Source organism: Rhipicephalus sanguineus, chromosome 1 (assembly GCF_013339695.2).
Source record: "Rhipicephalus sanguineus isolate Rsan-2018 chromosome 1, BIME_Rsan_1.4, whole genome shotgun sequence".
Lineage (NCBI taxonomy): Eukaryota > Metazoa > Arthropoda > Arachnida > Ixodida > Ixodidae > Rhipicephalus > Rhipicephalus sanguineus.
This window is the reverse complement of record NC_051176.1, coordinates 32,200,240-32,344,418: the sequence shown is the minus strand read 5'-3', so window position 1 is coordinate 32,344,418 and position 144,179 is coordinate 32,200,240. Positions and strand designations below refer to the sequence as shown.

At 46.1% G+C, this 144,179-nt stretch overlaps 1 protein-coding gene across 1 annotated transcript; it reads left to right on the top strand.

Annotated features, from left to right (window-relative positions):
- The first annotated feature begins 63,158 nt into the window (after positions 1 to 63,158).
- On the top strand, positions 63,159 to 142,941 carry LOC119390224 (lysyl oxidase homolog 3). Its single transcript, XM_037657794.2, has 9 exons — positions 63,159 to 63,310; positions 72,227 to 72,516; positions 74,790 to 74,974; positions 86,410 to 86,592; positions 98,311 to 98,473; positions 110,596 to 110,733; positions 129,633 to 129,750; positions 139,804 to 140,056; positions 141,389 to 142,941. The coding sequence occupies exons 1-9, from the start codon at positions 63,285 to 63,287 to the stop codon at positions 141,509 to 141,511; spliced, it is 1,479 nt and encodes a 492-aa protein (XP_037513722.1). The 5' UTR covers positions 63,159 to 63,284; the 3' UTR covers positions 141,512 to 142,941.
- The last annotated feature ends 1,238 nt before the right edge of the window (positions 142,942 to 144,179 follow it).

Below are 144,179 nucleotides of genomic sequence, written 5' to 3'. Positions count from 1 at the left end.
AGCGTTGACGTATACTAGGCATGATCTTCACATGGCGGATTGCAGAATTGAATATATTATGGTGGAGGTAATTTTAGGTCGGCAAGGCGCATGTCAGAGGAGCGTCTACCTGCTTAACTTGTACAGTAGCCCCGAAGACACGAAACAGAGTTTCATAGGCTCTCTTGAACAAGGCAGCCAGTCTAGCTAAGAATGCGCCATTGCTTATTGGAGGGGACTTTAATGCCCGCTATCATGTATGGAAGTATGTCTATAGCACTACTAAACGGGAGAGACTATGGCAGCAGGCACTAGGCTTGAATTTATCTATGATTACAGACCCTTCGTATGCCGCTCGATGCGGCACGTCGACATGTAGAGATTCGACACCGGATCTTGCTTTTGTTCGGGGGGTGGTGGATTCATCTTATTCAAATTCTAATATAGATTTTGGTAGCGATCAATACATACTTATGATTACTTTGGTAATGGCTAATAAAAAGGAGCGCACATTTAGGGTTGTTGACTGGGATGCATTAGGAAACGAAGAGCGCAGAGAAACGAAGATGAGGGTAGTGAGTTGACCTTAGAACAGTCGACTGGTCAGCTTAAAAGTGACGTTGATGCGACCACTAAAGAACTTAAAACAGATATTGACACAGAACAAATGGATAGTCGTCTGGCGCATTTGTTGGAAGCGAAGCAGTCAATGTTAGCGAGATGGAAGGGTCAGAGGTTGAACAGAAGGCCTAGAAAGCGTATAGCAATGATTAATCGGCAAATTGAAGACCATTGTCGGGTATTGTGCAAGCAGCAATGGGATGAAGTATGTAATTCGATTGATGGTGGCATTAAAAGGGAAGGCGCCTGGAATTTGCTGCGACATTGACTGGATGAGACAAACACTAAACAGAGGACGATAATAGGTAAGCTGGTCCATGAGGGGTGTCGGGACTCCACGGAGGAGGAGGTACTGAAGGATTTGGCTGACAGATACCTTCCGTTGGAGAACTTGCAGGACACGCCTGACGTTGTCCTGGAATATAGTGGGAATGAGAATAGAGTTATGGATGATGAATTTACTGAAAGTGATATAAGGGTGGCGTTGCAGGATCTTAATAGTCGATCGGCATCAGGGCCAGATGGCATTACAAATAAAATGTTACGGAATTTAGACGAGGGGTCTATTCAGTTCCTTACTCGGGAGATAAACAGCCGATGAAGGAAGGATCTTTCCCAGAAGAGTGGAAACTTGCAACTACAGTTCTCATCCCGAAACCGGGGAAGGCCATAGGGCTTGAATATCTCAGACCAATTTTGCTGACATCGTGTTTGGGGAAAGTCGCTGAGCATGTGATCTTAAATAGGCTGACACGTTATGTTGAGGACAATGGAGTCTTTTCGCACTCGATGATAGGATTCCGGCCCGGCCTCTCGACTCAGGATGCTATGATCAGGATTAAGCATCAGCTACTTGATCGGTGGACGAGGGATACTAAAGTACTACTTGGACTTGATGTGGAAAAAGCTTTTGATAATCTCCGACACTCTTTTATACTACGAGTGCTGTCGGACTCGAACCTGGGGCAACGGCTTTTCCATTTTGTTAAGGCTTTCCTTATGGATAGACGGACATGTCTTAGGTTAGGGGAGATCAAGTCGGAAGTCTTTAAATTGGGTTGTCGTGGTACGCCGCAGGGATTCGTACTCTCGCCTATGTTGTTCAATCTGGCGATGTGAAAGTTGGCTACTGTACTGGACACTGTCGAGGGTATTGGCTATACTATCTACGCGGATGATGTTACTGTATGGAGTGTTGGTGGTAGTGACGGAGAGCTTGAGGCTAGGCTGCAGGAGGTGGTAACGCTTACGGAAGAGTGTTTGGGTCTTATAGGGCTCTAGTGCTTCACTAAAAAGTCGGAGATGTTAATCTTCAAATCTAGGAAATTAGGTCGTAGGCCGAAGGATTGGGTACCGGAAGTTTAGACTTGCATTACACTCCATACTAGGGATGGGTTACTGATACCAAAAGTAGAGGCTATCAGAGTCCTGGGCTTGGTAGTTGAAGCAAATGGATCAAATAATATAACCATTCAGCGTATTACCAAGAGGACGCAGGAGGCCATAAGACTTATCAGAAGGATCTCTAATAGGCATAGGGGATTAGGAGAAGAAGGTGCGATACGGTTAGTTCACGCATTTATTTTGTGCCATTTCTCGTATGTGGCAGCTATGCTAAATACGTGGCAGCTATGCAGCTAAGCTAAATTCTCAAGGTAAACAGTGGTGGCAGCGAATACTGCACAGAGACGCGCTGGCGGACCAACTCAGGGCTGTCCCATGTCCAGGAATTCGGGACATCGACAACTAGCGCCATCTGTTGCGTTGGCTGCTGAGTGGCAGCGTCACTGAATGGGAAACGACATTTGAACATTTATTGTAGTGCAACGCTTCGATATACGCTTAAATCACTTCGTCCATATAATCTGGGAGTCATCATCGCACAGTGCCAGAAGTTTTGCTTTATTCCCATAAGCTTCCTGGGTTCGATAACCACTTTTATGTGCTATGTGAAACTCCATAGGAGAGAATTTAAAACGATATATAAAAACAATGCGCCCTCGCCTGCTTAATCACTAAAGTGATCCAATCTCGATGATTCAATCTTCGTACCTGTGCAGTTTGGCTGATGTTGGCGAAGTTTCTGAGGTTCGACGCGAACTTTTGTGAAAATGTGCATTGCAGCGAAACCAACTTATAGGGGTGCATGCGCTTCATAGTGTTTTGGGTGGCCCCAAAACACGTGAAAATGTCAGTGTTTTTATACAAGTTTGTTTTTCTTGAAGCTGCTCAAGATATGGAGGGTATGAATACTGCGGAGTTCTTCAGTTGATAAGTAGCAATGAGAAATCGTAGGTTAATTAGACCAGATGATCAAAAACGATAATAGCTCCTCGTAATTTAAAGCAAGTAAGAATTAACAAGAGACATTGATAGGCATCGAATCTTCCTTTATTGAGTATATGTAATCAAAGGTTACTACTGAATTTAACAATTTATTTAAAGCGGTCAGTATAGAAGGACAGGTATAATATATATATTTACAGATAGTACTGCAATGTACACCATTGATACTAGATAGCTATCGCATGTAACTAGCAGTAGCTACTCTTATGGCTAATTTCGAATCAAAGGTATAAAAGATATGGTAATCGTACTCTGGAATTATTAATACTTACACTTAGTGTAAAGTAGGAAAGGGGTAATCAAGAATCAACTAATCGGAGGATCGCGTTGTAATGTATCACATGGAGTGGAGGTGAAGAGGATGAAAGATATAAGAATTTTAAGTTCCTAGTTAGTGATTAGGAGTATTTTAGCTTAATTAAATGTAAGAATCTCAAGTTTCTAGTTCGTGATTAGGGGTCCATTAGCTTAATTATTATGGATAACTAATAAAATTGACAATGACGTACCCGGAAGTATGCACACTGACTGAGGTTTACTGAGCAACATTATGCACAATTTCACCCTGACGATATAAGTCATCACTTGTAACGATGAAATCGCCAATTTTAAGCTCATAATATAGAAGCATACGTACATGAAACGTATATGGTATTCAATGTATGAAATTACGATCAGAGATAGATAATAACACGCAATTATCTTTAGTGGTAGTGGTCGATGGTTAGTAGTCAGGGATGATTTTGGGGGAAAATCTATGGAACCGAGTGATTAAAGGTGACAAATGAAATTTTATGTAACAGAAACATATCTTATAGTTTATTAGTGATCGTTGTAGGCAATTGTCAAGTGTGGGTAGATGGTCAATAAATTAATAGGACGATATCATTGTAATGCATCAAATGATAGTACAGAGGGAGAGGCTGAATAAATTTAGAATGTTTTGCTAATTGGCTAAGGGCTCTGCAGCACAATTACAATATTTATTTTTACAGCAGAGCTGTTATGCCCACCCTTTGTCTGACTCGCGATACAATGATCATCATGTCGGCGTGTTCAGCATAACTGTGCCTAGTTGAACAGGGCAAAGCCTAATTAGCCAGGCATAATTAATTCAAAGGCTAATTAGCCATAATTAAGCCGAGTTGAGGTTCTTGTTGCAAGTCATGCCGATCTTGGCAAGATGTGCCGAGCAAATGCTAATTAAGACTAAATAATACTGAGCTAAATAGCGTTAATTAGCTAATTGGTTCATTACGCTTAGATTGACTTCGAATGGGAGCTAGTCGAGGCCGACACTCGAATGTGCGAGTTAGGCTAATTAAGCCTAATTAGCTTAATTAAGTCTAATTTTAGGCTTATCCTAATAATTAAGGCTAGTATGACTTGGGATGCAAGCTAATCGAGGCCAAGTCTCCAATGTGCCACTAAGACCTATTAAGCTATTGCATATCGGTGGGCTCGTTGGTTTGGTAGCACTGTAACGAAAAAGCAGCACATGAATACAGGGACGGAAGGGGTACACACACGAGCGTTGTGTGTGTGCCCCTTCCGTGCCTGTCTTCTCGCGCTGTTTTTCCGTTACAATGCTATTAAGCTAATTATTATAATTAATCTGCTTAAGCAGATTCATTTGGTGTTGTGACTTACTTGTGATTGGCACTTGTGATTAATTTGGTGTTGTGATTTAGTGGTGTTGTGACTTACTTCGTGAATTGTGATTGCCAAACGATACCCAAAAGAACCCTATCAACACCTAGTCTATACTCGTGATTTACAACGTGATCTCGTGAACACTTCGTGCATCGGCGTGTGAATGCATGTGTAGAAACTTGCCTGGTCAAGCCAGGACCAGCCAAGTATCGACCAGCTCCCCTCCAGCCCAGCTTTGCGCGACTCAGTGCAAGCTACGCGAATTTTTAAAATTAGGTTAGCCCAGAATTCACATTGACAATGACTTACTCTAATGTTAATCTACATTCGCACCTTGGCATGAAGTGCATTACTTATGAATAGCGACGATGAATTCAACATATTTTAAATGTAGGGGTGAAAGCTGTCAGTGTAGGACATAATTAAGATAGATAGCTAGTATATCAATCTATGCAGTTATAGTACCATGGCGGGAAATAATAGAATATCCTTAATTATTAGCAGCGATAAATATAATTATTTGTAATAAATTATAATTATTCGTTTATTATAGATGGCATTCATCACTGACATGTGCCACAAGAAACATTTACGAGAGATCACGAGTTAAAGGAGTACTGCGTTGAAAACAGCGCGAAAACTGGACTAAGGCTAAGGAAAAAAATTCGGCAGACCTCACGGGTTATGGGAATCGGTTTCATGCGAAGCAGTCATCGAGTACTTTTATGCTGTATTTTATGGCTTTGAGCCAAGCGTTACGAGGTGGATCGACGGGCTTTTGTAAGTGTAGTAGCTGTGTGCACATCGTGGGCTTACCAGGCACGTCGACAATATTGGCGTCTAAAGGGTAACTTATGGTGCGACGTAACGTCAGCCCTCACGTTAGAGCACATACGTCAGTATTATCGAAACCAAGTGCACTTTATGCTGCAATAATGTGAATATCATACGTAACTTTCATTAATGTGTTCCTCCGGGGTCGGAGAAATGCTTCAATATAGCTTGCTGAGTCATAGGAATACAAATGTAAGGTTTATTAGACTGCTATAAAAGCGGAGCCAACACTGGAACCACATACATTAAACTGATGTGACGCCTGTATCGTAGGGATACATATGTAATGTTTATTGCTTTCATGTAAAATCAGATAGCAAGCACCACAACCACAATGGATGTTGCACCGACATTACGCCTGCATAGTCCGTTTTTCCAAAGCAGTTTGTAGCCCTGGCGTGGCTCTGCGGTAGAATGCCTGACTGCCACGCAGAATTGTGCTTGGGTTCGATTCCTGCTGAGATCCTAATCTGTCTTCTGTCCATTTGTCAGGTCAGCGCTACCGATGTCGGTTTCTCTTAACGCTCTCGCATATAAATTACCAATGTCTGTTCTCGCCGTTCCTGGGCGGTTGTAAAATGTCTATCACCTGTGGCGCATACCCGTACACCGCGGCCCGTGATAAACGGGTATGTGCCACACGTGTCTGGAAGAGTGTTTGGCGATGTACGCCACAGGATCTTCGCGTTATTCACGTCAGGACCCGACAGGCACATTCGTCAAATCCTCTTACCCTCCCCTGCCAATTTTGGTCTACACCAAGTTAAGGAGGCGATCAAGAGAGCACCCAGACGTAGGCAGATAGATAGATAGATAGATAGATAGATAGATAGATAGATAGATAGATAGATAGATAGATAGATAGATAGATAGATAGATAGATAGATAGATAGATAGATAGATAGATAGATAGATAGATAGATAGATAGATAGATAGATAGATAGATAGAAACAGCGCGAAAACTGCCCGAATGCTAAGAAAACATAAGAACAGCGTTTGTGTCGTTTGTTACCCATTGTCCCGTTTTCGCGCTGTTTTCAGCGCAGTAACAGGTATACCAACTTGCCCTTCAAGAGACCCTTCTGCAATTTAAAGGAGTAATTTATTGAATTGATAGTCACAGTCACAAATAATTGAGGGATATGATTGCAAAGCATCAGATGATAGCCTAAAGAGAGAGGGTGAATGCAGTGGGAGATTCTTGCTGATAAACCTTTTTCAAGCAATCCCAGAACGCCCCGCGGGAGCGTGAAGCACTATGGGAAAAGTGTGTACATCGAGCGAGCCAGACGTTCGGACGCCCGCTGCTCGTTGGCGCCGTGGGAGCACGAAACGAAAAGAACACGCAGAATATTATTACGTCGTAAAACAATTCACTTATCCGAACGCATCTTTATGTATCTCTACGCATGAAATGTGAAAGGAATAACGCAGTCAGTGTAGGTATGGCCGAGCGTATGTATGTATATCGGACGTAGCACTTAAACGGCATGTGTGTTACCGCGTGCCGATCCCGTCAAGACGTTCTGTTGTCATCAATATGAGCCGAACACCGAAGTAATGTTTAGTGTACGAATACTTACAATGCACTAATGTAAATGTGACGTACTGAACCGCCATAGACACATTTCCGTTTGAGCATTTGGAGTCGTGAACACTATTGCGCTTGCTCGCTGCGTTTAGCCGCTATGGCCTAGTTATAAGGTAATTTCAGAGTTGCAGGTCATCTTGTTCGTGACTATAGATATCTGCGGCATACATTCACCTGCTAGCCAACAAGCGAAAGGACAACCAGCGGTTTCTAAAATGCAACAACTGCAGTTAGTATGAACGAAGTATCAGCTTATCGTTTGGTGCATATATGGTGCGAGCGACGCGCACGCGGTCTATCTATACTTTTTTTCAGTATACTTTATACTTCAATGCATACTTTTTTTTAGTAAACGCCGACTATACGCTCTCGAGTACTCTTTGAATATCACAACCTCACCTTGAGCTGGTCGACAGTGTCGATGGACGTTGATTCCAAATGAATCCGCGAATAGCATAGACCGCTCCTGAACTTCATCTAGGAAGCCGAATTGTATTGTTTTATTTATTTTTTGCTGTAGGAGCAGGGGACACGGCCCGGCTCGCACGTGACTAACTTCGTCCCATGTTTCTATCAGTAATCTCTAGAACGAACGAAGCCTCAAAGCGGTGAAGAGAAAACTGGGTACAGGCAGAAACCAGATGTATGCACTAAGGGACAAGGAAGACAAAGGCACTTACACTATGGGTAGGATATCTTAAATAGCTGAGGAGTTTTACGGAGATATGTACAGCAGCCGGGGCAACAAGGAAGGTAATGTAAGAATTAGTAGTAGCCCAGAGGAATCGGACATCTCACCGGTAACGACAGGGGAAATAAAGAAAGCCTTGGAGGGAAAAAAGAGGCAAATTTCCTGGTGAGTATCATGTAACATCAGATCTGTTGAAAGAGTGGGCAGACTACTGGCCACCCTGTATACGAAATGTCTCTTAACGGTGAGGGTACCCGAATCTTGGAAGACTACTAAGATCATCTTAATCCATAAGAAAGGGGACGTCAAGGACTTCAAAAATTGCAGACCGATCAGCCTACTGTCCGTTGTCTGCAAGCTGCTTACAAAGATAGTAGCTAATACAGTTAGGACAACGTTAGAATTCATTCAACCAAAGGACCAAGCCGGATTCCGTACAGGCTACTCGACATTAGACCACATTGACACTGTCAATCAGGCGATAGAGAAATCCGCGGAGTATAACCAACCCCCATATATAGCCTTCATAGATTACGAGAAGTCATTTGATTCGGCCCCATGGAATCAGGGCGTCGACGAACCATATTTAAAATACCGGAATAAATGTTAGGTTTAGGACAAAATGGCTAGGTGGGCTAGTTGGTAACGCATGATTAAAAACTTTCAGCGCGCAAAAGGACGTAGGACCAGAAGAAACACACACCACAGTTGCGAGTGAGCGCTTGTGGTGTGTGTTTCTTCTGGTCCTACGTCCTTTTGCGCGCTCAAAGTTTTTAATCTTAGGTTTAGGTGTACGTTAAAGAACCTCAGGTCGTCAATAGTTTCGGAGCCCTCCACGACGGCGTTCCTCATAATCATGTCGTGGTTTTGGGACGTTAAACCCCAACATTTATTATTATTATTATTATTATTATTATTAATATTATTATTATTATTATCATCATTATTATTATTATTAACAGTTCATACTGGTAGAGTGTTGGTTTATGTAAATTCAATTAAAAAAATAAAAGCTTGAAGCCTTTATATTTACCATGGTTGAATGTTTTCTCCGCAGTGCATTGGTTTAAACCGCACTCATCTTGAGCGTCTAGTCGTGTTTTGGATTTCTCAACTTGCTATATGACTGAAAAAAAATAATACAAAGACCAGGAGAAGCCATTTCTTGACTTGTACCCCGCGAAAGTACACACTGCGGTGTAGCTTTTCGCATGCGACAGCAGCGCCAGACGACGGCCTAGCGAGCAAAGCAAGCAAAACTAGAGCAATGTCATAACCTTCTCCCTTCATATATATATATATGTTCCGCAAGGCAGGACTTCAGCTCAACTCGTCGAAATGCCACTTCGGCCGCCGGCAACTTACTGTCCTCGGACACCTTGTCGATTCTTCTGGTGTTCGTCCCGATCCAGAAAAAGTTCGCGCAGTCAAGGATTTCCCTGTGCCGACCTGTGCGAACGATGTTCGCAGCTTTGTAGGCCTCTGTTCCTACTTTCGAAGATTTGTGCGCAATTTCGCTGACATTGAGCGCCCTCTCACGGACCTACTCAAAAAGGATGTGGCTTTTGCATGGGGTCCTGAACAAGCCAGCGCCTTCACAGAACTGACCATGCGCCTCACGTCGCCACCGATTCTCGGCCACTTTGATATGTCCGCTCCAACAGAAGTGCGTACCGACGCCAGCGGCCATGGCATTGGTGCTGTTCTGGCTCAACAACAGCATGGTAGCGACCGTGTCATTGCATACGCTAGCCGTCTTTTGTCACCCGCGGAGCGCAATTATTCGATCACCGAGCGCGAATGCCTCGCGCTCGTCTGGGCGGTGGGCAAATTTCGCCCATATTTGTATGGACGGCCGTTCACCGTTGTCACCGACCACCACGCCTTATGCTGGCTCTCATCGTTAAAGGATCCTACTGGACGGCTGGGTTGGTGGGCCTTACGGCTGCAAGAATATTCATTCACCGTTTTCTATAAGGCTGGCCGCCAACATGAGGACGCAGATTGCTTGTCGCGTCATCCAGTAGACCCGCCAGATCCTCCTGAGAGCGGCGATTCTACATTCGTGTTGGCACTTTCAGCGTTCGCCAATATCGGAGACGAGCAACGACGCGATCCTCACTTGAGAGACATCATTAGCCGGCTGAGTGGCCCCGCAACTCCTCGATCTCTCCGTCTGTTTGTGCTCCAAGATGGCATCTTATATCGTCACAACATGCATCCTGACGGACCTGACCTGCTGCTGGTTATACCCACACATATGCGTCAGACTGTACTCGCACAGTTGCATGACATTCCAACCGCTGGTCATCTGGGCGTCTCAAGGACCTATGACCGTGTTCGACGTCGCTTCTTTTGGCCCGGTATTTACCGCTCCGTTCGCCATTACGTCGCTTCGTGCAAGCCTTGTCAGCACCGCAAAACACCGCAAAACACAAAGAAGTCGACAAGATGCTTGCCCGGGACATCATCGAACCTTCTTCAAGCCCCTGGGCTTCCCCTGTCGTGCTCGTCAGGAAGAAAGACAACAGCTGGCGCTTCTGTGTCGATTACCGAAATCTCAACAAGGTAACAAAAAAAGACATGTACCCCCTACCGCGGATAGATGACGCCCTTGACTGTCTCAGTGGTGCGAAGTATTTCTCTTCGATTGACCTTCGTTCCGGGTACTGGCAGATTGCAGTTGACGACATGGACCGTGAAAAGACAGCATTTGTTACGCCTGATGGCCTTTATCACTTTAAAGTGATGCCGTTCGGGTTATGCAATGCCCCAGCTACCTTTGAACGAATGATGGACGCTCTCCTTCACGGTTTTAAGTGGTCAATCTGCTTATGTTACCTCGATGACGTCATTGTCTTTTCCCCGACTTTTCAGACACACCTCGAGCGTCTCTCGACAATTCTTTCTGTATGACTTGGCGCTCAGTATGGGAAACACGATAGGGTCGTCGGTGGATCGGGTTAGCATCGCCGGTGTTGATTCGATGCTTCACAACAGTTGTCTGGCCCAGTGGCCGGTCATTGAGGTCAAAGATGTCCTGGTACGACGCGAGAAGGGCACAAAGGGCGTTCGCATGTTCGGCCGGGAGGTCAGAGGCGATCATTTTCGTCATGCTTTCTGATGAAGGTGGATCTAAATCAAGACTGGTCGGCAATTGTGTATCCCCTGTTAAAGCGGAAATGTGGTAGTCGCAGGCCGGGGCAAGCGTTGCAAGGGAGATACCCTGGGGCAGCACCTGAGGGCATAGTCCAAAATTGACGATAGGGAGACATGCGGCATTGGCGCGAATACGGATGACGGTGTGCGGGAACGTGACATTTTGCGAGCAGAGGACGGTAGCGTTGGGTGACACGACGTAATCTCCGTCGGCCACGGGTGGATCGGGAGAGACGTCAATGTACGTAACGGCCAGAGAGGGGACGCGAACGAAATCGGCAGAGCACAGCTTGCTCGGCGCAGGATCAGAAGGCTCAACGGCACAGGGTAAGGCGAGTTGGACGACACCCGTGGCACAGTCAATAAGAGCTGAATGGGACGACAGAAAATCAAGTCCTAAGATAAGTTCATGCGGGCATTGCTCCAATACGTAGAACAAAACAGAAGTATGGCGCCCAGCAACAGTGACGCGTGCAGTACACATCCCAGTGACAACGGGAGTTGCACCATCGGCTACACGGACCACAGCGATCGGAGCAGGAGTGAGCACCTTCTTTAGGCGAGCACGGAGGTTCGAGTTCATAATCGATACGTGTGCGCCAGTGTCGACGAGTGCTATTACAGGTGCGCCGTCGACATCTACTTTGAGCAGGTTGTTGTGTCCAGGTAGTGTAAGCAGAGGAATTTCGGGTCGGGTCGTCAAGGCAGGCTCACCTCCAGGAGCTGCGCCCGTTAGTTTTCCGAGGAGCGGCGGGAGTAGAAGGGGGAAGGTGAGCGACGACGCAGAGGAGAGCGGGACAGGCGACTGGACGGCGAAGGGGAGCGGTGTGGTCTTGCGGGCGATGAGGGTGTAGCGGCGTCGTCTTCAAGGGGCGCAGGCATGCGGAAACTACCAGGTGAACGTCGGGTGTTAGAATCGGCCGGCCAAGGCTGTGAGTTCCAGGAACTGCGACAGTGGCGAGAAATATGGCCGACGCGTCCGCAGCAGAAGCAGATGGGCCTGTCATCGGAGGTTCGCCATTCGCAGTGACTATTCTGTGGTCCAGACCACAGAATAGAGTGCAGCTTTATTCTGTGGACCAGACCACAGAATAGAGTGCAGCTTTATTCTGTGGACCACACAATAAACTTGCGCGCTGTGGGCTGTGCAGAAATGTTCTGTAGCCCAAGCAGCCCACCTCTCTTGACGACGGTTTCTGCGCACCAGACCACAGAATAGAGCCCCAATCTATTCTGTGGACCAGACCACAGGGTAAACTGCAGCTTTGTTCTGTGAACTAGGCCACAAAATAAAGTGCAGCAGCAGCTTTTTGTGGACCACACCAAAGAGACGTGCTGTGGACCGCAGGGGCGTAGCCAAGGGGGGGTTGGGGGGGGTTCGAACCCCCCCCCCCCGAAATTTTTCAGTTTTGCTTGCGTATATATACACGCACACATACAAACGCACGCACGAACATACATAAAGTATGGTTGAACCCCCCCCCCCCCCCCGAAAAAAATTTCTAGCTACGCCCCTGGTGGACCGTGCGCACCAGACATCGCTGTAGCCCAAACAGCCCACCTCTCTTGACGACGGGCTTCTCTCACAAAATGGTCTAATTCACAGAATAAGCACTGCGCCCTCCTCTATTGACGACAGCTTATCTCGCGAATCGCAATATTCGCTCGCAGCTTTGTGAATAAGTCAGGACCAAGGAGGCCATTTCCGGGCATAGTACGCGAGATAGAAGACGCTTATGCGTGAAAGGTTCGAAATACGAACGCGAAGCCCACCTTTGGCATGCTTGCTGGTCTGACGCGCCAAAGCAGGTAAACTTGTCGTGAATTGAAGCAGCAAAAAGAAGGCGTATAATAACAAATGACAGCGGTTCTAAAAATTTGTGGACCTGGTCTATCGAGTGCGGAACACTTGTTACTTGTTACTTTCACCAAAGTACATTTGTGTCATGCAAAAAGAAAATGTGCACTATGATCTGCACGGGAGACTCAAATTTTGAGCGATCCTCCCGATTGTGCGAACACATCCACAGATCTCCTTAAGAACAGCGTCAACGCCTCGGCGAGAAGAGAATCATAACGACAAAGGGTTACACTGCTAAAATACTCTGGCCCTGATCTCTCGCGTCAGGACGTGGTCAGGACACACTTCAGTCACTTTCACCGCAGTGCATTAATGTCGTGCAAAAAAAGTGCACTGAGATTGGCAAGGGGCTACTTTAGCTGTTTCTGTAAAGTTTTCAGACGTTGATGATCATACAAGTACCCGTAAATATACGGCGCGTGCAAGTGTATCTAATTAAGTGACAAAGTGTGCTGTGTCCAGTGACAACTAGTAGGTTCTCGCCAATCTTATTGCGCTTTTTTTTTTCCTTGACACAGGTGTACTGCGGAGAAAGTGGCTTAAGCGTTGCGTACTCGATGGATCAAGGCCAGAAAATTTTATACACGCTGTCATTTGTCATTATTGTTTTCTTTTCGCGGTGGCGTTAGCGTTCTTTTACGGGTGATTTATGGCCGCGCCCATTCAGAAGGATTGCTCAGAATTCGAGTCTCCCGTGCAAATGTTAGTGCACTTTTTCACATGACACAAACGTACTGTGGTGAAAGTGACATTACCTGCATAAATCTGGCTTTTCTTTAACAAATCTATGTGCAGTTTGCAATGAACCAGAAACAATAGATCACTTTTTTCTATCATGCCGCAGTGCAATTATAACTGCGCTACACAAGTTCCTTCAAGCAACAGGCAGAGTACGCTGCTAGTGATACCGACCTCGGAAACCAACTTTTTTTTTCCTTTATATATATATATATATATATATATATATATATATATATATAGCCATAGCCATATATATAGCCATATATATATATATATATATGGCTATATATATGGCTATTTGCCCTTAGAGCTCACTCGGGCTCAGACTCACGAACATTTTCCTCATCTGGACTCAGACTCGCTGAAATTTTTCTCAGCCGGACTCACTCGGACTCAAACTCACCAAAATATCACTCACTCGGATTCACTCAGACTCAGACTCACGGCTCTATCTGAGTCTGAGTTAGTCCACTCATGAGTCCGTTAGCGTATAATTAGCTTTTTCGACCATGGTATCAACGACCAATGCCTCGCATAACTGGTGCTCCACTTGGCGCCTTTTGATCTCCTAACTTCAAATATGAGTTATCTGTGGTTGCAATCCAGTAACGACATCTTTATTGAAAGAGGTGACCAAGGTAGCACACATGGTCTAGAAAACGTTTTTTTTAGGGATAAATGGGATAAAACGGATTCTAAACCAATTTCGACGTTTTAAGAACGTCACAGAAAATCCGTATTATATCTGTTTTTGATAACGTCTAGTAAACGCATTTTTTAAGACCATTTCGGTCGGGAACGTGTATTTAAAGACGTTTATTCGATTCTAAACCAATTTCGACGTTCTAAAAGCGTCTTGTTTGTGACGTCTAGAAGACGCACTCTATAAGACGTTTTCTCACCCAGCAGCGGATCGCGCGCCACTTGGCCCATGCATGCATGGGCATGCATGAACCACCGCGAATTGAAATTTGAACTCGAGCCTGCGCACGCCATCTCTTATTGCGATAAAGAAAGTAACGCGCAAAAGGATAAAGGCGTGTGGTGTCTACATTGCATCAGCAATAATGAAGACTTCAAAGTTCGCTAACCAGTGAACTTTACGTAATTTAGTGTAATTTACTCGCAGCATTAACCGACTAACTTCCTCACGAAGGCCTTAGCGCTGACTGTATCCATCTACGCGGCTCTTGCTTCAATTAAGCTCGCCGATTTCGCACGGGTGGTCGAGCTCACCGGTCACGTACTCTTTTACTATATTTCGTGCTTGTGTCGTGATTCATGGAGGCTATAAACGTAGCTGTGAAGAAACTATACTTCGCTGCGTGTTAAACTTGTGGACCCGAATGCAAGTATGTGTTCGTGGAGCGACTGTTGCGCTGACTGACGGTTAGAGTCTCTGCGGAAAAATTCACTCATCAGCTTGCGCGCGGGACGCTCTCGCAACTTCCTTTCTTCTATGCTCGAGGGACGGGCGTGGTTACTTTGATGTGCGATTAGTTTTCTGTTGATTTGCGCATACTGTAAACCACGGGCTTCTGTCATTTTTGAAGGCAAGTTCATTTTTATTCCATTTCCGCTCAATATTTGAGAACTATGACAAATGAAAAAGCTTGTTCCATTGCATGACGGGCTGCATGTGCGACATGTTTCAGCAGTACGTGACTGCGGAATGTATTCAGCACACACGATAAAGCTGTCGAAACGTAAATGCAGGTCATGGTTTCCGTTCATGTTGAAATGAACATGAGCGAAAACCGTATTTATATTTGTTAACCTAATTTCAGTACAATGACTGTTGTTTTCTTGGCCGCTTGATGAGGTAGTTTCAAGACATACATTAGTTTAAGCTACGTGTGCCGCGTAATAAGCAATTTTAGAATAAGGTACGTAACGATAGCGTTCGTTGGGCGCAACGAACGCTATCGAATTTCCGCCACTTAACGTGAGTGCGCAAGAGGATGGCGTACGACGCATGGGCAGTAGCCAGTTTTACAATGGGATACACAAAGATAGCGTTTGTTGCGTACGTAGCGTATAACGCAGGCGCAATGGCGATGAACGCGAACGCAAAGCTTTGCGCACCCAATTTTAAAGGTAGTGTCTATTCTCCCGGTAGCCGGGAGAATTTCTGAAAAAAATTTCTTCCGGTAGTCACCTCCTATTGGCTTGCCAAAGTCACGTGACAACGCTGCCGGGAGAACGCCTTTTATATCACCATGCCGCCGGCTGTGAGGAATATTCGGCGTTCACGGTAGCTGAACGCGAACTGCCGCAAAACTGTAGCAAAAGCGTCGTTATTTTACTGGCCGCAGGATAGCCCATTCATTCCTTACGCAATATCTAATTTTGCCCCGCACCCCGCAATCTCCCTGTTAGAGGCTGGAAGTCGATGTCTTAGCGGCATTTTACTCAAAATCACTTGAACTGCTCTCATATTTTCTCGAAATTCTGAGAATTCCTGACGACCGCAGATCAAGCGAGACGGAGGACGTCGTCCCTCGAGATGGGGGACCATCACCCCGACGAGACCGCGGGCCCCAGCCGTCTGCCGACTGATAGACCGAAGATGGGTGACCGTGTCGTCGCAGCCGCTCGTTGCGATTCCAGCGACAGCTCATCCGTTGAAGAAATGGAGTCGGAAGCCGATTTCACGACATTGACCACCCGGCGGTTGAAAAGAAAGCTTCGAAGGACATCAAGTTCGAGGGACTTGCAACCAGCGACAGATCATGGCAAGCAGTCTTTCACAATTTCATACGTGCCTACCTCTACGACAGACAACTTGAACTCGCTTAACAGGCAGTCCTTAACGGAATATTTCGAGCGGGTCGCACCAGCGCAAGTGACTGAAATCCGCATCAATAGTAGGAAGAATATATTGTCAGTCGATGTGACAAACAAAACCATCCTCGAGAGACTGAAGGCCGTCACGTAGCTGGGAAGTATCTCAGTGCGCTCGTTCCTTGCTCACGGGAAAGGAACAACGATTCGAGTCATAAATGACGTGGAGATTGACATCACCGACGCTGATCTTCAGAGGCTTGTAACGTCAACAGTCAGAATCGCGACCGTCCGCCGCTTCGGGCAATCTCGATGCATTAAAATAGTCTTTGATTCTGAGTCTCTGCCTGCAAGCGTCAAGGCTGGATACGTCAGACATCCCGTGCGCCCTTTCGTGCCACGGCCCTTGCAGTGCCACAAGTGCTGCAAGTTAGGGCACGTCAGCGCCGTGTGCAAAAGTGTGATAACTTGCCAGCGGTGCGGAGGACCTCATAAGATTGACGACTGTGACGCTGCGGCTCCCTTCAAGTGCCCGAACTGCTCCGGTCCGCATGACGCGACATGGAAAGATTGCCCGAAGATAAAAGAAGAAATGCGCATACTGAGGAAGATGGTGAGGGACAACTCGACACACAGAGAGGCTGTCTCATCTATTCGTCGTCAGAGACGCCGTTCAAAACGCCAACGCGAACAGAACCACAGCGGCCACCGGAGTGATAGATCGACTGCAGCACAAGATAAACAAATGACGACGCAGTGTAAAGTCCGTCTGGAGTGCACCCCGACTGAGTGCTGCACAAAAGGGGGCCGAGCCAGCGATGCAGGAAGATGCTTCAGATGCAGAGTGGCCTTCACTACCGTCTGGAGCAATAACGACGACCACATCATGGGCTGCAACTCCAAAGGTGGCTGAAAAGGATAGGCAAAACTTTGACAAGACGCAGACTACACTGGAGAACCTGCTAAATTCCCTACGTGCCATTCTCTACGAGCTACAGACGCCGGGCGCGAAGGCAGCAGTGCAGATCCTCAACGTGTTGGAACAGCTCCTAGTAGCGCTTCCATAGAACAACATGGCGACTTCATTCGAAGAGAGAGTACATGCATCTGTTATAATGCAGTGGAACGCAAGAGGTTTGCGAAGTAGGCTGTCTGACTTTCGGCAATGGATGCTTAAATATCAGTTTTCTGTGGTTGTTATATGTGAGCCAAACATGGTATCACCTTTTCGGATATCCGGATACGTGATACTATGGTCTCGCGACGACCGAAGTAGGAGCAAAGTGATTATATGTGTACGTAGTGATTTGACGTACGTGAGGCATGACGTCGCTCCTCATGCTTCAAATGATTAGCCTGACTATGAAGCACAAGCGACGTTCGATATCTCTCATAGGTGGATATATTCCTCCCAGAAGCCGCGTTGACTGTTCTCACCTCTCGTCTGTATTCCAAGCTTGCCCAAGCCCGCACGTTCTAGTAGGAGATTTCAATGCGCACCATCCAATGTGGGGCTCTGCTTCGATGAACAGCCGCGGCAGGGACATGGCTGATTTTGTGCTAAATCGGGGCCTCATGACCATCAACAATGGATCCCCCACTTTCCTTCGCGGCACATCATACAGCAACTGCCTGGACGTTTGTTTTGTGACTAGAAATCTGCTGTCTACAACCTCTTGGTGTGTAGATGTAGAAACGCACGGAAGTGACCACCTCCCGACGTATATACAACTAAAAGGATTCCGCCGTTCATCTCCCCGTTTTGTACGAAGCGTAGACTGGCAAGGCTTCCAAGCATCTGTGGATATTCACTGTGGCAACATTCATTGTATTTCTGAAATAGAAGGCGTTATAGCGTCAGCCTTGACAGCAAATACCAGACTCGTCGAAACCCAGATCGCAGGTTGACGCACAATACGAGCACCAGCGTGCAATCCGTCGCCGCGCTTAAAGAGAGTACAGGAGGACGAGATCGCCATCAGGCCTGTCTACATCTCGACAAGCACAGCGACATGTACTCCGACACCTCGATAAAATCGACAGGCAACGGTGGAGAAAGTTTTGTGGTTCTCTGGATCCCAGGAAACCCCTATCACGAATATGGCAGGTTGTACGAAGCCTTCGAACACCTACGCCGCAGTTCGCTTTCCGAGGTGTAGCCCTAAAGCAAGGCCGGAGCGAAGTGGAAATAGCAGAAGAATATTGCCGATTGCTCGTAGGCTCGTCCTTCTCAACGGGATCGCCGTCATATTATGCCTCACCACCATCCTGTGACGAACGTCTCGACTTGCCGTTCACTTTGCACGAGCTCGACGCTGCGATCTCAGCCTCCCGACACTCCTCCGCGGCAGGACCTGATGGCATCACTTATTCGGCTCTCTCCCATCTGAGCCAAGAAGCACGGAAATCTCTTTTGTCGTTCTACAATGCTACGTGGGACACGGCGAGAGTGCCGGATAACTGGAAGTGCAGCCGCATAGTGGCCCTATTGAAACCAGGCAAGTGCTCCAACGAGCTCTCTTCCTACAGACCAATCGCCTTAGCCAGTTGCGTCGGCAAGGTAATGGAACGTATGGTGCTTACAAGACTGGAATGGCTCTTGGAGAATACTTTAACCTTGCCAGATTTTATGAATGGTTTCCGCAGGGGTCGTTCATCTATAGACGGAGTTATAGACCTAGTTTCCTCTGTGGAGCAGGAAAGACAACGTCGGAGAATAGTGGGCGCAATTTTTTTTGACATAAAAGGTGCCTACGATAACGTCCTTCATGAGGCCATTCTCGACGCGCTTGAAGACGTTGGCGTATGGGGTCGACTTCACGCATGTATTGTCAGCTATCTCAGCGAACGTACCATTTTCATGTCGACGGCTGATGGTGACACCGGCGGGCACTACGTCAACCGTGGTGTTCCACAAGGCGCGGTCCTCAGCCCCACATTGTTCAACATCAAGCTCATTGGTCTTGGAGCGGAGCTCCCTGACAATGTTAAAATCAGCGTATATACAGACGATATTTGCATATGGGCCTCTGGAGTAACGTGTCCACAAATGCGAGCAAGACTACAACAGGCTACGTCAATAACAGCCAAGTATTTGCGCCGTCAAGGCCTGCAACTTTCAACGGCAAAGTGTGCAGCATTGGCGTTCACAAGAAAGTCAATGACGCGGTATCCCATCTTCGCTGACGGAGCAGCGATTCCTGCTGTCACACATTACAGATATTTAGGTGTTGTTATCGACCGCAACCTATCTTGGTCGAAGCATATCACGGCGCTACGGAACAAACTGGTCAGCTTTATACACCAATTTCACAAGGAGGCTGCCATTTTTAAAGCACTCCACCGCCGCAGCGCCGTCTATCGTCTGCGACGTTTCGCCGCCCTTCCGGTGTGTGGGGTTCCGCGGCGGTGTATGCAGCGTATGCGCTCGGTTCACAAGGTATTGCTGTTCTTCGCGGTACACGGGCAAAACAGGGCAACGCTTTTCGAGTGTAAAGGCGCTGATAAATAATCGCTAAGCTTGCAGCTTCAAAATGGCTGAAACAGCAAGCAGCGGCGGCCCACGAGACGTTCCCGCTGCCAGCAGCGCCGACGATGAGAATAATGCCAATGCAGTTCTTAAGCAGCCTGTGTAAATTGGTAATTGCTTTGTATGTTTTGTTATAGCTGGCCGGGTGAGGTTCTTGGAATAATCACTATAAAAGAGCGTTAACATTTAGGACAACTGTCGAAGTATAATCGGAGAAACGTAAATGGAGACGAGCGAACACGTAGGCCATTGTCCGGCTGCGCGCTAGTTGCGCGCATTAGTGTTTAAGATGGCTCCCGGGTTTCCGTGCCGTGATTATTCAAGTTCAACGTAACTCTAATCCCTAACAGACCATTTTGGTTCCGCTTGGCACGTTGAAATACAATGTTCACGGAAAGACAGGAGCACAAACACCGATGCCTGTGTTTATTCGTGTCGCCGTCGTAGCTTGTGACCTCTGATCCTTGCACAGGATAAGGAACAGAAGTACGACGTGTGAGCTCAAAATTCGGCGTAGAAACAACACCGATGAAAAAATAAAAATAAGCCTGTTGCACATCTGGAAGCGTGGCATGGCGTAAGTTCGCTTCGGCGCGAGCCGCCGCCACTAGCCATACGCCGAAAGGGCGCTCGTTTTTGGTAACGTTATTGTCAATTTGTTTTCTGGCGAGTATTTCAGAAGCATTACGACGAGCGCACGTGTCCAGGTAACGACCTGGCTTTAACGAACGTGGGCCGATTATTCACGACACCCAGGCTGCCGCGCGAAAAAAAAAAGTGCGGTTGTCATAACGCTACCCCAGTTATCGTCACAAAATTGACAAGTCAAGAAAGAACGTGCTCTCGACGAAACGTTAGAAACGCGTACCTACGCCAAAGAACACATGTCATGCGGGCCTTTCTGTCATGTAGAATGAAAAGTGCTAATTCAATAATCTCGAAATTGCACGCACTAAGATGGAACATTTTCTAGCCGCAGGCATTGTAAATCATGTGCTGTAGCATAGAAATCAGAGAGGTTCATGAGAACAACTCTTGGCCAAACATTTTCTGTATTAATTGTCAGCCTTGACATTGGTTCTCTTTGGTGCAGATGATCAAGTGTACTAGCACCCAAGCACAATCACAAGCTGGTGTGGTGACTTGGAGAAATGGCCATAAGTGCAGACACCACATATAATAATATACTATTTGTCGGAGAAGAAGGCTTGCGACCTGAGAGAAGCGAAGTCATTTAAAAACATTGTGCATTTCGCATGCCTTGGCTGCCAGTCTTTCAGGCTTCCGTAGCTGTTGCCGCAGCCAAACACAGCGCAATGGTAGCTTGTCGACCTGTTCTCGTCCGACATTTCGATTTGCGGCAGCACAATTGCTTCAGCGCGTCGAAAAATGGAAACACGCTGACCTCTCACGCACCACGCAGTGCAAAACTCGGGAATCCGCACACACCAGCGGCAGCGGTCGGCCGAGGTGGAGAGAGAGAAAGCGGTGAAAATACACCGGTTCGAGGCTACGCTCCTCCTCTCCGTGAAAACGGTCTATAGACGTGCTTCGTGTTGTAGCGGGACTAAGATGGGGCCCCTCTGAGAAAAGCCTCCTGCAGCTATACCAGGCATTGTTTGTGGGATATCTACGCTACAGCTCACCTGTGCTTTCACGTATGCGTATAACGTGCATTCGTACGTTAAAGAGCCTTCAAGCGCGAGCACTCCGGACATGCCTAGGCCTCCTGCGATGTACTACAACATCAGGCACCATTGAAGAGTCACGCACCCACCCTATAGAGACTTACACGTCTTGTGAACCTCTTCGAGTTCACCTTCGGCTGCTGACCCGGCATGCGCACCACCACCTGTCTTCACTGCAGACAAACCGACTAGGCTGCGCCTACTCAGAATGCATCAATACTCACAGGAGTACCATTCCTGTAGGTTTTGCACCAACCGTCATCCCTGAAGTGCCACTGTGGACACTGCGTAAACCACTGGTGCACCTTCAAGTACCTCGGATTCCGAAGAAATCACGTGTTCCTTGTGTTGGCCTCAGGCAACTCACCTTGGCGTACTTGACTGAGCGATACAACGACACTATACACGTATACACTGATACGCCGCTTTTGTGATCCCTCAACTGGATATTTCCCGGCCGTACAGGTTAGACCATAAGCCCTCATCAACAGCAGCAGAATGGGTTGCTATACGAGAAGCTGTTCGAGTTGTATCCGACCAAGCTCCACGCAAATGGACAGTATACTCTCTGATGCGAAATCCGCATTACAAGCCCTTCATTCATGCTCAAGAAAAGTACAATATTACGTATTGGCTTCCGAAATCATACAAGCATTCGATATCACGCAACGGAATGGTCACTCTATCATCTTCCAATGGTTACCTGGACACTGTGGCTTGGCAGGCAACGTTCTAGCTGATGCTACAGCAAAAGCCGCTGCTGATAACAGCGTCGTTCTCGTAAAAATTCCGTATTCGCGAAGTGACGTGAACTCTTTGTTAAGATCGCTTATGCGAGAGTTCACGACAACTTACTGGTCTCACCCAGACCATCGGCATAGGCGTTTGCGCGAAACAGACCCTCACATGACCTTTCGACTCCCGGCTAAAATAAAGCGACGCCACGCCAGTCTGCTGCACCGGATTCGACTAGGCGTCGCCTTCACTCGACGCTACGCGCACCTTATCGGCCGTGCGGACAGCCCGAACTGTGAGCGCTGCCAAGTAGATGAAACTTTAGCCCATATATTGTGCGACTGCCCTTTGTACGTGTCCGAACGGAAGACGCTGGCTTTAACGTTGGCCGGCATCGGTGTGAACACTCTAAGTGAGACTAATCTGTTGTCCGCAATGTCCGACCAGACAGTATCACCGACTGCTACAAGAGCATTCATAGATTTTCTCAAGAGTACAGGACTTGACGATAGACTTTAAGAAGACCACTGTGCTACGTGGTTATTGTACATACGCATTACCTCTTCCTGTCCCCATCATCATCTTCATTACTCTTTTCCCCCTTCCCCTTTTCCCCTGTGCAGAGTAGCAGGCTAGAGCGCTCAAGCTCAGGCCGACCTCTCTGCCTTCTAATAAATTTTCTCTATCTATATACTTCTCACTCCAGGTAAACGAGCGATATCGTGGGCGAAAACGAGCTGTCGCGATCGCTCCATCGGACGATTGGCTCGAGCCAGTACCTGCTGGATAGCACAGTGGCTGCGACATGCGGCCGCGCGAAATTTAATATCTTGGTATTTGATAGAAGGTCCGAGCGAGGTCGGGGCAAAATTAGCTGCTTGAGAGGCCGCGTATTTTCTGAGAATTGTTTTCGGACTGGTAGTGCTTCAGTGCACCGAAAACCTTGCCGTCAAGGTTTCCCACGATGTTTCTTGGCGCCGAGTGGTTCTTGCATAATTTTCCCATAACCGAACTCAGTTTTCCGCGTTGTATCGCGATAGCTGCGCTTCCATTTCATCAAAAGTGATCACTGAGCGCAAGTTGCACTTTGCCAACACCAATCAGTCTCTTCTTGCTTGCATCGGTGAAGCATTCGATAGTCTTCACAGCCCGTGTCACGTAAAAGATAATAAAGGCAGCACTAAAATAGGTACTGAAACGAAGCAGCAAGCACTTGCTTCGTACACGTACGGACGCACGGGCTGGAAATGCACGCAGTACCAGTTCCTATGCTTAGAGCATTAACAAACAACCCGCGGGTACACTCGCAGGCAGTTTTCCCGGTAGCTTTGACACGTGACTTCGCAGAGCCAATGAGAGGCGACTGCCTGGAGAAAATTTTTTCAGAAATTCTCCCAGCTGCCGGAAGAATAGACACTGCCAATTTGGCAATTTTAAAACTGCATTGTTGGAAGTTACGGCATGTGTCAACTGTTTTATTGTGTTGCTGAAATTTGTGGATGAGAGAATCTTTGCAGCGACAGCGTACTGGTTCATGATTTCTTCCACAGTACTATCTGCATGCAACGAGAGGCTGGGCACGCTTTTCTGTTAGTTGCGAATTTCTGAGGGCATGAGAGTCAAAGACGCGTTTCATGGGGAGGAGTCGGGCATTTTTTCTCAGTGCTGTGAGTGATTTCTCAGTGCTGCCTTGATTATCTCGATGCGCTTTCAGACTTAATTGTGATTTAAGTTTCCCCTACTGTGTGAACCTCCTCCTTTCTCGGTAAAGCCGGCAGCTCTTAGCAGAACCAAAAGGTTCTCTTGCGCGTCTCTTGTGCCTGGTTAAATATAGCAGGCTCGCTCTCTGTCGCCGTACGGTGTTATCGAGTTTTCAACTTTTCACATCGTCCTATTTTAGGTACGGTACGAAGAACTATTAAAAGATCCGGAGAAGTGCCACTCCTTAGGGTGACACCGCGGGCCGCTCCCACGTGGGGACAGTTAGACCTAGCCTAACCGCCGCATCGCAGGCTCTCTGGACAGCCCAAAGTTGATGCTGATATTCCGAGCTCTTGAGGGCCGAGCTCCATTTATGCTCTGTGAGGTCCTTATCCCCACGTAACGAGGGGCACCGCCAAAGCATGTGCTCTAAATCGCACGTTCCCCCGCAGCCAGGGCATTGCGAGCTGAAGTCACTTGGGAATAGACAGTGCATGAAAGCAAGATTCGGATAAGAATTAGTTTGTAGCATCCTAAGGGTCATCGCCTGTGGTCTCGTGAGCTTTTTGTGTGGTGGAGGAAATACTCTTCTTTCCAGATAAAAATGCTTCGTGAATTCATTAAATGTGAATAAAGTGTCTCGGAACTCTTGAACCCTGCTCTGTGACAAGGCTTCTCCTCCCGCGCGGAGAGTTAGTACGCGCGCTTGGGAGTGGGCGATGTCGTTGAGGTTGGTGAGCGAGTCCAAAGTTTGACCTTGGTGTGCCGGGAACCAAATGATTGTGTGCATAGTTATGGTCCGGTTCTTAAGAACGTCATGTGCCTCTTTCGCTATGGAGCCCGAGGCAAACGCCCTGACTGCCGATCTAGAATCCGAGTAGATTTGCGTCCTCTTATCATCCAAGAGTGCCAAAGCAATAGCAACCTGCTCCGCTTTAGAAGAAGTGGTCCCAGTCAGGGAGGCCGACGAGATTATTTCACCTCTGTTATCTATTGCGACCACGGCATAGTGAGATGAGCGACCATATTGTGCCGCATCTACGAAGCAGACCGATTGAGGATCATCCTTGATCTTCTTCAGGATCGCAATCGCTCTTGCTCTACGCCTTCCCTCATTGTGCTGCGGATGCATATTGCGAGGGATCGGTGCGACAAGAATATTTTCTCTTTGCTCCTCGATGATTGGATGGCTTCTCTCCTCTGCCAGCACTGGATTGAGGCCCAGAATGGCTAAGATTCTTCTCCCTGCCAAAGAGCAGGATAGTCGAGCAAGCTGGGCTGATTCTTGTGCTTCGATGATTTCATCCAGCGTATTGTGCACGCCTAATTGAGAAAGGCGTTCTGTGCTAGCCGTCATAGGAATGCCTAGCACCCTTTTGATGCTTTTCCGAATGAGGGTGTTAAGCTTCTTTTTCTCGAAGTTGTGCCAGGTGTGCATGGCCGCTACGTAGATGATGTGGCTCATGAGGAAGGCATGGAAAATCCGGAGTAAATTGTCTTCTTTCAGGCCTCCTCTTCTATTAGACACCCTAGTAATGAGTCTGATGACCATTTCCGTTTTCTTTGTAATCCTATCTAACGTAAGCCTATTGGATCCATTGGATTCGATAACCATGCCCAACATGCGTATGGACTCGACTCTAAGAATGAGGTTTCCATCACGTGTGGTTAGCCTGATATCGACATCTGCGAGTGGCTTCCATCCCCTGGGCTTGGGACCTCGTCTGATTGGTCTATAAAGGAGTAACTCGGACTTACTGGGGGAACATTTTAGTCCCGTGTTTTCCAGGTATGATTCAACCTCATTGACTGCCGATTGGAGACTCGCCTCAACCTCTCCTTCACATCCCTTGGTGCACCATATAGTTATGTCATCTGCATAGATTGTATGACTAACACCGTCTATAGCAGAGAGCTTTTCCGAGAGACCTCTCATTGCTATGTTAAACAATAGCGGTGAAACGACCGCTCCCTGTGGTGTTCCTCTAGGGCCAAGCTCGAAAGCCTCTGTTGTTAGGTCTCCGATTTTAAGTGTCGCTTTCCGCCCCTTGAGAAAGGAGCTGATGTAACCGTGAAAGGATGCGCCCAAATTGAGGTCCGATATGGCATTCAGAATGTGTGCGTGAGACACGTTGTCAAAAGCTTTTTCCAAATCTAAACCCAGAATAGCCCGGACGTCTCTGGTTGGGTTGTCGATTATTTGACACTTGATGAGCTTCATCGCATCCTGCGTCGACAAAGCCGGACGGAAGCCAACCATGTTGTATGGAAATAAATTGCTCTTCTCTACATGGTCCGAAATGCGTTTGTGAATGACGTGCTCTGCAACCTTCCCCACGCATGACGTGAGGGAGATGGGTCGAAGGTTTGCGAGGCCTGGGGGTTTTCCCGGCTTCGGAATGAGTATCACCGATGCGGACTTCCAGGTCTCTGGAACCAAGCCCTGCTTCCAGACCCGATTTATCTCTTCAGTGAGATACTCGATGGAGTCGTCATCCAGGTTCCTGAGAGCCCTGTTGGAAATTCCGTCCGGACCAGAGGCAGACCTACCATTTAGGCTATGTAATACTGCCCTGATTTCGCTGGTGCTGAATGGTTCGTCAAGTGTTGGATTCGGCTCGCCCTTGTACGTAGGATAGTCCGTCGGACGCACGCTACCAACCGGAAGATATCTGTTTGCCAACTTATCCGCAATGACGCCCATGGGTTCCGACCGCTTCGCTTCATGAAGGACTTTTTCTATCGCGTGCCTCTGATTAGACTTAGAATTCGTGTCATCTAGGAGGTGTTTGAGCAAGTTCCATTTTCCTCCGACTCTCATCTGACCATCCACAGAGTTACAGAGTTCGTCCCATTGCTGCTTAGCTAGTACCTGACAATGCTCTTCAATGGTCCCGTTCAGTTCTGCAATCTTTTTTCGAAGCTTCCGATTGAGCCTCTGCCCTTTCCATCGGTCGAGGAGTGACTTTTTAGCCTCCAGAAGATGCGCCAACCGGCTGTCCATCCTGTCGACTTCGAGGTCGGTCTGGATTGACTTCGTGGCTGCCTTGACGTCCTCTTTTAATTGTTCAGACCATCGGTCCAAATCAGGAGGTGAGTGTTGGGACTGCGCACGCTTTTCTCGGAGTGTTCGAAACAGGTCCCAGTCTGTGACGGTAAAGCTTCTTAGTCTTTTCGTCTCCAGAAACATGCTAGTGGCTAAGATATGGTGATCGCTGCCAAGATCTGTCAATAAGTTTGACCAGGTCATCGAATCGACATTTTTGACAAATGTAAGATCCGGCACAGAGTCTCTAGAGCACGAATTGCCAATTCTAGTTGGGAAAGCCGGATCAGTGATTAAAGTGAGGTTATGATTGGCTGCACTTTGCCATAGGTCGATGCCTGTATAATAGCAAATAATGAAATGATTTTTTCTCCTATTTATTGCAGATGTTTAGAAACAAAGGCTACACCAACTAAATGATTACTTTCTTCTTTTTGATGGGCTGACTGACAGGTTTTAGTACGAAAAAAGACGGATGTCAAGAGATTGACATTTCTCTCTTTTCCTTGGAAACTGTCAAAAACAAAAGGTCACAGTTTGTAAAGCAGTTAACTTTTTTGAGCGTCTGTGTTTGTCGGCATCTTCAAGAAACCGCTAGGGTTATTGTGCTAAAATATATTTGACGTGGAACGCTGCCCCATGCTGCTAATGGCACAAGAACTTTCGCGTGTATGCCATTTGTAGTGTTCTTAGGAGACTTCTGGAAGTGCCTAGTGATTTCCATCGAAAACCTGCCATGAAGCCATTTGTTCATACTGACTTGCCACACATTTTAATATTTTGACACTGAGCAATGGGATGTACGAAGTGCAATACCCTGACCTGCCTCTTACAATCCTGAGTTTATAGCTGTGTGCTTATTGAGTAAAAAATGGGGAAGAGTCACAATTTCTTTAGCTGATGTGCCTTACCGTTATATTTGTTCTTTAACCTGACATTTTTTTAATACTGGGCATCATAAAAGAAAGTTGATTTTTTTTATCAGTCTGGTATTTTCATAATCCTAAATTTTATTCATTCATTTTAGTAAGTGGCCCATTCATTGTAATTTTTGTGGTCGTTTCCATTAGTTTTCTGTTCATACATTTTGTTTTCGCGCTACAGTTGGTTTAGTTGTACTTTTTGTTATATGTTGCTGTAATTTACAGTGTTCATATTTTCTGCTAGCCATGGCACATTTAAGGTTAAGTGTGTGGTCTCTAGGGATGTCAGACCATAATTCCTGTGATAAGTTTTGTACGCTGCGTTTAGAAGCCTGAAACCATTACTTCTTTAGTGGGCGCACTTTGAAACATGGATTCTGCATCTAAAAATATGTTTAGCTAACGTCTAAAATGGCGCCTTTTGTTCCGAACGTCTAGTCTTACTTCTGTAATGATGCCAGAGTTCTTTGCCAGTATTTTTTCAGTGAAAAATGTTCCAACAGAGGCATGTTGTAAGAGAGTTCCTAAAAGTTCCATTTTGTTAGCAATACACTTTAACAACAGTGATTTTGCAAACAATTTACGTTCTTTTTGTATTACGTATTCTTGGCTGGGTGGGCCAAATATTATTTTGCAGTTTTGTTTTGTTATTAGTGATTTCAACACATTGGAGTTCAAGGCCAACTTTCAAACCTTGCAGCGGCAAATGGAAATCCACATTGGACGATGCCGGCAGCCAGCCAACGGGGATACACAGCCGGCCAGTTGCCGCTTGCGCTGCAGTGCCAAACCTTTACCTCATTCCGCCATCCCCAGAAGCCCACCTACCACGTTATGTCACCCTTCAGAGGCGGATTCTGAACAAATTCCCGTTATTTCCGACGTTAAAACTTATGAGTGCACAAGGGTGCTAGCATAATCAGTGTCCATCATTGCATCACCAAATAGCACAAAATGAACGCTTTAGCAAACATCGGCAAATGCAACTTGTCACGCCTCACCGACTCCCAGTCACAGCACAACCCGGTGGTTGTAGCAATAATTTTTTAGTTTGGTTATTACAAGTGCAGTGACGATTGCTAAATACCTGTGTCGGCAAACACATGGAGTGAAATTCGGCAATCACATGGAGTGAACAAAACTTTCTTATATATAGTGACTGGTGGCTTTGCACATTGGATCCTAGGACATGATATACCATGAGGATGAATAAAAATTGACCACACATGTATAGAGGCTGTCAAACAGTTGGGACTTAAGTTCATAGTTAAACAAAACGCGAGAACAAAACCACAACACATAGAACTGAAGGGGACAGGACGACGCACTACTAAGAACTGAAGTTTAACACGTGTTTGGCTGTTTTAGTCACGTCCGTGCTCTTTCTGTGGATGTGTGATTATTTAATCTTGTAATTTTTTCGTACTGTGTGTTTACATCTTTCTGTGGTTTCGATTAAACTTCACTTGCTAGTAGCGCGTCGTCCTGTCCCATTCATTTCTCTGTGTTGTGATTTTTTTCGCACCTTCTTTAACGACGAGTATACACCAAGTCGCCCAACTGTCCTGTTAGGACTTAAGTTTGCTGAATAACGCTGGCTCCACTCATCCGCTTTTTAACACAATGTGAAATTTTAAAATGCACACGATATCGGAAAGGTTGCACACAGAATTGTGTATAACACTCAGCCTCAATCCCAGTGTTTGCTCAAATGTAGTAAGATGTACGAGATGTTCTATATAGTGTATAGTGAGGCACCGTAGAGTGTTCTCGCAATCGTGGGCGTTGGCAAGGGGTTCCAAATGAGGCACTTGCCCCCCCTAAAGACGCACCAGCACTTGGCCTCACCCAGGCTACACCAGTGCTCTCCCGCTTACCCGGCCGCTATGTTACACCAGCTTGCATCCCCCAAGACAAAATCCTGCCGACACTCATGCCCACAATAGACTGCCTTGAGCACAAACAGGTGGGCGAGCAAGTCTTGCTGCTTTGCCAGAAGTGTATTCCTGATAATGGCACAAAAAAGAAGTCCATAAAGCTTTCTGCGTCCATAAAAATGAATGTCTTAACCAAAGACTCGCACTTGATTATCCTCATTGCAGACTTCTTGACAAAACACGAAATAAATACAAAATTGAGACGCCGTTAATATTTCCTTGTGAGCTTTTTGAGTGTACACAGGGCGAAAAATACACGCTGGTAAAAAAAATACGAAACACCACAAGTGCAGTCTTGTCATGTTTACCATCATTCGGGTAGTTTTTGATGTAAGTAAAGTTATCATAATAAGTGCACTTTAAAACAGGTGTGAATGTTAGTAATGTCTTCTTGATCAACCGCAGCTACTCTGTTTAGGAGTGAAGACTGGGCAACTTGGTATTGATTCATGGCAAAAAAAAAACAAAAAAAAACAGCGCCCTTCTGATGAGGATAAAGTAAGGCCTGGACACAAGAACAGCATTTTCATCTTGTCAAATTGTGTCAACAGTCATAATACTGTGTATTGATCATAAAAACTATGACAACATAATGCAAAACAGCAAGTTAACGAGAGGGAATAAACAAGCTGATTCAACAACGTGGTTCAAAACAGATTCAACTGACCTGTATCAATGCGATTTAATTAGCCTTGGACATCTTCTAATGGCTAAGAATATGCACATGTAACCTTGTCAAGTTCCACTGCTGATATGTGACTAATGAAATTGCATTCCTTCCATGCCGTTCAACGGCCGTCAATTGTTTTCTGTTTTCACTGTTTTCTGGTTTTCATTGTTTTCACTAGCGCAAATGTTCGCCCTTTTTGATTTTGTCACTTTGCAGTTCACGTACGTGTTTTACCTTTGAATGTGCACATGTGTCTGCTGCTCTGTCTTATTCTTTTTGCTCTACACTACCTCGTGCAATTCTCAAGCTACCATTGTAGCTTTTTGCTCGAGGCGCATTTCTTGTATTTTGCTGGGATAAACGTTCATTCATTCATTCAATACCATAAAATGAATGCGCTTCACAATACACATTGTCACTTAGCAAATGTCTGTCACATAATATGGCCTTCATTATATCGCTTTAACATGATTTATCCTTTCTAGCTAAAAGAATCCAGATAATGATGTTTGTGTAGCCATATATTCTCTCTTACTGTACCTTGATACATATGTACAAGGTACAGTGCATATGTACCTTAATACGGTATTTCAGGAGACGGGCAGAGTGCGCAATCCAAACTGTTGTTGACAAGTCTTCTCACTTGCTGATAATCTGTGCTTCTGTGGGTTCCCACAGTTGCATGGCGGCAGAAGGATGTTCGTGGTAGTTCACTGTATCCAAGGTAGATTCTGCAAAACGAGAGCGCACGGATATGACACATGTCAATGCGCACAAATCGACACCGAGACGAAGGATCAAGAGAAACAAATGAAGTTTTAGAACAGAATAAATAGAAAACTAAGTTAGCGTTTATGCACATTTCATCACATGGTAACATGGTAATCGCGGCTTTCTTTTTGCTCTAGTGTATAGTCCCTGAAAGCATTCCGCTTCATTGCTTTCGAAAGCAAGAAAATTATATCCTGCAGACGACTTTTTCAGGGCGCACTCGTGCGTCGATTGACTGGTTGCGCGAAGCATGAGCTATATTTACGGGAATTTCAAAACACGCATCACCAATCTTCGCTATGTGAGCTTAATTACTTTTTTTTGCTTTTCACTGCACTTTTCACACGACGAATTGTGCTGAACGACACCTACAGGTGCCTGAGCGACGATAAGACGCGCAAACAGAGAGAACATAAGTATTACCATTTTTGTTTCTGACTGTGCCGAGCACGCAAGGTCCCTGCCGGCGGCAAGTTATCTTTTCGTCCACTTTGCTTTCTTCACATTTATATCATAATTACTGCAAATAATATCCCCTGTACTTTCCTTGGTATTATTGTCTGTTATTTCTCATTAATACATCATCTCGCTCGCTTGAGCCGACGCGCCGTCGCGACATTATCGCACTGGCAGTGCGGCATGTTGCACTGTAGTTAAACCACGCATTTCACACCCAGCGGCGGGAACCGAGTGAAGCTGCAGGCACAAAACGCGCGCACACGGCCGATACAGCTGAGCAGTTGAGAAGCGGCGTTCGCAAGGCCAAGGTACGACATGGCGAACATCACGACGGCTTCAATTCGGCGTCACGCCGCCGCGGGCAATTCGGAACTTCAAGACTCTCTCCTCGCGTTTCCTTCTTTTTGAAGACGATAGTCTTTCTTGGGATACTTAAACGGAGAAATTTTGGTCTGTCTTTCTATTTTGTCGGCACGTCACTCGATTCAGCCAATTCAGCCACACGGCCAAAGTTGAACCACTTGCCCAAGGGCCAGCCATCTTGAACTGGTACGGCTGTTCATACTTGTGAACGTTGTCGATCAAAAAGTAAATTTCACGCATATCTAAGGTGCAACATCACTAGGTAAGTATTAGGTGGTGTGTTCCTTTAATAGAAAATGCATACATACGTAATTCCAAAGACCCTACTTTCTTAAGCTGCGTTGAAAATGCGACTGCGCTGAAACTTGCCTTCCTCTGTGCCCTCTGCACGAGCTCATTGTTGTGTTTCGGTTTCGGTTCTGTATTGCACTGTACAAATGCTATGGGGCGCCGCTCTGGCATTCCTGCTTTACGCAGGCGACGTGTAAATAAAATAGTGTGTGGAGAGTACTCGTTGAGTGCGGACGTTTCTTCTGCTTCAGCGCATCGCGCCAAACCGCGTGTTCGGGCTGGTTGGCGTCCCCACCGGTCGCGTTGGTCACCGCCGGTCTTCGCCTGCTGCTGCGCCGGGACTACCAGCCCGCAACACAGAACTCATGTTTCCCGACGTATTGCCAGATGTCGTCCATATCTTACGCAGCGCCTCTTCTATCGTCTTTAGACGACATTTGCAGCGAAGCACGCAGATACGCGGCCAGTTTTTTTTCTTCCATTTTTCTTTCTTCGCGCGGGCATGCGTCGCAGAGCGTTGAAGCTTTCTCCCATTTCACTTCGGTAGCGCCTCGTCTGTCTTGCTTGTTCTCGAGCTGGCGGGCTGCAGTGGACCGCAGCCGGCAAGGTCAGAGGGCGCTCTCTCGCTTTCTCTCCAACGCATACAGCACCCGTTCAGAGTGGCCGTTCGAAGAGAGTCGCGTATTTCTTTTTCTTTTGCTCGCGACCGTGCACGGGATTTTACTCAGTGCGCTGAAGCACGCCGCCGACGCCGCCTCTAGCCAATTCGGGTTATACACAAGCGTATACTGAGTGTGTGCGGTTCCGATCGGCTACATCGAGGGTTCGCAGGCTTTTCCTCTTATTTTCTTTCTTTATTTCTTTCTTCCTTTTACTCCCCCCCCCCCCCCCGCAAAGCTGCATACATGCCCGGCAGCACTGAAGGCATTAAAGAAAGCTACGTCAAAAATAAAGCGAACACATGCTAAAGAAAGTGAAATAGGAGTTTTTGGTTCTTGAACTCCATTTGACGAATGGCGTCAGATAGTGAATTTACCTCCTTTCTCCCACATAATTTTGTAAAGAAGTAAAGCTCAGGACGCAGAACCTTATTACACCCACCTCATTACACCCTATGGGAGTACTGTCTAGATGCAGGTAGTATTAAGGGGGATTGTAGCCCTTAAAACGCCCAATCAGGCTAGTTTTCGTTTGCAGTTCAGCGTGATGGCTGATTATCCATTATATCCTGCACGCATATTTATTCTATGTTGTGATCAGCCGTATAGTTCAGGGAAAGATAGCCCAGCATTAGACAGTTCGAGATGTGGTTCAAGAACATGCGCATTTGTGCTGAACCCTGAAATTTATGTTGAGTGATGCTTACAAAAAGAGTGCCACCGCCTAAAGGGAGCGCTGCTGCTGCTGCTTATGCTTGCTGCTGCTAGTTATTATTATTATTATTATTATTATTATTATTATTATTATTATTATTATTATCAATGTTGCGCAGCTTGTTTTTTTCTTTGCTTTTAATTCCCTTCAACAGGATAATTTTGTCGCCATTCTCGGCGGTAGCGTTTTACACCTATGTATCTGGAATGATCAATTTGTAAAGTATCGCAAGCTAACATCTCTCTTGTTCGACCCGATAATTATCACCCATGCACTTGAGCTGACACCCTCTATCAGCCGCATAACCGAGATTTTCTAGTGACACCAACAAATTGCCTAGATTTGCTTTAAAGCGAGGTCATTGTGCTGTCTTACCATGGCCTCTCCACCAGTGACTGGTCGCTGGTTACCGACAAAACCAATGTTGACGACCAAGTTTACGCAGCTACTACTAGTACACTGTAACGCATCTTGACCAGTATGCCTAATGCACACCTAATCACCGTAAATATCCCCACTGGTTCTCATCTGAACTTACAAGCGCACGAAAGCATAGGGATCGCGCACGCAAGAAGTCTAAAAGTTCTCCCTATAGACTACTTTACGAACGGGTTTTGGTGCCGCCATGCTGGGCTGTTAAGTTTGCCGTGTTTTATCTTGAACAACTAAGCGAACAGTGTTACGATGGGCGCATACACATGAAAACTGTTGGGTTGGTGCATTCGGCGTTTCTTGACTTTATCAGTTCGAGTCAGGGGATACAAAAATAAGAAAACATTCGTTTAACAGCCTATGATGGCGGCGCCCATATGCCTTACGTAACATAGTCTATAGTCAGTGGAGAAAGAATTCCGTTTTTTTTTAACTCTCTTTAAACACCAATATTAGCGTACAGCTGATACATTTCATTCTTAGTAAAAAGCGCCTCCGGCCATCCAACTGACTATTGGAAGTGCATAGAATAGCAGAGATTTGAGCTAGTCGGTAGGTATTCATGTTAAAGAGACAGGCACGGCCACAAGAAAGAAGTCAAGACACCCCAAACAACTGAAAAAGGCGCACAGCGGAGGAAAAAAGAAAAGGTAGACACAAAAACTTATCTGCACGTGCCCAGGCAAGAAGCGATACCTATCAGTCTGGCAAGTGGAAGCCCAGACGCAAATGCTTTTAGCAAAAGAGGAGAGTCGGTTCTGCTTTTGGACTCAAGCGGGATTGAGGTTCGAGCTGTCGCTGACTGTTTCGCTACCCATTTTTTATCCGTTGATAAAGCCTCAGGTTCCAGTACATGTGTCAATGAACAACTCAAGACAGCTCCTGCATCTAGTCTTGTGTTGTTAGATGGAAATTTCACCCACGAATGCGTTTAGCGCTCGAATCCGTTCTTTTGCGAGACCCAGGAGGCATCCCCTCCGCTATTCTAGAAGCTTATGGCAGTACAAAGGGTGTTTTTTAGATAATACAGATTTTTAATAAAAATATTACAACAGTCAGGCCCCTGTCGTCTTCGTAAACGAAATCTACGCCGAGGCGGGAACACTTTGCCGCACCTAAAGTTGCATTGAATATAGCAATGAACAAAAACTCGTTAATGTAGTTTTCAATTACTAACTTGGGGGCAGTTGTATACATTGAAAAGTTGTAGGATGTGGCAATTTATGTAGTAAGGCATGTCGTTGGGCTTGTTGGTTCATTGAATAAGAAGACACGCTTAGACTGCGCAATGAAGACAACACGTTAGAAACATACAACACGCGCACTCACGTGTGTGCGCGTGTTCTATGTTTCAAACGTGTTGTCTTCATTGCGCACTCTAAGCGTGTCTTCTTATTCACTTTGCGGCACACGAATTTTTTTTCAAGATCCCAAAAACGTGATTCCAGGTATTAATCATGGTCCCCAATCCAGGCGATATCGAAACTGAGCGCAGGAAATGCCGCAGGCCAGAAGTTCGCGCTTTGAAAAAAGGTGCGTCGTAGCCTTCTCGATCTGCCTAAATGTAACGCAGTGTAGCATTTTGACCATATCTCCCGGATCATTTATTTGGTCATGAAAACCTTCATCACTACATTGTACAATTACCTAGGCCTGTAACGACTCCAATTCTACCAATATATTGCCTGCTTTGCTTGCTTACCTCTAATCGCCTTTTGTTTGCATCGAGTAGTTAAATGCTTCCGCTCGCTCTCAGCGCTTCTGGAAAGGAGGCTTTTCGCTAGCGGTTCTTGCCAGAACATTACACTACTGTCATTCCATTACAACGTGTTTAGGGTCATTTTCCAGTTGTTGCTGCAGCATACATGTGCCGCGTCCAGTTGCCGCTATTTCTTCGGCCGCCTATCCCGACCTCGAATGCCGAGTGTAGCTACGCACTAGCTACACTCGGCATTCCTCCTCCCTTAGCTTTGCTCTCCCCCCAGTTTTGTGCGGTCGACAAACGGCGCTATCCAAGCTTAAGGAGTACTGACACGAATTTTAAATATTTTCGGATTATTGCTGTAAAAAAAAAAAAAACCCTGGTGTCGAGAACCCTAACAAGAGTATCGCGGTGCCTGGGAATGAACTGAGTTTTTGATACCACTATTTTAAAAAAAGCACTTTCGGTTTCGATATCGAGGGGGCGGCTTCGCAGTGACGTGTCAACACAGTCTGAAGTCACGGGGAGAGAGCAACTCGCGACATACTAGCAGCAACTCTGTCAGTCGCATGTGGTGGAAGTAACAACGATGAGCGACAGTGATTTCTGCGATTTAGGCTGGATGCAGGACGCAGAGCTGGCAAGCGTGTTGGCTGGCCATGATAATGTCCATTGCGGTGGGGCTGACTTGCAGATGCTGAGTGCCAAAAACTTTATAATCCAAGTGAAGTATGTTATACGTGTTGTCTGGCTGCGGTGTGTGCAGAGCGTTTACACTGCATACCAAGGAAACTAAAAATGCCCTTTTTGCGATGACTCAAGATCCTCTAACATAGGAGGCCAAGTGGAAAAAGCGAATTTTTTTTTTCAAAATGTCATTTTTGTTTTTCGTCATGTTAAATGCGAAATTTGTCGTCCATCATTTTGCTGCCTAAAGTTTCTGTCTATGCAGTTTCTTTCCAAAGATACAAGCAAAAATGTTAGATCACCTTTCTACGAAACCGAAACTGAAAGTGCCAGTTTTGTGTGCATCATAAAATTAGTTTGATATGTAGTACTTTGTTGGTTATTTAACAATCATGTCCAATGCGAACATGTAATAATGCTCTAACAGCATTGTAAACCCATCATTTTTAATCATAAAAGTAATAAACTTCTCTCCAGGTGGACGCGCAACGTCGTACACCTCAAGGACACGTATGTGAGCCTGTAAATCATTAAATGTGCTTTGTATGATGCTGTGTGTCATTTTAATACTGGCAACAGAAGCACATTAGATATTTTGAAGAGCATCGCTTCTACACTGCAAAACTTGTCTCACAAACGATCGGCACCGCATCGCGAAAGCGTCCTATCACGGCATTGATGCTGCAAAGAAAGCTAGACAAGAAAAGGGAATTTGCCGCTCGAGCTATGGCACACAAGAGTAAGGTCCAGCATGGAACTAGCTACAAATATCGAGATTTTAAGGCTCTTGGTCACCTTGTGTAGGCGCTGCACATGTTTCAAATCTTTTTTGTAGATTTTCTCAGAACTAACATTTTTGGTATTTTTCCGCGCGCGAACATTCATAACGTTTTTGCTAATAAAGATTTTTCATTAAAACTTGTCACATTTCCTTATCACATTAGTGGGTGTGCAATGAAACTCAATAAGCAAAATCGTGCCACAAGGTTTAATATGGCTGCCTGATATACGATGGTGCCCCTAGTGTTAGTGCATAGCTATTTGGTTATTTAATCACTATAATTTTAGTATTCATCTGATCTCATTTGTTTTGTTTCATTGCACTGGCCAAAGCTTCTTTTATGTCTCTGCAAAAAATTAGTTTTTTTTGTGTGGAATTTGAGTTAGGACTCCTCGCGTGAGGCCCACCTTTAATGAAATTTTTAATTATGAAAAATTTACAAAAACTAGGACTTGCTTTATAATGCTAACATCCTCCTAAAAAGGTCTGCTTTACAATGTAGACTAATAATATCCAGTGATTATCGCTTTTTAAAAAATTTTTTCCGACACTTGACGTCATACCCTAAACAGCTCCGCTGTTTTTCTTTTTTTATTGGGGCCAGTATGCCCTGCGGCATAAGTTAAATAAAAAGAAGGAGTTCCGTTTCGCGGATAAAGGCCAGGAGCGGTCGATGCAAAGGCCCGTGCGTCCAGCGCGTTAAGTCAGGTGGTCGACCGGGGTGGTAGTCAAGGCCTCGTAGGTGGCGGGTGCGAGCCTTGTCAAGGCCCGGACAGGTCCCAAGCAGGTGATCGATCGTTGCCTTTGTGGCTGGGGCAACGCAGAAGGGGCATGTCGTTTGGGGAGGCTGTGCACCGGATGTCCATGCAGCCCGGATGGCAGGAGTCAATGCGGCGCCCACACGAATCCTCCTGAGCGCAACCTCCTCTCGGCGAGTTAAGCCGCCGGGAAGGTCCCATCCACACGGAGGAATGAGTGCACGCGTGGAGCGCCGGAGGGTTTCTTTGTGCAGGAGCAAGCTGTCGTTTGGGGACAAACGAAGTAGAGGCAGCGGGTGTTGAACTTCCGCTGGATGGCAAGCGGCATCTGCGGCCATTTCCGCCTGTGTAGACCGACGGGTCCACAATACGCGGACAGGGCAGGCGCACGAGTGAATTAGTCGGTGCACATCAGAAGCTATATCGAGGAAGCTGGTCACTTTTCGCAACTCTCGAACTGCTTGCGTGGAGTCCGCATAGACAAGCAACCTATTTAGTGACAAGCAATCCACCTTGGATATCATGAATGTTAAGCCGTCCCGTATAGCTGCGAGCTCCGCCAACACTGATGGGAATGGTGCCTCTGTAACATAGGAGCATGTATGTTGCGTTTCAGGTAGCGTGGGGAATATGAGGCTGGTGTGTAAAACACAGCTATCGATAGCTGCATCTACGTATATCGCTAGTGAGTCGTCGATGGTAGTGACGACGGCCTCCTGTTCCACTTGTCGGTTGAATTGTCGCAGGTGAGTCAGTGGTCAGTTGTCGCTGGCCTGTGCCTTGAGCCATGGCGGAGTTTCTGGCAAGGGTGCGACAGGCAGTAGCGGCGTTGAATTATAGTAGTGAGCGAGAGCCGCCGCCGCAGGAACAGCTTGACTTTTAAGGTGGCGAGCCATTCGACGCTGGTGTATGATTTCGTCGACGGTATTGAGCTGCGCTTCCGCCTGGAGGGTCGCGATAGGTGTTATAGTAATAGTAATAGTAGTAATAGTAATACTTTATTCACAGTAAGCCGAATACAGAGCTCACTGCAGGGGCAAGGGCTAAAGGCGAACAGCCTGACAAAGGCCCCTGTCCCTCCGCAGTTCGTGACAGTGCAAAGCTTCAACATCAGTACAGAAAAAAAAAAATATATATATATATATATACATATATATATATATATATATTCAATACATTGGTTTCAGAGAAATGGAGAACAAGCAACTTGCAATTGTACACATAAAATTCACACACAGAAAAAATAAGTTTACATAACACATTTCAATAATTAGAGGTCGCTCTCGTAAAAATACACAACTAAACGATATCAATAAAAAAACTTCAAAAACAGAGGCGCAAAATGCATGCGGATGCACCGAATTATACTGTACACTGGTGTAATCATAATACAAATTCATGAACAATTTAAGCATTAGCGGAGGCATGAAACTCCACTAAGTAGTTTCGATAATGTATACCGGTGGTTAATAATAAGTTCTTTATGTGCTTCTTAAAAGCCGCTTTACTAGCCCTAAAGTTCAATTGATTTGCAAGGGTATTTAAAACATGAGGTACCTGGTACGCAACACTTTGTATTTCCATATTTGGTTCTTGTTCTAGGAGCTCGTTTCTTTTGTTCTCGCAAACTGTAGTGTGGTCTTTCGGTGCAACTTTCTTCATATAGCTTATTTTTTTTAATTAACTGAAGCAATTTAAAATGATATAATTGATCAATTCTGAGTATGGAATGTTTAATGAATAGTGGAGCAGTGCGCAAGTCTTGCAGGTTTCCCCTGTATTTTTCAAAGCAGCGCAATATTTTCTTTTGTAAAATTATTAGCTTTTGGTAATTCCCTTGCGATGTCGTTCCCCAGACTAACATCCCATAAGTTACTTTAGAATGGAAGAGTGCATAGTACATACTTATTTTTAACCTCAATGGGATTAAGTGCATTGTTCTAAAAAAACAACCAACTGTTCGTGCTAATGCGGTAATCAGATGATTCACATGTGTGTTCCAGTTTAAGTCCTCCTGAAACCACACACCAAGAAACTTTTGTTCCCTAACGTGTGCGATGCAATTTCCTTCGAATTTTACAGTTATATTACTGATAGGTTTGTTTATAGGTCGGAATATCATATAGGTTGTTTTTTTCGCATTTAAGCGCAGTTCATTTTGCTTTAACCAATTTGAAAGATTGCTTAGATAATTATTTACACTGACCTCAAGTGATATTAGATTTCTTGCTGAAGGGCAAGAAAGTCGACATGCTTGGGTTCTTCACCAGAGTGCTTCGCTGAAACATGGTCATAAAGTCAAACTATTAAGCTGTAGCGGAAAGGAAGCCGTTACATGGGGTGGAACTGCGAGGCTTCAGTTTTATATTGTATTTGATGATTGCAAAATAAAAAAATATCAAGAACTAAGTTTGTTAATTGTAAGATGTAACTGGTTGCTTTTAAATATTAATTTATTGATGGACATATGCCGCCATTTTCACTGCGCAAATAATTTCTCTCGATAAAAATTTCCTCATAAATTAAGCGAAGCTGATAGTAGGCTATCGCAAATATTTTGGCAATATGGCCAGCCAGCAACAGCCTCGTTATTGGCACCACTATGGATAGTTTGTCACGTGGCTGTGACGGTGAAGAATGCTACAGCAAGACTGGGAAATACGAAGCTCTTCTTTTGGTCGAAGTTGTGCCCACAGAATCAAAACTCGGAATACAAGCGATACAGGCTGCGCACTGATTGCGGCGAGAACAGTCGCCGGCCGTCGAGTAATCTGACAATCGGTGGAAGGCTTCATCTTTTATGCATCAGTCATCAAACCTTCCAGTGTTGTCGCTATTGCTCGCGCAAGCTTTCGAATAAACTTGAATATTCGCGTCCGGCGCGTAACCTTAAAATGTCAAACAATCGCGAAACTTCCCAAACATTGCGGTGCGGTCTGCGTCAAACGCAGCTAACAGTCTGTGGGTGCAACCCGAATACATCAAAACAAAGCAATAAACACGCGTGGTAGTAATATCGTTACTAATATTACCAATGGTACTACCGATTCGACTATCGATAGTTTATCGATAGTAGTACCATCGATAGTTTCAAAGAAACTATCGATACTATCGATAGTCAATTTACCGATAGTTCTGCATCACTAGTAATAGGGCAATATTAAAGACTATTGGAGCCAGCACCGAGCCCTGCGGCACACCCCGCTTCGTGACAAAGTGTCCAGTTCTTTCCTTGCCGACTCGGGTGCTGAAGGTACGATGTGCCAGAAAAGACACCGCGAAGTTGCGGACCCAAGGCGGAAGTTGAAGCCATTGCATTACGCGAATGATGGCAGAGTGGCTGACGTTGTCGTAGGCTTCATGAACGTCCATTGCGAGAAGGGTTCGAATGCTGCTTGTTCTCCCTCCCACGAGCACCATTGACGTCATATGGTCCAGGCCATCTTCCGTGCCCAAATGCGGTCGAAAACCAATCTGGGCCGGATGGTACCAGACGTGCTTTTTCAGCCACCAGGAGATGCGCGACGCCAACATGCGTTCAAGAAGCTTGCACAAGGTACACGTTAGAGCGATCGGCCGAAGATTAGAGAGGTTGCCCAGGTGTGTTCCTGGCTTTGGTATCGGCACCACTTCGGCATGCTTCCATGATTCAGGCAGCTCTCCGGTCGTCCAAAGTACGTTAAGCGTGTCCAGCAACCACTGTAGGGCAGGGCCATGGATGTTTTTTACACTTCATAAGAGATCCCATCTGGTCTTGGCGCCTTGCGTACTTTTGCCTGGTCAAATGTTGCCTGCAGCTCCGCCATCGTGTACGGCGCTTGCATGCCTTCGATGTCTGACTGACCGGGAGTCACACCAACCTCCGGAGGCAGGTTATACGGACAGTCGATTCGTGGTGGGGCCTGGTCGTACGCTGGGAAGAAAGCCTTAGCTACTTCAGAAGCGAACTGTCTTGGCGTACATCTAGAAGATAGACACGCACTGACCGCTGGGTCCGGCATGCGAGCGCCTAATTCCATGCTCGGGAACGTTCGCCAGACCGATACGGATGAAGACGATGGGCCGAGGGACGCACACCAATCCATCCACCGTTCCCGGGAGAAGCGCTTCTCGCAGCGACGCGCTGCTTTGGTGAGTCTGTTGAGGTTATTTCGAAGCTCAGCGGCGGCCGGATCTTGGTTTAAGGCTAGTTCTGCCCGACGGCGTGCTGCCCACAGACGCAAAATGTGTAAATTCGGAGGTGTTCTGTTTTCCTCCACCCAGCTGGACTTCGTGGCGGCTTGTACAGCTGTGCTTAACACCTGGAACGGTTCAGACGACGGAGCTGCAATCAAGGCATTGAGTTCCTTGTGGAATAAGTGCCAGTCGGTTATGTAGCACCGGCGGCGGAGGCGGCGCTGGCTATTCGCTGCCAAATCGATTATCAACGGATGGTGATCACTCCCCCAACAGTCTGGTTCTCGGTCCCAGGAAACGGCACCCATACCTAACCACCACGAGAGATCGGGCGCATACGGTGGAGCACTGGAATGATCCTACCGACGTGTAGAAGTGGCTGGCGCATTCAAAAGGACAAAGTGCGTGCCTGTAAATGTGTCTAGCACGATGCAGCCTCTCGTACTGGAAGTAGGATAGCCCCACGACTGATGAGGTGCATTGAAGCCTCCTCCGACTAGCACTGGGCGCCCAGGATGAGTTCGACGCAGATGAGCCAGCCACCCGATACGCAATCGAGGAGCGCTGCCACTGTACGGACGCACGTAAACTGAAACCACAATCACGTCAGTGCGCGGAAGACTAACGAGCACTGCCACCACTTCTTGCCACTCGTTACACCACGACAGCAGGGGAACTTGCGTCGGAGGATATGAAGTCACGACATACACTGCAGCCTTGCCTGGAGGTCCCAACGCATTGGTGCAGCGTCGATCAGGGATGGTTGGAGAAGCATACCCAGTGAATCCGGGGACGCGCGGAAGCGAGTTCGTTTCCTGTAGGAGCAGACACCAAGCGGGGAGCTTCCCCAGCGCAAGGAGATGGCGAAGCTCTCCAACTTTATTGGCAAGTCCTCGGCAGTTCCACTGCAGAACACAGTGGTGTCGCTTTCCTTTCGAAGGAGCAGTCATTGTAGCGGTGGGAGGTTGGCCAGCAACACATCTGACAGCTCTTGCAGTTGCCGGGCCACAAAGTGGAGGAGCTCTGCCGGGGTCAGCTTGGCTTGTGGTGACGCGCTTGTGCAGGGTGATTCAGGTACAGTGGCAGCACACGGCGCGTCTTTTTCCACGTGTCGTAGTTGGACCAGCGGGTCGAGCGAGAATGACCCGGCGTTGGGCGAGGCGCTTGACTTCAATTGAATTCAATTCAATTCTTTATTTTCAGACGGGAAACATACAGAAATATCGAAACTGGTTGGACCCATAGCCAAAGGCTAGTTGCGGGTCCAAAAAGGTGAATAAATAAAAGTTCCATGTACAAAAGAAAGATATAATGCATACATATAGATAGCAATCGTACATCTATAATTTGCACGAGCGAACAAAGGGAAAGCGAAAGTATGGGTAAGTGCACGATTGTATTTAACAGCTCTAGGTAAGCTTACGCAACACGTGTAAGCAAGACAAATTCTTGCATTCTTATGAAAGGTTAAGCATACATGGCTAATCCCAAAAGAACAAATCACTGGTTGAGAATGTTTTTTTTTTAACAGGTTTCAGCAAATTACTGACACACACACACCAAAATGACATCATGATTGTTCACATTGATAAACACTATTCAGAGCAAGTAAGTATTTTTTAAGCACTGATGGAAAATTATTCGCTTGTTTTATTTCTGCGGGTAGTTTATTCCAAATTTTTGGCCCTGAAAACTGTAGCAAACGTCCGTAAGCATTCTTTGTTGGGGGAAGATTAAAGTTTCCATATACTTGATTTCTGGTTGCACGAGAAGATAGAAACATGAAAAGGCAGGTTGTTTTTGACAACATTGAAAACACACGTGGCAATTTTAATTCCTCTATCTTTTCATAGGGCAAAATATTCATTTTTATAAACAAAGGCAGACTAGGCTCGTCGTAGCCTGAATTGGTAATTATTCTCAGGGCTCGTTTCTGAAGTTTGCGTACAGGTTCAAGATAAGTTTGGTATGTCGCACCTCATGATTCATTACACTAGGAGATATGGCTGTGGTTGAGTGAGAAGTATAAAATACGCAGAGTATTAGTATCGAGATGATGGCGCGCTTGTGAGAGTGCGTAGCATCCCGAGGAAAGCTTTGTGCAAACTGCATTTATTTGCTCTTGTCAGTGCAGATTGTTATCAAATACTACGCCAAGATATTTAAATGAGCTGGCTTCGTCAAGTGGAAATTCGTTTATTCGTAAATCTAGTGATTTAGGAGGCATGATATTGTTGCGCGTTCAAAACACCACATATTTAGTTTTTTTGACGTTTATAGTAAGTTTGTTCATCACAAACCATTCACTTGCTTTTTTTAATTCTTTATTTGCTTTATTTTCCAGATCACAAATGTTGTCAGCTGTTATAACAATACAAGTGTCATCGGCGTACATAAAAACTTCATTAGTGTCTCTAAACATTGTGGGAGGTCATTAATATATAATGAAAATAGAAGTGGGCCAAGGACGGATCCTTGAGGAACACCAGTGCGCATATTTTTTGGTAATGACGTATTATTGTTCATTCTTGCCACCTGCACTCGCTCATGAAGGTAGCTAGTAAGCAGATCCAATGGGCTGCCGCGATAACCATAATGTTTTAGTTTATGTAAAAGTATGTTGTGATCACCTGTATCGAAGGATTTTTTTAGGTCTAAAAATATGACACACACAAGTATATTATTTTGCAAAGCTACATTAATTTTTTGAGTTAACGTTAACACTGCTGACGAGGTTGAATGATTCGGACGAAAGCCATGTTGCTGCGGGCACATAACCTGATATTTTTCAATGAATTTGTGGAACCGACTGGTCAGAATTTTTTCAAATATAGTATTAATGGTACTGAGCAAGGATATTGGCCTGTAATTAGCAGGGTCACTGCGGTCTCCGTCTTTGTAGATAGGGACAACCTTAGCAATCTTCAGCTGAGATGGGTATCTGGAGCAGCTGACGGAGTGATTGAACAAGTGGCACAATACTGGTCCTAATATATATTCTCTTTATTCATACGAATAGGAATACCATCTAATCCAGAAGCTTTGAAGGTAGACATTTTATTAACTGTTGTTATCACAGTAAGACAGATAACTGGGCAAGTTGGTATGTATCCATATTTAAACTTTTTTAGCGCGCACAAAAAACAAGGACAAGAAAGAGACACGTTGTTATCACGTCTACAATGTTAGACGTAACGAAGCACAGGACTCTGCGACGGTTGTCATTAAATTTTTCAGCCAGGGTGGACCAATACCTGCGAAATATGCGTTGAAATTGGCTACAACGTCTTCATCAATGGTTTCGGGAAGCACAGTTAGCTTACGTTGTTTACCTATGGTTTCGTTCATTATCTCCCGCAGTTCTTTCGCGTTGCCAGCGGTCTGTCTAATTAGTTCAGTATAATACTGTCTTTTGCGTGATCGAATCATAGCGACAGATTTATTCCGCTCTACTTTAAATTGCTGTAAGTAGTAGGGATTGTCTTTGTTATGGCGCCATTTGTCATGCCTGTATTCTTTAGCCTTGAGTGTTTCAAGTACCTGTTCTGTCATTCAGGGGCACATAGGTTTATCATGGCGGCCTTTCTTGACCTTGCGATTACTCCTTTCTACAGCGATTTTTAGATATTTAATTAGGTTATCAATTTCGATATCGATATCCTCGTTGTATATTTCATTGAATTTAATACCACAAATTTCTTCTCGTCATATCTTGTAATCTATTTTTGTTACGATTTTATTTTTCGTTTTCGTGGTACTCGTTGGGGAATCTAAAGCGGCAAATATAGACAGGTGATCAGAGATTGGCTCCAGGTAGACGCCTCCGGTGACCCCCATGTCCAGATTTGGCAGTGCATGGTCAATTAAGTACGTCGATACCTCAGTTATACGCGTTGGTGACGTAATTAAGTTACGATAGTTGTAGGACTGCAACAAATAGCTATAGTCACTGTCTTTCATAATATATGTGTTTATGTTCATGTCGCCTACTATAATCAGTGGTTTATTTTGTTGTCCCGACAAAACGCAGAAAATTGATTCCAGTTTATCAAGAAAACCTGTGATACTACTGCTCGGGGGGCGATAAAGTGCACCAATAATGACGTCATATTCAAGGCGAATGAAAAGGGATTCAATGTCATTGCAACTATATATGCGGCCGTTTCAATTTTGCGATAGGATATGTTATCTTTTACAAACAATGCAACGCCACCCGCACGTGAACGTGAGTCGCGCGCATTTGATTCTGTTCTGTAACCTGGAAAATTGAATGTTTCACCTTTTCGCAACCACGTCTCAGTTGTTGCAATCACATTGAACGAATGCGCACGCTGCGACAGGAAAGCAGAAAGCAAGTCCCCATTTTTATTAATACTTCGGATGTTGCAATGAAAAACTGATGTAGATTTTGCTCTATAATGATTGTCAACTTCTTTTATTGTATAAGCCATTGTTAAGGAATATGGTGTAAGTTATGGAAAAAAAAGAACACTCATACTATTAGCGATAAATCTTCTTCACTTGTTAGATGCACTACTCTCGAATTCTCGGATTTCCGTAGAAGTATTTTTCCGTCAGAGACCCACGCAAATTTCCATCCTTTTTCTCGCTTTTGTTGGATGGCTTTTCCTAGGAGGATTTTCCTTTCGGGGCACAAGTGTTCGTTTATGTAGACTGGGTCGCTATTCTGAAAACCTAGCATGGCAGTGTTCAGTCGTTTTTTCCTAGCTTCCTTCAGTAATTTGTCTCGAACTGTTCTGGATGTGTACTTCACTACTACCTTTGGGGGCGTATTGCCCTTTGACGGGACGCGGTGAGCCACGTCAATATGTCACCGTCAGAAAGTTCGACGCACAAGGAGATGTGACTTTTGCGACTGTTTCGAGAACGTCCTCGTTTTCTGTCTTAGGTATACCTCTTAATTCAAGGTTGTTGCGCCTACTGTACTGATCTAGTTCAGTAAGCTGCTTTTTCGTTTGCTGCAGCTCTTTGTTTAGTATTAGGTTCTCTTTCTTGCTTTCAAGGCCCTGGTTTCACTTCGCTGAGCTCAAGACGAAGGCTTTTTATTTCATTTCGGTATTCTTCAAAGCTTTCGTTCATGTACCCGACTGATTGCCTGATGGAAGTGAGCTCAGCTTTCATTGAGTTATTCGTCGCATCAATCTTGTTCATCTCCCTTTTCAGGTCATCCATAGCTTCAACAAATTTAGAGGTCATCTCGACAAGCACCTTTGATACCTCTTTAATGCTAGCTGGGGCCTTTTCAAACAAGGTTTTAGAAATATCCGACAGAGCGTCAGGTTTGCCAGAACTCATTTCAACGGTTATTAGGCACGCTTGCAAATTTCACAACACAAAGGGGTATACGCTACAGAACACACTATGGTACACTGTGGCAGCAGTGACACCAAAGACTTCTAAGAGGTTTATGAAGGTAAAAGAAAAGTGGGCTAACCTGCAATATGAAGCAGGAACCGTTTAGCGGATGTACAGTCGATACTGTCACCGCTGCCAAATGTCGTGTCCCCGGAGCATGGCTGTTTTTATAGGCTTATTTGAAGTTTTAAGGCGCGAATAAGACACAGACGAAGAATAGGAACACACACACGGAGCGCCACTTCCAACAGATTTATTTCGAAAGAGCACAGAGCATATTTATACACCACGCGCGCCGTCAACGTGCCTCAATGCGCAGTCGCATTCAAGTAGCGTAACTCTTTTGGCGATAATGAAATGGAGGCAACGCTGACGCATAGATCACCTGATTCTATTATTTCCTTAGCCTCAATAATTAGTCGTACTGATTTATCAGGACTTCGGCCGACCAGCGCGCAGGCGCTAAAGTTCGGAACGCAATGACAATCCCGGCAGTGTATCGCGAGGTGGCCCTCTCTGCCATTTCTGACGTTATTATGCTGTCTTAGCCTGTCATTCAGGCACTGTTCGGTCTGCCCAACGTAACTTCTACCACACGACAAGGGGATCTCGTAGACCACGCCCTTCTGACAACTTACATACTTGTTCTTGTGGTTGATAATGCAGGCCGGAGCTTTCCTGAGGAAAGGGTTAGTCATCTTGCAGAGCCTGGAGAGTTTTAACGGGGCAGAGAAGACCACCTTTACAACAACATGATCGGCAATCTTTTTCAAATTATGGGATACGCGGTGTACATAAGGAATCACAGCAAGTTTGACATTGCTCTGGGGAGGCTCCTGATTTACGTGGCGGTTCCGCGACTTCCTCAACATCTTCTCCGCCACAGACACCAGAATGTGCTGTGGGTAGCCTGCCTCCTCGAGACGGTCAACCTGCTTGAGGAAACTGTCAGCTGCTCTGTGTGGGCAGGATTTCTTTAAAGCATTCAGCAGGCACATGTTGGCGATGCTACGTTTGACAAGCTTGGAATGGGACGAGCTAAAAGGCAGCAGTGGTTTGTTTGCACGAGGCTCATATTGCCAACATGCATGGTCAGTTGCTAAAAACAATTTTAGATCTAAAAATCTTATAGTCGAATCTACCGAAAGTTCGTGTGTCACTATTAAGGGAGATAAAACATGTCTAAAAGTTGTCAAGGTGTTAGTGACGACTTGGTCGGTGTCCATGAACGTTTTGTCAAGGAGGACTAAAAAATCATCTACGAATCTAAGCACCTTGATAACACCACTACCTTCGAGAAGGCTAGAAATGGCCCTGCCAGCGCGAGCTAAAAACAAGTCACTTAAAAAAGGCGCTAAACAGGAACCTATACAAACGCTGCTTTTTTGCAGGTATAGGCTACCGTCCCACTCCACATAGGTCGAACTCAGATACAGTTCTAGCATTGCCATGAATTTTCCCTCTGGGATACCTGCGTCATTTTGAAAAGACAGGGGGCCGTATCGATCTATGCTGTCCTGGACGCACTGAAGCAACGCATCTTTCGGCAAGGAATAGTACAAGTCTTTCAGGTCAATAGAAAAAGCGTCCAGGGCTACCCCTGCTTGACCGAAAAGAAAGTTAACTACTTCACTGGAATCTTTCACCCGATAGGGATCGTCAACCGTAAGAAGCCGGAACTTATCGAGCAGGAAGACAGCGGGACCTTTCTGCCAGGTGTTACGTTCTGACACGATTACTCTGAGGGGGCAACTCTCCTTGTGGGTCTTTGCACTGAAGAAGACCTCGAGAGTATCTGATTTGCTACTTTTGATGTCCCTAACCAACTTTGATAGGTTCATACTCTCGCCGAGATTCTTAGCTTCACTTTTTAGCTTTTTCATCTGGACGTTCTCGCGGCACTGAAACACAGAACTCAACGCTTCAAGCGCTTTCACCTTGTAAAGGTCCCGTGGAAAGACGGCGAAGCCACCTTCCTTGTCCGATGGGAGTACGCAGTACGAGTTCATTTTCAGGTAGGACGCCAAACGACGAACAATATGGCGCCCTGGTTCCCGTTGGTCACGTAGAAGTACATCTACACCACTAGACACACAACCATCCATTTCACTCGTGGGAGCCAAGCCGGACACTTTGTGCACCAAGGACAGCAGCTCCGGGCCGGTGTTCCTAGGCTGCACGGCGAACTTTGGCCCTAAGGCGAGACCCTTGCTGACATCCTCTGGTAGCGTGACGTCTCCCTCGGTATAGATCCTGTTCCCTTGTATCGTTCTCACTTTTGGACGATGGTGTGCTCGCAGTTGCGACAATGTACACTGCCAGAGGGATTCGGTTGTCCGATTGGCTAGATGCCTGAAATGCCACAACACCCGCCTTGCTCGCTCCGCTCCCAATGAGCTGTGTAGTTGGGCTTCCAGGTGTATTCGGTACAGGCGTGCCTGTCTTGACCACTCCGACTTGAGGATGCTGCATATGCGCTTCCCATGACACATAGCCTCCGAACACAAGCCTCCGAACAGTAGCCCCACGTCCTCCGTGTCTTATTCGTGCCCTAAAACTTCAAATATGTTAAACCAACGAGCCCAGTCTGTCATTCTCACATCTTTATAGGCTGTTACGTTGGTCACGTGGTGCCGATATCCAGCGCTGTCTGAACGGGAGTGATCAGGCTTGCGCAGCGGTCCTCCTCTGTTGCACGTCACCTTTATCGTTGTCCAGTTCGCACAGCGATGGTGATACGGTTTTCGCACCCTGGTCGTCGGCAGATCTGCAATATTTAGCAGGAACCGTTTAGCGGATGTACGTACAGTCGATGCTGCCACCGCTGCCAAATGCTGCCACCGCTGCCATTTGGAGCTGCGCTATCTGCTGGTCAAGTTTCGCCAGATCGTCCGCCGTCGTATCAGTCAATTCAGGCATGCACGTAGCCTGCTGAGCACGCTTTTTGCCTCGCTTGAGGGCGGTGCTGTACGCGGGGCCATTGTAGTAAGTATTGTCAGTTTGTTCCAATGCTGATGTGTCCTCGTCGGAAGGGGACAACAGTTCAAACCGATTGCTCGTCGGAATGTCAGCATCCTTTTCTTTTTGTGTCGCTGAACGCTCGCGGCGCCTGCGTTGGCGGCGGGATTTGATAGCCTTTTGTTTAACTGGACAGTCTTTGGACGTTATATCATGATCGTCCATTTGGCAGAGCCCGCAATTGTATGTGGGCGTTTCGGCCGACTCTATGGAAGCGTCTGTGGATCGTGGACAAGAAGCTCGCATGTGACCGCTACGAAAACACCGGTAGCAGTGTACCGCACCGGGCTTGTACACATGAAACTGAAGGATGCATCCATAATACGTAATGCGGCTCGGCGGCGTCCGAGGACCTTGGAAAGTGACCAGGCACGTGCGTCCGCGGCCCATATACAGTGAAACCTCGGTGATACGATCACAGCTCATACGAATTTCGGGGTGATACGAATTTTTCGTTGGTCCCGGCCAAGGCCCATTGGCCTGCACTGTAATGGAGTACGGTTCTTGCGAACCGGTTTTCACCCAACGACGTTTGATACGAACGTACGCTACCACCCAGGTCCGAAGAGGTGCTGTCCGCGCTGTCGCGGAAGACGCGCCAAGAACGTGCGAGCGCGGGAACGCAAGCGTGGGCATGCGCGCCGCACCGCCGAATCGTCAGAATCACGGTGTAAGAAAAACACTTTTCTTACGGTCAGAATAAACCTTCAGAGACGCGTCACAGCCTCCGAGACTGTGTGCGCGGATCTTTGAGGCTCTTATGTGCCTTCGCGTTTAGATTACAGGCGACATTAGCGCCATGCTTTTTTTTTCCTAACCCGTCGACGTGGGCTGCTCTCGTTGTATTGTGTTTACACGTGCCTGCCTCGTGCATCAGACACCCTATGAAAGGTGGACGAGGACCGAAAGAAGGCGAAGACGGTCTTGGTGAAGGAGTCAGGCCTACAACGTCAACATGCGCGACCGTTAGGTCGCACTTGTGCTGGCACGGCCGTAAATCTCCGAAAAAACATCCCCAAAAGCTCCGTGATAACAAAATCATAACACAGGACCGTGGTAGTGTAATTTTGTGGCGTTAATCCCTTGCGCCAAAGCGCTTCTTTTGTTACTTTCGCTGCAGTACTTCAGTGTCATGCAAAAAAAGCATACCAAAATTTGGAAGGGGCTACTGCTGTCGCGGGTCACGACGCACCTGATTCATTACGCGCGAACGGGCCATATATTTACGAGTGCTGGTATGATTGCCGACATTTAAAAACTTAACTGACAATCATTCAGGGTTCTTCCTGACGTTGCTGCGGCCCTGAAAAATAATAAATGAAAATGTACGCCAGCTTTCTTCTGTCGCATGCTAATTTTCCATGCTTTCAGGTGATACGAATTTCGGATGATACGAATATTTTTGGTGGTCTCGTGAGATTCGTATCACCGAGGTTTCACTGTAACGAGCTGTGACGACCTTGTGTGTGGAGCAGGTCAAATAATCGACAAGGCTCTCCCGCGACTCCCCTGGGTCAACACCAGAGACCACATACCGACGGAAGTCCGAGCCGGAACTCAAGTGCACTTGCACGGTAGAGTCAGCTGTGGCTGGCAGAGTTCGCAGTTCTGTGAGGCGGTCGACATCCTCTAGCGAACGCACCCATACGGATATGCTGTTGGTGGGATGGTGAATGGAGAAACCTTGAAACGCAGTGGTTTTTAGGCAGGCGTCGAAAGCTGACTGAAGGAGGCGATTTGATTATTTTGATACGTCGAAGCACTCACGTGGTTTTACCACGACCTTGTACTTGGACTCGGAGCCGGGCGATACAGAAGCTGCCGGAGAGGGACATTCCCGCTTGCTGGCCGGCGTTTCCGAAGCAGACAAACCATCTGCATCCATTTGTGAGTCAGCCATGCGTTTCGTACTGCGTTTCGGAGCGGAGGCTGGTTGTGATGGTTGCATCATAAGCTCCGCTGCAGGCGTCGATACTGATTCACATTGCTGCCGCCCGATGCAACCAGCGAGACGCCGGGGCTGTCTTGGCGAGCGTCCCGCGCACGATGTTGAAGCGAACGGCGCCAACGGTGGTTAGTCCAGGTCGTCGATGGTGTCCGGCAGAAGAGAGCCAGGGGGCGACCCCACGGCCTCGTCCAGGGCGTCCGGCAGGTCTGTCCTTAACCGGTGGGGCCAGACAGATAGTCGCGGTAACGTTCAGCCAGGGCGCAGAAAATGCGGGAAGGCCGGTGTGGCGGTGGTCGCGCGAGCCGGTGCGATCAGCCGATATCCAAGGAGCTGACGAAACGCGTCCGTTCTCGTCGGCAGCGCAGATGCGTCTCGCTCCGCTGTTAAAATGGGCTTTTTCCTTTCATACCTTTAAGACATCTTGAAGCAGTTACTTTAAATGACGTAGTTATTGAATTAGCTCAATATTTCCCGAACGGTGTTGTTGTTGACACTTTCACAAGGCATATGCGTTATCAGGGTGTCGAAACGGAACAAAAACCGGAAAGGAAAAACGAAAAAAAAACGATATTTTTGACCGGAACGAAAACTTAACCGAAACTTTATTATTTCGTTCCGGAGTGAAACCGAAATTTTTTCAATCGTTTTTCGGCTCACGAGAAAACTTGGCAATCTGGAACAACTGAGCTCATGCAATGTGAGCATATCTCAGGCAGGAATTCCAAAGCAAAGATATGTTGAAATTGTGCGAAAACCGAAAACAGTGGCAACCAGAGATGTTTATATTAACACAAGTGGACTTTTGCGCGCCTGTCGCCTGTCACGCAAGCCAAAGTGGAAAGGGCATTGTCGGCGCTGAAGTTTGTTACAGCGAAAGCTGTTATGAGATCACAACAGCTGATTTTGGCGCCAAAGTTTCCCGTCGCTGCCGGTGTCCGTGTCCGCTATCACGTGTTATAAGAAAACATTAAATGAGAAAGATTTCTTTTGTGATCGGATGGGATTTTAACCCGCCCCTCTGCGTGGCAGTCGGGTCTTCCACCAGTGCCACGCTGGTGCTTGTAACTCCTTCGCAAAAATACTTTATACAGGCGTCATGTCTGGCAAGGAATCGCGTTAACATATATAATATAACGTGGCAGAAGAGTAAAATAACAACCAGTCATCACACAATGCTAATAGCGCAAAGAGTGTGTGGTTTAATGCTTCCCACCAGTGTTGCGGAGTTGCCCCACCAGAATTGGAATGACTCCGGAATCATTCCACTCTTTCGCGACCCCGGAATGGAATGAAGACAACGCTTGGAGGAGTGGAATGGGAATGTTATTAAGCACCTTCTGCACGCAATGGAATCGGAATGGAATTACGTCTTTTTCCGAAAATAGAGCACGTTTTCAAACATTAAGAAGTCAGAGCCTCGAAATTAACGATAAAGCAGCATTTTTAAAATGGCTTGGCTGATTACAAGCACGGTACATTTACAAGCAACGCGCCTACTACAAACGGAGGCATCACTTAGTGTACAAACAAACGGATTATCCCAACAGATGCCGAAGGGAGAAACAAATTGCCCCTGCGCGTTGGTTCCCATTGATACCCCCACACGAAAGTGGCGAATACTCTATGCACCAACTATGCACAGCCTGGTCTTTGTCTCAAGAGCAATTTAGTACCTGACACATGTAAATAACCTTCTGCGACAAGGAAGACACTGCATACCTGCGCACAGGCGAACACAGGAAGTTCTCCTCACACCATCCATGCTTGCGAGACGCGCTTGACAAGCGTGAGTGCTGTAGAGCAGTGCGGCCCAGTGTTCCGTATTCGATGCAAAGGCACAAGTTGTCCTAGCGGTGCACTGTTCCAACTAATACCAGCAGATCTAGAGGGTTTTGTTCCCCATTACCCAAATCTTAGATTTCTCCATATTCACGACCGCTCCAGATGCGTGGCAAAACTGCTTAGTCTTCTTGAATACTACTGTTGTATAAGAATACGCTATGTCGTCATTTCAGCACTAACACGTTTAAGCTTAAACAATATTAAAACACCACCATTTGTTAAAACGTGCTGACCATGCAAATACTATAGGTAGCGGGAGAACTGCCCCTATGGGAATTAGTAAGGTGGTTGTACTGCACGAGATATGTCGCCAAGCTGCTATCCGTCGACCTTGGTAACGTGTTTTGCGTACTTTTGCAGTTCCTAATGCATCTGATGACATCAGCTTTATGGGGCGTTCATTCTTAACTCGATGAAACTATCAAGATGCCTTTCCTACGTTGAAGGAATGGAATTGAACTGCCCGGCCATTCCTAGAGTGGGAATGGGCTAAGTTTTTTCATTTCAAGCAATTGAAAGAAATGGAATTGCGGCAAGCTCTAATTCCCCGGAATGGAATTGGAATGGAATGGAGGCGCCCATTCCACAACACTGCTTCCAACCCACTGCAAAGTGCTCAGCTATAATTCTTCATCATCATCAGCCACAGCACAAACTGCACATAATGACTAATGACCTACACATGTGTAGCGGGTACCACGATTCTCCGAGGAATGACGAAAAATGGCATAGTGGGGGCTTCGCTACTTGAGAAAAATTGCGATGATTTATGACGTAGTGGATACCTTCCATGTGTACTTGTATTAGTTGCCCCAAGAGACTCTACAACGGGCTCTACAAATTCCGCTCTTCCAGCTTTCGCTGTGACTGTGCGGCGTGTTCCGCGCAGGCCTGGCGATCTTTTTATCAAAACAGCGGTCTCGCACATGAGAGAGTACACTCAATTACGTGCTGCTTCTGAGATCGTGCTCACTCCTTTGACACAAAGCATTCAGCCTACTAAAAAAATTCCTATTTGTCTTTTGAGAAAATAAATACTATGACTTTGAAATTAATACTGGTTTCTGCTAGTTGGTAGGAATTCGTGGTACACTTACGTCCCCTCCTCTGAAGAACGTGTTTTACCCTTGTCCCACTTTCTTAATAGGAGGGCAAGTAACTACATCATAAATACAATCTGTTTTATGACTTCCTGAACTTGAACATTTTGCATAAAAAAAACCGTTACGAACCGTTACGGAACATCTTTTTTTTTGTTCCGGAGCAGAAACGGAACGGAACTTTTTGCGGGGGAACGAAACTAAAACCGAAACGAAAAACATTTCGTTCCGACACCCTGTGTGTTATCGCAAAAGATTTCTCTCTTGATTTCTTTCACACCGCATTTCAAGTAATGTACGATCTTTCTTTCCTCCTTTGCGTACACATGACTGCCTCTGCTTCTCGGAGGCAGTCATGTGTTCATTGTGTTCGCCTTACCCCAACTACCCACTCAGAGGTTTAACGGCGCAAATGCCGAGAGGAATTAAAAGGAATTGGGCCACGGGAAGAACGCTGCAGAGAAGAGAAATAGATGCAGAGAAGCAGTGGCGCGTAGGCAGAAATTATTTTCGGAGGGGGGGGGGGCACGGTCCCGGTGTGCCCCCCCCCCCCCCCTGGCTACGCCAGTGAGTGAAGAAAGCAAACGAAGATTTAGGAAACAACGAAGAATATTTATTCCAGCTGTCTGGTCTAGCTGCTTGCCAAATGCACAACAATCGCAGTATTTCTTCTATGTGATAATTCTATTTGTCTATTTTTCAATCACTACGCCTTCTTCAAATTGTTACCTAAATGTTGAGATGACGAAGTCTTGGCCAATCTCCCAGAGTAGGTATGTAGGATTTAAAAAAAAAAAAGACGATTAAGACTATATGATCCGTCCGACTCTTGGCCGATTCCCCTGGATGCCAATCGTGAGCATCATCATCATCATGATGTGCCCCCTCCCCCCCTTCGCATATTGATGAGCAAACAAACAAACCATTTTCAGACAACCGAAGCGCGTTGATATAGAGATGCTTGTTCGAGACGTACGGCCGACGAGACAGCTATTATTACGTCATCCCTGATTATGCAGCTCGTCGTAACGCTGGCGCAACCACGCGCATGCGACAGTTTGCCGTCGCTGGTGCCGTCAGACGTGTCGGGTTTCTTACAAGCGCGCTGGCACCAAGTCATCTCCAGCGGCCCCGGCCTTGAGTCCGAAATGTGGGTCAGTGGAAAGTTGGCCACCTCGACTCACGGAAACAGCCAAATGCGCACTCGCAAGTGGTGTTTGTCTAAACACGGAGCACGCACTTTCACGAGTGGTTGTCATTTTTGAGATGATTGCCTTATAGGAGAAAGAGAGAGACTCTAAGCGTGTCCTCGAGTGCGCCTGACCAAGGACGTGCCTCAACACAGTCCCATTTTCGAAACCGCGGTAATGAGAGACAACGGCGGATCAGCCAAGTGGGTTGCTAACCGGCAATATGGAAAGAGGCCCGCGTTAGGAGATGTCATCCGTCGTGTGTCATATGTCTTACACATGCGCTGCACATGTGACAGGCTTGTGGCGTACATTGCCTTTCACGTCGCTATAACGCATCTCGCTGCGTGTGACCATTATTTTACAGTATGCAGAGTGCTGTTTAGCCCAAATGGGCACGAATGTGACGTGAATGCGAGGAGAGAGAGAGGGGGGCCACCGCACCCTGGTTCTTCCATCCGCGGCGCTTTTCGTATAGCAAGTGCACCATATACCGAGATAGGATGCTCAAACAATGGGGACACATCAGAGGCTGACGTGGGCGTCGATGTATATTTTGACACCGGCAGCTCGAAAAAAAAAAACTCCTTCTGTGGATAGAACAGGTGGAGATTATTGCAGGTCACGCACGTGACACTCGCTCGTCATGCGCGGAGAATGACACCCCGACCAAGCCATTGCCGACTTGCGATAACGAAGAGTCTCAAAAGGAAGAACGTATGTATTGGCATTTTTATTTCTGGTGCAGCGATGATTTTGCAGCTGGTGCACATTATCACTCTTTTACGCTCGATCTAATGTAACAAAGAAAACATGACCGCGCTAGTTGCACATAACTTGCCACTCTAACAGTGCGCACACAGCCGCCATAATAAGAAGGGAAAATCATTTGTGTGGCTTCAACCCAGAAGGCAACACCTTAAAAGCAGTATAATGAGACGACGCCTTATGCGTTTGCCCGTTATTTCAATAGATAACCCTCGTGCGAGGCAGCCAACTCAAGTGTGCTGACCTCGCTAGCTTTCCTGTATTCCCTTGTTTTCTGGCCCTGCCTCTGCTATGTGCGAAATTCCGGTTTACAACATCCGAAAAATTGAGTTTTTCATCATTTAAATGCCTCTAGCAGATTCTGTCTCCGCATTTTGTCTGTCGCAACAGCAGGGAAGATACGCGCGAAAAGAAACAAGGATGGCTGGAGAGGCTGAAATTACCTATACGTCGTTTACAGATATTTACTTGTGTTGTTTAGTATCAGTTCAGTATCTCTAAGCTACACAGTGGATAAAAGCCCTAGTATAAGTGTTCTGGAAAAATCTTGTCCATCTCAAGTTCTGAGAGTTCTTGAATTGGGTCCCTATTGAAATGTGGGCACCGCAGAGGGCATTGAACCTGCGACCTCGAGTTCAACAACGCAATGAACGCCATACCCGCTTGGCTGTACTGAGGCGGATACTGCATAGTCTCCAAGCAACAGTAATACGAACGAGAGTTGCTAGAATGCACGCCACAACATAGTTGCCTAATAAAAGCAGGTCACAATCGGGTGAACTTGTACATGTTCACTTATGAACTACCCAGCGTTACCAGCCACGGTGTTCTACTGGTTATGCTGCTCGACTGTTGACCCGCAGGTCGCGGGATCGAATCCCGGCCGCGGCGGCCGCATTTTCGATGGAGGCGAAAATGCTTGAGGCCCGTGTGCATAAATTTAGGTGCATGTTAAAGAACACCGGATGGTCAAAATTTCCGGAGCCCTCCCCTACGGCGTCTCTCGTAATCAAATCGTGGTTTTGGGACGTTAAGCCCCAACAATTATTAACTACCCAGCATTTCCATTCACAATGTTCATGCCTGAACCAAGGATGAGTAAAGAAGGATAGGTGGCGCTAGTACAAAAAGGATTACGGAAACAAAGGAATGTCTCGAAAAATCAAGGCAGCTTCGCACTAGTGGTGCCAAGCCTGAAGGAAGAGCGGGCGGCCTTCCTTGTTCCTGTCTTCCTCTCTATTTTAACGAGACAGCGTTAAAGAGCTCGTATCGCAGAAATTCCGCCGTTGGCGTCGGCGCCGTTGGTTGTGAGCGAAAAATCATCATCTTTTCCGTGACCGAAAAATCGAAAAAGCTGCAAATAAAATAATAAAAATGGTGGGTCCGAGTAAGAATCGAACCCAGACCGTCTGCGTGGCAAGCAGGTGTTCTACCACGCAGCCACGCCTCTGCTTGGAGCTGCCCTGAAAGTAACTTTCATGCTTCCCAAAAATACGCGTCCTGTATACAGGTGTCACAGTACGACATGTAATATCGCAGTAATATTGCGTGGTACAAGCGTACATTGACATCGGGCGTCACACCATGTCAATATCATAACGACTTGGTGGTTTAAAGACAGCCACCCATTACAAAAGGCGCACACATTACTGCGCTTATTCCCTTAAGACCACGTAGTGGGCGCATCGCAACTTCGAAAGAGTTTCTCGCGCATAATTGCTCCTGGTTTAAAGCATGCTACCCATTACATAAGGCACACACCTTAGTGCGCGTATTGTGTTAAACACTCGTAGTGTTCGAAGTGCGCACTCGGGGCAGGATATCGCTATCGCGTCCAACTCTTAAGGCCAAACCCCATATACGCGAAAATGCACGCGACAGCGACGAGCGACGCGACGTAGATGGTCTTCGCGCAAGCGGTCGCTTGGATGGGCAAACCCCATTCACGCGACGGCTTCGGCGAGCGATCTCCACTGTTGCTGGCATGAGGGCGTTTACTCGTGCCAAAAGTGACCCGTTGTCAGCGGTATGCAATGTAAAATGCGATGTTTTGTTGCTTAATTGTACATAAAATGTTTATCATTGTCTTGCAGCATTTTTTTTTCGATCCCATCACTGCTGCTACGTGCCGCCAAGCCGCGTCACAGACGGCGCGGGACTCGATAAGAAAGTGGCGGCAATCAGCAGTACGTCACTGATGAATCTTGTTCCGGTGTTTTGCTATTGACTGCTTGAGCACAGCACTTCCGGGCGACGAGCGACGGATTCCAAATCTGAAAAACCGAGCGATCGCGCGAAATCGACCACGCGACACGTCGCGCGAACGTCTCGTTTCGTCGCTCATAGCATCGCTCGTCGCTGTCGCGTGCATTTTCGCGCATATGGGGTTTGGCCTTTAAAGGCGAAGCTTAAGCGTCCCCCAAATTTTTTTCTATCTCGGTATACTGTCTCTGCTGCTTTCTCTCTCTCTGTCAATGTCTTTCTCTCTCCGCATTTCTCGCTTCCTCTTTCTCTGTCTTTCTCTGTCTCTTTTTCGCGTGTGTTTCTCTCTCTCCCTCTCCTTGTATTTGCTTCCTCTGTCTTTCTGATTTTTTATGTTCCATTTGTACTTACCCGTCGCCTTTAGTTCGCAGTAAGTTTATTGACAGCATAAAGCAGCCCTGCCCTCACTGCGACGAGAGACGATGCACGTTACCCCACATGCTCTGGCAATGCACGGCGTTGCGCGGTGGCGAGCCTCTCAGCACAGAGCACGCCCGAAGGACGACAGTCTCTAGCTTGGACCGGGTGGTCCACGTCTGGGCTGTCCAGAGGGCCCGCACTTTGGCGGACGGGCTCGCCCTTCCTGTCCCCACGTAGGTGCGGCTCGCAGCCGACCCTTTCTTTTGAGGGGAATCGGCCCCTCGGGACAATTTATTTTATAAATAAAGTGCATCGACTGACTGACTGTCTTTCTACCTATGTCTCTCTTTCTTTCTATCTATTTTTCTCTCTCTCTCTCTCTATCTGTTCTCGTTCTCTCCCCCATCACAGTTAGTGCATCCTACGCCGGACAAATCGGCACTACGGTAGAACACGCGCCGGGCGCGCATGTTCGGGGATTTGCGCCACCCTCTTCTTATGTGACCCCCCCCCCCCCCCCCCCCCCCCCCCCCCCCCCCCGTCCGCATGCCTAAGTGCTCTACGTGTAGTTATATACGCTGAATTGCAAAAATTCAGTCCGTAATAATGGACACTCAACAGACTTGGACAATCTAAAGGACGAACGAGACACACGTAGCGTTTACATTTAAACTGTTTATTAAGAATGTGTTCTCTCTGAGCGATAAAGAAGTGCTGCAACAAGGACTGCTAAGTGGGCACTGGGTCACGCGCATTTATAAATGTGGCCCGTAAAAAGTGAGCTTCTCTTTGCATCTACGCAACGGAAGCTAAAGTGATACGCTTTTTTTTATTCGCACGTCTCTTCAGTTTCGTTCTGTTCCACTCGCTTGCTGTGAAGAGGTTGAAGTGCATATGAACTCGGCTACTCCATTTCTATGCTTTCTGCAGCGTAAAAAAATGGCCGCCATCCCGCCCTGCGAACGTGAATGTCCAGCGAAGCTGTATCAAACACCACACATACATACTGATGGGGGTATGTTTTATTATTACATCATTGTAATGATAGTGATAATCGCTTTTGTGGTCGCTGTGGTAGACCTTTGTGGTCGCTGTGGTTCTGCGGTCATTTTCAGCACGACGGAATTTCTTCCTTTCGTACAGCATTGTATTCACGCTGTTCTTCTGGTGTCTTTAATTTCCGTGGTCTACCCATGGTAGTCTTAGAATGAACAGAATGAGTTGCTAGACCGGTCTCCCTTTTATATATGAAAGCGTGAAACACACGCGGGGAGAAGGAAGGGCCGTTTAAAGTCACTCGAAACCCTCGTCTGAAGTGCAAAGCAGCTGCAACGTAATCTTTACCGGGTATGCGTGGAAGAGTGTTTCCATTGTTCACAGACGCCTTATTCAGCATGCGGTTTTTCATGCTTGTTTTGTGGTTCTCCTTATTGAAACGAATACCGAGCTCTATGCTGTATGCCTGATTGCGAAGAAAGATGTGCCGTTTGCCTGCAATCGTTAAAGGGCCCCTAAACATCCGAGAGGTCGAAATTTAGCTGTGGCGTTGCAGTTGTGCACGAGCCTACAGCGAACGCTTTCGTCAGCTCGTCAGTCCCCCTATCCGAATGCCCTTCCTCAGCGTCCGAAGTGAAAACGCAGGGAACGCGCGCGCATCTGCTAGCAGAGCAGGACGCGAGCGTCTGTTGGTGGTTTAGGGGCCTGGTGTTTCGTTTTTGGTCCACGAACACGAAACCGCTCCGGGGTAGAGGTATACGGCTTCGCTGTAAAGAAAGTAATAAAACTTGCCCCCGATTACGAATCGGAGCCTTAGGCTTAAAGTGACACTGAAGAGAAAAACGATTTTTCGCGTATTAGTAAATTGCAGTTTCAAAATACTGATAACACCACTCTTACAGCGAGAAGACGTTTGGTAAGCGAGAAAATACACGAAAAGAAAATGCGCGTAGCGGCGCCTCCTTCAAATTTCCGCACCAAATGCCGTGACGTCAGAGATTTTCACGGCGTCTGCAAGGTCATAAGTAGTTATAATCAGTAAAGATCGAGTACATTGTCCTCTGAGGGGCCCATAAACATTTAACGTACCAAGTTTCAGGAAATTTCATTAGCCAAAGTCGCCAAAATACAAAAAATGTACTTTGAAATCCGTGGCGTCACATGCACAGATTTCGGCGCGGAAGTTAAAAATGAGACTTTGATAAAAAATGAGACATTGTTCGATGAAGATTGCCTAATGGCTGCATCTTTAGGATAACCAACGCTGCAACAGCTGTGGTTTATGCAGAAATTTGTGGAAATTTAAGAACCTATGCTAAGATTCACACGAAACATTCAGAGAACTACTAAAATTTTCACTAAGGAGACGTCGCGTCGCGAATAGCTCTCCCTTTCTGTACTACGACCGTTATACGACAGTACGCTACTCTACTATGCCCTCAGATGCTGTCACTGATGCCACCGCAGGCGTATACGTTTCGCCTCTAACTGGACAGCAGAGGCGCGGAACGTGACGCATACAGTCCTTGTCAGTGCACTCCCATAGCGTGCCGGCCGCTGAACTCTACACACTCGAGACTGCAGGGAAAACATTTGCGATTACAAAATTTTCAGCTGCCTTATCTCTCGACGAAATTCGAGCGCACGATCACGGCATTGTAGGTTGGGTTGCTCGGTCCGCCTGTACATAGCGCGACGTCATTATTTCTTTGTTTCGTCTGCGTCCATGGGCACCGCCAGTAGCGCTTGACACGAGGGTCGCTCGCACAGCTCGGAATGGCTGTCATCGAGCGAGGGACCCCGCCCCCCACGAGGGAACGCCGCTTGCAAAATGCACGCAGTGGCCCTAAACGCACGTGGCTCCTCGAGGTCCCCCCCCCCCCCCTTCTCTGGCGTACTCCGACAGGCACGCAGCGCGCACACTCGGTGCATCGGGCGAAAGCCGCCGTCCCGTCTGGCTGCCAGACACAAGACAGCTGCGTCCGCCGCCTCTGGGACTGCCTCTCCTGCGTTTGCCCGGTCCTCCTCTCCGAAGTTGAGCACCGGACCGCAGTCCGAGCGGCGGACCGTCCCGAGGCAGGAAGGGTGCGGGAAAGCAGCGGCTTCATCTGCGGATCTTGCGGGCATCCACCGACCAACCATGGCTGACCACGCCATTGACTCGAGGTAGGCGCTCGGATTCCCAGGGTCATTGCCAGCGAAGCTCTGTAGCTGGGGTCTTATTTTCGCTGAGAAGACTCCGGACGCTAGCTCTCTGAGCTGAGAAGAGGTGCGGTTTATGGGGTGGTTTCTAGAGCACTGCACGGGCGCTGATTTTCGGCCCGGGCACGGAACTCGTTCAAGTTTACCCGCCCGAACCCAGCCCGGTGATTCAAAGCGAGACCCGGGCTCAGCCCGAACTAGAGAAAAAATTTCGCCTACCCAGCCCGGCCCGGCCCGACCTCAGATCGGGCCCGACAGGAGCCCGAGCCAATAATCTAGGTGGTGTCGCCCGAACATGGGATCGACAGCAATGTGTTTTAAGTGGCAAATATCTACGCTTTGTTGGTGCGTGTATCTATAACTGTTATAATTTCACCTACGGTAATTTCTTGTAAAAAGGGGCTCGCGGTGGAAACAGCTGAGAGGACATTAACTGGGCACAATGAATGTTTGTTCGGCAGTGGTATACTGTACCTATTTCTTGTGCAAGTACAGTGGGGATCATCAAGAGTGTTTTGTAGCAGATACTGTAGCAAAGAAAGTGATTGCAGCATACATTCAGTTTTGATAGGGAGCGCAATAAAAACAGAGGTGACGGAGAAAAGAACGCTCTTTTCACTTTGTTTTCATTGCGCTCTCTATTGAAATTTGAAGCATGCGCAAAGGACAAAGGCAATCGTGCACCCTTCTGGACATGTAGCACGTGTCTTCAGCATAGTAGCACCTTGCCACAGCAAGAAAAATAGAGGAAGAAAAATTGTTGTAAATGCACTAACCAAGATAAAATTATAACGAACCGCGTGCACCTCGTATACTTTTAGAAGTATGCATAAACAGCCGAAAAAGAAGAAAAAAAATACTATTTGTCAAAGCATTCTTTTCATATATCGCATCACTGCTATTATACACAGTCTATAACTTTCTTGTGGCACATTTTATAGTTTATTTCTTCCCAATTTATTGTGCGAAAGATCAAATTATCAAGAGATTATGGCTTTAAGCACGCCATGCGCTGTTGCATCCCATATCCTGCCGGGCTAAAGTTTCTCGCACTCCTTGTGCTAACCGCAGGGGCGCACATCTGCCTTGCGAATTTTTAAGGCTTCGGCAGTCGTTGTTCTTAAATGTCACCACTGGAGCAGATTTAGAACGTCTTTGTGGACCTCTGCAGAATGAGCATAACTGTCCAGCTCGATCCCTTCATTTCTCTCGTTCCCGAACGTCGTGCCACTATTCAATGTTATCGATGGAGGGCTTCTCCTTGCAGTTTTCAGAAGTGTATGTTATACACGGTTTGCAGCGTGCTCTTTCTTTCATATTATAATGGTGCATGCCTTCCTAACGATGTTGTATTGGCAGAAGGTGGTCATTGGACTACACGGGCAGGACTGGCAGGAGGGGCCCGAAGCCTTTTCGATCTATTTTCGAGGTTCGTTCCAGCTTGTTAACAAAGGCGCGAATAAGCTTCTCGACGCTTACTCGTTGGATGCATATGGTTCGAGGTAAGGGTATATCAGCCGGCACGGAATTCGCAATTGTTATTTTTCAAGCCAGATATTTCGTCAAGCGAATATAGACCTACTTTGCCACACGCCCTGCTTAATGGACCTCGGCTGTTCCTGCACACTCCAACGCTGCTGCGGAGTATCATGTAGCTGTCGCACTGTATAAGGCAGGGGTCTCAAACACGCGACCCACGGGCTGCATGCTCGCCACATGCCTGTCTTCGTCCCATTTTTAAAAAAAAATTCTTGTTATGTACGCGTTCTTCAGCTACACAGACATCAAAGGTTCAAAGCGTTTTCCTTTTCTTTTTTTTTTTCGTGAGGCACCCCCCGCGGCCACCATGTGTTGATACATAACCGTGAAACAAAACTCTATATATCAGAAGCGGCGTCCAGATTTTAGTCATTTGGCGATAAGGATCGGTATGTGGTCGGAATCCTGCAGCCAAGTACTCTCCTTCAGAGATTATATGAGATAGCAGAGAGCTCTTCGTTCAAATGGCAACGTTTGCTGACATTTGGTACAATCTATCCCCCCCCCCCCCCCCGTTTTTACCTTCGTCACTGTCCTGGCCTTTGCGGGAGTAAATTTTCGTGAATCCGGCCCCTTAGCTTTGAGTTTGAGACCCCAGATATAGAGGAACAATGCGACAGCTCAGACGTTAACAATGTGGGCACACAAAGCAGGCTGTACATGTCCATCTCGCGACACATCAGCCCTCGAAGCCATGACGGAGCCACGGAAAAAGAATGTGTCCTTATACGAATTCCATGTTGCAAGCCTCCGCGCAGTTCTTTCCTTTAAGTGGAGGGCTGGAACTTCCAAGACCTTCACCAGTTTGGAGCTCTGTGATCGCCCTTGCGGTGATAAGTAACGTTATAGGTATGGGTTTATTATAGTACATTTATTCTTGCTATTACAGAATAACATTTGGGATATAAAGTAATAACGAATGTAAATAAAGCACAGAATAGCGACATGTTAACTATTCAAGCGCCTGGTCTACATAATTTTAGCTCGCCCGTTTTAGATAAATCAAGTAGCCCCATATGCAAGAAGCAAGAGTTCAGTACTTGTCACTCATAAAACTTCTCGAAATAGCTTGCCCCACATAGAAAAAACGTTATTTTGAGATAAAACGTGGAACATATATGTATGCACAACATACGTGGAACAAATTTAAATGGACACGTAAGAGAAAAACGATTTTTCTATTATCAGTAAATTACTCTTTTACAGTTTCAAAATCACATCGCTCGCCCCGCCAAGACTCTTGGTAAGTGAGAAAACGCGCAAAAAGGAAATACGGGTGGCAACGCCATCTTGATATTGGCGCAGCAGACGCCATGACGTCATAGATTCTGACAGCGTCTGCTGGGGCCTACGTGTTTCCTAATCGGTAAAAATGAAGTACATTGACCTCTGAGGGGGCCATACTTACGTGCAAAGCTTCAGGAAATTTCGCTGACCCAATGCCACCATAATACGACAAATAAAGCTTGAAATCCGTGACGTCACGCGCGGAGATTTCAGTGCGAAATTTAAAAACGGAACTTTGACCTTGATTTTCTCCTGTATTAATAAACTGATGACAGTGAAATGGCTGACATTCGGGTTCTCAGAGTACACTTTATCAATCTAAACGAATTCATTGTTTCGCTTTAGTGTCCCTTTAGGAAATGAGCTAAGTTCAAGCCCGGCCCGACCCGAACTCACCACCTCCAATCCGGGCCCGGCCCTAAGCCAGGAGCTTCGGGCCCGAACCCGACCAGGGCCCGCCGTGAAAACTACTTTACACGGCCCGGCCCGGCCCGTGGGGCCCGAGCCCGTGCAGTGCTCCAGTGGCTCCTCCACTGAAACGTGCACCAGCGCGAAATAACACAGGACATGCGAAATTGATTTACTGACGTTATTTGTGCTGATAACGGTTTCCGGCTTTTGCGCAATACGTTTGGGCTAGCCTGAGTGTCTTGCGTACGCTATAGAGCAAGTTGCGTACGAAAGAGAGCGTGCTCTGATGCCGATTGATCGCACATAATTCCTGCACGGGCAGAGAGAATCAGTTCGACGATCAGTGGCGGTATGAGTAAGGCATGTCACTCCGCGACTGATTGATGCTTCCGCTATAGAAACACATGTATACACATCTCAGAATGTTGTTAAAGTGTGAGTGCCGCAGAAGCAATTGGTAATCGAGTGACTGAGCACAATTTTGCTTTATGCACGAGCCGCAATGGGAATAGATAAGTCGTTCACAAATAACGCCTGATTGGCGTGCAATTTTCTTTTATTTTTTTGCGTTCCTGGTATACCTCCATGAGTTCTCGTTGCAGCAGGCTTTCATGTAAAGTGTATGGCGTAACGAGGCAAAAAGAGCACGCTCGTTTTACAGCTATAGGAGTTTTCAACCAGCTACCTCCAGGTCAGACATGCACTAGCTAAGCGTGTTGAAATGAAACGGCATTTTTGAGAGTGTATATATTATGAGGGTAACCCTCGCACAGCAGTGCCGCTAGAGTTGAAAGCGCAAGTTTCACGCAGTTGCTCAACATGAAAGAAGATGTGCTCGAATGAAGGCATCCTTCTCAAAAACTGGTTAGCAAGGATTGCACTGGAATAAAAAACGCCGAAGCATGCAATTGGCGCAGTTAATTTAGTACATCCCATAGCAATGGCGACATTAGAATGTTCACCATTTGTACCCCGTGCGCGCTCGCTTCGTGCGTAAATGCTACGAGTGCGCACTATGGGTGCGTTTGAGAATAATCGTCAGTCCGTATTTTGGTTGGTGTGCCAAGGTCAGTGTCATTGGATGTGAACGTAACGTCCACGACTTCTGCGGTATTAATGACGCGGGACTACGGGATCACGGCTGCCTGATCACCGCTGCTTGAAAGCCACAATGGCTTGCATTGGGGCTGTCATATGGTGGTTTTGGCACGTAAAATCCCAGTGATTATTATGCAGTGGGGCTAACTTAGAATAAATGCTCAACGTTCGTGAACAATCTGCTTTCATTCCTTTGTCCATTATTTAAGATCGCTTTTGAAGTCAGTACATCGTTCTGAATGAAGCCGCATTGCTGCAACCTTCACACTAACCGTTATAATGGCAGTGATGGAAGTGCGGCTACAATTGCTCCAAACAAAAGAGAAATGCTGCTCCAAAGTGTAACATTTGTTAGTAACTGCTCCTAACCCGCTCCAAAATGACGCTGGGAAACTGAAAACAGTGAACTTCAATCGTGTGACCATCCAGCGAACCTGAACGAAAAAAAAAAAAAACAAGCAGTATACTATCATCTAGCATGCAGCTTCCTTACTAGCTGTATACTAGCATATTGCCAATGCTACATATACTGGCATTATCGATATACATCTGATTTTGCTGTACATTTGTACCTGACAAGCAGACTATTTTGGTGAAGTGTGTGTGATATCAATTCGTTATCATGCTGATTACGAACTGCTGCTGTGACGACTTTGATATGTGACTGATTAAATTTACCACTTTACCAACTTTGACCTCATTTATGCCACAAGAAATGGCATTTTAAGTGTATAGCTCTTTTAGCTTCTTGTATTTTTGAAATTTTCAATGCTGGCTATTTTGGTGTAATATATTAAAATATAATGAACTCGTACCGATAATAAACAGCTTCTTTGGCAATAGTTACATGTCATGGTGGCTACTTTTGTAATTTGGTGCTCAAGCTTTGTCGTTTTTATATTATTTCTGCCACAAGTTCTGGTATTTAAAATATATGTTGCTCATCTTACTTCATGTTCAATGACCATCCATCTGCTTCATTATTTGTTTCTTGCAATTTGAAGTGAATATTGTATGTGCAATATGTTTATTATGAGATGCTTAATGATCCTTTAAACTTCAGGAGGCGTTCGGAATATTTTGCAATCTGCCTCAAAAACACCAACAGCTGCTCCAAACTAGCATTTTTTCTGCTCCGAAAACACTTATGGCCGCTCCAAAGCACCATTTTTTCTGCTCAAGAATCTGCTCCAAAAATCAAAATGTCGCTTCCAGCACTGTAATCGTGTCTGTTGGGCGAGAGAGGTGAAGTTATTGAATTGAAAAGGAAAGAAGAGCAGTTATGCGCAAGTAAAATTGTACGCACTAGCCAAATAGCGATTGCACGAGGATATAGTGGATGTTATATGATCCGTACCCTTATACCATTTAATATATGCATGGAGACCACACAAAAGATGTACAGGGTCGGCCACATCTAAGGTGAACACCTCATTAGTATTCAAGCCGGTCAAACGAGAACGTTTAATCTACTATACACTAGGAAAATGTCCGGTATATGACGTCTGATAATGGTGTCTATAAACACGATAATAATTTTCCCAATCATTTACTAGACATCAGTTTTTATGAGGCCTTGAAGACAAAGAGGTGCTCACAGTAGATTTGCACGGCGCTGCACATGTAGAATTACTATTAGAGCATCAACTAAAGCAACTAAAATGATGCTTAGCCGACTATCCCACTAGATCCATCCGTTCATTCATCCATCCCGCCGTCTGCCTGGAGCACGATGCGCTCCATTAAGAAATAAACGAGATAATACGAAAATTCACGCTGGTGAGTTTCGAACGCATGGCCTCACGCACGGAGACCAAATGCCGTGCCCGTTGGGCGAAACATCCACGCTTGGAGAATGTGAATATATATCTGAGCCATATATACCGGCGACGGCGGTGTCCACGTGACAAGCATGTCTGTTCGCGAGAGGAGAGGCTCGATCATTTTGCGGTGCGATGGAGGGCGCAAGTGTTCTCGCCGTGCTGCGATCTCGCCTGGGCGAAAGCCGCCCGCGACTGAAGAGCAGTGGCGTAAGAACGCTGAATGGCAGCTTGAATGACGGCGGACAACTTGAAGCACACAGAGGTATGCATAAGCATTCTGCCACTTGCTCTTCTTTACGCATTGTTTTACCAAGTAAAACGCAGACAGTAACAGCACAACAAAACAGCAGCAGCGTCAAAGATGATGAACAAGAGAAAGAGGCACAATCTCGCGCATACTTCGACAACTCCAGTAAAGTTTCTGCAGAATTTTCTCGTTGTTTGCTCTATTGCCTGGTTCACACAAACAAGAGGCAAGATCACAATACAAATAATAAAAACGGCGTAGGACAGCCCTCAAGAACTTCGTGCAAGCAGGTTTGTCTAGGGAGGGGCCATTCGGGTTTCTCGGTTTCCACTTTATAAATATGTCTAAGATGTTACATGCTTTCAGTGAATTCTTCCGTCGCTGTTCCCCACTTCCGTGTCCGCGTCCTCCTCACAATGTTGAGGACCAATGCCATGAACATATCGCGGAGGGCGCCACCTCCACGCCTACGTCAGGGAATAAGTGGATGCCGTACGGTGTTAAGGGCTGGTCTTTCTGAAAGGTTTGTTTAAGCAGGCTATAGTCATGAACAAGACATAGTCTTATCTTTGTTTAGCTTTCTACAAAGCGGCTCCAAGTACATAGCCAATAAAAAAAGGGGCGGGGGGATAAACCGCACACCTGTCTCACAGTTGACCAGTCTTAACAGCTGACGTTAAAAGCTTCTAATGACCTGCTTTTTTTATTAGGAGGTGAGAAGTGCATTCCTCATAACACATCTTCACTGCGTCCATGCAATATTAGGTACTCTACATTTACATAATCAAATATAGAGCAACGAATTTCATTCGAAAGCCTTTTGCAAGTCCAACTTCAACATGGCTTCATATTCGCCAAACTCATGAGAGTATTTAATATGCTTCTGGCAATACAGGTGTTTGAACCTTCTTTTGATGACACATGTTTGATGCGGCCCCACACTGCTTGTACTAACTCCTGTAGTCGTTTTGCAAGCACCTTTATAAGAGAGAGTGAGAGAGAAAGCTCGTTAATAAAAAACAGAGAATTCTGCCGGCGTACCTAAAGGCGCCTACATGCTACTCTGTATAGGGGAGGGGAGTGAGGACAGAAAGGCCCTAGGAGGAGGAGGGCAGGAAAGGAGAAGGAAAAAAAAAGATACTATGAGCGTGGTATGTACATGTCACAACGTAATGATGCTGATGCAAGTTAAATTACAGTTTATCAATTCGGTGAATGTCCTCGAGGAATCTGAACAGAAATTTAAAAAATTTTACGTTGCTGAGAAGCAGAAGACGTAGGTCCAAGTATTTTCCCAAGATCTAGCGGTGCTTGGTAAGTTGCGCATATTCTATCTTGGAGACAAATTCTTTCTTCTCTGTATGCCTGGCAATCTAATAAGATATGCTCTATTGTTTCTAGAGCACCACAGTTATCCCAGTATGGGTCAGTGGTCAAACCAAGGCGGCACATGTAGCTATAATGTTGCGTTGAGGCGAAGTGGGTGATAGAGTGTCTCAAGGTGACGAGGAAGGTGATGCGGGTCTTGTTTTTAAGTCAGGGTCTACGGAGCGGAGAAGGAGGCCTTGAGGCGAAAGATTCCATAAGTGATCCCTCTCTAGGTGGGCGTTCTTCTTTGCCATTGCTGATGCATCTGATTTAGTGAAGTATGTTCGCCGAATTTTCCTTAAGCATATACCTCTACGTGCAGCTAGATTCGCTTTTTCATTTCCGTATATGCCGCAGTGTCCGGGAATCCACTGAAACATGACAGTGTGACCAGACACAGTGGCCATGTGGTGGGTGTAACCAATGTCTCGGGTCACCGGGTGTTGTTGATGAGTGGCATTGATGTTGCTCATGCTCTGTAGGGCTGCTTTCGAATCCGTTAAAACGACTCATCGTCCAGGAGGTTGCCAATATCTTGCAGTCGACGTTCATCAACATATCGGGTGCTAAATATAAATAGCTACACTATCTACGGATCCTCTGTATTCGGTATAAGCACGGCGGGGGATGCCTGAAAACATGGACAAACCTGCTTTCGCTTGGAGCCTTCGTTAAACACTATCGCTCCTTTACCTATCGCTAAACCTATCGCCCCTTTATGTGTGTTCGTGCGTGTGTTTGTGCGTATGTTTATGTGTGTGCTCGTGTATATACACATACAAAATATAATTATCTGGGGGGGGGGGGGGCTCAAATCACCCCCTGGCTACGCCACCGGCTGATAGCCCTACAGGCTGCTCTGTTAGTTGTTGATAATGGACACGTAAAAACATCAATGAATCTGGGCGGAACTTTTGTTAAGAGTGTTCGTCGTGCGCCCTGTACGGGTGGTACCGCTGCGTGGTTTCGTGCATAGTACGTTTGTTAGCATCCGCTGATGAGCGAGCGGGCGACAACAGCTGCATGCGACAATTAGCTGAGTACGAAAAATCAGTGCGCAAGGTGAATCCTAATCACACCGTCGCGCTTTTCTCCGCCTCCACGCAGGCATCGGCGTGTTACTGCTGCCCTGAGGACGCCATCGCTGGCAGCCATCATGCTTAGCCTAGCGGCTGCTGTAAGCGGCGAGGAAGAGGGCAGCCTCCGGCTGGTCATCGGCGCTCGCGTGACGACGCACGAGGGCCGCGGCAACGTGGAGATCTTCCACGCCGATCGGTGGGGCTCCGTGTGCGACGACGAGTGGGACACCCGCGACGCCCAGGTTGTATGCCGCATGCTGGGACACGGGAACGCCTCGGCGCGCGTCACTGTCAGCGCGCACTTCGGAAAAGCGCTCAGTGAGTACATGCACCATCTGGCTCAACCTTCATATATAATATAATAATACACTGCACACCAGTGGTGCACTTGTGCCGTTAACGTCAAAAGTTTAAAGACCTCGAGACACCAGAAAAAGCTCAATAATCCCGCTACTTCGGCAGGCAGCCTTGAATTTAGGTCATGTTCTAACAAACTGGTCAACAGGACAAAGAAAAAAGAGACAGACGAGCGCAGTCTACTCACGATTTATTGAACATACGTAGTAGCCTAAAAGGGCCCCTCACCAGGTGACATGACGATTTTAGTTTGACATTGGAAGTTGTTGCAAGCCCAATAAGGAGCATTAGGCCACAAGAATTTTTCTAATCGGTCCGTTAGAAGCCGAAAAAAACAATAATTTGTAGCGGCGCGAAACCATGATGCGAGGAGGCGAGCTGCAAACCCTTGCCGCTCGCCCCGTGTAGCCTTCGCAAGCCAAATCCCTTCCCTGCGATCTTCGGCACGCGAGCGGGAGGATCATATAACGCATACGCATGAAGACGTCATGCGCACACGTCACGAGCGCACGACATGCCCTGCCCTTACCAGCCCGAGCTCCCGAGACGCGAGCGGTGTGGCGGCGTTCTTTGCGCTTCGTCTCTGCAAGTTATGCCGAATGCGCCCTCGCCGATCACTTAGCTTTCAACCTATTACTGAGCACGAAAGCTGCGACATTTGTACGGACGCGAGACTAGCGGTGTGCCGCATGAACATCTATTTAGACACGGGAGGATAAATCAGCCTAATGAGCGCTGGAACGCGGTGGAAAATTAGTTTCGTTGTAAGGGGTGGCGTCTGCACGATGCGCAAAGCGCGAGAACACGAACGCTTGCGAAACGTAGGTAGATTAGTCTCGAATCTCGCTGTGATTCGCAGTAAAAATTAAAAAATACAACGCACACATTCCGTTTGTGTGTTTTATTATTACTCTCAAGTTTTATTAATCTATTCAAGCACCAAATTACACAAACTACACGTCGTGTCAAATATTTATCACAGTGTCACGTGCTACTGTTGGCGACGTCAGAGCACAGTCGTCTACGTAAATGACCGATGTCACAGCACTACTATCTACGTAGGGCCGCGGCGGTCGCATTTCGATGGAGGCGAAATGGTAGAGGCCCGTGTACTTAGATTTAGGTGCACGTTAAAGAACACCAGATGGTCGAAATTTCCGTAGCCCTCCACTACGGCGTCTCTCACAATCATATCGTGGTTTTGGGACGTAAAACTCCAGATATTATTATTACCATCTACGTAGGGCCATTCCCTCATGTACGTCATCCCCTCATTCTCTGGGCGCGCGGCCGCGAGAAGAAAGGCAAGCAGCGTTCAGCTTGAAATTTGACCCATTTCTGCGGCGCGTAGCGTTGCAAGTTTTGGCAGACGTGATCGTGAACGCCCAGTGTATGCATCGCGCTCGTCAACTCAAAATTGTCAAACCTGGGGAGGGGCCCTTTAAATAGTGCCTAGGAAGGATGACGTGCCACTGTCAAAAAATAAGAACGTAACAAATAAAAAACAATACCCTTGTGAATTTCAATCGAGGCCGCGTACTCAACGTGGAGCGCAGATATTCGTTGTCAGGCAGGCTGATGGAGGCGGGGCTAATAAACCCATCTCCCTTTCTCTTGATACGAAATTTTGTTAGACGATTATCCTGTACCAAGTCGCCCAGCTTTCAACGCTAGTTGAATTTATTTAGATTTCTGGCCTGTTCTAAAACGCGTTAACATGTACTATGCCATTGGACGGAATACAGCCATAAATTACGGAGAAATGTAACGCCTTCTGAGACCTAGTAATCTGGATACGTTTGACACCGACAGTACATATTTATTGGCGACGTCCATGCACAACAAGCGCAGATCAGCGTTGGCGGCATGTTCACGTGGAAGTGCGTGTGCTCAGAACCAATGCTTAAAACCGCGGGAAGCTACGCATACGTAAGTTTTGATTGCCGCAAATTGATTATCATTTGATGTACGCAGAGGCAAATCGATGAAACATTCTTGGAACACGGGGCGTCGCTGGAGCTAACGTTTCGACAAACAAACTGTCTTCTTCAAGGCTGCAACTTCCAGGTTTACCAATGATACGCGAAAACGAGTCCGCTTGTCGGAACGTTGACACCCCGTGTTCCAAGGGTTTTTCAACGCTTCAAGGTTCCGGTGAACTTCTACCTTAAACGGATCAATTGAAATTCAGTACCCAACCACCGCGTGGCTTGTGTTGTTGATGCTTCTTCTAGGACCTATACTGATGGACAACATATACTGCACGGGCGAGGAGCTTCACATCGAGGAGTGCCCGTTCGACGGGTGGGGAGTACACGACTGCGGCAGGGACGAGGCCGCTGGTGTCGAGTGCCAACTACCGCCACCGCCGACGACCCCTGGTCCGCCGTCGCCAGTAAATGTGAAGAAGAAGATCAGGGTATTGCTCCCCCCCCCCCCCCCCCCACACACACACACTCTTTGCACACCAGACGTATGGAATGAAGCAGGTTCTTCTGCAAGCAACTTATATAGATTTCATTTCCTGAATCTTATTTACTAATAATAGGTGCGTCATGTCATTTTGCATCAAGAAGATGAGGGAGGCTGGGAGAAAAAGCCGAGAAGCAGTTTGACTAGCTCCGGCCCCCCAAAAGTACACTTTGGCGCGTTTACATCAAACTGTGCTGCACAAAATTAGGATTAAGAATAGCATACAGCGACAGGGTAAATAAACGAACAGAGCAAAAACAGAAACTAAATAAACGGATGGAGAAACAAAATTGTCAACAACAATACAACACATTTTCATTGGAAATATAAATCAATAAGAACACGTTGCAACACCTTGCAATACAAAAAAAGAACACTCGTTACTACAGAATCCACTGTTGAACTTCCGCAGGTGAAAACAGGGCAACATGTGTTAGATTTATCACTGCCGTTATGGAATGCCAGACAAACGTGGTTTTACATAGGAAGAGTGGCCATAGATACTTATGAATTGGTGCCTGCAACTTAAATTAGAGCAGAGAAGGGCCTGTACATTGGCGCGAAATCCATACCTTTTTTAATAGTTTTTTTTCATAACAGGCTATGATTAAGATAATCGAAGGCTTCCGTAAAATCTACATAGATACCTAGAGCCATCTGTCGATTCTCAAATGCATTCAAAATGAACTCCTTCTGTTCCAATAGAGGGAGTTCTGTTGAGCTTTTTTTCATGAAGCCATATTGTGCCGTATGTGTTATCTCGTGCTTATCGCAGAAGCTGGGCAATCTTGACAAAAGAAAAACTTTTTCCAGGCCTTTTCAATATATAGGTAGTAGCGACACTGGCCTCTAATTAGCTATGTTACTTTTTGTCTCCTTTTTTATGCAGAACGATTACTTTTGCTACTTGCATTCGTTTCGGGAAAACAGCTTCCGCTTAACAGAGATTGAAAACATGTGTTAGACAACGTGCTAAATGGTCTGTGTCGTGCTTGACGTGTTTTATTTTAATACCAACAGGGTCAAGAAAAAAAAAAGGTTTTTTTCGTTACTACGTGCTAAGTAACGCACAGCATTGTCGTTAGTTTTGCAGGTATTGAGATTGACGAAATCAAAATAATCATTGAATAAATCTGCTAATGGTTTCCCACTAAATTATTCGTCATTCTGTCTTATTTTTGTTAAAATTACTGAATGCGTTGATCGATTTAATACGGCATTTAGATTTTTTCATGTTATTTTTGATCTTGATGCGGACATAGAAAAGACCTCGCAGGATTAATCATCCTTAGCCTTTCTAATTTCTTTCGTTACACTGTTCCGATACATTTTATATACTCTGAGTAGATCAATATCACGAGTTTTAAGGAATTTTTTAAACATTCTATCCTTAACCTGCCATAAAAATTGTAGTGTAATCCATGGCTTACGAATTTTTGTTTTTTTCGGGTTCGTAAAATCTTGTGTGAAAATGAAGCATTATATAGCGACAGAAAGAGATAGAAATGATACAAATGATATACGCGCAGTCAGGATCGCTTGCTTTAAATTCTTCCGGTTCCGTATAGTGAGGAGCTACCATCGTTGAAATTCAAATACATGCAGTGAAACACTCGGAATACAAGGCGCATTATTCTATTCTCTCTAATTCGCAACGTTACACACAGTGATGGCTTTGTCTCCATCCATCCCGCCTTCTGATGAATATTTTGCCATTCTTGTGCCACGCACACCTGTAGCTATGGTCCTTCGTCCAGGCTTTTGCCTCTCCTAGAAGAATTCTGTGAGCTTTCGTCAGATACTCAAGAATGTATCACTGTTCCCTTGCATTTTTTCATCATATGCCGTTTCCTCAGAAATTCTTCCTTCACGGACTGCTTTGCGAAGTGAGCTATAATGCCGGGCGCTTAGTCATGAACAGCACGCAGTCTGTGTATCGACACGATGTCATTGAGGCAAACCAAGTTTTCGAGATATTTCATTGTCCTACAGGAAAGTATTTTCCTTTTGTGCGACTAGAATCCCGTGGAATTCAAGATTTAGCTTTCTACTGTGCCACTCGAGTCCATTGATCTCCTGTTTGACATTCTTTGACTCAGAGTTTGGCGCATGGTTTTCCGGTTTCTGCGCTCAGTTCTTTATATCCGCAGTTCCTTTGTCCTGGCAACGGATGTGGTTGAGAATTTCGTCGTGTTGACCAGACATCATTTTTGCTGATTCTTCAATGCTTTACACCGCGTCTTTGTCTCAAGAGTCCCTCAAGTTTTTCATTAACAGTCAAGAACAAGTATGCAAAGGCTACCTCGTCACTATTAGTTTTGGAACCCTGAGTAGCTCAGACTTCGTTGACTAGCATGTCGGACATCGTCACGACTTACGCCATGCTTCGCTTTTTGACTTGTTGTACTTAAAGCTACGGAACATTTTACAAAGTGATAGCGACAGCTACACCCTTCACACATCAAACTTTCGTCATCTAAGCACGAACGTTTGCAGCATGGACAAGTCTCAGCTTCAAGATCAATCTGTGTAAAACGTCTACTAACTGTCAACGAAGGTCACAAGAACTTGCAATACACATGCGGCAATATCAGCATTGCACACCCGCGGCAGCGGTGGAAAAACAGGTTCACCTTAACCAGAACTGAATGAAATCCACATTAACCTCACAAATTGATGCAATGAGCTTGAGTACGCGTGTGCGCAGAGGCTGCCGCCGCTGCCAAAGTGTGAGAAACGCCCGCCAAAAGCCAGGAAGGAAGCCACCGGAATACGTCACTGCACGTCACGCGGAGGTTAGCAGGTGGCACGCCAGCAACCGTCGGTGATAACCGCAGGAACTGCCGGCACGAGCACCACCAATTTGGTCTGTAGATGAATAGACTGTAGCAGGCAGAAGAAGCAGCCAGGCTTGCTAAAGGTCGAATCACAAACGTAGAGTCATCTTGGTTTCCAAAGGGGGCCAGCGTTTTCAGGGGGCCAGCGTTTCAGGCACTGCGGCAAGCCACCGCAGTGCCTGAAAATTTGATGCAATGAGCTTCAGTACGCAGTGAGCACAGGCTGCCGCGGCTGCCAAAGTGACGAATGTTTCGCGGTATTTCCGTAAACAAAATTGGAGAAGCTTGTACTAAGCCGCGTAAGGCTTGAAACAGCGAAACTGGACGATTCTGAAGACTAATCTGGTTGTTTCTGGGCCTCAACTAGGTGGCGCAGGTTCTAGGTTGCTTCTAGGTTGTTGCTAGGCTTTAGCTAGGTGATGCTAGGTTGTTTCTACGTTGATTCTCAGCGCAGAGAGGTTCGACCCAAATTACAGACAGTCACAGACGCAACACGGTTGTCCATCCTCCAGAGACAGAAACTTGCACTTAAACCAAGCGTTCGCACCCTTCGGGGTATTCTCGCAGCCGCTGTTGCCTTTCCCGTTCCTTAGTATTCTCTCGTTGTACGTATTCGGTGTCTTCGGCTCGCCGCCGTCGCTTAAGGGAAGGGGGGTCTCCTCATTTACTATTATTAATAATCGCTGTGGTTTTACGTCTTAATAGCCATTTGTTGAGCTAACTGCTGCCTTCTTCATTTTTAGTGTACAGTGGTGAGTAGTGAGATTTACCCAATTTCTGTAGCACATGCCCGCTTCTTCGCAGCCATTTGTTGGACTAACTGTTGCCTTCTTCTTTTTTTTTGTGGACCAGTGGTGATGGCATTTACCGAATTTCTGTGGCACATACCCATTTATGATGATGAGAGTTTTCTGGATCAACTCACAAGGAACGACTTGCTAAACAGCTTCGCTGATAAAAATACATTTGTTTTGCGGCGTTGCTATTCGCCTTATTTACGACTACGGGATGAGTTACAATTTACATTATTTTCCTCAGATTACCGGTGACCTTGAGTCACTTTGTAAACTGCAGGGGTAGTGGTTGCGTTGCTACAGGCAGGGCTTGCATTGCTGGCTATGAATAATATAGCGACGTTAAGCGCGCAAGACTCCAAAAGGAAGCGGGCAAGAGGCGTAGTGGTTTACCGATCATTTGTATACATGTATAAGAAGAATCAATCCTACATACTGAAGCCTCACATCCTCCCTACGAAAAAGTTTGTGCAGTGTAGCCAAATTGTGTTCTTCATATTTGCTTCCTGAAGCACATCGCGGGTAAAAAATGAGCAAACGTTTATCTACTTTCAATATCACACTACATGCGCTACGGTGTATCACCATTTCATAAACTGTTCCAAACATGATGAAGAGCGGCGGCTAGCTTTGTTGAGAGAACAATGGATTCTTCTTAATGAAAGTACTTGGTCCATGGTGGTGCTCCTTTTTCCATGGGTGTGCTTTGATGGTACTTTTGGGTGGGACAGCAACCCAAACAATTTCCTTCTATTTAAATCTCATGTTGCAATACTGCTGCTTGATTCCAGTTACCCTCACCAAACAAATAGGTGCGTGCGCGCGTGCAACGCGTCCCAGCTATGATACGCCAAGTTTTGGAATAGGGAAGCCTTCTATGCCGATGAAATCAACTGCATGTTGTTGTTAGTAATCTGGTCAAGCGTGCAGCATTTTCGTACTGAAAAATCAGTTGTAAAGGAAGTTCCCGAAACGTAAAAAATTGTCGTCCGCCCATTTTTAGCACGAAGCTAGACGAGAAAATTCATGCGGATCTACAAGACAAAGCTTTGAGATTTCATGGCAGCAGGCTTTTTTGAGAGCAGTGCTGCTGCAGGCGCACAAGCGGGAACCGATTTTTTTATTTCTTGAGCTTTGTATTGAATGCTGGAGAAAAGTGCGTGGAAGCCTTCGTTCCATAGTAAATTCTGTTAAAGGGACGCTGTGTTTTGGGAAACAAAAAGACATGCATGTTTGTCGAGAGCAATGAATACCATGGTGCCTAGTACAGGTGTACCGGATTCAAGGCCTGTTCTAACCATGGTGCAAGAAAAATGATTCTACCTGACAATGTCTATGAGCATTAGATCGCAAGACTTATCACAGGTATTAAGATAATAGATTTTGAGATTGACAAAAGCAGGATGAGATTATGAGGCACGCCGAAGTGGGAGGAGATTAATTGTCGTCGCCCAAGATACTTTAGCGTTGCTCCCACAGAAATGCGCCCTCCGTGTCCAGGTAGCAGCGCAACAGCTTACCGCTTAGAGGGATACTAAGGTGAAACAATGAATCATTTCGGGACTCTGAGAACTCTAATGTCATTAATTTCACCATATTAACAAAAGGAGAAAATAAAGGTCCAAGTCTCAATTTTAAATTTCGCGCAGAAATTTCCGCGCGTGACGTCACAGATTTCAGAGCGTATTTGTCGTATTTTTACGACATTGGCTCAACGAAATTTCCTGAAACTTGGTATGTTTAGTCTCTGGCCCCCTCAGAGGACAATGTCCTTGATTTTTACCCATTAGAAACGACGTAAGTCCTTGTAAGCGCCGTCAAAATCCAGGATGTCAGGGCGGGAATTTCAATGTGGGGCGGGAATTTCAATGCGGCGTCGCCACCCGCACTTTCCTCTTGCGCGTTTTCTCGCTTACCAAGCGGCGTCTCGTGGCAAGCGTGGTTATCTTGGTATTGTGAAAAAGTAGCTTACCAATGCGAGAAAAATGGTTTTCCTCTTCAGTGTCCTTTTAATCTTCAATGGCGGTTAGGTATTGCCACGCCCGTTTCTTGCCTTATGTTTTTCACCCACCAAAGCTATTAGCCACGCTCGGCGCAAATCGCGTCCCAAATGTTCGAGAGGCTTCGCGATTGTCTGAGATCATTTTGTAAAGATTACGCACAGGACGCGAATGGTCAAGTTTATTCGAGAGCTCTCGCAAGCGCCAGCGATAACGTTAGGACCTTCGATGCCGCATGTATAAATGCAGACGCGCCTTAACGCAAAAGAGTTTTTTGACGGCCGACGGTCTGTTCGCCGCTATCGCTATCAGTGTAGAGTGTGTATTGCTCTAGTTTGCCTTTCCGTTTCCCGGCCACAAATTCGGCCTAATGAGGAGTTTGATCTTGGACACGCCGACTGCTGCCTTCGTGGACGTCACAAGCCCATGACATCTAGTGGAGCTGCTGCTTCATGATCCGGGCGCTGACCCAAGCCCAAGCCGTGAAGAAGACGGTACTAAGGACAACCCGGGTCGTCGAACTAGCCGCAGGCAGAAGGGACTAGAGCCAGATTACGGGCTCCTTCCCGGAAACACAAGGCAATCCAAGACCGTGACCTCGACCGCAGGGACGATGACAACTCCTGTGCCGCTTACATCGATCATGCTCCGGCAGCCCAGAGAGCCGCCAACATTCGGCGGATCATTAGTCGAAGACCCCGAAAGTTGGCTGGAGGCCTACGACCGGGTCACTGTTTTCAACTACTGGAGCAATGACGACAAGCCTTGGAAGACGCCGCTAGAACGTGGTTCGAGAACGAAGAGTCAACCCTGACAACGTGGGACATTTTCCGCTCCAGGTTCTTGGCCACCTTCACGGGCGTCGTCCGCAAGGAGAGGGCCGATGCTGCCCTCGAAACCCGTGTCCAACTGCCAAATGAGCACGTGGCTCTTTTCACTGAAGAAATGACCACTGTTCCGACACGCAGACCCCGAAATGTCCGAAGACAAGAAAGTTCATTTCCTCATGCGAAGAGTAAAGCAGGAGCACTTCGCGGGACTGATGCGGAACCCATTGAGCTGTGTCGAGAAATTCGTCTCTGAAGCGAACGCGATTGAAAAGACGTTGGAGATGCGCACCCGACAATTCAATCGCCGCTCTCGCCAGGTTACGCAAACGTTTACTCACTCTGCTCGGACGATATGCGCGAGACTATAAGGGCTACAGTGCAGAAGAGCTGCGAAAAATGTTCTCGTCGACCGTGCTTCAAGTGGCCTCGATCGAAAATATTGTTCGAGAAGAAATCCAGCAGTCGCTGAGCATCCCTGAACCGCCACAGCTTCATCTACATGCCATGAGCTACGCTGCTGCCGCCCTACGCAACGCTTCCCCTCCGGCGCCCACGTCATGACGCCCCACAGCCGCCGTTCCGCCGCCAGACACCGCCACCGCCCTCAACACCTACGTCATACAACGCGCCGGTCGACCAGCGCTACACCCCGAGGAAGACCGGCGTTTGGTGCGCCCTCGACCACCGCCCACTCGACTGCCATTGCCGAGAAGCTGGCTACACCTACCACCTCTGCCAGTATACCGACAGATGGGAGTGCGAGGGTTCGCCATCGAGGCGCCGCGTCCATAGCGGGGTGAACGACCACGCGACATCACCGACTACCTCGCAGGAGCGCAGTGCACAACCCGACACCTTTCCCGATCGCCGTCGTCAGGCCGCTACATTTCACTGCAGCGCCGCCAATACACTGGTCCTACTCGGGGCCGATCCGCGAGCCTTTATCCGGAAAACTAAGGACAGCAACCGATGGAGGTGCGGTTGCTATACGACGAAATACTACGGCGACGTTTCGGGAATCACCAGATACCTGCTTACCGCCTACCAGAGAACGCCTTCGTGAGCGCACTTCTCCGCCACAAGACGTGACGACTCGCCAGAACAGCATCGGAGCAAGTCGACGCAGCCGTGATCCGACGCCGCGACCAAACCGTAATGCAAGACGATGAGCCACCGACATCGACGTTCTTATCGATGGCTACAATGTCACCGCTTCGGTCGACACCTGAGCCGACTACGCCTTTCTCAGTGGCCCGTTTGCCGCCAAGCTGACGAAAGTAAAGAGCGCTTGGAATGGACCCGAAATCCGGACAGCTGGAGGCCACGTAATAACTCCGAATGGAGCCGACTGGAGCCATGATTGACGGCCAGACTTACGCAGTGAGCTTTGTGGTCCTGCAGCATTATTCGAGGAACGTCATTACAGGCATGGATTTTCTGAAACAGCACGGCGCAGTCAGTGACTTAAGATTCCAGTCAGTAACGTTTTCTGCGGACAATGCCATCCCGCCGGATTGAAAAATGAGTCACCATGCTTTAAATGTGGTAGAAGAGCAGGTCACCGATCCGCCTTTCACCAGCGTCATCATTTTCGTCGGCGCCAAAGAACCCACAGACTTAGAAGGTTTCGTCGGGGGCGACCAGCACCTGCTTCTGAAGCGTCAGATTTGCGTCGCAAGAGGCACTGCCGAGCTACATGATGGCAAAGCTAAAGTTATGCTGACAAACTTCAGCCACGAATACAGACACCTCAACATTGGTACTACGGTCGCCTACATGTATGAATTCGTGGACGTCAGCAATGCTTTCGCCCTCATCCACACTACCGAACCTGCTTCGACGAATCGAGGTCCCCAAGCAGATTTCGATGTCAATCCGAGCCTCCGAAGCACAAAGCACAAGCAAAGCCAGCTCGAAGCCTTGCTCCTAAAATCCAAGGAGTGCTTCTCATCGTCGTCAAGAATCCGACAGACCGCAGTCGCAAAACATCATATCATAACAGAAGAAAGTGCCCGACCAATCCGTCAGAGCCCGTATTGAGTTTCGGCGCGAGAACGCGAAGCCGTAAAGAAACAAGTCGAAGAAATGCTCCTCGACGACATAATCCAGCCTTTCAAGAGTCCGTGGGCGTCTCCCGTGGTGTTGGTGAAGAAGGACGGAACCCTACGTTTCTAGGTTGACCATCGTCGCCTGAACAAAATCACGAAAAAGGACGTGTATCCTCTCCGACGGATAGATGACGCCTTGGATCGACTCCACAACGCGAAGTACTTTTCGTCGAAGGACCTCGAGACAGGCTACTGGTAAATCGAATTCTACGAGAGAGACCGAGGAAAGACTGCTTTTAAAACACCAGACGTCTTGTTCGAGTTCATGTGCATGCCCTTTCGTCTACGGCACCAGCGACTTTCCAACGCGTTATGGACTCGGAGCCGTCCTTGTGCAGATGGCCGACGGACTGCAAAGGGTTATCAGCTACTATGCTAGCCGGTCGCTATCCAAGTCAGAAGTCAACTATTCCACAAAAGAAAACGAGTGGCTTGCCATCATCTGGGATACGTGAAAGTTTCGCCCCTACCTCTTCGGCAGGCCCTTCAAAGTTGTGAGCGACCACCACGCCTTGTAGTGGCTAGCTAACTTGAAGGACCCTTCAGGTCTTTTAGCAAGATGGAGTCTGAGACTTCAAGAATTCGACATTACCGTCGTTTAGAAGTATGGAAAAAAGCACTCTGACGCCGACTGCCTGTCTCGCGCACCCGCCGGCGCAGGACAACCAGGATGATGACTGCTTCTTGGGAACTATAAGCACCGAAGACTTCGCTGAACGACAGCGAGCCGACCCAGAAATCAGTGGCCTTTTTGGAATACCTCGAGAACAGGACCGCCGTGGTTCCGAAGGCATTCAAGCGAGGACTGGCATCGTTTTTCTCGCGCAACGGCATCCTCATGAACTTCTCGCCACTTGAAACCAAATATTTTCTCGTGGTGCCTTCAGCATTGCGACCAGAAGTCATCCAGGCTCTACACAACGACCGAACGGCTGGATAATTTCGGTATTTCCCACACGCTCGCAAGAATTCAGGAAAAGTACTATTGGCCACGCCTTGCCGCCGACGTCGCTCACTACGTAAGGGCATGCCGACACTCAGCATCGAAAGAAGCCGCCGACAAGACCAGCAGGCTTTCTTGAGCAGTTAGAACCACCTCAACGACCATTTCAGCAAACTCGAATGTACCTACTGGGGTCGTTCATAACGTCGACTTGAGGAAGGAAATGGATCATTGTAGCTACCGAGCACCTCACCCTCTACACCGAAACAAAGGGCCTGCCCAAAGGCAGTGCCTTCGAGGTAGCCAAGTTCTTCGTTGAGAACATCGTCCTTCGTCATGGTGCCCCAGAGGTTTTCATCATCGACAGAGGTAAGGTACGGCCTTTACTGCTCACCTAACTTAGGCGATCTTGGGATACAATCAGACAAGCCACCGTCGGACCACCGCCGGACCACCGCCTACCACCCACAGACCAATGGCCTCACCGAGCGTCTAAATAATAATTTTGGTGAATTGAGCCTCTTGGTTGATCATCTTAAAAACTTCGCAGCGCTGGAAAAACAGGCACAAAGGAAACGACACCAGCCAACATACGAGCGCTCGTTTAAGAAGTCTAAATAAGACCATCGCCGATATGCTGGCGATGTGGACGATAAAAATTTGTTGGAAAAGACCTTGTAAATCTAGTGCATGGCAGTACTTCGTTTGAACAGCTTGCTAAGTTTAACAAAATATAGCGCGTTGTCACAAAAAATGAAAATGTGCCTTCCTCCGACGGGAGTGATCGCAGCTTAAGGAACAGCAAAAAGAGTGAGTGAGGCTTAAAGTCCCTTGATATATAGAAAGTAGCGACACTCTCCTCCATATCCTCTCCCAAGTGTTCAACCCTCCTCTCCCAAGTGTCCAAACCGTATCTATCTCCTCTCCCAAACGACCACCGTGCGGGCTCCGGCCCTATAACCCGGCTCGCGCCACTTTCCTATCAAGAATGCTATGTCACGCAAATAACGCGCGCGTTTCCCAGGCGACGGCCCGTGAAGCGGGGAGGTGGAGGCGGGAGAGGAGGGTGCTCGGCGTGGCGGCTCGGTTAAAAGAAAGACGGTACTTTCCCAAAAATATCCAGGGACTTTAGTGAGGCTTGCCTGATAGCTCCCTCTCCTCGAAGGAGGATTCTGGGCCGTGGCGCTGTTGTAGTTTTTAGTCGACGCTCGCGCGGTAACCTTCAAATCACGCTCGACTGTACGGTGACGTCGAACACAATACGTGGGATGCAATCCTTCCGCAGGTGACCCTCGCATGACCCTCGCATGATATAAAAGTGCAGCGACTAACCACCAATCCTCCTTTCCTTGAGTGTCAGAAAATTGTCGATCCTGGCCAGCTTCGAGGGTTTTAGTGAACTTGATAAAAAAGCTTCAAGGTATTATGCGACGCTTGTGCAGTGTTCCTAACATTCGAGTGCTCCAATGTGGGTGGCTATCCGGATAATTCCCCTGACAACTATATCTATTTCCTTATATTTCAGTACTTTTGCCTTACCGAATTAGCGGTTGTGCTGCCTTCGTTTTCTGCACTACGATGAACTACCAACACGCCCAAACCTTATCCCTCTTGTGTCATAGGGGCAGCCCTAAACCCGCCGAAATAATCCTGGTGAAAGAACAGAAAGTACAGTTCAGTAACCAAAACGGCGTCCGGCATTCTGCGTAAAATTATAAGCTAACAGCTCTTCGTTTCAGCCGTTCATATATGCTGCGGTGCGATCGGTGACCACGGGTCATAGATGTCACTCTTCCACTCATTCGCCCCTTTTTTTTCGCGGGGGGTGTGTTGTCTGTGTGTAAGCGTGGTCACTTCCTGTGTCGCACAGAGTCGCAGCCGGGGCAGCGTCAAGTTGCGGCTAGTCGGCGGCAGGATCCGCAACGAGGGCCGCGTCGAAGTTTACATTCCCAAGCGTGGGTGGGGCACCCTGTGCGGGGACGGCTGGGGCCTCCTCGAAGCGGCTACGGTCTGCCGACAGCTGGGTCTAGGCTATGCCGACGCAGCAGTACAGGTAAGCCCGACAACCCTTTAACGTATATACTTATAGGAACGTTAATGCGTACTAATTCAAACGTCTCTGTAGAGCGTTGACTAAGCGCCCGCTACGTCCGCAGTTACATCGGCTCGCAGTGTATTATATCCGTTTTGGATATTGTCTAGAAAACGCATTTTTTTAAAGACAGTTTTGTTCTACTATGTATATTTCAATACGTTCGTTCGATTCCAAACCAATTTCGACGTTTTAAAAACGTCACAGAAAATCCGTATTATATCCGTTTTTGATAACGTCTAGAAAACGTATTTTTTCAGACCATTTTGGTCTAGAACGTATATTTCAAGACGTTTGTTCGATTCTAAACCGATTTCGACGTTTTAAAAACGTCACAGAAAATCCATACTATATCCGTTTTTGATAACGTCTAGAAAACGCATTTTTAAAGACCATTCTGGTCTAGAACGTATATTTCAAGACGTTTGTTCGATTGTAAACCAATTTCGATGTTTTAAAAACATCTTGTTTGTGACGTCTAGAAGACGCACTTTATAAGACGTTTTCTCGCCCAGCAGCGGACAGCGCGCCACTTGGCCCATGCATGCATGGGCATGCATGAACCACCGCGAATTGAAATTTGAACTCGAGCCTGCGCACGCCATCTCTCATTGCGATAAATAAAGTAGCGCGCAAAATTATAAAGACGTATGGTGTCTACATTGCATCAGCAATAATGAAGACTTCAAAGTTCGTTAACCAGTAAACTTTACGTCATTTGCTGTAATTTACTCGCAGCGATAACCGTCTAACTTCCTCACGAAGGCCTTAGCGCTGACTGTATCCATCCGCACGGCTGTTGCTTCTGGAATGTCAGTTAAGCTCGCCGATTTCACATAGGCGGTCGAGCTCACCGGTCATGCACTCTTTTGCTATATTTCGTGCTTGTGTCGTGATTCATGGAGGCTATAAACGCAGCTGTGAAGAAACTATACTTCGCTGCGTGTTAAAGTTGTGAACCCGAATGCAAGTATATCTCTGTGGAGCGACTGTTACGCTGACTGACGGTTAGAGTCTCTGCGGAAAAATTCATTCATCAGCGTGCGCGCGGGACGCTCTCGCAACTTCGTTTCTTTTACGTTCGAGGGACGGGCGCGGTTACTTTGATGTGCGATTAGCTTTCTGTGGATTTGCGGATGCTGTAAACCACGGGCTTCTGTCATTTTTGAAGGTAAGTTCACTTTTATTGCATTTGCGCCCAGTATTTGAGAATTATGACAAATGAAAAAGCGTGTTCCATTGCATCACGGGCTGCATGTGCGACATGTTTCAGCAGTACGTGACTGCGGAATGTATTCAGCCTGCATAATAAAGCTGTCGAAACGTAAATGCAGGCCATGGTGTCCGTTCATGTTCGAACTAACATGAGCGAAAACCGTATTAAATGCGAAGCATTCCTTAGCGAATTTCTGCGACTTTGAGCGTATCTGTCTATCGATCTAGCCGCCTACGACTTTGTGTTCTCCTGGCCGTTTCGTTGATGGGATGTATGCCAAAATTGGTACGACACAACATGACCGTATTGCGAACATAAATGACAGGTCGTAACATGAAAATCGTGACATGCATGTCATGCACAGCATGATTTACATGCCACGGTCTTGGGGCTCTTGCGGCCGTCTCGTTAATTTGATATATACAAAAATTTGTATGGCGTGACAAGAGTGTATGACAAACATAATGACACGTCCTAAAGTGCAAATCATGAAACGCATGTCATGTGCAGCATGATTTACATTACATGGTCCCGGGCCGCTCGCAGCCGTTTAAATGAATGGATACATACCAAAACTGGTAAGACGAGACATTTCTATGTGAAAAACATAACTGACACATGGTAACATGAAAATCATGACATGCATGTCATGTACGACATGATTTACATGCCACGCTCATGGTGCCCTCGCGGCCATTTGGCTCGCTTGATAATACACCAAAATTGGTATTGTGCGCCGATACTGTGTGATGAACGTAAATCAGTGGTGGTGACGGGAAAATCATAACATGCAAGTCATGTGCGACATGATTTACATGCCATGCTCATGGTGCACTCGCGGTAACTTCGCTTGCTTGATATTCACCAAAATTGGTATTGCGCGACGAGACTGTATGATGAACGTAAATCAGAGGTGGTAACGTGAAAATCATTACATGCAAGTCATGTACGACATGATTTACATGCCACGCTCATGGTGCCCTCGCGGCCACTTCGCTCGCTTGATATTCACCAAAATTGGTACTGCATGACGATACTGTGTGATGAACGTAAATCAGTGGTGGTAGCGGTAAAATCATGACATGCAAGTCATGTTCGACATGATTGACGTGCCACGCCCATGGTGCCCTCGCGGCCATTTGGCTCGCTTGATATACACTAAAATTGGTATTGCGCGACGATACTGTGTCATGTTTATATTTGTTAACCTAATTTCAGTACAATGACTGTTTTTTTCTTGGCCGCTTGATGAGGTTGTTTTAAGATATACATTAGCTCAAGCTACGTGTGCCGCGTAAGGAGCAGTTTTAGAATAGGGTACGTAACGATAGTGTTCGTTGGGCGCATATGCTATTTCCGCCACTTAACGTGTGAGCACGCAAGAGGATGGCGTAGGATGCATGCGCAGTAGCCAGTTTCACAATGGGATACGCAAAAATAGCGGTTTTTGCTTACTTAGCGCATAACACAGGCGCAGTGGCGATGAACGCTAACGCAAAGCTTTGCGCACCCAATTTTAAAACTGCATTGTTGGAAGTTACGGCATGTGTCATCTGTTTTATTGTGTCATGAAGTTTGTGGATGAGAGAATCTTTTCAGCGACAGCGTACTGGTTGATGGTTTCTTCCACAGAACTGTATGCATGTAACGAGAGGCTGGGCACGCTTTTCTTTCAGTAGCGAATTTCTGAGGGCATGAGAGTCAAAGAGGGGAGGAGTTCGGCATTTTTTTTGAGTGCTGTGATTTCTCAGTGCTGCCTTGACTATCTTGATGCGCTTTCGGACTTGTGATTTATGTTTCCCCTACTCTGTTAACCTCCTCCTTTCTCGGTAAAGCCGGCAGCTCTTAGCAGAACCAAAAGGTTCTCTTGCGCGTCTCTTGTGCCTGGTTAAATATAGCAGGTTCGCTCTCTGTCGCCGTACGGTGTTATCGAGTTTTCAGCTTTTCACACCGTCCTATTCTAGGTGTAATAGCAAATAATGAAATGATCTTTTCTCCTATTTATTGCAGGTGGTACTTGACCTAGATGTTTAGAAACATAGGCTACACCAACTAAATTATTACTTTCTTCTTTTTGATGGGCTGACTGACAGGTTTTAGTATGAGAAAAGATGGATGTCAAGAGATTGACATTTTCTCTTTTGCTTGGGAACTTAAACAAAACAAAAGGTCACAGTTTGTAAAGCTGTTACCTTTTTGGAGCGTCTGTGTTTGCCGGCATCTTCAACAAACCGCACTAGGGTTATTGTGCTAAATTATGTTTGACTTGGAACGCTGCCCCATGCTGCTAATGGCACAACAATGTTTGTGTGTATGCCATTTGTAGTGTTCTTAGCAGACTTCCGGAAGTGCCTAGTGATTTCCATCAAGTACCTGTCATGAAGCCATGTGTTCAGACGGACTTGCCACACATTGTGATATTTTGACACTGAGCAATGTGATGTTCGAAGTGCAATACACTGACCTGCTTCTGACAATCCTGAGTTTATAGGTGTGTGCTTATTAAGTAAAAAATGGGGAAGAGTCGGAATTTCTTTAGCTGATGTGTCTTATCATTATATTTGTTCTTTTAGCATGACATTTTTTAATACTGGGCATCATAAAAGAAAGTTGTTTTTTTTTTACCAGGCCAGTATTTTCATATTCCTAAGTTTTATTTATTCATTTTAGTAAGTGGCCCATTCAATGTAATCCTTGTGGTCGTTTCCATTAGTTTCTATTCATACATTTTGTTTTCGCGCTACAGTTGGTTTAGTTGTACTTTTTGTTACATGTTGCTGTAATTTACAGTGTTCATATTTTGTGCTAGCCATGGCACATTTAAGGTTAACTGTGTGCTCTCTAGGGATGTCAGACCATAATTCCTGTGATAAGTGTTGTACGCTGCATTTCGAAGCCTGAAACCATTACTTCTTTAGTGGGCGCAGTTTGAAACATGGATGTTGCATCCACACATATTTTCATCTAACGTCTAAAATGGCGCCTTTTGTTCCGAACGTCTAGCCTTACTTCTGTAATGATGCCAGAGGTCTTTGGCAACATTTCTTTCAGTGGAAAATGTTCCAACAGAGGCATGTTGTAAGAAAGTTCACAAAAGTGTCATTTTGTGAGGAATACGCTTCAGAAACAATGATTTTGCAAGCAATTTACGTTTTTTTATTACGCATTCTTGGCTGGGTGGGCCAAATATTAGTTTGCAATTTTGTTTTGTTATTAGTGATTTCAACACATTGGAGTCGATTACCACTATAGCTGTCCTTTTAAGTAGCGCTACTGAACGATTGTTTTGAAACGAAGGTAGTCACACATCAGATGCTTGATGCATGCCTCCTTTCCTGCTTAGAATGCTATGTTGGAGCGAGATGGCGAGTTGGGCCTGTTGGTTTACGTTCATGTTTGGAAAATTAGGTTGAAGCACACTGAAAAAAAAAAAAAAAACGTGGACAGTAGAAGTGGACAAAAGTAAGCGCTGTCCAGTCACTTCTACTGTCCACGTCTTTCTGTTGTGTTGCTCTGTTGGCTGTGGCTAGGTGTAGCGTCTAACTCATTCACCTATCGGATTGGTAGGGCAGATTCATCAACGTGCGATAACTGCAACTGTGTAGAGACTATCGATCATCATTTGTGCCGCTGTACGCTATTTCAAACACATCGCCGGACTCTCCAGTGTGCCAGTGTGCCTTCAGGAGACTTGACGGTCGACCTTTTACTGAAGGAAAGATCTTGAGAGTCTGTCTTCATAGCACATCAGCCCAGAAAACCACACGAGCCCTCCTACAGTACTTCAAGGCAACAAAATTGAATGACCGCCTGTGATACGCTCCTCTGTGTGTGTGTGTGTTGTGAAATGTGTCTCTTTCTCTCTATTTTTGCTCCCTCATTCTCCTCCCATGAGTAGAGTAGAAAACTGGACCCTAGTCAACCTCCCTGCCTACCCTCTATTCCTTCTCCCTTTCGCTCCTTCCTACAAGAAAAAAGTTCAGCGGAAGGTGAAGCGTTGAGGAAACGTTTCATCTTTGACGCTTGTCTTCGTCAGGGCCCGGACGGAAACTAGTCCCCTTGTCGCGTCGTTGGCTTCAGCATCATCCCCTTTTCGACAGTAGAGAATTTCTATTCACTTCATCCTTGCGATTCATTCAGTAAAGCTAATTGTGACGACGCTTACATATTGCAGAATGGCTGTGCCAGATCCTAAATTTTGTCATATTGCATTGTTAGTTGTTCGACAACAATTTTTAATCGTGCAACAAAAAGTGTTCTTGAAGGTTGGTTACTATATAGCTGCATTTTAGTTACCGCGATATTTGGCCTTATGCCGCTTCTGAATAATGTTATCGAGTCGCATGCTATATCTCATTTCGTGGTTTTTACGTTTCTATGCTGTACAGGAATCATTGCTGTTTTACTTAATAATTTATGACATGACCACTTTTCTCTGTGAATCTACTGAGCTCTCACTCTATAATATTAATTGCAGAATAAAGTCACCGTAATTACTATAACAGAGAGGGCTTCCTAAAAACGTGCACTATTATAATTGCATGCACAAAAACAAAACAGCTAAAAGAAAAGAGATCCTGCATGACGTCTTAGAAACGTTTAGAAAACGCCTTTTCAAAGACAATGCAATGGGATATTTTAATCCGTTTTATAAAATGGGATTTTTTGTGACGTTTTTAAAACATTTTCTAGATCGTCTTAAAAAGGTTTTCTAGATGGTCTTAAAAACGGATTATAGCCGGACATCACACGAGATATACGACGCTTTCTAGACCTTTAGCTTCTATTCCGTGACGTTTTCTAAACGTTTTTATCGTCTCGGATAAACGTTTATAAAACGTCAATTATCAGTTTTGTGCTACCTGGGAGCTACATTTTGTTCTTGAATTTTAGAATACTGCTGGAGTGAAGCAACGTAAATAAACTTTCAAGTTTTTGTTACAATAATGACTGATTTGTTTCGTGTGCCGCCCCGAGTGCACAGTTAGCCGAGGCAGGCATACGGTGACATCACTCTCACCCCGCCGTAGAAAATGGGAACGCTATACCCTGCTTCAGCGGTTTGCCGTCACAAGGTTGAATAAACGAGTATAGTTAATACCGTCTACCTAATCCTAGTCTTCAAAGTTCACATTTGCATGAACACATCCTGTATAAAAATGTGTTTAGACAGTCTATAGACTGTCTGAACCCATTTTTATACAGTCTATAGACAGTCTATAGACAGTCTAATTACATTTTTGTAAGGGATCGCTGCCCCTTCTATTTTGGCCATCCATTTCTGCTCTTGTGGCGCCGTTTACAAAATAGCGTCTTTTTTCTTAACCTTACTACTTCTTGCTGTGTTTTCTGCAACGCACAAGAGTGTGACCCTACCTTATAGACTAAACATGAATTTCGCATTAAATGCATTCTTAGACAAAAAATATGGCAGATCCCACGCACTGTGGGAATCGATGTAATGCGAAGCAGCCGGCAAAGAGCTGCTACATGGCCTTGTTCGTTTTTGAGGAAAATGAAGTCATTCATGCCATGGCATCTAGTTCACTATATATCGTATGTTTGCCATGTATGCATGCATGTCCAACCCGGTATATACGATGCTAATGAAACGTGTATTCTGGAATATACGATGCATGACCTGTAATTTTTGTTAGTCACGCACTCGTGTCATGCCATACCAATTTTGGTATATATCCAGTTAACAAAACGGCCGGAAGCGCACTATCAGCGTGACATGTAAATCATGTCGTACATGACGTGCGTGTCATGGTTTTCATCTTGCCACCTCTTATTTACGTTCGTCATACAGCCGCATCGAGCAGTACCAGTCTTGGTGTATATTGTCACGTGGTCGTGACGTCGACGAAGGCAGCAGTCAGCACGTTCGAGATGAAACTCTTTATTAGGCCGAACTTGTGGCCGGGAAAATGAAACTCCAGCTACAGCAATAAACTGATAGCGGCGAACAGAGCGTCGACCGTCGATCAACTGACAAGTGGTCAAGCGCGTCGGCTTTTATACAGGCGCTATCGAACTTTCCAGCGATATCGCTGGTGGCGGCGGCGTTATCTCTAGACAAAGCTGGAACATTCGCGTGCGGCGCGCAATCCTAACAAAACGATCTACTACAATCCGGAAGCTTCTCGAACCCTGCTTCGCGGACAGCGTCGAGCGTTGATAACCGTCCTTGCTGGTCAAAGCCTAATACATCAAAATAAAACAAGAAGTGGGCGTGGCAATATCAAGTGAGCGAAACAGCAGCGAATGGACAATGAGCGTGGCATGTAAATCATGCGGTAAATTATATGCATATCACGATTTTCAGGTGACCACCGCTAATTTACGTTCACCATACAGTATCGTCGCACAATACAAATTTTTGATGTATATCAAGCGAGCCAAATTGTCGCGAGGGCACCACGAGCGTGGCATGTAAATCATGCCGTACAAGACTTGCATGTCATGATTTTCCCGTTATTACAACTGATTTAAGTTCATGACACAGTATCGTCGCGCAATACCAATTTTAGTGTATATCAAGAGAGCCAAATGGCCGCGAGGGCACCATGGGCGGCACGTCAATCATGTCGTACATGACTTGCATGTCATAATTTTACCGTTACCACCACTGATTTACGTTCATCACACAGTATCGTCGCGCAATACCAATTTTGGTGCATATCAAGCGAGCGAAGTGGCCGCGAGGGCACCATGAGCGTGGTATGTAAATCATGTCGTACATGACTTGCATGTCATGATTTTCACGTTACCACCTCTGATTTACGCATCATACAGTCTCGTCACGCAGTACCAATTTTAGATGCGAAGTATCTCTTGCTCGGGGTTATGTTACGCGGCGTGGTAATCCGCACGCGGCGTAGTAGTCTGCACTCACACTACGCATGCGCAACTCTCCTCCTTCCCTCTGTCCAATATCCGCGTTACTCTCTCCACTTCTCTACCAGCACCTGCTTGCGCTTTTCCTGCGTTTTCGCTTCTGCTCTCACTTCGCATACGCCACTCTCCTCCTCTAGTCTCCTCTCCAAGTGGTAGAGCGCTGCGTCAGGGTGTTGGCTGTGCGCGTTCAGTCCAGCGCTTGCCTCGGCTGGCTCCTCTGTAATGCGGGCTCGACACGCCGAAATTTTCTCTTGCGCAGCGCTGCGATGAGGGCCAGCGCATGCGCGCCCCTCCCATTTCTCTCCTCTCCTACGCTGCCTCTCTCACGCGTGCCTGTCGACCGCGTTCCCCGCACGCCCTGTGAGAATTAACGGCCAGGCTAGAGGGAAGACAAGACGCGCGTAGTGTTCCTCTTCGCGTTCCACGACGCGAGGTCGGTAGCATGCCCAGTGAGCGCCAACAGAACGCGATCGTGCAAGTGCTCCGGCTTCGCATCGCCTCATGGTCCCCTTTAGCGGGAGAGGGTGTAATTTTTTTTATGTATATCGCGCGAGCCAAATGGCCGCGAGGGCACCACGAGCGTGGCATGTAAATCATGTCGTACATGGCTTGCATGTCATGATTTCCCGGTTATCACCACTGGTTTACGTTCATCACAGAGTACCGTCGCGCAATACCAATTTTCATGTATATCAAGTAAGCCAAATGGCCGCGAGGGCACCATGAGCGTGGTATGTAAATCATGTCGTACATGACTTGCATGTCATGATTTTCACGTTACCACCTCTGATTTACGCATCATACAGTCTCGTCACGCAGTACCAATTTTAGATGCGAAGTATCTCTTGCTCGGGGTTATGTTACGCGGCGTGGTAATCCGCACGCGGCGTAGTAGTCTGCACTCACACTACGCATGCGCAACTCTCCTCCTTCCCTCTGTCCAATATCCGCGTTACTCTCTCCACTTCTCTACCAGCACCTGCTTGCGCTTTTCCTGCGTTTTCGCTTCTGCTCTCACTTCGCATACGCCACTCTCCTCCTCTAGTCTCCTCTCCAAGTGGTAGAGCGCTGCGTCAGGGTGTTGGCTGTGCGCGTTCAGTCCAGCGCTTGCCTCGGCTGGCTCCTCTGTAATGCGGGCTCGACACGCCGAAATTTTCTCTTGCGCAGCGCTGCGATGAGGGCCAGCGCATGCGCGCCCCTCCCATTTCCCTCCTCTCCTACGCTGCCTCTCTCACGCGTGCCTGTCGACCGCGTTCCCCGCACGCCCTGTGAGAATTAACGGCCAGGCTAGAGGGAAGACAAGACGCGCGTAGTGTTCCTCTTCGCGTTCCACGACGCGAGGTCGGTAGCATGCCCAGTGAGCGCCAACAGAACGCGATCGTGCAAGTGCTCCGGCTTCGCATCGCCTCATGGTCCCCTTTAGCGGGAGAGGGTGTAATTTTTTTTATGTATATCGCGCGAGCCAAATGGCCGCGAGGGCACCACGAGCGTGGCATGTAAATCATGTCGTACATGGCTTGCATGTCATGATTTCCCGGTTATCACCACTGGTTTACGTTCATCACAGAGTACCGTCGCGCAATACCAATTTTCATGTATATCAAGTAAGCCAAATGGCCGCGAGGGCACCATGAGCATGGCATGTAAATCATGTCGTACATGACTCGCATGTCATGATTTTCCCGTTACCACCACTGATTTACGTTCATCACACAGTATCGGCGCACAATACCAATTTTGGTGTATATCAAGCGAGCCAAATGGCCGTGAGGGCACCATGAGCGTGGCATGTAAATCATGTCGTACATGACATGCATGTCATGATTTTCATGTTACCATGTGTCAGTTATGTTTGTCACACAGAAATGTCTCGTCTTACCAGTTTTGGTATGTATCCATTCATTTAAACGGCCGCGAGCGGCCCGGGACCATGTAATGTAAATCATGCTGTATATGACATGCGTTTCGTGATTTACACTTTAGGACCTGTCATTATGTTTGTCATACACTCTTGTCACGCCATACAAATTTTGGTATTTATTTATTTTTTTATTTATTTATTTATTTACTTATTTATTTCAGTACCTTCAGGGCCCGAAGGCGTTACAGAAGGGAGTGGGTAAGAGTATACATAGTAATAAGAAAAATAAGAGTGAACAAAGAAAAATGCTGCTAAGAGTAAACATCGCATTCAACAGCAGCCTTAAAAGCAGTGACATCGGTCAATTGGGCAACAGAAGAGGGAAATTACCGAGACGGCCGCAAGAGCCCCAAGACCATGGCCTGTAAATCATGCTGTTCATGACATGCATGTCATGATTTTCATGTTACGGCCTGTCATTTATGTTCGTAATACGGTCATGCTGTGTCGTACCAATTTTGGTATACATCCCATTAACGAAACGGCCACGAGAACACAAAGTCGTAGATAGATAGATAGATAGATAGATAGATAGATAGATAGATAGATAGATAGATAGATAGATAGATAGATAGATAGATAGATAGATAGATAGATAGATAGATAGATAGATAGATAGATAGACAGATAGATAGATAGATAGATAGATAGATAGATAGATAGATAGATAGATAGATAGATAGATAGATAGATAGATAGATAGATAGATAGATAGATAGATAGATAGGCTAAAAGTCGCAGAAGTTCGCTAAGAAATGCGTCGCATTTAAAAGTTCGCGGACTGACTTAGTGCCTCTAGAAGCCAGCGAAGGGGGGGGGGGGGGGGGCGTCGTTTGGGGCCTTATTCTGAAACGATCGTGAAAGGCGACAGTCGCCAAATTGTCGCCTTTGGTGAGCGCTGATTGACTATCGAGCAAAACTGGAAATGTGATGGCGCCATCTAGTATTTCCGTCGACGTCACAGTGCTCTGGACATGCCTGGAATAAACGAACATACCTTATCAGCGTCAGTTGGTGGTAATGTAAATCATTCCCGATTTCATTGACATAGACGGTAGCTCATAGTATTGAATTATTGACGGTTGTGCGCAGCATTTTTTACGCTGAAGCTTTCAGCGAGCATTCCCTTGGTGAGTTTTCAGTAATAGTCGTTTTGCGAGCGCGTTTTTTTTTTTTTTTTTGTGGGTTGATGGAGATCTTGGAACGATGTCGCTACGGTGGCACGCCACAGCTGAACTGTCCGAGTACTCCGTGTTACACTCTCAACAAAATACATTTCGCACAAGGTTGGATTCTTGAAATATTATACTGCGCTTTAAGCAATTACACAAGAAACGTTGAAATCACATTCAACGCTTCTTATATCTCAAGTAGCCAGAGCCGAGACTATAGCCACTTCGTAGAAGCCGTTACACTCGAAAGCTCAACACTCGGGTGCCTCTGCATTAGTGCAGTGCGCTCATTCTTGTGTTGTGAGACGTTCGATGTCACCAACGGCTAGTGCAATGTTGACGTCAAGGGGAAGCCGTTCACGATCGTTTCAGAATGCGGCCCCTGCACAGAGATTCATGAATTCATAAAATAATCATAAAAATAATCATAAATTCATAAAAATAATCATAAATAAATGTCGTCTCTGCAGGGGGACTACTTTGGTGGCGTGAACGAGACCATGATGCTGAGCGGTGTCCAGTGCACGGGTCTGGAGAAGAACCTCGCCGACTGTCTCCATGACCAGCTGGGCGTAGGCTCCGTCACCTGTCCAGGAGTAGGGGACAGCGTCGCCGGCGTCGTCTGCGTGCGAGGTATATCATTCAACGACACCTCAATCAAAGATGATAACGGAAATTTTTGAAGACACACAGGGCAATCACTGTCTAAATGCGATCTGTGTTTTGAAGCGTAAAGGCGGTCGTCTTTAACCACCACCATAAAAACAACCACCACGATTTATCCATGCCGTCGTGGTGGCACAGTGGTTACGGTGCTCGACAGCTGATCCGCAAGAGGCGGATTCAATCTCGGACGCGGCCGTGGCATTTTCCATGCAGGCAAAAATGCTAGAGGCCCCTGTGCGCGTTAATGAACCCCAGGTGGTCAAAATTTCCGGAGCCCTCCACTACGGTGCGCCTCATAATCACATCGCAGTTTTGGCAGGTTAGACCCGAATAATAATAATAATAATAATAATAATAATAATAATAATAATAATAATAATAATAATAATAATAATAATAATAATAATAATAATAATAATAATAATAATAATAATAATAATAATAATAATAATCAATCAATCAATCAATCAATGATTTATTTAACGTGCCCAGGAACAACCGTAAGGTCTTTGTGCTGGCGCACGCAAAAAAAACAATAAAAATAAACAATACAATACAGACAGTTTTCAGAAATAAAAAGAGCAAAAACACGTAGACAAAGAGAAATGAACACAAAAGGGGAGGAGTAAAATAAGACAACACGAGAAATATTGACGGGGAATAATAAATTAGATTGCATATATACAACTATGTGGAAAGACTGAGAAGGGAAGACTTTGTACATTGTGCCACACTATGTCAAAACAGTGCAAAGCTCGTATAAAAACAATGATTGTGGGCTATGGAAAACGTCAAGATCAAGAAAATTAACATTATAGAGACTTTGTATTCTGTGAACGGTAGAGTGTTGGAAGAAGCAGGCGGGTACATGAAACGGTCTGTTCTCTCTGGTTAACTTACGCGGAATTCGAAAATTTACACAATTGAGAAGTACAGGGCAGGATATGACACCGTGGACTAGCTTGTAAAGAAATAGGAGATCAGAGCGATTTCGTCGGCAGTGAAGTGATGGCAGTGATAATAATTCAGCAGTATTTGAACGAGATCCAGAGTCATTTTTAGCAAAGCGATGGTTATATATGCTGAGGAATTTTTTCTGGACTCGTTCAATGGTGTTACCGCTGGATTGAGCAATGCCATTCCATATCACGGACGCATACTCAAGTTCCGGAAGACATATTGCCGTGTACAATTTGTGTAGGGCCATGGGAGACCTGAATTCTCGAGATATTCTACAAACATATCCGAGAGAACGAAGGCCCCGCATAGCAGCACGCTTAACGTGAGAAGAAAAGTTTAACGCGCTGTCAACAACAACACCAAGATCACTGATTTCATAAACCTTGCATAACGGCACACAATTGACAGAGTATTGAAATGACACGCTAGATGTTTTGCGAGTGATAGACATGAATTTTGTCTTCGAGGTATTCAGAGAAAGGTTATTACCGTTGCACCATTCGGAAAAAGAGCAGCAAGCGACAGTCGTTAACTGAATGAATTTCCTTAAAAATCTTGATGTCATCGGCATACAAGAGGAAAGAAGAATTACGAATGGCAAAAGAAACATCATTAACGTAAATTAAATATAGGAGTGGGCCTAATACCGACCCTTGAGGGACCCCACTAGTCACTTTATACAAAGAAGACGTTTGGCCATTTACGGCTACATAACAATATCTTTTGAGCAGATAGCTCTGCAGGAGATTCACAACTGACAAGTCAACATCAAAGTGCGCAAGTTTAACCATAATCAGTGTGTGGCTGACTACGTCAAAAGCCTTGCTCAGGTCACAGTAAATTACGTCAACCTGTCCTCTCTGAGAAATAGGTGTGAAGATCTGCGTCATGAAACTAGCAAGATTTGTGGTAGTTGAGCGGCCAGCGAGAAAACCATGTTGATTAGGAATCAATGAGTTTTTCACACTAAAAGACAATATGTTGTGAAGAGCCAGCTCGAAGATCTTTGATGTGGCACATAGTAGAGAAATCGGGCGATAATTAGAAGCATCTGTTTTAGAGCCCGACTTAAATACTGGAAAAACACGAGCAGTTTTCCACATGCTAGGAAATGTGGAAGTGTCCAGGCAGTTATTAAATATATTTATTTATTTATTTTATTTATTTACTTCAGTACCTTCAGGGCCCGAAGGCGTTACAGAAGGGAGTGGGTAAGAGTATACATAGTAATAGGAAAAATAAGAGTGAACAAAGAAAATGCTGCTAAGAGTAAACATCGCATTCAACAGCAGCCTTAAAAGCAGTGACATCGGTCAATTGGGCAACAGAGGAGGGTAGGTGGTTCCATTCGTTCGAGGTAGTGGGAATAAAGGAATCGTGAAAGAACTTGGTATGTGAAAAAGGAATGTGTACTTTGTGGGGATGGTCACATCTATATGACATGTAGTGTGGTTTGGAAAGAAGGTCTTGTTTTAGTTGTGGATTGTGGTAAATTTTATAAAAAAGAACAAGACGAGACACTTTCCTGCGCGAACAAAGAAGTGGAAGGCCCAAAACTGTTTTCATAGATGATACACTAGATGTGCGTGCATAGTCTGAAAGGATGAAACGTGCACTCCGATTTTGGACGGATTCTAAGGTTTCAACTAGTGTGTTAGTGCCGGGATCCCATACAGCGCTTGCATACTCGAGCTTAGGACGGACAAGGGTTTTATATAGTATGAGTTTAAGGGCTGAAGGTACCCTTGAAAAGTGTCTTCGTAGGTAGCCAAGAGTGCGATTGGCATTGTTAGTTACGTGGGTGACATGAGTGTGCCATGAGAGATTAGAGGTAAATTTTACTCCAAGATACTTGTAGCATGAAACACTTTCTAAAACACTATCGTTAATTAGGTATTCGGGAACATCAATAGAACTAGAGGTGCGAGAAACTCGCATTACCTTGCATTTATTAGCGTTAAGTCGCATGTTCCATCTAGTGCACCAGGAAGAAACTTCATTAAGATCTTGTTGCAGGAAATTAGCGTCAGTATTAGTGCAAGCATTTCTATAAATAACACAGTCATCAGCAAATAATTTAATTGATGATAGAATATTATTAGGCAGGTCATTGATGTAAACAAGAAAGAGAAGAGGGCCCAAAACTGAGCCCTGTGGCACACCAGAAGTGACAGGAGACTCTTGTGAATTGTTATTGTTGGTGGTGAAAAACTGAGTTCGGTTAGCGAGAAAGTATTCGATCCATCTTAATATATTGCGGACAATGTTTAATTTACTTAGCTTAAAACAGAGTAACTGGTGAGAAACAAGATCAAAAGCTTTAGAGAAGTCCAAGAATATACAATCAATGATTAGTCCGCTGTCCAATGCCGCAAAAAGGTCATGTGTAAACGAAACCAGTTGTGTTTCACATGAAAAATGTTTACGGAAGCCATGTTGATTGGGAGAGAAGAATGAATTTGTATCTAGAAAGGTTACGAGATGAGAATAAATTATGTGTTCTAAAAGCTTACAAGGTACACTGGTGAGGGATATTGGTCGGTAATTCAAAGGGGACTGTGCATCACCAGATTTAAATAATGGTACCACCTTGCCCACCTTCCAGTCACGTGGTAAAGAACAGGATTCTAAGGACTGGGAAAACAGTTTTGACAAAAATATTGAAGAATAAACATCCGTACTTTTCAAAAACTTTGGAGTGATACCGTCCACTCCGCAAGACGAAGACAGGTTCAGGCCACGAATTAGCTTCTGTACACCATCAAAATCAATAACAACAGGATCCATAACGGGGAAGTTATGTTCAGTAATACAGGGAAAAGACACAGCTGATGATAAAAAGGATTTAGAAAATACATGATTGAGCACAGAACAACACTCAGAACTCGGAATTGGTACGCCGTTGCTGTCACTTAAAGATATTATATTCTGTTTATGACCACCTACGACGTTCCAAAACTATATAAACTATATAATAATAATAATAATATATAATATAAAAGAATATAATAATGATAATGATAATAATAATAATAATAATAATAATAATAATAATAATAATAATAATAATAATAATAATAATAATAATAATAATGGCGCCCAGTCGGGACGCATGCTTGCTATGCTCCTGCCCGTTTTTCGGTAAGCAGCAGTTTTTCCGCTGTGAAAATTGCTCTAAACGTGTTCATGCGAAGTGTGTAACCTGGCCTGATGAAGAGCTGCAACTCCTGAAGTCTGGATCGCGCTCGTTTTGCTGCAATTTATGTGATCTGAGCCGTGCTGCTGGTAGGCCTAGCGAAGACAACTCGGCGGCGTGCATCGATGAGCATTGCAGCTCTCAAACCGGTTCCCTCTCCACGTGCACCCCTCCGGATGGCGATCTCGCCGGGCTGCGCCGCCTTCTCCTCGACGCTTTGGAGGGAATCTCGTTCCTCAGCGACGAGGTATCCCAACTACATGAAGACAACGAGCGCCTCCGTAAGGATCACTCCCGCTGTGTTGAACAACAAGCCCGCGTGGTCGCCTCCCTTCGTGCAGAGGTCCGCTTCCTGCGTGAGGAGCTGACGCGCCGCACGGCCGGAGTGGCAGTGAAGGCACCTGTGATCCCCCCAGCGCATGTGATCGTTGAGCGATCAGTGACTTCCGAGCAAGCTGCCTGCTCTGAACCACCTCTCTCCAAAACTCTTTCATCTTCGAATTCGCCGCCAGCTGACATAGTCACATCCGAGCGTGGCAGTGTGATGCCTGCGACAGCCTCTTATGCAGCGGTGACTGAGGGGGAAAGAAAGAAGAAACCCGCCTCTTTTGTAGCTATGACAACATCGAATATATCTGTAGCTCAACGGCCACAACGGCCACAACGGCCAAAGGCCATTTTTGTTACGAAGCTGAGCCCGGACACCACTGTTGCTGACATCAAAAAACATATTGCTTCATTCGATCTGTCTCCCATCTCCTGCCGGCGACTTCAAACCAAATTTCAGTCCTATTCTTCGTTCTACATCGAAGTCGACAAGGAAACACTACAACGCCTGAATGACCCTTCGATGTGGCCCCTCGGATGCCTCTTCAAGCCATTTCGTGGGGAGCTGCGCGATGACATGCTTCATCCCTCTGAGCAAGTGACTGGAATCGAAAGTGCCGTGTAACGTAGACGTATTCTACCAAAATGCTCGTGGTCTACGTACCAAGACACGAGAGTTTTTCTCTAATGTTCTTTCGTCTTCTTTTCCTATTATTGCTATTTCTGAAACCTGGCTAGGCGCTGAAATTCCCTCATCTGACTTCTTTCCCCCGACCTACACCACCTTCCGCAGTGACCGAGATTTCAGTGAAACCAAGCAGAAAGGCGGTGGCGTGCTGATTGCCATTGACAATTCACTGAAATCCGTTAGACGGAAAGACCTAGAAACTATCGAAGAATCCATTTGGCTAGAAACCAACCTTGAGCGCAGTGAAAAATTGTTGATTGGATGTTTCTATTTACCGCCCAGCATGTCCCCTGCCTCGTTTCATGATGTCATGTCTTCCATTGAACTTGTGGTATCTTCTCATAGTGGGCACAGAATTATTGTTCTTGGGGATTTCAATGCACCTGGAACTGACTGGAACACGCTTACTTTTTCTCATTACAATCATTTCATAGAGAAAAAGTGCAGCCTGCTCTTGGACTTTCTGGCGTTTAATTCCCTACTGCAACATAACTCAGTCGTCAATTCCAGTGGCAACGTCTTAGACCTGTGTGTGTCAAACGATCAACCTCTTGAAGTTTCCCGCTCCGACATCTCTCTTGTACGTCCGGACAAATTCCACCCACCACTTAACGTAAAATTATCCGCATCAGCCGAAACAACGAGCTTCAGCAGTTACGTAAACAAACCTCCGAGATTTGCCTTCAAGCGAGGTGATTACACAGGCCTCTATCATCACTTGTCTACCGTTGAGTGGTCACAGGTTACTGACAAACCAAATGTTGATGAGCAGGTTGATCGGTTTACGGAGCTTGTACTGAGCAGCATGCGTAATTTTATTCTCCAATATACACCTAAACAACGTAAATATCCCCACTGGTTCTCATCTGAACTTATCAGTGCACTGAAGCATAAAGATCACGCACACAGGAAATCTAAATGTTCTCCATCCAGCGAGTGGAAGGAAGAGTTCAGCTTCCTTCGAACTCTCTCTAAACGCCTATATAAACGGGATCATAGTTCGTATATTGAATTCTTAGAAAAAAGCGCCTCTGACAGGCCGGCTGAGTTTTGGAAGTATGTACGTAAACGGTCCAGCAAAAGCGGAGAGTCCTTCAGACTACTGGACTCAAATGGGGTACAAGTGCATGCCGTCGCTGACTGTTTTGCCACGCATTTCTCATCCGTTTATAAGGCCTCAGACTCTAGCACTGATATCAGACAACAGCCCAAGGCGGTTAGCTCATCCAGTGCTTTGTCGCTGGATGAAAATCTTATCTGCGAATGCATTAAGCGCTTAAAACCATCCTTATCATGTGGGCCAGATGGCATCCCCTCCGCCATACTAAAAGCTTATGGTAGTATATTTGTCCCAGTACTAACTACGATATTTAATAACTGCCTGGACACTTCCACATTTCCAAGCATGTGGAAAACTGCTCGTGTTTTTCCAGTATTTAAGTCGGGCTCTAAAACAGATGCTTCTAATTATCGCCCGATTTCTCTACTATGTGCCACATCAAAGATCTTCGAGCTGGCTCTTCACGACATATTGTCTTTTAGTGTGAAAAACTCATTGATTCCTAATCAACATGGTTTTCTCGCTGGCCGCTCAACTACCACAAATCTTGCTAGTTTCATGACGCAGATCTCCCCACCTATTTCTCAGAGAGGACAGGTTGACGTAATTTACTGTGACCTGAGCAAGGCGTTTGACGTAGTCAGTCACACGCTGATTATGGTTAAACTTGCGCACTTTGATGTTGACTTGTCAGTTGTGAATCTCCTGCAGAGCTATCTGCTCAATAGATATTGTTATGTTGCCGTAAATGGCCAAACGTCGTCTTTGTATAAAGTGACTGGTGGGGTCCCTCAAGGGTCGGTATTAGGCCCACTCCTATTTTTAATTTACGTTAATGATGTTTCTTTTGCCATTCGTAATTATTCTTTCCTATTGTATGCCGATGACATCAAGATTTTTAAGGAAATTCATTCAGTTAACGACTGTCGCTTGCTGCAGTCAGACTTGCGCTCTTTTTCCCAATGGTGCGACGGTAATAACCTTTCTCTGAATACCTCGAAGACAAAATTCATGTCTATCACTCGCAAAACATCTAGCGTGTCATTTCAATACTCTGTCAATTCTGTGCCGTTATGCAAGGTTTATGAAATCAGTGATCTTGGTGTTGTTGTTGACAGCGCGTTAAACTTTTCTTCTCACGTTAAGCGTGCTGCTATGCGGGGCCTTCGTTCTCTCGGATGTGTTTGTAGAATATCTCGAGAATTCAGGTCTCCCATGGCCCTACACAAATTGTACACGGCAATATGTCTTCCGCAACTTGAGTATGCGTCCGTGATATGGAATGGCATTGCTCAATCCAGCGGTAACACCATTGAACGAGTCCAGAAAAAATTCCTCAGCATATATAACCATCGCTTTGCTAAAAATGACTCTGGATCTCGTTCAAGTACTGCTGCATTATTATCACTGCCATCACTTCACTGCCGACGAAATCGCTCTGATCTCTTATTTCTTTACAAGCTAGTCCACGGTATCATATCCTGCCCTGTACTTCTCAATTGTGTAAATTTTCGAATTCCGCGTAAGTTAACCAGAGAGAACAGACCGTTTCATGTACCCGCCTGCTTCTTCCAACACTCTACCGTTCACAGAATACAAAGTCTCTATAATGTTAATTTTCTTGATCTTGACGTTTTTCATAGCCCACAATCATTGTTTTTATCCGAGCTTTGCACTGTTTTGACATAGTGTGGCACAATGTACAAAGTCTTCCCTTCTCAGTCTTTCCACATAGTTGTATATATGCAATCTAATTTTTTATGCCCCGTCAATATTTCTCGTGTTGTCTTATTTTACTCCTCCCCTTTTGTGTTCATTTCGCTTTGTCTACGTGTTTTTGCTCTTTTTATTTCTGAAAACTGTCTGTATTGTATTGTTTATTTTTATTGTTTTTTTTGCGTGCGCCAGCACAAAGACCTTACGGTTGTTCCTGGGCACGTTAAATAAATCATTGATTGATTGATTATTATTATTATTATTATTATTATTATTATTATTATTATTATTATTATTATTATTATTATTATTATTATTATTATTATTATTATTGCTGATATAGCCATGAAATGTGTGACCTTATGTGATGTCGTTAGGCTAACGAGGCGGCGCCGTCTTTGCTCCCGCTTTCACCGTCGGTATATAGCATGCAGAATATACCGTCTAAAAGCGCATACAACGGGCATCGCAGTAGACGCAAGTACACGAAGGATGCATGTCAACTGCTGAAATGACTTTTTCTTGAGTTTGACACTTTCTTTTACAACCAGCATTTCTCATTACTCACCTACACTTCCGAGGATTATCGTTAAATGCCAGGTACGCAAGGTTGGTTCACTATACCGACAGGCGCAAGAAGCGACATCAGAAAAGAACGATAAAAAATACAGTCACTAATATAAAACTAAGGAGCCGTGAGACGTGGGTGACTCTCCCTTATTGCTATTAGCCGCGAGATCGAGCAGAGTCGCCGTCTGGCGGCTTCTGGTTGAACCGCGCCTAGTGTGGATTGCTCCATGCGTCGTCTGCTAGCCACGTTGTGTTTGCATGTGCGCGTACGTCATGCAGGTCCTCAAATGCGGTTTGTTTCGTTGCGTTAGTGCAACTTCAACCGCACGTACGTATGTCTAATATGATGTAAAGAAGCATTTGGCATTGATCGGCTGTATATGTACTGTAATAAGATCAGTGAGTGCACTTGTCGAGAGTGCTTTGTGTGGTCGTCGCACCCTCCGTTCACGAGAGTTATATCAATGTAGGTGCCGCTCTGTGGTTCAAGCGCATAGCAAAGTGCACTTTTTTTTTTTCGAAAGTCTGCCCTTAGGCATAATATTTATTCAGAAATACACATATAAATTTGCTTCGTGTATGAAGTCCAGTAACGAGCGGTGGTGAGGTCCACTAATCCAGCGGTCAAGGTCGGGTGGTCGGCCAGGCCTGAGGCCTGTTGCACGTAGGTGACGACGACGGCTTAATTGTAGACCGGTGCATGTCCACAATAGGTGTGTGACAGTTACATCGCTGATTGGAGCGTCGCAAAATGGGCACGATGTACCTGGCGTTGTCCTAAAGATGAGATGTATTCAATCTCTTGTGAATATAGCCTTTTAGCGGCTCGGTGGTAAAAAAAAAGGCTCTCATGCACTTGCGCGTTGTGGTTAAGTGTATAACTTCGGGACTGTCGTTTATAGGTTACGCGACGAGCTCTAGTTGTGTACGTTCCTGGTCCCACTACAGAGAAATATTTCTGTCAAGTCATGTCTGACACTTCGGTACTTAAATTGTTCTCTAAAAAGAACAGAAAATGGAATGCCACGGAAATCGCAAAACTGAGTTGCCTTGCGCAATTTTAACTTGTGGCGAAATTTATACATAAATACTCGTGTACTTAGATTAAGGTATGCGTTAAAAAGCCCTGACGGTGAAAATTAATCCAAACGGCGTACTTCACATTTACGTCGCAGTAATTTCACGCGAATCCACATCTTTTTTTCTTTACATTATCTTGAGCGTTTGTGTTGCGTTGTTATAGATTGACGGAAGGCAGCGGACATTATTCGCATGAAAAACGTACTTTGGTCCCGTGAAATATTCGGGCCTTTGTTACATTACTGTCGTGCAAGTAATCAATCGAAGAAAGTTCCGTGCTGTACAGTTACCTTTGTGTAGCCTTACTGGAATGAAAACGAGCGTGTGCGTGTTAAACGTCTGCGTAGCGCTAAAGCGCTGTCAGCTACGTAGCTTTCCTCGGTAAACCTATCAACTGTCCTATATTTCATCGAGAACTGAATGAGAAATGCGGATGAATATTTGAGCACGCAGTGCACAAAGTGCTATTGGAAGTCATTGTGCAGGAATACGGGCTTTGTTTTGCTGGGGAGTATCCAGATGAACAAGAAGTAAATACCTAATTCAGCCGCGCTATTGCAGTGCGCAGTAAGTGGAACACAAGCTAAGCATGTACAAATAAAACAAGGAAACGTCATTCATTGCGAAAACGCCGACTGTTGCCGAAGGTGAGCAACCCCTTCGTTAGCAGGATGCGCTTCTCTCACAAGTAATAGTAACGTTCGGCGTGCTTCGGGCATTAATTCGGGGATGAAGAGCACACACATTACCACAAAGCTGCAGTCAACGCATTTTGTTTGTTGGAAATCGGGTCACATCGCTCACAACGAAGCGCTGTTGTGCACGTTTGTATACGCGCCGACAACCGCCTATACACACTAGCGCGGCGACGGTGCTGCCACCTGTAACCCGATCTCGCTGCGAATACAAAGTACGATGGCTGCTTCTGTGAAGCGTACAAAGTGCACTTATACGACGCAGCCTAATAGCAAAAAAAAAAGTCATTTCGCAAAAGAAGGCTTTCGTCAAATCAACTATGCATTCTGCTCTATAAGCTGTGCTATATAGAACGAACTCGCAGATACATTTGAGAGTGCGGCTTAACATTCACTTCCTTTATGTGTGTTTCCATTTGCAAATGATCACAAGAATACTGTCGCAAAATACGGACCGTCCATGCGTTGTCCTTTTGGCGATTCGTGTGGAGCGCGGAGCCTTGGCGGCGCGAGTTTCGAGAATGATATTGTTTGCGTGTGTATGTCAAAGGCAACAGCAAATACTAAACTAGCGCACTGATGCTTATAGCTGGTGTTAGCTGAACTTTGCAAAATCAGTTTGGATATTAAATTCGGATAGAAGGGTCTTAAGGCGCAAGAGAATACGATCGAGGACTCGTGCATATTATTCCATTGCGCGTGTTCGTGTGTGCTTCTTAGTACTCGTCTAATTTTGCAACATGAATACTTCTTGCTTGTGCAACTATTGGCCCGATAGCAGACCTTAATAAACTGTGCGGGTATATGCGGACAAATAAAAAGAAAACAGATAAATAAAAGAAAACGATTGCTTTGGCCTTAACCCGTCCTTACATGCTATTCAAATAATAACCTTAACTTCCTAAAAAGATATTCTTTGTGTTGTGAACGAAATGATCGCCTGGCACAGAAATGGCTACCGCGGCCTCCGAAGCGCATGCCCTGACACTTAACACTTTCAGAGTCGCAGCGTGGCGCACGGAACCACAGAAATGTCTACCGCGGCATCCGAAGTGCATGCACTGACACTTAAAGGGACACTAAAGAGCAAAACGATTTTTCTCATATTAGTAAAGCACTCTTTCACGATACCAAAAACACCACGCTTGCTGCGAGAAGACGCTTAGTAAGCGAGAAAACGCGCAAAAACAAAATGTGGGTGGCGACGCCACCTTGAAGTTCCCGCACCATTCGCCGTGACGTCACATGTTTTGACGGCGCCTACTAGGGACTACGTAGTGCCTAATTGGTAAAAATGAAGTGCATTGTCCTCCGAGGGGTCTATAGACTTAACACACCAAGTTTGGGGTAATTTTGTTGAGCCAATGGCGCCAAATAAGATAAATGACTTTAAAATTCGTGACATCACGTGGGGAGATTTCGGCGCGAAATTTGAAAATGAAACTTTGAACTTGATTTTTTCCTCTATTAAAAAACCTATGATGGCTAAATTAACGACGTTAGAGTTCTCAGAGCACAATTTATCGATGTAAACCGATCCATTTTTTCTCTTTAGTGTCCTTTTAACACTTTCAGAGTCGTAGCGTGGCGCACGGAATCACGGAAAGACTGCAAGGAGCGACTGCCGTACAATAGCTCAATGGTTAGCGTGTCAGGCTCGCATTCGCGCATGCGTAAGAGATTAAGTTACTGGCAAAAACTACATATCTTGGCGTTTTTCTTTTTTGCTGTTAACACCTCTGCCACGAGCTCGTCGAAGCACCGCGCATCAAGTTTCTCGTGACACCGTTTGTGCAGACCAAGCCGACCTGGTGATTGACGAAGATGAGGTTCAGCGGTCAGCCTACCTGGAAGACCGGCAGCTGCTGTACCTGCAGTGTGCAATGGAGGAGCACTGCGTCTCCGCTTCCGCCTACGCGCTCAAGGCGGACGCCGGTCAGCTCTCAACATCATTCAGTATTTTGAAGCAGTTACTGTTGAACATGATGCCATAACTTACTCAATTCCATGACCCTGCTTCACTTTGTTGCGGCGACTGATGAGTATTATGGTCCCATTTGGAAAAACCTGCCGCATCTCTTTCACAAAACAACTACTCTAGATGTTTTATTTATAATAGCCGTTGTAGATATATCCCTTGTATTCAATGCCACACGCCAAGTTTTTTAGCAAGCTCTCGAATACGCGTGCACGCGTATTCGCCAGCTCTATCACTAACACATATATCTCCTGTGTAGGAGATATGTGTGTTAGTGATTATTCTGTGAACTTTTGAAGGGCAGAGACTGAAGCGATTTCGTGTTATGTCTGTTAGAAAAAGAGTGACGAAGAAGAAGAGGAACAACTCTTTTGCCTATACACTTATTCGTTTCTTGGCCAATCCTCCAGAGGGGGTGTGAGCTAGTCATTAAGGAAATGATCCTCATAATCGTAATCATTATCATCTCGTGCTTTCGAACCACGCGCATCAGCAGCAACCCACGGTCGGGCTGAGTTTTATTGTAAATAAACCCTTTTTCTAAGCATCGGGAGGCGTGATTTGCTTCACATGGTGCCGTAACCCATCAGAACAGTGAACCACACTGGTGGCCCCTAGGTAATGGCTTTCCCACCTACGGATTCATCGTCCCTACCTATAGCTGCTCATGACGGAGTCGAAACATGGAAGCTCTCAAGCTGAAGCGTAAAGCAGAGAGATCGCAATTAACGCGCCTTCTCAACGAGATACAAGCAATGCTCACTCAAGACATTGTTACAGAAGAGCGGCTTTGCATCCTTAACGAACGCCTCAACCAACTTGAGAGCAACTGACTTCGAGATTGTCCCTCTGCTGTCAGCCACGGAAGCGAAGGCAGAGTTTGACCGGGCTGTGGATTAAAGCGATCGAGCCACAGCGACGTCCGCGAAACTAAAGTATCGCATACGACAGTTTCAGGAGCCCCAGAACTGCACACTGCTAGCAACGCCAACCGAACCCATGCAACGCGCGCACCTGCCCGCCGTACAATTACCGAAAATCGACCTCATAAAGTTCGACGGCCAACCGCCATTGTGGACGCCTGTTTGGGAGCAATTTAACCAACTGATCCACAACAACGGTGGGCTCACCGACGTAGACAGGTTCACCTATCTACGTTCGACGAGGCATTGGCTATCGCGGGACTTTCAGAAACTGTAAACTGCTACTGTGAGGCCCTGGACATTCTGAAAAAACGCTTCGCCAAGACCGACGTGATAATCCAGGCTGACATGCAACGACTCATCGACATGCAACCCGTTCGATCCTTCAACAATCTTCGAAGACTTCGATGCCTCTACGACATGGTGCAGTCCCAGACGCGCGCCCTCATTACTCTCGGAGTATCGGAAGACAATTATTCCGCGATGCTCTACCCCATCCTCCTGAAGTCGCTTCCTCACGACATAGTCCTCGACTTCAACAAGACCATCACACGCCAAAGTACAGAGCAAAGAGGACAAGGTGGAAGCACAGGCCAACAAGGACAGCACACCCAGGAACAGAAAGCGAGCATTCAGTCTTTGCAGTTTTTTATGCCAACAGAAGTAGCCTCGCGAACGAACTGTCCGGCACGTGTCTGTAAAAGAGGACGCCAAGTTAAAGATTTTTGCTCTAAACGCAACATCCTCTTCGCGCCATCAACGTTCGACAACTTCATCTGCGAAACCAGTTCCGCAAAAGAATGACTGCTTTTTCTGTGAGTCAACTACTCATCATACAGAGCAGTGCGACTGTCCGGCTCCGCACGAGCTAAAACAAAAACGACTACTAAGTGAACGTTGATACTTCCGGTGTGCTTTGCACCATCACTTGGCAATTACCTTGCACGATGAATGTCAACTGTACAAAGTGCAATCGATGCCATGCTGAAACAATGCATAATGTGCGACCCCCGGATGCTGAAATCGGCTACCGGTCCCCAGACATCAATGACACCGATGCAACTCGAGATGATTGGAACTGGCAAATCCACACGGCGCGTGGACCTCCAAACAGCTGTTGTTTGGGCAGCTGGGTAAGAACGTAAATGCCTATTTAGAGTTTTATTCGAAGGAGGCAGGTAGCGGAGTTTGTCGTTGAGCAGTTGGCTGAAAAATTAAATTGTCGAGTACTAGATCACGAGAGCCTTACGGTGGGATGTTTCGGAGGGCAACATGACGAGAACACTTTCCAGCGCGTGCTTGTCACCCTGAGTTCAATGCGTGGTTGCAAGTCACTGCGGATGGAGGCTCTCGTCATGAAGAAGATGAGCCACCAATCCATTCCACGACCGAATAATGACTTCATCGACAAGCTTGAGCACCAAGGCACTTCTCCGACATCGATAAAGCTGAAAACCGAAACACTGTCGACGTCTTGATCGGCAGTGACCATTATTGGTCATTCGTCAAGAGAAACGCGCAGAATTTGGAACACGGACCCAAAGCCGTCGACACTGACTTATACAGGACTCTATATAGACCAGTAACCTCTTGCGCGAGCGCCACGCATTGCAGCGAGACAACTGTACTGAAGGCGGCAGTGACGGAAAGTAAGATCACTGCAGAGAACAACTCGGACTTGGAAATGAAACCCGAGAGACATAAGAAGACCTAGAACGAAAGCTCAAAAGCGGGTTCAGTCGAAGGTGCGTCCAAGCTGCAGTCAGAAGCCAACGAGATATTAACAAGCGCCTCAATGAAGCCACACAAGACGGCTTTGAACGGTCCACGCGCGTTCTTGGCATGCAGTCTATGCAACCCCCGGAGTTATATCTCGAACAACCGAAAGGAGTACCGGAAACCCTGGGACTGGTATGGCACCGACATGTTGTCGTCGGATGGAATTAATTCAGCGAAGACCAGACGCTACAGACGACATCTCGCCTATACGACCCTCGCTGAAGCAGAACCCTTCTGACAATTGAACAAGAGGAGCATCCGGCCGTGAATCCGTCCTTGTCTGGCGGGCAGGACCCAAATGGCTTACTTATGAAGATCATAAATGGCCATCACACCGTCTCTGCCGACCGTGTTATAGCTTGGCTACTACGACATGCGTCCAAGACGAAGCAGAAAAGTGCGTCCCAAGGAGTGTTGGTCCAAATTATACCTTTCGGAGCTGAAAACAATGCAAAGCCCCAACTTAGCGTCGTCGTACGAAATAATTAAAAAGGGCGTCTCCGTTCTTATACAAGGGTCGAGAAATCCGCAACCCCTATAATACATTCTTTGGACAGAGGAGCTCCATATAGACTACCTAGTGGAACTACCGTTCAGCGGGCCGTTCAACACCTGGAATCAAATTTTTGTGAACTTCTGCGCACGGGGCAGTTTGTTGGAAAAAGAGTGACGAAGAAGAAGAGGAACAACTCTCGTGCTTTCGAAACACGCGCATCAGCAGCAACCCACAGAGTCGGGCTGTGGTTTATGGTAAATGAACCTTTTTTTTAGGCATCGGGAGGCGCGATTTCCTTCAATGTGACCAGGCGTTTGACTTAGTGCGCATGTTTGTTTCCTCCGTATGCATTTGCTGGTGAAGCCTCATATAAAGGTAGATGAAAGTTAGGGCCCGTCCTGTGCCTCTCGTGCTATTTGAATGTCTGATTTTGCGCTTTAATGTTCCCAAAAAGTGGCATAGATGTTATCCTGTGTTCTCAAGATGTAGTGTGGGATGGACAGCGGACGTGGAAATGCAGGGAAGTCATTAATTTCCCGTCCTTATAAATCACCCCAGCATGCGGAATGATGACATTAGACGCTACAGCAGACTGACGGACTGGAAAGCATTTCGGTGCCACCTAACAAATGAAATTAGTGAACGTACAGCTCCTGAAAAATGTACTGAATATTCGCAGGATAATGTGTACAAAGAAGGTCCCAATTCCACAAGATTGTGCTTCGTTGACGGAGAGTACTAACGTATCCGAGCCATCAGACGCCGGTTCGAAAGCGCATACCGACGGAGGGGACGTTTAGTATCATACAAAAATGTTCAGAAAATGTCATGTGCAGACGAACAGAAGATTCAGGCAAATGGCGCTGGCGTGGTTTGTGCTTCTTGCTTTACACACATGTTCCGAGAATTTGGCGAGCAGTTCGTGCGGCCCAGTAACACATAGCTTCCCATTTTGTGCTTTTGCTTTACTCTTAGCGGTTGCAAATGAATTCTGAGAACTTTTCAGCAGACCTGGTTCCTCATTAAAATTTGCACTGTTTGCTAATCTTGTTGCGTTAGCCAACCAGAAAATGAATATGTGCTTTTGGGCACTACATCATCAATTAGACCCTGCATTCCGTACATCCATGGCCTCTCCCATGGGCTAAAGAAAATAGGCGCAAAGTATGGCGTACGCACTGCCTTCTCAGCACCAGCAAAGCTTTCGAAGGTTTGCAGTTTAGTAAACCATAGGATGGAACACGATAGCAGGAAGCAGAAAAATGAATGTCATGTACGACATAAGAATAAATATGTACCATGGAAGGTAGGCATAGTTTATCAGGTCCCGTTAACGGTGCGGGAAATCTTACATCGGAGAAAGCGGCAGATGCCATAAACGTCCGACTAAGAGAACATGAGCGATCACTTTCCAATACCCCGGGCTTGCATTTGCCCGCGCATTGCGGAGAGTGTGGGGTGGACCCGTCTTTAGTGACGCGAAAGTAGTGTCCAGGGATAGTAGATATTTGGGCCGCAAGATAATAGAGGCCTTGCACATCAGAGGAAAGGGTGAAAGATGTGTCAGCGCTCCCTGTATCAGTTTGTCCGACAAGGAGTTCAATTATCTGCGGTCCGCGTGCTATCGTTAACTAAGCGGCAGTGATTGTCAATTTGAAATCTTTGACCGGTGTTGTTTGTTGGCTACGCGGTTTCACGTGTTCTTTCGTTGTCTGTGACACATCATCTTTGCTGGGGCTTTTTAAGGCTGACACGGTTTTCAATCAACTAGTTGTGAGTCTGCGCTCGTTTTCGTCATTTCTTTCTTGGTGTCTTGTGCTGCTGCGCAGCCTTTTCTGAATATGTTCCCGTACCAACTTGCCCAACTATCAACTCTTGTTACGTACGGGAGGAGCTGCGTAAATTGTTGCCATCCTCACACCCTCAAGCGGGCCCGGTTGCCGACGTCGTACGCCAGGAAATCCAGAGTCCGTGGGTGTTTTCCGTGGGGTTCGTGAAGAAGGATGGAACCTTACAATTCTGCGTCGATCATCGTCGCCTGAACAAAATCACGAAGAAGGCCGTGTACTCTCTCCCACGAATAGACGACGCCCTGGATCAACTCCACAGCGCGAAGTACATTTCGTCGATGAAGCTTAAGACCGGCTACTGACAAATCGAAGTAGATCAGACAGACCAAGAAAACACTGCTTTTATAATAACACCAGACGGCCTGTTCGAGTTCAAGGTCAGACGCTTTGGTTTTCGCCCGGCACCTGCGACTTTCCAACGTGTTATGGATACAGTACTGACTAGCTTGAAGTGGCGGGTGTGCCTCGTGTACTAGAACGCCGTTGTTGTGTTTGCCTCAAACGTCGACGAACACCTCCGGCGCCTTGAAGCTGTACTTATAACAATCAAGACATTCGAACACACCCTGAAAAGTGCCGCTTCGCGTACGAGGGGCTCTTGTTCTTCGGCCACGTCATTAACAAGTCAGTAGGTCGCCCCGACCCGCCGGCAACAGCTGCCATCGCTGCCTTCCCGCCGCCCACCGTCAAGAAGGCCGTACGCCGATTTCTCGGCTTGTGTGCCTAATACAGACGCTTCGTCAAGGAAGTTCCACGGATCGCCGAGCCACTCTCACCTCACGAAGACTGACGTGGAATTCAAGTCGGAAACGTCTCAACTCGAAGCATTCCAAGAACTGAAACCACGCTTGCAGACACCGCCGATGCTTGTGCGTTTCGACAAATATGCCCATATGGAAGTCCACACCGACGCAAGCAGCGTAGGGCTCGGTGCCGTCCTTGTGCAGAGGACTGACGGACTAGAAAGGTTTATCAGTTAAGTTAGCCGGTCGCTATCCAAGGCGGACGCCAACTATTCCACAACAGAAAAGGAGTTCCTCGCAATCACCTGGGCTACATCCAAGTTTCGCCCCTACCTCTACGGCAGGCCCTTCAAAGTTGTGAGCGACCACTACCCTTGTGTTGGCTAGCTAACTTGAAGGAGCCTACAGGTCTGCTCGCACAGTGGACCCTGAAACCATAAGTGCGGACGACTTCGCTGGACGACAGCGAGCCGACCCGGAACTCAAGGGACTTGGGGAATACCTGTTGTTCCGGAGGATTATTGCTACTTGGGAACCATAAGTGCGGACGACTTCGCTGAACGACAGCGAGCCGACCCGGAACTCAAGGGACTTGGGGAATACCTGTTGTTCCGAAGGTACTCAAATGAGCACTGAGCGTTGTTTTTCTTTCGAAACGGCGTTCTCCCATGAAGAACTTCTCACCACTTCGAGCCAAGTACCTTCTCGTAGTGCCTCCAGCACTGCAACAAGAAGTCCTTCCGGCCCTACGCGACAACCCGACGGCAGGACACCTCGGTGTTTTCCGCACGCTCGCAAGAATATAGGAAAAGTACTACTGGCCGCGCCTTGCCGCCAACGTCGCTCGCTACGTAAGGACATGCCGAGACTGTCAGCAACGCAAGACACTGCCGGCAAGACCAGCAGGCTTTCTTCAGCCGATCGAGCCACTTCGGCGACTGTTCAAGCACATCGGGTTGGACCTACAGGGGCCGTTCCCAACGTCGACTTCGGAAATAAAGGGATCGTCGTAGCTACCGACTATCTCACGCGCTACGCCGAAACAAGGGCTCTGCCCATAGGCAGTGCCGCCGAGGTAGCCAAGTTCTTCGTTGAGAACATCGTCCTTCGTCATGACGCCCCAGAGGTTCTCATCATCGACAGAGGTACGGCCTTTACTAACTCAGGCAATCCTAGGATACAACCATATAAGCCATCACCAAACCACCGCCTACCACCCACAGACCAATGGCCTCGCGAGCGTCTAAGGCTATGGCCGACATGCTGGCCATGTACATCGACGTCGAACACAAGACGTAGGATGCCGTCCTTGAATACGTGGCTTTCGCATACAACACAGCCGTGCAAGAAACGAAGCAGATGACGCCATACAAGTTGGTCTACGGAAGGAACGCTGCAACGACGCTCGAGGCTATGCTAGCCAACATCACCGAAGAAGGAAATCTCGACGTCACCGTCTGCCTTCAGCGCGCCGAAGAACCCAGACAACTCGCCCGTCTGCGCATCAAGAACCAGCGAAAGACCAATAGCCGTCGTTACAATCTTCGACGACGCTTCGTGGAATACCAGCCCGGCGACCTTGTGGGTCTGAACGCCAATACGCCAATGCGGACTTAGCGAGAAGCTTCTTCGACAATACTTCGGACCGTACAGGGTACTTCCATGTCTCCGCGAACTCGACTACGAGGTTGTCCCTAACGACATGAAGAACTCTCAGCGGTTCCGGGCATGCCCCGAGGTCGTGCATGCGGTGCGCCTTAAGCCTTTTCTATGCTTTTTATGGAACCTGAGCACTCTACCTTTTGCTTGCTTTATTACTGTTCTTTCGCACTGCATGGATTTTTTTCACTTCCATGTTCTGTTTCAAGTAGATTGTCTGTATACATGGTATAATGAGGAAGAAAGACATGCTCATTCGAGATGCTCAACAACTAACTCTTTACCAGATATATATGCGGTATCCAGGATACATACATTTGTATACAGATGGCTGCAGTATTAAAATCTCAACTATAGCATTTATTATTCCACACCTCAATATGCAAGACTCATTTAAAGGGACCGACAACTGGTCACAACGTGTGATTAGATCCTGGTAAAAATGAAAAGACAGAGAAATATAGCGACAGATTCCAGCATCTTATTCGCGTTGTGAGTAGGATTTATATTTTTAAGTCGTGTTTAAAAGTAACAAAGACCGGTATATCGCGCAGCCTAGCGGAAGAGCCTTGAAGCTGGATTATGGAGTCGATCACTTTTCGCTGTACGTAGTCACGTAGTCTGATGTTGTCATGCGTGCCATAATTAGTCCTGAAAATTAGATTGTCTATATAATTATCTATCCCAGGTTTATTTTGTGCTGCTTACTAGGTAAGAGGAGTTGCACGGTGAGAAGCCGCTGCCTTCGCGGTAGCCAGTGGAACATGTCGAGCCGCGGCGCATTCGCGTGGAGTGCACGCACGCGCAGCAAACTGCCGCGCTCGAGCACGAACCGCTCGCGCGCTCACTGCTTGCAGCTTGGTTTGTCACTTGTGTTTACGACTTCATATTCGCCGCATATAGAAAAATTCTGATTACAAATGTCTCACGGCGTTTTCCACGTTACCGTTCCCTGATTAGACACTTTCACCGGTAAGTTTTCCGTTGCGCTAGAGAAAATGAGCACCATAAAAATGGGTTGCCGGTCCCTTTAATCTCTCTCGCGCAACATCTACCACAACAGCTGAGCCATTCGCTACTCTGTTTACTACAAAATGTATAAACTCCGTAGAAGATGCCCGAAATGGGCAGTTTTGAGCGATTCACGGGCGGCATTAATGTCACTCTGCAGCGCAAGAATGACGATAATCTGTGGCAGTATAACATACTAAACACTTAAAGAACTCACGAAAGCAAGACAGGCAGAGCATGAAGAAAAATGATGGCGCCTCTGTCATAGGAATCTGTATAACAAGAAAGTGAACCGTGCCTTCAGAGGCAACCTGCGCCTATGCTCATGCATATACCACACAGCGCTTCAGGAACACGAGAGGCAGAGCTCTCAGCTTGAGCCGTGAACGCGGGAAGGCGTTCCGCTGGCGTATCTCTCGTGGCACCGAAATCCTTTCTGCGGGACATTTGCCTGTCGACATCATTGCCTTTCTGTGGCGCTCATATTATTGAAACACTTTCATAAGTCGGTGCTATCGCACCCGGAAGAGTAGGCGGCGGAGAAATGGCGTTGGTGCATGTGGAAGCTACCCTACTCTGTCGACGAGTCCTTACGCTAACACGACGAGAAAGGCATAGCGCGTACTGCATCATCACCAAACCGAATCATCACGTACGGCGCATTGCACCGACCGTAGAGTTTCCTACAATAATGCATTGAAAGCCTTTGCGCTGAAACAACCGAAGCGCTCCCTGTCCGCGCTCGTTAGTGTCATGATGCAGTATTTCACTTCACTCCTTCCAGGCGGCGACGCAGCCTCACCCAACGATATCACTGGGAGAGGGAGGTGTGAGAGATATAAGGTGCGTTTCTAGTCTCGTGCATGTGCGTCGGTGGCGCAGTTGGTAGAGCGCCGGGCACTTGTCGTCGCGGACCGAGAGGGGGGGGGGGGTGTTAATTCCCAGGTCATCCAAATCAACGAAACATTTTTTTTTGTTTTTTTGTCGTCTGTTCGCACACATTTTACCGACGTCACTTCCGTGACGGAAATGATTTCAGTGAAGTCTTGGTGGACCCAGTTCCAGTGGATACCTGGACATTGCAAGATTCCTGGTAACACAGCAGCCGATGAAACGGCACGACGAGCACATCGTAAAGACGTTAATGTTTCTCTACCAATTTCGAAAAATGAACTGTACAGCATTGTAAAGGCAACATATTTCCAAGTGGGTTGAAATAGTTGGCTTGATCAAAGTTCGAAGAGCTGGGATTTATACCATATTGATCCTCCCATTGGATTTGAAATTGCGCTATTGGAAACACATATTCGCGGGTTAAGGTGAGGCACTGCCTGCACAAAACATATTTTACATGGAATCGACAAAACGAACTCCAGAATGCGAATGGGGATTTGTATACGAAGATGTGTGCCACCTCATTCTGGAATGCCCACATTGTGACACACCGAGACGCCGTCTTATATCAGAACTAGTGGCATTAGACCGAAAATCGTTCAGTATAAAGCTCTGGGCCCGTGGCCAACCAGAGTCTTACAGATGTACGCTTTTTGAAGACAGCAGCAATTCTAGCAAATATTAAGGCATTTAAGTTCCTATTGCTTTAAAAGATGAAAATCCATGAACACAGGGTGTCGCTGGGGCTGACACTTCGACAAGTTGTGAGCCTTGTCTTCTTCAAGGCTGCAACTGTTTTGAAAAAAAAAAAAAAAGGAAGACAGTTGCAGCTTTGAAGAAGACAAGTCCGCTTGTCGAAACGTCGCCTCCAGCGACATCCCGTGTTCACGAACTTTTCATCTGTTCAGGCTTCCATCTCCCGCTGAGATTCTGCCTATTGCTATGATGTCACTCACATGTATGTCCTACTTATTATGATGCGTTGTCTGTTATGTCGCCCATTTGTGAAGATTCATCTGCATGATGAACATGACAACTAGAGACATTACTAGGGACATTATTAATTGCATTTCGTACATTTCCTTTACGTTGTAATGGTGTTGTTTGACATATGTGTGTTTGTGTATATTTATGTGCTACTGTTTCTATGTTTATTTGTTGCGTTGTATGCTCGATCTATTCAAGAGCTAACGAATAGCCGGCGTTCTTATTTGTGCGCTAACATCACCTTCATATCATGTCAATAAAAAAAGAGTTACGCATCGCACAACAAGCGATAACACTAAAAACGTTAGACGTGATGTTGAAATATACAAGTAAAATGCAGAGGATTGGGTGAAAGAATTGACGCCGAGGGATGATAAGCACAATCAAGGACGTATGCAACGGAGGTATGCAACGTTTAGAAATGAGGGGTTTTCGTTCTTAAACGTTCTTTGCCAGAAACGGCTGCCTTCGCAAGTCATGTATCCAACATGAAGATTGGCTGAAATTTTTCCTTGTGAACAATTATTCGGCGTAAAATATTTTTTGTAAATCCTGGCGCAAGAGAATAGTGAAGAGAGATCGCTGAGACAATCCTTCATCATGAAGTAGATGCAACTAGGGTAATAATGGTGATGAATGCTGTGTTGCTACCAGTACAGATGAACAGCAGCGGCGATAAAAAATTTAAGTTTTCATCTACCAGTATCGCTAATGGTCGTCATCCGTTGATTTAAAGGTATTTCATAGCTTTCGCAACACTTCCCATACCACGCTAAGACAAACATCGTCAAAACCAGCGCACCAACACAAGGGACAAGACAACGACCTTACCCTGGTTCCGATTTTACTTGTTTTGTGTTTGTGCGCTGTTTTATTGCGATAGAAATTATATGGACAGTCTCGGCTGGAAAATGTCCGTCCCCGTCGCCGTCATTCACTGTATATGTATAAGTATGTATATATATAGAAAGGCCACAAAGAAAAATAATTAAGAAATTCTTTCCGACGCTCGGAATCGAACGGGCGACCTCTCGCTTTGCAGCCGGCCGCGTTAGACGTTAGGCCACGGCAGCACCGTCCCTCGGCCTGCTAACGGCGGGCTATTTATATACACCATGTAATTCAGCATGCTTCCTTAGAGGCCACATAGATGGCGCGACGTGCGCGCGTGTTGCACGCTTTAAAGATCGTCGCCCCGCCCCTGCGAACGCCGTTGCTGTTCGCTCTACAGGGCGTCGTCGCTTTCGTGCGCTTATCTCAAGGAAAGAAGGGGCGGCCGGTGGGCTGCTTCGCTTCGCCCGCTGCAGCAGCAGCGTTTGCGAAAGGAGCGCGCTGTTCAAACAGAAATAAGTAACAACTGTGACAATTAGTTCGCGCTCGTCTTGTGTGTACCTGTTCGTTTGTTTCGTGCGTCCTGCTTTATGTTTGAGCAGTGCGTTTCAAGTGTCGAGCTGTGACGCATTAGTTCGCGCTCGTCCTGTGTGCGTTCTTTTCGTGCGTCCTTTGGGCTCAAGCGACGCGCTGGCAATTTCGAGCTGCTTTCCGTTCTTCGCGTTACATTACAATTTATTGCTATCGCAATCATTGCTTCGCCGTTGCGGCGAAACTGTGACTTTTTTTTCTTAATGCAATCTTACCAACTCTCCCAGCCTAAAGTGCTTCTAAGAGTCGATCGAAGATCCATGGACTTACTGGTATGGTAAACCTCATAATTTAGAAGGGTAGCGGCTTGGGTTAGTTGGTAGGTCATGACAATTATTATAGCGCAAAAACAAGACGAAGACAAAAGGTACACGAAGACGAGTGCTAACTTCCAACTTGGTTTATTGTGCAGAAGACGAAAATATATAGGTGGCACAACTTGGTTTATTGTGCAGAAGACGAAAATATATAAGTGGCACAACTTGGTTTATTGTGCAGAAGACGAAAATATATAGGTGGCACAACTTGGTTTATTGTGCAGAAGACGAAAATATATAAGTGGCACAACTTGGTTTATTGTGCAGAAGACGAAAATATATAGGTGGCACAACTTGGTTTATTGTGCAGAAGACGAAAATATATAAGTGGCACAACTTGGTTTATTGTGCAGAAGACGAAAATATATAAGTGGCACAACTTGGTTTATTGTGCAGAAGACGAAAATATATAGGTGGCACAACTTGGTTTATTGTGCAGAAGACGAAAATATATAAGTGGCACAACTTGGTTTATTGTGCAGAAGACGAAAATATATAAGTGGCACAACTTGGTTTATTGTGCAGAAGACGAAAATATATAAGTGGCACAACTTGGTTATTGTGCAGAAGACGAAAATATATAAGTGGCACAACTTGGTTTATTGTGCAGAAGACGAAAATATATAAGTGGCACAACTTGGTTTATTGTGCAGAAGACGAAAATATATAAGTGGCACAACTTGGTTTATTGTGCAGAAGACGAAAATATATAAGTGGCACACTTGGTTTATTGTGCAGAAGACGAAATATATAAGTGGCACAACTTGGTTTATTGTGCAGAAGACGAAAATATATAAGTGGCACAACTTGGTTTATTGTGCAGAAGACGAAAATATATAAGTGGCACAACTTGGTTTATTGTGCAGAAGACGAAAATATATAAGTGGCACAACTTGGTTTATTGTGCAGAAGACGAAAATATATAAGTGGCACAACTTGGTTTATTGTGCAGAAGACGAAAATATATAAGTGGCACAACTTGGTTTATTGTGCAGAAGACGAAAATATATAGGTGGCACAACTTGGTTTATTGTGCAGAAGACGAAAATATATAAGTGGCACAACTTGGTTTATTGTGCAGAAGACGAAAATATATAAGTGGCACAACTTGGTTTATTGTGCAGAAGACGAAAATATATAAGTGGCACAACTTGGTTTATTGTGCAGAAGACGAAATATATAGGTGGCACAACTTGGTTTATTGTGCAGAAGACGAAACATATATAGTGGCACAACTTGGTTTATTGTGCAGAAGACGAAAATATTATAAGTGGCACAACTTGGTTTATTGTGCAGAAGACGAAAATATATAAGTGGCACAACTTGGTTTATTGTGCAGAAGACGAAAATATATAGTGGCACAACTTGGTTTATTGTGCAGAAGACGAAAATATATAAGTGGCACAACTTGGTTTATTGTGCAGAAGACGAAAATATATAAGTGGCACAACTTGGTTTATTGTGCAGAAGACGAAAATATATAAGTGGCACAACTTGGTTTATTGTGCAGAAGACGAAAATATATAAGTGGCACAACTTGGTTATTGTGCAGAAGACGAAAATATATAGTGGCACAACTTGGTTTATTGTGCAGAAGACGAAAATATATAAGTGGCACAACTTGGTTTATTGTGCAGAAGACGAAAATATATAAGTGGCACAACTTGGTTTATTGTGCAGAAGACGAAAATATATAAGTGGCACAACTTGGTTTATTGTGCAGAAGACGAAAATATATAAGTGGCACAACTTGGTTTATTGTGCAGAAGACGAAAATATATAAGTGGCACAACTTGGTTTATTGTGCAGAAGACGAAAATATAAGTGGCACAACTTGGTTTATTGTGCAGAAGACGAAAATATATAAGTGGCACAACTTGGTTTATTGTGCAGAAGACGAAAATTATAGTGGCACAACTTGGTTATTGTGCAGAAGACGAAAATATATAAGTGGCACAACTTGGTTTATTGTGCAGAAGACGAAAATATAAGTGGCACAACTTGGTTTATTGTGCAGAAGACGAAAATATATAAGTGGCACAACTTGGTTTATTGTGCAGAAGACGAAAATATATAAGTGGCACAACTTGGTTTATTGTGCAGAAGACGAAAATATATAGGTGGCACAACTTGGTTTATTGTGCAGAAGACGAAAATATATAAGTGGCACAACTTGGTTTATTGTGCAGAAGACGAAAATATATAAGTGGCACAACTTGGTTTATTGTGCAGAAGACGAAAATATATAAGTGGCACAACTTGGTTTATTGTGCAGAAGACGAAAATATATAGGTGGCACAACTTGGTTTATTGTGCAGAAGACGAAAATATATAAGTGGCACAACTTGGTTTATTGTGCAGAAGACGAAAATATATAAGTGGCACAACTTGGTTTATTGTGCAGAAGACGAAAATATATAGTGGCACAACTTGGTTTATTGTGCAGAAGACGAAAATATATAAGGGCACAACTTGGTTTATTGTGCAGAAGACGAAATATATAAGTGGCACAACTTGGTTATTGTGCAGAAGACGAAAATATATAAGGTGGCACAACTTGGTTTATTGTGCAGAAGACGAAAATATATAAGTGGCACAACTTGGTTTATTGTGCAGAAGACGAAAATATATAAGTGGCACAACTTGGTTTATTGTGCAGAAGACGAAAATATATAAGTGGCACAACTTGGTTTATTGTGCAGAAGACGAAAATATATAAGTGGCACAACTTGGTTTATTGTGCAGAAGACGAAAATATATAAGTGGCACAACTTGGTTTATTGTGCAGAAGACGAAAATATATAAGTGGCACAACTTGGTTATTGTGCAGAAGACGAAAATATATAAGTGGCACAACTTGGTTTATTGTGCAGAAGACGAAAATATATAAGTGGCACAACTTGGTTTATTGTGCAGAAGACGAAAATATAAAGTGGCACAACTTGGTTTATTGTGCAGAAGACGAAAATATATAAGTGGCACAACTTGGTTTATTGTGCAGAAGACGAAAATATATAAGTGCACAACTTGGTTTATGTGCAGAAGACGAAATATATAAGTGGCACAACTTGGTTTATTGTGCAGAAGACGAAATATATAAGTGGCACAACTTGGTTTATTGTGCAGAAGACGAAAATATATAAGTGGCACAACTTGGTTTATTGTGCAGAAGACGAAAATATATAAGTGGCACAACTTGGTTTATTGTGCAGAAGACGAAAATATATAAGTGGCACAACTTGGTTTATTGTGCAGAAGACGAAAATATATAAGTGGCACAACTTGGTTTATTGTGCAGAAGACGAAAATATATACGTGGCACAACTTGGTTTATTGTGCAGAAGACGAAAATATATAAGTGGCACAACTTGGTTTATTGTGCAGAAGACGAAAATATATAAGTGGCACAACTTGGTTTATTGTGCAGAAGACGAAAATATATAAGTGGCACAACTTGGTTTATTGTGCAGAAGACGAAAATATATAGGTGGCACAACTTGGTTTATTGTGCAGAAGACGAAAATATATAAGTGGCACAACTTGGTTTATTGTGCAGAAGACGAAAATATATAAGTGGCACAACTTGGTTTATTGTGCAGAAGACGAAAATATATAAGTGGCACAACTTGGTTTATTGTGCAGAAGACGAAAATATATAAGTGGCACAACTGGTTTATTGTGCAGAAGACGAAAATATATAAGTGGCACAACTTGGTTTATTGTGCAGAAGACGAAAATATATAAGTGGCACAACTTGGTTTATTGTGCAGAAGACGAAAATATATAAGTGGCACAACTTGGTTTATTGTGCAGAAGACGAAAATATATAAGTGGCACAACTTGGTTTATTGTGCAGAAGACGAAAATATATAAGTGGCACAACTTGGTTTATTGTGCAGAAGACGAAAATATATAAGTGGCACAACTTGGTTTATTGTGCAGAAGACGAAAATATATAGGTGGCACAACTTGGTTTATTGTGCAGAAGACGAAAATATATAAGTGGCACAACTTGGTTTATTGTGCAGAAGACGAAAATATATAGTGGCACAACTTGGTTTATTGTGCAGAAGACGAAATATATAAGTGGCACAACTTGGTTTATTGTGCAGAAGACGAAAATATATAAGTGGCACAACTTGGTTTATTGTGCAGAAGACGAAAATATATAAGTGGCACAACTTGGTTTATTGTGCAGAAGACGAAAATATATAAGTGGCACAACTTGGTTTATTGTGCAGAAGACGAAAATATATAAGTGGCACAACTTGGTTTATTGTGCAGAAGACGAAAATATATAAGTGGCACAACTTGGTTTATTGTGCAGAAGACGAAATATATAAGGTGGCACAGTGGCACAACTTGGTTTATTGTGCAGAAGACGAAAATATATAAGTGGCACAACTTGGTTTATTGTGCAGAAGACGAAAATATAAGTGGCACAACTTGGTTTATTGTGCAGAAGACGAAAATATATAGGTGGCACAACTTGGTTTATTGTGCAGAAGACGAAATATATAAGTGGCACAACTTGGTTTATTGTGCAGAAGACGAAAATATATAAGTGGCACAACTTGGTTTATTGTGCAGAAGACGAAAATATATAAGTGGCACAACTTGGTTTATTGTGCAGAAGACGAAAATATATAAGTGGCACAACTTGGTTTATTGTGCAGAAGACGAAAATATATAAGTGGCACAACTTGGTTTATTGTGCAGAAGACGAAAATATATAAGTGGCACAACTTGGTTTATTGTGCAGAAGACGAAAATATATAGTGGCACAACTTGGTTTATTGTGCAGAAGACGAAAATATATAAGTGGCACAACTTGGTTTATTGTGCAGAAGACGAAAATATATAAGTGGCACAACTTGGTTTATTGTGCAGAAGACGAAAATATAAGTGGCACAACTTGGTTATTGTGCAGAAGACGAAAATATATAAGTGCACAACTTGGTTTATTGTTGCAGAGACGAAATATATAGGTGGCACAACTTGGTTTATTGTGCAGAAGACGAAAATATATAAGTGGCACAACTTGGTTTATTGTGCAGAAGACGAAAATATATAGTGGCACAACTTGGTTTATTGTGCAGAAGACGAAAATATAAGTGGCACAACTTGGTTTATTGTGCAGAAGACGAAAATATATACAAGTGGCACACTTGGTTTATTGCTGCAGGAAGACGAAAACATATCGGTTGTGCACCTAACTTGGTTTATTGTGCAGAGAAGACGAAATATATAAGTGGGCACAACTTGGTTTATTGTGCAGAAGGACGAAAATATATAAGTGGCACAACCTTGGTTTTATTGTGCAGAAGGACGACGAAAATATAAGTGGCACAACTTGGTTTATTGTGCAGAGATACGAAATATATAAGTCAAATTGGTTTATTGTGATCAGAAGAGGTATATAAGTGGCACAACTTGGTTTATTGTGCAGAAGACGAAAATATATAGGTGGCACAACTGGGTTTATTGTGCAGAAGACGAAATATAAGTGGCACAACTGGGTTTATTGTGCAGAAGACGAAAATATATAAGTGGCACAACTTGGTTTATTGGCAGAAGACGAAAATATGTGCACAACTTGGTTTATTGGTGCAAGACGAAAATATATAAGTGGCACAACTTGGTTTATTGTGCAGAAGACGAAAATATATAGGTGGCACAACTTGGTTTATGGTGCAGAAGACGAAATATATAAGTGGCCACTTGGTTTATGTGCAGAAGACGAAAATATATAGTGGCCACAACTTGGTTTATGTGCGAAGACGAAAATATATAAGTGCACAACTTGGTTTATTGTGCAGAAGACGAAACTATATAGGTGGCACAACTTGGTTTATTGTGCAGAAGACACGAAATATATAAGTGGCACAACTTGGTTTATTGTAGCAAGAAGACGAAAATATATAAGGTGGCCACAACTTGGGTTTATTGATGCAGAAGACGAAAACTATATAAGTGGCAACAACTTGGTTATGTGCGCAGACGAACTATAAGTGGCCAGCAACTGTTAATTTGTGCAGAAGACGAAAATATAAGGTGGCACCAACTTGGTTTATTGGCAGAGACGAAAATATATAAGTGGGCACAACTTGGTTTATTGTGCAGGACGAATCGAAATTATATAAGTGGCACAACTGGTTTATTGTGCAGAAGACGACAAATATATAGGTGGCACAACTTGGTTTATTAGTGCCCCAGACGACCGAAATATATAAGTGGCACAACTTGGTTTATTGTGCAGAAGGACGAAAATATAGTAAGTGGCAACAACTTGGTTTATGTGCTGCAGGAAGACCGAGAAATATATAAGGTGGCACATAACTGGTTTATTTGCAGAGACGAAATATATGAGGTGGCACAACTTGGTTATATTGCTGCAGAAGATCGAAAATATCTAAGTGGGCACAACTTGGTTTATTGTGCAGAAGACGAAAATATATAAGTGGCACAACTTGGTTTATTGTGCAGAAGACGAAAATATATAGGTGGCACAACCACGTGCCACCTATATATTTTCGTCTTCTGCACAATAAACCAAGTTGGAAGTTAGCACTCGTCTTCGTGTACCTTTTGTCTTCGTCTTGTTTTTGCGCTATAATAATTGTCATTCTCATAATTTAATTGATTAATAATGCGTTTACTGTAATTGTTTCTCCGGTCAATATGTGAAGCGACTTCTATAGGCACGAAGCGAATAGGTGTGGTCCTCCCAAGCCTTGCTGTCTTACCTGTCTTTCAAACCACGGTCACGATGCAGGTTGGCTGTACGAGAGTCGGCGCCTGCTTCGCTTCACAGTTCGCGTGGCGAACGTGGGCACGGCTGAGTTCATGCCTTTCTTGCCGAAGCACGCCTGGATCTGGCACTCCTGCCACATGTGAGCAGTTTGTTACGTACTCTCTGTCCCGTTGCTTTTACTCAGTATCATTGATGCAACTTAATGCTGACTCAGCATGTAGGATGCACATCCACGTGATAACTGCGGCGGCGAGTATGATAAAAAAATTGAGGGGTAATGCTTAAGTGGAGTGTTCTGTGGGCTTCTTTTTTTATTGGTATGCCTATTGTTGTGCTGGGTTCGTTCTTTTTCTAACGCACTAATTTTTTTATACTGACGTCACCAAATCGGCCAATCCTTCAGAGCCGCCGCATTTGCTCGGTAACACAGCTTATGGTCGTGGTCATACACAGACCTATACCATGCGTAAGAATTTGCTCCTAGCGGGCTCTCTTTCTTTTTCAATACACTTGCCATGGTGATGCTCACGTTGTTTTAGGGTTCAGTTTTGCCTCAGAAACTAGAAACCGTTATGAATTCGGCTGCAAACAGCGAAAAGAAAGAAATTATGTGGAAAAGTTCGTAAATATTTAATGAAAATATTGTCGAGCTGTAGCAAAACCGCCATTTGGGCTTGTTGGTATGTCCCTGTTTATTTCGCGCCTCCCCTTCTTTACTTTCAAGATATTGTCGAGTTGCTATACAATTTCCATAATGGCGATTTTATTAACCTGCCGTGACGAATGAGCGGTTATGCCACTATGTTGCTAAAGAAACGGTCGCGGTGTCAGAATACAGGACGGTGCAGTTGTCGCATTTCGATGGAGGTCAAATGCTGAAAAAAAAATTAAGGCAGATCCCACGCATTGTGGGAGTGACTGTTATGCGAAACTTGAAGCGAGTAGCAGCCTATGCCGCATTTCCTCTTTTCTTTTTTTTTATTTGTTTTTGAACTCCGCGTTGCGAGGTGGATCGACGTCTCTCTGCACTTCGATTCATGATCAGCATCAGCCTGACAACGCCCACTGCAGGGCAAAGGCCTCTCCCCTGTTCCGACGATCAACCCGGTCCTGTGCTGTTTGCTGCCATGTTATGTCCGCAAACTTCTTAATATCATCTGCCCAGCTAACTTTCTGTCTCCCCCTACGCCGTTTCCTTCTCTTGGAATCCAGTCAGTTACACTTATTGACCAGCGGTTATCTTGCCTACGCGCTACATGCCCCGCCCATGTCCATTTCGTCTTTTTTATTTCGACTAAGACGTCCTTAACACCCACACTTTGATTAGTTGTGCGCATATCGTGGTCTTACCAAACACATCGGCTAGACTGACGACCATGGCTAGCACTCCGACGTAACGTCGGTACTCACGTTAGAGCATAGACGTAAGTTTCATTGAAAGGTATGTGCCCGCTACGGTGCGATGATGTCCATATCATAAGGAGCGGTTATCGGCGTACACCTCCGGAGCCAAGCAATGGTTGACTGTAGCTTGCGGAGTCATAGTAGTACATATGGAATTTTTATTACAGTGTTATGAAAGCGGATATTTGCCCGGACATGACGCCTGTACAGGGTCTATCCCCGACGCAGTTACAAGTGCTGGCGTGGCTCTGATAATCGACTGCCACGCAGTATGCCTGGGCTCGATTCCAGCTGGAACCGCGGCATTTATTCTTTGCGTCAACCTGATTTTCCGCTCACTGACAACGTTCCCGACGCCGGCACCACACCTTCTGCGATACAGGCTCTTAACAAGTTAAAATTTCCAAAGTCCCTTCTCGTTGTTTCTGAGTTGATATTGACAATGAATAACGTCTGGCGCGTACCCGTATTACAAGAGCCATGGTAATCGGGTATGCGCCACATGTGATTGAAAGAAAGGGTTTCATTAAGTACGCGACAGCCATGTCACATTAATCATGACCTGCTAAACGTGTTTCGCATACCCTCATACACCCCTACGTCAATTTTGGTAAGTGACAAGTTAAGGAGACGCCTACGTCTGGACTACGTCCAGGCGTAGGCGTCTCCAGGCGGACGGACGGACGCACGGACGGAGTGCCTCCTAATGTGGTCGAGGTTGTCGGCCGTGAAACCCCAGTATTTAATTATTTGAAGTAACTTTTGCACCTTAAGTAGACGAACAAACACGTTTTCTTCAGCGAAGCTGTATACCTGTACCACCGAACGGTTTCGTTTCCGTGGACTGAAAACGAAACGCCAGGCCTATAAACCACCAACAGACGCTCGCGTGCACCTCTGCTAGCAGATGCGCGCGTTCCTTGTGTTTTCACCTCGGACGCTGAGGAAGGGCATTCGGATAGGTGGACAGACGAGCCGACGAACGCGTTCGCTGCAGGCTCGTGCACAACTGTAACGCCAAAACTAAGTTTGCACCTCTGGGTGCTTTGGGGCCCTTTCAGAATTGCAGGCAAACGGCATATCTTTATTTGCAATCAGGCATACATAGAGCTCAGTATTCGTTTCAATAAAGAAAACAACAAAAGCAGCAAAACCGCATGCTGGATGATAAGGCACCTGTGAACAATAGGAGCACCCTCCAACGAGTTCCCGGTAAACATTAGGTTGCAGCGGCTCTGCACTTCACATGAGGGCTTCGAATGACGTGAAATGGCCCTCCCTTCTGCCCGCGTGTGTTTCGGGCTTTCACATATAAAATGGAGACCCGTCTAACAACTCATTCATTTCATTCTAAGACTGCCACGAATTGACCACAGAAATTAAAGACGCCAGAAGGACAGCGTGAATACAATGTCGTACGAAAGGAACAATTAGCCTTGCTGAAAATGATCGCGGAACCATTGACCGTCTAGCACAGTGACCACAAAGCGATTATCACTACCATATTACTATAAAGCAATAATAAAACATAGCCCCATCAATGTGTGTCGTGGCTTCTACAGCTTCGCTGGACATTCACGTTCGCAGTGCGGGATGGCGGCGAATTTTTTTATTTAAGTTTTTCAAGGTATTGGTTCGCTTTTCATAGTGACTCCTGGCCCCGCCACGGTGGTCTAGTGGTTATGGCGCTCGACTGCTGACCCGAAGGTCGTGGGATCGAATCCCGGCCGCGGCGGCTGCATTTTCGATGGGGGCGAAAATGTTTGAGGCCCGTGTACTTAGATTTAGGTGCACGTTAAAGAACCCCAGGTTGTCGAAATTTCCGGAGCCCTCCACTACGGCGTCTCTCATAATCATATCGTGGTTTTGGGACGTTAAACCCCAGATATTATTATTATTATTAGCCTTGGTCACTTTCGGAGATTAAGCCCGATAAGCCAGCCAGCCAGCAACGTCATTCCACATATGACGTAAAGGCTGTAACATAATCTTACGAGAGGTCCGCTGTTTCTTGCGACACAAGCATGCATTGGTTTGCAGGAGTCACTATGATAATAATATCTGGTGTTTAACGTCCCAAAACAACGATATGATTATGAGAGACGCCGTACTGGAGGGCTCCGGAAATTTCGACAACCTGGGGTTCTTTAACGTGCACCTAAATCTAAGTACACGGGCCTCAAACATTTTCGCCCCCATCGAAAATGCAGCCGCCGCGGCCGGGATTCGATCCCACGACCTTCGGGTCAGCAGTCGAGCGCCATAACCACTAGACCACCGTGGCGGGGCAAAGTGACCAAGGCTGTGAGAGACGCCGTAGTGGAGGGCTGCGGATAATTTCGACCTCCTTGGGTTTCTTAACGCGCAGTGACACTTCACAGTGTACACGTGCCTTTTAGGATTTCGCCTCCAACGACATGAAACCGCCGCGGCCGGGATCGAAAGCGCGCGTATTTCGTGTCAGCTAAAGTCCGTGTCAGCAGCCCAGCAGCGCAACCACAGGGACGCCGCGGCGGCCCCGGAATGACGTTGCTCACTTGATTGCGGTGGTTACTTCCATAGCCTTGCCGTTTATTTGCGTCTTTGTTCAACGTGTTGCGGCCACTTTAAATTTCGCGAGAGAGCACATGTTCTTTACGGGGCAAAAGAAGGTGTATCTACGTGATGCCTGTTAGCTAAAATCTGTGCGCTGCTCCATTTGGGGAAGTTTCTTGTCGCGCACTGCGTCATGCGGAATGAAACGCGAAAACAACGAAAAAAGAAAAACCTCGAGCTGTGTTCGTTCCTTCTCGTTATTACACTATAGATCAGCACCAGTACAGACAAAAAAAAGGTGGCATATTAAACTGCCTTTAAATATTATGGGACAAAGCTGTATTTTCATGTTAACCGTGGTACGAATACCTTGCGTTGCATAGAGTTGTGTGTGCTGCAAGTATTCTGCGAATAAACTTCGCATAGTATGCTACACGGCTAGGCATTAATCACATTCTCCTTTGCCCGATTCGAAGATGAATAACTGGTTCTATTATATTCTGGTTCGAATAACTGGTTCGATTATGTATATTGTGGGGTGACTGTGCCGGTGAAGAACAGGACAAGCCCAAGCGTAACGTACAGAATGAACTCTTTATTGGGCGAACTTGTGTCCAGCAAAACAAGGACCGCTCACGAAACACCGAGTGAAATCGTCAGTCGTCGAAAATCTGGTCAACGGATCTAACGCGCTGGTTATTTATACTCAGGTGACGGTATACTATAGAATATAGTAGGACCTCGTTACACCGATGTAGCATCGGGACCATACGTTGTGTCCGATATTCGTTGTAACGGTAGATATTTATTTCAATATTTCAATATTTATTTTGCTGTTTATGATGCCATACGAGTTTTGAGCCTCGCGTGAACCAAATATTTCTTCGCTGCACCTCGCGTTTTCGGTTTCGTTATAGAGAAGAATAAATTTCAATAAATGTAGTGTGGCACACTAAAGTTGGTGTTTACTGTAACCGATAATTCGCTATATCAGTGTTCGTCACAGGCTATAGAGCTTTCATTTTCTCGGAGGGAGGGGGGCGACATGCTCTTCCGCCTTTCTCTCTCTCTCTCTCTCTATGCTTTCTCGCGTTCTTCTTCACGCGCTCTTCTTTTTCTATTTTGATGTAAGCAATACATTGCGCATACCGCGCCCGAATTTCTGGGAATTCCGGAATATTTTATAATCTGCCGATAAGATTATGCGCCCAACGCGAAAAGTAGAGTTTATTTTGGGACTAACCCGGCCACCAATGATAATAAGACTGACATCTTCGATGGCACGTGTATAAATTCCAACGTGCTTTACTGCTGATCAGATCATTCGACGACTGTGCGCGCCGATATCAATGCACCTTGAGTGCCATTCTTTTCCTGCGCACAAGTTCGCCCACTAAAGAGGCTGCGATTGCTTTCTTCACCGTTACAAGAACTGGTCATCTGGTGAAGGTGCGGGGTATCTTGATGTTCCGGACGCCCTCGAAAAGCCGTGATGCGGACCCATGCCAAGAAGACACCAAAGGCATCGCGGATCATCGAGCTAGACGCAGGCAGCAAGGACTACCGTTAGAGTGCGGGCTCCTTCCCAAGAACACCAGGCTGCCCATGACCGTGACCTCAACCGCAGGGACGGTAAGGCCTGCGCCGCCTACATTGATCCTGCTCCGGCAGCCCAGGGAGTCGCCAACCTTCCGCGGATCAGCAGTCGAAGACGCGAAAAGCTGGCTGGAAGCCTACGACCGGGTCGCCGTTTTCAACCACTGGAGCAGCGAAGACACGCTACGCCATGTCTATTTCGCCTGGGAACACACCGCTCGCACATGGTTCAAAAACAACGAATCGACCCTGGCATTATGGGACGTTTTCCGCTTCAAGTTCTTAGCCACCTTCGCGTGCGTAGTCCTCAAGGAGAGGGCCGAAGCTCTGCTCGGCACCCGTGTCCGGCTCCCAAACGAAAATGTGGTGCTTTTCATGGAAGGGATGCCCCGACTGTTCCGCCACGCTGACCCTGACATGCCCGAGGAGAAGAAGGTCCGTTTTCTCATGCGAGGAGTAAAGCAAGAACTCTTCGCTGGGCTGATGGCGAACCCACCCCAGACACTCTAAAAATTCCTCTCTGAAGTGACGACGATTGAGAAGACGCTATAATGGCGCATCCGGCAGTGCAATCGCCGCTCGATTCAAGAAAGCGTAGCGGTTCGTGCGCTCGGCTCCGACGACCTGCGAGAAACAATCCGAGCCATCGCGCGAGAGGAGCTGCGAAAGCGCTCACCTTTTCCGCAGCCTGAAGTGACTTCGATTGCTGACGTTGTACGCGAGCAAATACAGCACTCACTGGATATTCCTGAGCCAGCGCTTCCGCAAGCTATGAGCTGCGCTGCTGCACTCCGCCTTCACGCTCCTCCTCCACTCCCATGTCAAGCCGCACCGCCGCAGTGCCGTCGCCAGACACCACCGTCACCACCGACTCCCCACCGTCCTGTGAACCCTACCACCTGCCAGCCAGCGCTACGCCCTTAGGAAGACAGACGTATGGCGCGCCCTTGACCAGCTCCCGCTCTGCTACCACTGCGTAGAAGCCAGCCATACCTATCGTCTTTGCAAGTGCTGCCAGATGGGACTCTATCGCTTCGCTGTTAACGCACCGCGTCCACAGCGAGGTGAGCGACCATGCGATATTGCCGACTGCCTCGCAGGAGGGCAGTGGACGCCCCGATGACCTTCCCGATCGCGTTCGCCAAGTCGCTACATCTCACCGAAGCGCCGGCAGTACACCCGTCCTGTCCGGGGCCGATCAGTGGGCCCGTATCCGGAAAACTAAAAGCAGCAACCGATGGAGGCGCGGTTCTGTTCGTCGCAATACCGAAGATCCTCGGTCACCGCCGACGACGCTGTGACAAAATCTTCAGAACACGCCGTCAACCCAACGGTGTCCTGTAGAAAGAACTTCGCCGCCGAAAGAACACTTGAAGACGCGACGTAGCAGCAGCGGAACAAGCTGACGTAGCCGTGATCCGACGCCACAATCTAACCATAACGCCAGACGATGAACTAGTGACCTCCACGTGCTTATCGACGGCCACAACGTCTTCGCTCTGGTTGACACCAGCGCCGACTACACCGTCATCAGTGGGCCTTCCGCTACGAAGTTGAAGGAAGTTAAGACCGCCTTGGAAGGCCCCGAAAACCGTTCAGCTGGAGGTAACCTAATAACGCTGGCTGGGATCTGCACAACATGAGTCACGATTGATAACCGGACTTATCCTGCGAGCTTCGTAACCCTGCAGCAGTATTCGGGGGATGTCAACCTTGGCATGGTCTTAAATCTACACGGCGAAGTCAAGTTAAGAAGCCAGACGATAGCGCTATCAACGTACAAAGCGATGCCGCAGGATACAGACCTGCGTTATCGTTCCTCTAAGGTGCTCGAGGATCAAGTGAGGATTCCACCACGCTCCAGCCTCATGATACCAGTCGGCACACAAACACCAGCTGGTATAGAAGGCATTATTGAGAGTGATGAACACCTGCTGATAGACCAGGCAATGTTCACACGCGGAATTGCTCGATTACATGAAAGAAAAAGAAATGTAACACTGACAAACTTTAGCCGCGAATACAGACACCTCAACAAGGGCAGGACGATGTCTAGAAGAAATTATAGCCGTCAGCGATGCCTTCGCCTTCTCGGATGCTGTCGAAACCACAATCGTAACCCGAACACTTGAACCAACGTTCGACATCACCCACTGCATTCCCATTTGCAAATAAAAACAGCTATGAAGCCGTCTCCAACGGTACAATGACTGTTTTTCGTCGCAAACTCCACTTCCCAAGCACCGTATCATAACGGAAGAAAGTGCTCGTCCACTACGTCAGAGCCCCTATCGAGTTTCGACGTGAGAACGAGAAGCCACAAAACAAGTCGACGCGATGCTGCGCGATGAAATCATACGATCATCCAAGAGTCCGTAGGCGTCCCTTGCAATATTAGTGAAGAAGAAGGACAGATCCCTGTGGTCGATTATCGTCGTTTGAACAAAGTCACGAAGAACGACGTCGAGCGAAGTCACGAAGAACGATATCGACGCAAGTAGTGTAGGCCTCGGCGCTGTTTTAGTCCAAAGAATGGATGACTTATGCTAGCCAGTCAGTCTCAAAAAAGGAGTGCCTTGCCATAACTTTGGCAACGTCGAAATTTCCCCCCTACTTGCACGGCAGGCCCTTCAAGGTCGTGAGCAGCCTCCACGCCTTGTGCTGGCTAGCCAATCTGAAGGACACTTCAGGTCACCTCGCATGGTGGAGCCTCGGCCTTCAAGAATTTATCAGGGTGGTTTACAAGTGCGGCCGAAAGCACTCTGATGCCGACTGCTTGTCCCGCGCACCGGTTGGCGCGCCATCCCTTGATAATCTTGACAACGACACCTCTTGGGTCTCATAAGTGCCGAGAACTTAGTGGAATAACAGCGAAGTCGGGAGGTCTCTGGCAGAATACTTAGAAGGCCAGACCGTCGTTGTACCCAAATTATTTAGACGAGGATTGGCATCGTTTTGCTTGCAAAACGACGTTATTTTAAAAACTTCTGAGCCAACTACCTTCTCGTGGTACTTCAGCATTGCGACCAGAAGTCATCCAGGCCCTGCACGACGACGCGATGGCTGGTCACCTCGGTTTTTACCGCACGCCCACAAGAATACAGGAAAAGAACTATTGGCCGCGCCTGGCTGCCGATGTCGCTCGCTACGTAAGGACGTACCGAGACTGTCAGCGACGCAAGACACCAGGGACACGGCCAACAGGCTTTTTTCAGCCGATCGAACCACCTGAAAGACCTTTCCAGCAAATCGGAATGGACTTACTGGACCCATTTCCGGCGTCAACTTCAGGCAATAAGTGCATCATCGTAGCTACGGACTACCTGACCCGCTGCGCGGAAAGCAGGCTCTGCCTAAAGGTAGTGCCACCGAAGTAACGAAATTCTTCGTTGAAAAAGTCCTGCTGCATAACAGAGCACCAGAATTCTTCATAACAGACGGAGCTACGGGTTTTACGACGGACCTAACGCAAGCGATCTTGAAATACAGCGAGACAAGTCACCGACGGTCGGCATCCTGCCATCCGCAGACAAATAACCTCAACAAGCGGCTCAATAAAGCCCTCGCCGACATGCTGGCAGTGTACGTCGACGTCGAACACGAGACATGGAATGCCATCCTTCCGTACATAACCTTCGCTTACAACACGACAGTACAAGAACTAACGCACATGACGCATTAAAGCTAGCTTACGGAAGGAGCCCCTTAACGACGCTTGACACCACGCTGCCGACCGTTAGTGAAGAGGACAACTTGGACGTTGCGCTCTACCTTCAGCGCGCTGAAGAAGCCCGACAGCTTGCCCGCCTATGAATCAATGGCCAGTAAACGACCGACAGTCCCAGCTCAGCGAAAAACTTCTTCAGCGATGCTTCGGGCCATACAACGTGCTTCGACGACTCGGCGCTCTGGATTACGAGGTCATCCAGGACGGTATTACGAACTCTCAGGGGCGCCGCTCACGACCTGAGGTCGTCCACACGTCGTGCGCTTGAAGCCGTTTTGTACGCGTGAGCCAACCAGAGGACTTTCCCTTTCTTTATTATTGTTGTTTCTTTACGCATACATTTTTTTCGCCCCCATGTTCTGTTTTGAGCATCGGGACGATGCTTTTTCACAGGGGGACAATGCCACGCGCACTTTTCCAATTTTATGTAACGGACATGTTACACGTGTAACTACTGCCTTGAGCAGGCCGAGCTGGAATGAGAACCTTCGCGACTATTTTAGACCCTTCTGATTAGATGACGCTCACAACGTGAACACTGGAGTTCATCCTGGAACTAACGCGGCCACCAGCGATAACGCTGGAATATTCGTTGCCACCTGTGTAAATGCCGACGCGCTTTACCACTGACCTGATCATCTGTGGTTGCCGATTTTGCTGCGCTTTAAGTGAACTTTTACTGGGCACAAGTTCGCCCAATAAAATGTTTCCTCTTTACTGGCTGCATTTCGTTTTTTTTTTCGCCGTCACAACCACGTGACACTATGCGTTTTCTCACCTGGACGCACGCCGGGTGCCACTGAGTTCTGCCATATGAAAACCGGAAGCACTCTATGAACATTTATTGCATGCTCCCTCTGGACATGCACATGCAGAACACTGAAACCACTCGCGCACGTTGCTATAGTATTTAGTCGTTTGTGCACGCAGGCATTACCACTCGATGGAAGTGTTCGCTCACTACGACGTACTGGACGTGGCCGGACAGCGCGTAGCCGAGGGTCACAAGGCGAGCTTTTGCCTCGAGGATAACGTGTGCCAACCCGGAGTGGACAAGCGCTACAACTGCGCAAACTACGGCGACCAGGGAATCTCCGTCGGCTGCACCGACACCTACGCACACAACATCGACTGCCAGTGGGTCGACATGACCGATGTGCCTCACGGACACTACACGCTCAAGGTGCGCATCAGCGAGACGGTAGTTCCTTAAAGAGCATATGCAGATTTATTGAAGCTGCTTCATTGAGTTTGTAAATATCTCTTGGGGTTTACGAACTTCATGAAAATCGCTTGGCATAGAGGTTGAAAGAAATGTCATATAGTGATTATGATGCTCGACTGCTGGCGCGATGTTGCGGGATCGAATCCCGGCCCCAGCGGCTGCATTTCGATGAAGGCGGAATGATAGAGGCCTGTGGACTTAGATTTAAGAGCATGTTAAAGAACACCAGATGGTCGAAATTTTCCATAGCCCTCCACTACGGCGTCCCTCATAATCATATCGTGGTTTTGGGACGTAAAACCCCATGACTTAATTAAAGAGTTTACATGTGTCGTCTTTTAAGAGCAGACAGCAAATACAACCTGGCTAAGCTGGTTCAAAAAGCTGAATCACTGCCGAGTGTTAGCTGTTTAATTACATATTGTTATGGGGAAAACTGTGTAGCTGGCCATATGGCTGTTTAAGTTCAGCAGGCCACGACCGGTTATGATCCCTTATGTCACTAGCTACGCAGCAGCGTTTTTTTTTTTTCGCGTGTAAACATCCGCCTACGCTAAGAGGGAGCGAGAAAGTGAAGTACCTCGGTAGCCAAATAAGAGTAGCATTCTGTAGATTACGACAAAAGTAAATAACCCATAGAGTATTCGCTTTCTACAAAGCATGAAAATGGCCTCGTGAATAGAAAATAGATTATTAGTTTTCTTTAAAATGCATAAGGCATCTCGTTTCCTTTGACGTATATTAGCGAAAGATCGAGACGGCTGTTGTACGCGAAACAACCCACCTAGTCAAAGGAAAAAATAACGCGCTTTATGGCACTAGCACCATTACGACCACAGAGAAGGAAGACTTGCTTACTAAATCTAGTTTTCTTAGTCCTTCGAAATCCAAAAGTACCTCTTATCAACCGGAATAAATGTACAAACTTGGCCCTTTCGTTAGGTTTCGCAAAATTTTAATTATTAAGTTTAGATACCCATGAAATTAACTATGGAATTTTGAGCAAAATGTCACGCAAAGCATCTCTGTCAGTGACACATTTCGGATGTTAGGGGAAAACTTACCGTAATCTGTGCTGTAGGTGCACTGGACGTGCAGTAAAAACAGCATAAATAAGGACCTTTCGACGCGTCGACTGTGGTCACCAGATGCGGCTTTGAGTATCGACTATTCATGCATGAACGCAAGAAATCTCTCTTAACAGCGCTCTACCTAAGAATGAAATTCTACCATTTTGCGTCTTCAGGTCTCCTTGAAGTTCGTTAGCAGTCTTTCTCATCGACTGCGCAGGTGTCCATCAACCCGGAATACAAAATGGCTGAGATGAGCTACGATAACAACGCTGCTGTGTGCGACCTCATCTACACGCAGACCTACGCTGCGGTCACAAACTGCACCCTTGGAAGGCCGTGAGCTTGCGGCGACAACGAGCAGGCTCCTTGCCCAAGAGAACGCGCATCTCGGGAATCGTCGAGATAAATGTGAACGCCCAAATGTGTCCCTTCAGATTCTGCCCACTGTACTACACACCTGTCATTGGTTCGTGCTGCGCTAAGTCTCAGTAATGACCATTTCAAAGAAACGGACAACTCGAACCTCCGTGATTCCTTTTCTGTTCTTCTTTTTAGCAAAAACGATTACGTCAGCTGAAGCAACCAGGCCCGCATGACAGCATCTTGGTAACAATGAATTAGCTAGAAAGACCGTCACGTGTTCTGTTTATCCGCCTACTGGGATCGGCGTTTCGTCAGAATGGCTCAAATGCTGTACATTTTACATACGTACGTGTTTTAATGAGAATACGATGGCTTCTCATACAGCTACCTCTTCCTAGTGTGCAGGCTACTCGCGCAACACCAATCATGCTTGATGATGCATACACAGGGTGACGTCGTCAGAAATACGGGCCAATAGAGCCCCATGAGTCGCGAGGACATTTGAATATGACTCGCTCATTGCCTCAGTACAAGAAATCCTCGCCACCGCGCCGCAATACTGCCGACAAATAAAGCGAAAAAAATTGTGCCATAGCACTACTGATGGGATTGGCTTACACTTTTGACTGCTAGAGGAGACATGGACGTCGAATGAACGCGGCATCACTATGCCATTGCTGTAAGCTTGTAAATTTGCCGATCCGGTTTATACACCCACCCACCCATCTTCATTTTTTTTGGAAGGGGGGAAGGACGGTTTTTCCCTTAAACCTGCCGTTTCTCTAGCCGACTTAAGCCAACGTTCCCTCCAATGCTCAAATTTGGCACAATCTCCTCAGGACGCCAAATACACCCTACTGCTTTTTACCTCAAATCATATCTTATAGTTTCAGCGTATTCTTAGCGGATACTCCACTTAATTAAGCTAATTTTCCCATCAATGCTCAAATTCGGCATAAGTTCATCAGAATGACAAATCCATCCTATTGGTCTTCAGCTGTACCACCATATCTTATAGTTTCAGCGTATTCTTAGCGGATACTCCACTTAAGGCAATTTTCCCTTCCATGCTCAAATTTGGCACAAGTTCATCAGGACGGCAATTCCATCCTACTGCTCTTCAGCTGTACCACCGTATCTTATAGTTTCAGCGTATTCTTGCGGACATTGCGTATTCAGGTTCTTCGGGAGGAGTTAAGGTCTGCGACTGCCACATCAACATTCCCCCTTGTCGTCTCTCGTGGTTATTAGTGATTATCCGATTATCGTTTCTAAAATAGGAGAGGCATTCAATCACCTGAGCCACTTTCGAGTCTGGAACTACGTTCATGAATGCTCAAGTGTCGCGGTAGATTGTCTGCAATAAAACGGAAAGGCGGGCTAGTTGATTTGGCTGCATAATGATAATTTTGCTTAGTTTCTACAGCGCGACTGGACGCGGACGGAGAAGGAACACGCAAACACACACACAGCGCTGTGTGTGTGTTTGCGTGTTCCTTCTCCGTCCGCGTCCAGTCGCGCTGTAGAAACTAAGCATGAACAACCAACTAGCCCGCCAACGCACTTTAGTCGATAATTTTGCGCACGCAACATGTGGGGCTTGTAGCAAGTACATATTGGGGCTTCTTATTGAATAAAGGTCAGTTGATAGTCTGCGCTGGTCCTTGTGAACTTTTCGTCTGTGTCTTCTTGTTGCGTGCGCAAAATTATCATTATGTAGATTGTCTGATTGATGTTCAGCACCAACATCCGACGTACTGGCAGTAGGACAAGAAATATGTCTTGCTGTAGCAAAAAACACACCGCCGATTACGGACAGCTGAATTCTCATAAACTGATGCACACTGGACGCTGCGGACGGCCTGCTGACGTAGGAAACTGCACTGCCAAAGAGACTCTAGTGCTTTCCCGTGTACGCGAAATGAAATAAATAACGAGAAAAGAGCATCAAACAGCGTAATTATTTATCCATTTTGTTTAAACATCGGCATATAGTATAATAGAAGATGCTGCTGCAAGTCTGGACAAACATCACAGCTGGTGGCAAAACCACTGCAAAAAAGCGTAAGCAGAGCAAACAAACGCAAAGAACTCGATAATCTTAATCCGGTGAAGCAGTATGGTGCGCAATGCTCAGAAGTTTTGTACAGGGTGCTTCAGTTAACTCATGCCAAGATTTTAAAATCCACTGTTGTTGTACGCTCTAAGAAAAAAAAAAAGAGTGCGTTGACTCTTTTTGTAGAGTTCTGGCTTGCCACGTATACGACTCTCTTTAAGGAGATGAAAAAAATACGTAAACAGGGGGTGGGGGCGCGAGCCGACGTTTCGACTAGTGGACTTCTTTTTTTCAAGGATGGAACTTTCAAGGCTAGAAATTTCAAGGCTGGTTCCAGCCTTGAAAAAGACAAAAAGACAAGTGGACTTGTCGAAACGTCGGCTCGAGCGCCGACCCCCTGTTTACGGATTTTTTCATGGCAAGCTTCCATCTTCCACTTCCTGCCGTTTCTTTGGATTTTCTCTTTAAGGAGGCACGTCAACTCTCTTGTGGGACTTATGACTCTCAGAAGAGAGTATGAGGACCCCCAAAAAGTTGACGTGTCTCCTAAAGAGAGTCATATACGTGGCAAGCCAGAACTCTTCAAAAA

Excerpts from the sequence above, each read along its gene's own strand:
- LOC119390224 (XM_037657794.2), top strand. The coding sequence starts at position 63,285 with ATGGCTGACCACGCCATTGACTCGAG. Across the intron at positions 86,593-98,310 it reads ATGCCGACGCAGCAGTACAG|GGGGACTACTTTGGTGGCGT; the intron begins GTAAGCCCGACA and ends TCGTCTCTGCAG. Across the intron at positions 110,734-129,632 it reads CGCGCTCAAGGCGGACGCCG|GTTGGCTGTACGAGAGTCGG; the intron begins GTCAGCTCTCAA and ends GTCACGATGCAG.